This window comes from Rosa rugosa, chromosome 1 (assembly GCF_958449725.1).
Source record: "Rosa rugosa chromosome 1, drRosRugo1.1, whole genome shotgun sequence".
Lineage (NCBI taxonomy): Eukaryota > Viridiplantae > Streptophyta > Magnoliopsida > Rosales > Rosaceae > Rosa > Rosa rugosa.
Window position 1 is genome coordinate 64936839 of NC_084820.1, and position 120840 is coordinate 65057678.

General features: G+C 38.5%; 14 protein-coding genes, 1 non-coding gene and 2 pseudogenes across 49 annotated transcripts in view; 11 read left to right on the top strand and 6 right to left on the bottom strand.

The window, feature by feature from the left end:
* LOC133726143 (protein STRUBBELIG-RECEPTOR FAMILY 3-like) overlaps positions 1–2867 on the bottom strand; it is a 6138-nt gene extending 3271 nt beyond the window's left edge. Inside the window, exons 1-11 of one of the 3 annotated variants that reach the window (XM_062153619.1) lie at positions 2623–2867; positions 1988–2177; positions 1717–1846; positions 1546–1617; positions 1328–1393; positions 1121–1192; positions 943–1014; positions 780–851; positions 636–701; positions 447–512; positions 1–250 (exon numbers count right to left, since the gene is read on the bottom strand). The exon at positions 1–250 is cut by the window's left edge and continues 178 nt beyond it. In XM_062153619.1, the coding sequence (XP_062009603.1) occupies positions 1–250; positions 447–512; positions 636–701; positions 780–851; positions 943–1014; positions 1121–1192; positions 1328–1393; positions 1546–1617; positions 1717–1846; positions 1988–2117 (996 nt within the window). In that variant the 5' untranslated portion in view covers positions 2118–2177; positions 2623–2867. The other 2 variants (XM_062153620.1, XM_062153621.1) reach the window with 2 other exon arrangements.
* Positions 2868–7175: 4308 nt separating this feature from the next.
* Positions 7176–9953, top strand: LOC133726147 (lipoyl synthase, mitochondrial). The gene is made up of 4 exons (XM_062153625.1): positions 7176–7689; positions 7769–7980; positions 8235–8614; positions 9597–9953. The coding sequence occupies exons 1-4, from the start codon at positions 7223–7225 to the stop codon at positions 9714–9716; spliced, it is 1179 nt and encodes a 392-aa protein (XP_062009609.1). The 5' UTR covers positions 7176–7222; the 3' UTR covers positions 9717–9953.
* Positions 9954–10643: 690 nt separating this feature from the next.
* LOC133733071 (uncharacterized) lies at positions 10644–11651 on the top strand. The gene has a single exon (XM_062160682.1). It carries the CDS (start codon positions 10644–10646, stop codon positions 11649–11651), a length of 1008 nt encoding a protein of 335 aa, XP_062016666.1.
* Positions 11652–12600: 949 nt separating this feature from the next.
* LOC133726150 (uncharacterized) lies at positions 12601–14460 on the bottom strand. Its single transcript, XM_062153627.1, has 2 exons — positions 14040–14460; positions 12601–12822 (listed from the first exon to the last, which is right to left on the bottom strand). The coding sequence occupies exons 1-2, from the start codon at positions 14331–14333 to the stop codon at positions 12631–12633; spliced, it is 486 nt and encodes a 161-aa protein (XP_062009611.1). The 5' UTR covers positions 14334–14460; the 3' UTR covers positions 12601–12630.
* Positions 14461–23306: 8846 nt separating this feature from the next.
* On the bottom strand, positions 23307–27217 carry LOC133726145 (indole-3-acetic acid-amido synthetase GH3.10). 2 transcript variants are annotated; one of them, XM_062153624.1, is made up of 5 exons: positions 26590–27217; positions 26086–26421; positions 25763–25864; positions 24779–25599; positions 23307–23954 (listed from the first exon to the last, which is right to left on the bottom strand). In XM_062153624.1, the coding sequence occupies exons 2-5, from the start codon at positions 26406–26408 to the stop codon at positions 23419–23421; spliced, it is 1782 nt and encodes a 593-aa protein (XP_062009608.1). In that variant the 5' UTR covers positions 26409–26421; positions 26590–27217; the 3' UTR covers positions 23307–23418. The 2 variants fall into 2 exon arrangements, with proteins under 2 accessions (XP_062009608.1, XP_062009607.1); XM_062153623.1 differs by having other exon boundaries at positions 26607–27216.
* Positions 27218–28877: 1660 nt separating this feature from the next.
* LOC133726146 (pentatricopeptide repeat-containing protein At1g03560, mitochondrial-like) lies at positions 28878–30438 on the bottom strand (annotated as a pseudogene).
* Positions 30291–30362, top strand: TRNAQ-CUG (transfer RNA glutamine (anticodon CUG)). Its single transcript has one exon. It is a non-coding gene; the product is annotated as a tRNA-Gln (tRNA).
* Positions 30439–54093: 23655 nt separating the features above from the next.
* On the top strand, positions 54094–60462 carry LOC133733079 (S-linalool synthase; the record flags this gene model as incomplete). The annotated part of the gene is made up of 14 exons (XM_062160691.1): positions 54094–54310; positions 54508–54706; positions 54927–55129; positions 55931–56054; positions 56589–56710; positions 56789–56994; positions 57289–57404; positions 57492–57808; positions 57915–58042; positions 58986–59228; positions 59335–59694; positions 59737–59869; positions 60101–60296; positions 60378–60462. Coding segments are annotated over 14 exons (2649 nt in total), but the record flags the coding sequence as incomplete, so codon positions are not given.
* A 1006-nt stretch (positions 60463–61468) lies between these two features.
* Positions 61469–66631, top strand: LOC133726151 (uncharacterized). Of its 2 annotated transcripts, XM_062153628.1 has the most exons (8): positions 61469–62026; positions 62495–62635; positions 62729–62842; positions 62928–63101; positions 63609–63724; positions 64171–64255; positions 64403–65793; positions 66363–66631. In XM_062153628.1, the coding sequence occupies exons 1-7, from the start codon at positions 61625–61627 to the stop codon at positions 64406–64408; spliced, it is 1038 nt and encodes a 345-aa protein (XP_062009612.1). In that variant the 5' UTR covers positions 61469–61624; the 3' UTR covers positions 64409–65793; positions 66363–66631. The 2 variants fall into 2 exon arrangements, with proteins under 2 accessions (XP_062009612.1, XP_062009614.1); XM_062153630.1 differs by lacking the exons at positions 64403–65793; positions 66363–66631 and having other exon boundaries at positions 63613–63724.
* A 418-nt stretch (positions 66632–67049) lies between these two features.
* On the bottom strand, positions 67050–67824 carry LOC133726152 (putative cell wall protein). Its single transcript, XM_062153631.1, has one exon. The coding sequence runs from the start codon at positions 67607–67609 to the stop codon at positions 67214–67216; it is 396 nt and encodes a 131-aa protein (XP_062009615.1). The 5' UTR covers positions 67610–67824; the 3' UTR covers positions 67050–67213.
* Positions 67825–69041: 1217 nt separating this feature from the next.
* LOC133726153 (uncharacterized) lies at positions 69042–72091 on the top strand. 9 transcript variants are annotated; one of them, XR_009854664.1, is made up of 9 exons: positions 69042–69332; positions 69513–69626; positions 69727–69798; positions 69988–70146; positions 70228–70381; positions 70487–70616; positions 70867–71024; positions 71117–71491; positions 71674–72091. XR_009854664.1 is itself a non-coding variant. In XM_062153633.1 (7 exons), the coding sequence occupies exons 3-6, from the start codon at positions 70368–70370 to the stop codon at positions 71328–71330; spliced, it is 516 nt and encodes a 171-aa protein (XP_062009617.1). In that variant the 5' UTR covers positions 69727–69798; positions 69988–70146; positions 70228–70367; the 3' UTR covers positions 71331–71491; positions 71674–72091. The 9 variants fall into 9 exon arrangements, 3 of the variants coding, with proteins under 3 accessions (XP_062009617.1, XP_062009616.1, XP_062009618.1); XR_009854663.1 differs by having other exon boundaries at positions 69043–69332; positions 69727–69776; XR_009854666.1 differs by having other exon boundaries at positions 69043–69332; positions 69727–69776; positions 70011–70146.
* A 207-nt stretch (positions 72092–72298) lies between these two features.
* On the top strand, positions 72299–78867 carry LOC133726155 (putative F-box/FBD/LRR-repeat protein At4g03220). 16 transcript variants are annotated; one of them, XR_009854669.1, is made up of 11 exons: positions 72302–72798; positions 72911–73015; positions 73180–73283; positions 73562–74418; positions 74658–74877; positions 74937–74995; positions 75190–75327; positions 76171–76238; positions 76578–77735; positions 78163–78366; positions 78492–78867. XR_009854669.1 is itself a non-coding variant. In XM_062153642.1 (4 exons), exons 2-4 carry the CDS (start codon positions 77406–77408, stop codon positions 78801–78803), a joined length of 846 nt encoding a protein of 281 aa, XP_062009626.1. In that variant the 5' UTR covers positions 75438–76238; positions 76578–77405; the 3' UTR covers positions 78804–78867. The 16 variants fall into 16 exon arrangements, 1 of the variants encoding a protein (XP_062009626.1); XR_009854678.1 differs by lacking the exon at positions 74937–74995 and having other exon boundaries at positions 73180–73273; positions 73562–73639; positions 73962–74418; XR_009854673.1 differs by lacking the exon at positions 74937–74995 and having other exon boundaries at positions 72303–72798; positions 73562–73639; positions 73962–74418.
* A 108-nt stretch (positions 78868–78975) lies between these two features.
* LOC133726154 (probable protein phosphatase 2C 52) lies at positions 78976–83310 on the bottom strand. 7 transcript variants are annotated; one of them, XM_062153641.1, is made up of 7 exons: positions 82933–83310; positions 82206–82296; positions 81064–81346; positions 80630–80977; positions 80434–80551; positions 80121–80344; positions 78976–79817 (listed from the first exon to the last, which is right to left on the bottom strand). In XM_062153641.1, exons 3-7 carry the CDS (start codon positions 81319–81321, stop codon positions 79353–79355), a joined length of 1413 nt encoding a protein of 470 aa, XP_062009625.1. In that variant the 5' UTR covers positions 81322–81346; positions 82206–82296; positions 82933–83310; the 3' UTR covers positions 78976–79352. The 7 variants fall into 7 exon arrangements, with proteins under 7 accessions (XP_062009625.1, XP_062009621.1, XP_062009624.1 ...); XM_062153637.1 differs by having other exon boundaries at positions 81064–81562; positions 82933–83309; XM_062153640.1 differs by lacking the exon at positions 82206–82296.
* Positions 83311–90454: 7144 nt separating this feature from the next.
* LOC133744856 (photosystem II repair protein PSB27-H1, chloroplastic) lies at positions 90455–91143 on the top strand. Its single transcript, XM_062172887.1, is given in 3 exon segments — positions 90455–90529; positions 90531–90593; positions 90596–91143. Coding segments are annotated over 3 exon segments (525 nt in total). The 5' UTR covers positions 90455–90469; the 3' UTR covers positions 90998–91143.
* Positions 91144–102735: 11592 nt separating this feature from the next.
* LOC133733087 (uncharacterized) lies at positions 102736–104772 on the top strand (annotated as a pseudogene).
* A 4032-nt stretch (positions 104773–108804) lies between these two features.
* On the top strand, positions 108805–112381 carry LOC133733096 (uncharacterized). Its single transcript, XM_062160711.1, has 4 exons — positions 108805–109107; positions 109194–110190; positions 110303–111466; positions 111519–112381. Exons 1-4 carry the CDS (start codon positions 108805–108807, stop codon positions 112379–112381), a joined length of 3327 nt encoding a protein of 1108 aa, XP_062016695.1.
* A 6002-nt stretch (positions 112382–118383) lies between these two features.
* On the top strand, positions 118384–119265 carry LOC133744864 (uncharacterized). 2 transcript variants are annotated; one of them, XR_009863440.1, is made up of 2 exons: positions 118384–118836; positions 118923–119265. XR_009863440.1 is itself a non-coding variant. In XM_062172896.1 (2 exons), the coding sequence occupies exons 1-2, from the start codon at positions 118648–118650 to the stop codon at positions 119244–119246; spliced, it is 483 nt and encodes a 160-aa protein (XP_062028880.1). In that variant the 5' UTR covers positions 118384–118647; the 3' UTR covers positions 119247–119265. The 2 variants fall into 2 exon arrangements, 1 of the variants encoding a protein (XP_062028880.1); XM_062172896.1 differs by having other exon boundaries at positions 118953–119265.
* The last annotated feature ends 1575 nt before the right edge of the window (positions 119266–120840 follow it).

A 120840-nucleotide genomic window follows, 5' to 3' on the forward strand; every position in this document is an offset into this window, starting at 1 on the left:
CACCCCTCCAATTGATATCCCAACTACCCTTTTAGTAGTAAAAAAGCTATTTGCTTTTCCAGAATTTGATTTTTCTTGTGCAGATGCGGGCGGTGTTCCAGGTGGTGTTTTACCAGGTGGTGTTTTTCCAGAAGGTGGTCCCCAAAAGGCATAAGGAGATGGTGGTGTAGTCGAAGGAGGTGACGGAGCCAACGGAGATGTGGGTGGAGGGACTGGAGCAATAGACGAATTTAATGGATTTCCATCACTTCTGCATTTAAAAGGATTCGGATTATAAATTGCTTCTACTTCTCTCGACAACAATGTATAACCACAAGAAGAAACTTAGATTCTCTAAATTAACTGCAACAAAATCCTAATGCTTCAGTTTAGAATAAGATTATAGTGTGAATGAAACTGCAAGTAATCACTCCAAACCGTAAACTTTTATACTCAGTGAGTCCCACCTAAAATTTGGGATGCTCAGCAACTTTGGAGGAATGGGTCCAGCAAATAGGTTATTCTCTATATTCCTGTTCAACAAAGGAAGAACTCATTTATAATGGGAAAGATATAAGATGGAAAACAGTAAAAACCGAAAGTAATCCTACAAGATTCTACAAATGACAATTAAACATATTGTTTTAGAGGATTACAGATCGGTCAAGGGAAGATCCTGTAACACGTCAAGTGTTCCAGATAGCTGATTGTTCTGCAAATGTCTGCCAAAAGAGTTGTTAGCTCATTCACCGAGACAAAATATGCATAGTATTAATGGCTTACTCAGACAAGATACTCACAGACTGGTCAAAGCTTTAGCGTTTTCTAGAGAGGGTGGCAGGTGCCCACTCAAATTGTTACCAGACAAATCTCTGAAATAGGATAAGTGTGTATCAGCTACTAGTAGCTTATAAAAGTAAATATGGAAAGTACAACTCTGGAGAGTTTAGAATAAGAACCTACAAATTGATCAACGCTGTAAGGCTTTCAAACGCATCTGGTATTTCACCAGTTAAGAGATTATTATTAAGAGACCTGATTGGCAAAACAGCTAAAGTGAGAAATCACATATAAAAGAAATAAAAAAACATGGGAACCGCTCTACTAGGCATTAAAACTGGAAATAAAGCAAGCAACTTACATATCTGTGAGCTCAACCAATGAAGCCAAAGAAATGGGGACACTTCCGGTCAATTGATTAGCTGAAAGAAAACTGCCAAAGGTAAAGACCATCATATCTTTTGCATAAGCAGGTGTGCACAATAGTCATATATATATAATAAGCATTCTCAGGCTAGTATATTATGTTTGATGTATAAATACATAGTTTCATAAAGAGGAAACATACAAGGTTCGCATGGTAACAGGTAAAATGGAAGGTATACTTCCACCAATATGATTGTTGCTCAGATCTCTGCACGCAAAACATCAAAAACATTGCTCAGTAATCCAGAAATGTATCAACAAAAGAAACCATTTATATTCCAAGACATCAGCAAATGAAAATACACAATAAAACAACAAACTCACTCACCCCGTCAGGGAGAGAAGGAGAGTATAACTTACATTGTTCTGATTGAAGTGAACGATCCTAAGTTCTCACCCAATTCTCCTCCCAAATTGGCAGCATTAAGAGTTCTGCAAAACCATATAATCATGACTCATAAGACCACTGCCAACAAACAAGTTAAGAATCATCCATCCAATAAAACAAGTCGGTCACTTAGATTAACATACATTGATGTAATTGTGCTGTCATTGCACTGAACCCCTTGCCATGCTTCCCCACAAGGGTCTCCCCCAGCAGAAGTCCACCCAGGAAGAACGGGCGTGCCGAGTGCAGCATGTAAGCTGTTAATCGCCGCAACTGAAAAGTAAATGCAGATAACAAGTGTTCATTAAGTAAACTTCAATAGATTATCAACCAGTTAGAACTTGGGAAACAAAAACACATAAGAATCTCAATGCTGAAGAATAGCCAATATATGAAAATGGGTTGACTCCTTACCATCTTGCGTATTAGTAGCTCCAAGCGAAACTTGCACCAAGCAAATCAATACAAACCCAATCAAAACCTGTTCGCAGATCTTCAGCTCCTTGTACTCCAATTCAGATCTTCTCGTCCCCATTGATCTCATACCAATTTTATTTTCAATTCCTTTTTTCCCAAGCAATCATTCACAAAACCATACTCCAATCTGAAAATCAAACCAAAACAAAAACCCACTTACAAATAATAATAATAATAATAATAATAATAATATGAAAACAAAAACAGCCCCTGATCTTATCAATGCTCAACAGCTGAAGAAACTTGGAACCCAAAAACAAATCAAAACCTCACAAACACATAAAAAAAAACAGAGACATAAAATTACATGGACTTTGCTGGGGGGAGCTAACAGAACCAAGTGAAATGCTGGAGCAAAATGAAGTGATTGAAGTGATGAAAAATGCAGAGAGCTTTTTGTGGAAAGAGAAGTGGGATTGAATAGTCCAAGATTTGGCTAAAACAAATACTTAGAAGCTAAGATTAAAAGAATTTAGTAATGGAAGTGAGGGAGAAGTAAGCAAGAGTATGTAATAAATATATTATTATTACATCATAATTGGAATTAAGCAAATTGGTATTGTTTTGCTAACCTTGGTAAGCAAAAAGAAAGGTAGAGCGGAAATGTGGAAAAAGGTGAAGAAGTCAGGTGAAGAAGAGGAAGAAGGTGATGGAGATGAGGTGCTTCAAGCTCTCTGAAACTCTTTTTTTTATCTTTTCTCTCTCTCTCTCTCTCTCTCTCTCTGTTTTGCCTTTTTACTCTCTTTGTGTCTCTCTCTCTCTCTCTCTCTCTCTCTCTAACCACTATCTCTCTCTCTGTTTCTCGCTCTAGAACTTCAACTGAAGGAACAGTTGTGTGCGTAAGTCATACATATCTCCTCTGCTTAAAAGAAAGAAAGGTGAAAACGCCTATGCCCACCATCCCCATGTGGCGCGTGTCGCGGTTTTCATTTTTTTCTTTTTCTTTTTCTTTTCTAACTAATATGTTATGAATCCTCCACATTTATAACAAGATCAATACCTAATCCACAAATTAAAAGGGATTGGATCATTGCAAAAGATGAATAGGCGATTGGATTGTTATAAAAACAAACAAGATACAAGGGGATATTGAAATTGATTTGTTTGTCCATATGTTCTGTTTTTGTTGCAGAGAGAGAGAGAGTTGATTGATTTAGAAAGCAAATTGATATTTATTTGTAAGGAATCTTACCAATATTTGTAAATAAATGACTAAATATATTGGCAATGATATTCATTACAAAGGATGAATACGGGATTGGATTGTTATAAGACAATACTAATTTGGATAATTTCCTCTCCACCTTTTTTTTTTTTTTGCTTCCCAAGATTAGCAAACAATACTAATTTGCTTAATTAATTCCAATTATGATGAATGATGTAACAATAATAATTTATTACATACTCTTGCGTAGTTCCCCTCACTTCCATCACAAAATTCTTTCAATCTTAGCTTCTAAGTATTTGTTTTAGCTAAATCTTGCTAACCTTGCTAACAAGATCAATACCTAATCCACAATTTTTTTTTCTGTCGCATAGATACTTGATTGATTTAAAAGGTAAATCGATATTAATTTTCAGAGAAATTTACCGATATTTATTTATAAACAACTAAATATCTTGGTAAACTATTTAAACATGACCGACATTATCTCAGAATAATCTACCAAGTCCAAAGCATCTTTGACTTTATTGCTTAATAGATATTTTGGATAGTTATGATAACAAACTATGCAAAGTTCTTGATTTTTGAAATAATAATCATGTCTACTCTTTTTATTTTAGTAAGTTTTAATAATGTCAATACTTGTTCTTATTATGTATTTTCTTCATTAATTTTTTTTTTTTCAATACGTTATATGGTGATTATAGGTTAATAATTGACCAAAAAAATTATGCTTATCTATTATTAGATGTAAATTTCATAACAAAATGTTGAGTTGTTTTATTTTTCATTCTTGAATCAAAATAATTGAACATAAGTTTAGTAATTAGCCAACAATAGCAGGTGATCCTCATTTTCAACCAGCCCATTGATATCCCCACCGAAAACATTCGCTAGATATCAAAAACCTATCAAGAGTGAACCGAAATCGACACATTGTGCATGTGACATCTTTGAAGTTTGAACTCTTACGCGTCACATAACGAAACCCCCACTTCCAAGTTCAATAAGCTTGCAAGCATATGGCAATGGGGACAGTCCGGCCACGCTCCCCAAGCGCGCGTGAAACCGTTTTAATAGATATTTTTGAAATATTTCTGTTGCATTAAAGACCCTACAAGGTCCCAATAATAGCCGCCAGTTTATTTCTATGGGCTTCACGTGTTATGTCGAATGCCATGTCATGGGCTTTCGTGTCCAGCCAATCACAGGCCCACAAAATTCAGAGACACACAGCTTCCTCTGCTTTGTTTTTTCAATAAATTCCAAATATTACACAGAAAATAAGAAAAAAACGGTCATAATTTTTTTAACTCTTTTCCCCCGATAAAAGTGCTTTTTTTTTTTCTCTTTCTAATGGGGATCCGAAGAGCCCCGTTTGGACATAGGAAAGAGGTGGAGCTTAGTCGTAAAGTAAAACGTGTAGTGTGGGAATAAAATTTTAAGGGGGAAGAAAGCGGCTTTTGGAAAAAGCAATTTCTTTTTTATCTCTTTGCAAAATTCTAACATAAAAAACAAAAGTCTTAAAAAAATGAGAGAGAAAAATCATAGAATCTCATAAAAGTGAGGCAAGCGATGTTTAGCTGTCATTCAATCACGGAATCTATCCCATAATAATACCCAGTTACCCACCGACTCATTCACACTCCCAACTCTTCGTCGTTTTTTTTTCCCCTCTTTTGTATTCAAAATCTATCTAATTTCAAACTATCACTATAATTTATGAATGACAAAAATCTATGCATATACAATGATCAAATATATTTTTTAAAATTAAAAAAAAAAAAGACGTAACGTGACACGTCCGACCCACCAATCATATGATTTTACATGAATAATACACTTTAAAATAATTCATTTTACAGCACAAAATATCCAAAATACTCACAACTCATCCCATATTTCGTGATTAGTGAATCAGAATCAAAAGTGTTATTTTATCTCGACTTAGTCGCTCGTTATGTTTTCCAATGTCAATGATTTTTGTTTTAGATTGTGTCTGATTTCTTTGTTACGTTGTTGTCACGGTTTCAAATACAAAGTTCTAACCTTTGACCTCTAATTAAGAAAGGAAACATAATTATAGTGTGATTTCATTTCCTATATAATGATATTCCTCCTCGGATTCATTTTCCAGCATGGTCCTGCCGTCCTGATGTATCATGTATGCAGCATTGGAGGCTTTTCCTTATCATATCCATAATCCGATTTGTTCCATTATTTGTTTAATGAACTGTGACATCAGTCACATAACCTACGAAAGAGAAGTGGGTTGATAAATTAGTTTGAAGGAGGAAAGAAAGACACAGATTTTTAGCAATGAAGTGTCACAATAACTCCCACTTATATATATATCAATCAAATTCAAACATGGATCTTCTTGTTGGCTGCTACAGTGCTTCCAAACACCAATCGACACCTTTGGTTTTTAAAATTACAAAATTTTAATAAGACTCCTCCAATTCTACGGATGTACCTTTTAATATTTCTTATTATATCAGCTACTCCAACAACTCGAAATTTAATTTTATCCCAACTCATGTTCATACTCCAATCCTAACTTCATGTTCATACGCTCTTTCGCTAGGTCATTATTATTAGTCATCATTTGAGGTATTCCCAAGCATTCTTCTTATTTGTCCAACTAGTACCTATGTATCTAGCCAGAGCCGGCCCTCAGGGCTGCCCACTGAGGCAACCGTCTCAGGCCACCAGCTTCTGGGGGCCTCATAGCTCTGACTTTCAATAAATATTATATAATATATATAAACTATGCGCCTAAATCACCAATGTTATAAATTAGAGTAGTGGCAAGGCTGCCTTTTAGGGGTATTTTTCAGCATGAGTTTGAATCCCACTAATGACATTTTTGCATATATTTTCTTAAGTTTTTTGTATATTTTTGAATTAAATTTTTTTTTTTTCGTACAGACATGTTCTCGAGTCATATATCTTTGAAGTACTTATATAACATAAATACTATATGTTTCTTTTCGCTGTTATCATTATATAATTACTAAATTAAATAAAAAATAATTTGATAAGGAAAAAAAAATGTATATATTCGCCTCAGGCCTCTACAATCTCAGGACCGGCCCTGTATCTAGCTAACAAATGGTCATGCATCCCTATAAATTCTACTACTTGATTGGTCCTGAATTTTATATGTTTGGGACCATATTCGTGCTAATCCAACCTAGCTACCAGTTCTAATTGGTTGGTTCAGCTAGTGACTATATTGTTATGTATTTATTCATGGGTCTTCGTCCTCCCAACGGTCACCCAGTCACACCCACTTAACTTGTCACAACTCTTCTATCAAGGTGTAAAAGGTAGGGTGGAAATTGACATTATATGCAAACCTCAAATCAAAATTTGACATTTCAAAGCACTATTATGCGACCAACTAAATATATCGTTTTCTAGGGATCCTAGTTTGTTGTTAATGCATCAACACATGTAGACTAACCGACAATAGACCAACTCCATTTGATGATACATTAGTACACTATTGCATGATGTTATTGAAATTAGTTTACCACAACATAAAATCTATTTACATTTATGTATCGAGAGTGAGACTCTAATGAATACCTTAAAATGAGGACTTTTAAATTAACAGTTAGATGATATATGTGTTGTAGAATTAATATTTCAACTAAAATTAGGATCACTCATCCAACCATTGATTCGAAAATCCTCAATGAGTCCTCATTTTAAAATCCTGAATAAGTGAATAGAGTCTCTCCCTATGTATCGATACGTTACCTCATATAAGAAAATTGTCTCATTTCTCTTAGGTCCAAATTGGTTCATGGCCCAAAATTTGTTGCAAACTTGCGTTACTGCTTTTTGTGAATTGAAATGATCACAGGCCCATTATCCAGCTTCAATTGGGCCGTAAATCCGGAAAGAGCTGGATCCAAGATCCAAAATTGTCTACGCCAACCAACCAGAACGACCAACCTCCCTCATCTTCTTCCTCACCATCGACTCATCATCATCACATGAACAAAATCTCTCTCACCACCTTAACCCGAAGAGAGAGAGAGAGAAAGATGCAGACCCGGTTCTCAGCCCTAACCCGAACCCTAAAGTCCACGACCCGATCCTTCTCCTCCTCCACGCCGTCAACCACATCCTCCTCCCAATTCCCGCCAACTCTGGCGGGCCTCCGGGCCCGCCTCGCCGCCGAGTCTCCCACTCTCACGGAGTTCGTCGAAGGCGAAGGTCCGTACTCCGTGGAGGTCGGGACGAAGAAGAAGCCGCTGCCGAAGCCGAAATGGATGAAGGAGTCGATCCCCGGCGGCGAGAAGTACACGCAGATTAAGAAGAAGCTCAGGGAATTGAAGCTCCACACGGTCTGCGAGGAGGCCAAGTGTCCCAACCTCGGCGAGTGCTGGTCCGGCGGCGAAACGGGAACGGCCACCGCCACGATCATGATTCTCGGCGACACGTGTACCCGCGGGTGCAGGTGAGGTGTTCGACGAAATGTGTGTGAGAGATGAGGTTATGGTTTTCGTGGTTGGAATGTTGATTGGAAATGTGTGCAGGTTTTGTAATGTGAAGACTTCAAGGACTCCACCGCCGCCGGACCCCAATGAGCCGGCGAATGTGGCGGAGGCGATTGCATCGTGGGGGTTGGATTATGTGGTGATTACTAGCGTGGACCGGGATGATATGCCTGATCAAGGGAGTGGACATTTTGCTGAGACCGTGATCAAGTTGAAGAAGCTCAAACCCAATATGCTAATCGAGGCTTTAAGTATGTATTCACTTTTGAAATTTCTTTGCTTTAGCTAAGTGGTTTTGATTATGAATTACGGTATGGATGCATTGTTTGTATTAGGCTGGTAGAAGTCAAAGAAGTTAAGACAGAATGAACTTTAGGATATGAATTATTGGCCATTGTATCTACAAGTTGCTAGGGAGAAATGTAGCTGATTGAAGTTAGGTTCATGTCTATACTTTCAATATGTGGTTCGTTATTCATATGTGTTGTGTCATTGCGATTTGTAGTTCCTGATTTTCGAGGGGATTCGGGTTGTGTCAAGAAAGTTGCAACATCAGGATTAGATGTCCTTGCTCACAATATTGAGACTGTGGAAGAGCTTCAGAGGGCAGTACGGGATCATCGTGCGAATTTCAAACAATCTTTAGATGTTTTGATGATGGCCAAAGAGTATGCTCCTGCTGGGACACTAACAAAGACTTCAGTAATGTTAGGTTGTGGGGAGACACCTGATCAAGTTGTGAAGACAATGGAGAAGGTGAGAGCAGCTGGTGTTGATGTGATGACATTTGGTCAATATATGCGACCCTCAAAGCGCCATATGCCTGTGTCTGAATACGTCACTCCTGAGGCTTTTGATAAGTATCGAGAGATAGGCGAGGAAATGGTATGCTTCTATCTTTTGTTTTTATATATCCTGGTTAGAACTAGTTCTCCTATGCATTACAAGTTCTTTCTTAATTCCTTGTAGTTTGGGGAAACTTTTTTGGGGCTGGTACTATTTCTTGCATGTCATACTTTTCATGCTCAAGAATGTGTTGGCTAGGAAAAACAGCAATGGCACCATATTACTTGCCCTTTCAATTTCTTCTTTACTTTAATGTCAGCATTGATAGAAAATTTCTCCTCTTCTGACTTACTAGTATCTATTTAAAACCACTCCGATGCCATAACCTATTAGCTGTAGTAGTGGTTCTCTCCTCTCATTTTGGTTAAAGGGATGTGCAATGCAATGCAGTATGACTAACTCTTACAAAGAAAGATGCATTGAGTGGCCCAGAATCTTGTTATGGACCACTAATTTATAGAAAGAGTGGTTGAATAGATATTACAAGACTCTTAAATCACTCAGGGTTTAGCCCTAAATGTCAACTACGATGTGTTGCTGAAATAAAGATAAGCGGATTTGATTATAGTTTATATACTCACAGTTCAACACTATAGACCAATGACCGTAATGGTCCTTATTGTCCTGGTTGCTCCCAATTCCTAAACCTGGAAACCAGATCTTAGGCAGTGTGGTGATTCTATAACATTTACATTCTATATTTTATATTATCATATACCAACCTCTACCATTTGAATATACAAATTCTCACTTTCTTTAAGGTTGGGGCCTGATTTGTGTCTTGTGCTATGATTCAATTAATTAGCTTTGGCTTTAAATAAAGTGCAGGGAACAACTGATCGTTTATATCATTCTATAATTGTTACTTTACCAAATGTGTCTGTGATCATTTTCATTGTCGGGAAAGTAGATCATTGAATGTACACCAAATAGACAGACTGATTTGATATCATTTCAGCACCTCAAACATCAGATCAGAATATATAACAGATGAATTAACTATGTACTTTGAATGGAACAGGGGTTCCGGTATGTGGCATCTGGTCCCATGGTCAGGTCGTCATACAAAGCAGGTGAATACTATATCAAATCTATGATAGAGGCCGATCGGGCTGCATCCTCGCACCCTTCTGCCGCATGATGAGTGGGTTTATTTGCTACATACAAAATTTTCATGTCTGTATTGTCATAAAGTATCAGTCTGTATTCTTTTCCCCTTGCTCAGCTCAGCCTGTATTGTACAAGTAATGATTATACAGGCTGAAGCTTACATGGGCTTGACACTCGATCTGTTATGCTCTATTCGAGCTGTATCCTCAATTCATTGTAATTACCAGATATTGCTCTGCTGCTCCATTGAGGTCTTGTTTTCCTCTCATTGCTGCTGTCAATCTGCTTACTAAGAGAGTCTTTTAACAAGAATAATTGCTTGCTTCCTCTTGAATGAAAATCTACTCATGCAGCTCCTTTTTCTGTTCCGGATTCCACTCTGCCACGAAACACACACGAGAGACATTCGCTGAATTGACCAAACGGGGTTGGGGTCCTCCTTGGGGGCCTCAACCACCTACTCACTTACTATTACTACCGAGTACTGACTGTACTGGATACTAGAATTCCGATAGTCTTCATGTTCAAGCTTTGCGTTTTTGTATTGAACTTCAGGATCTCCTGTTGGTAGGTCACATGCATCCATCTGGGACCATATCTTGATGGTGGCGTATGCATATATATCAATTTTGTCCGTACTAAAACCTTTCTGTTCTTCTTTACTCTTTTTCTTTTTTCAAAACCTTTTATACCCTCCTGTCCTGTGGAAAGTGACCAAGCAAAAAAGTGAGAGGCCCTCTCACTGTAAATTAACCAAACCAGACCAAACCCTCTTATAGTCTTATCAATATCTCCGCCCCTGTAAAACAGCCCCCCGTCTCTTTCACACTACCCCCAAATCGTTTTTATGACCGTTAAAATTCAAATGTCTTTCCCACCCTCATCCTCACCCTCTAGTCTCTACCACTAACCACTCTGACACTCCCTGGTTTGAGTTTTTCGCAAACCAAATCCATAAATGGGTTGCTGTTTGGGCACCGCCAGGACCCCAAAACCAGTCCCACCACACCCCAACAATGGCCCCAACCCCCGCCACCACCACCCCCATCCCCACTACCACGCCAAGAAACCCAACTCTCTGACCCAAACCCATGTCGAAAAACCCGAAACCAGATCCCCACCACCACCGCTGGTTGTGGAAGAAGAGTCTGTGAAAGAGGTCCTCTCCGAAACCCCAATTTCCAAGCCAACACAAAACCCAGAAATTCCCCCGGAGAAAAACACCCTTTCGCCTCCGAAAGAAGAACCAGATTTCGTGGAAGAAGAACCCAAATTGCAAGCTGAGCCGCCGCCCCCGCCCAAAGAGGCGGCGGTTTCCGAGGCTTCTCAGCTTTCAGAGCCGTGTGGGATCAGCGAGAGCTACTCGTACTCAACGACGACCACCACCACTACTATAGCAGATGCCAGAGAAGACGAAGCTACCAGTAATCGGAAGCGGGAATTGGGCCCCAGAGCAAATGGGTCTTCTGGGCCGGTGGTGCGACGGAAGCGTCCTTACTCCGGCGAGGTTGCTAGCCAGAGAGAGAGAGGGCCCAAGCCGCCGAGGAGGACGCCGGAGCCGGCGGCTGGGAAGAGGAACCGGACGGAGACGACGTCGTTCCGGGGACGGGAATCGGGTCAGCTGAGGACCATGCAGCGGAGTGGTGCGGTTCCTACTGGAGTGAGGCGTGAAACGGTGTCGTCCAGGTCGAGGTCACCGGCTACCCGGAATGCGGGTGGAGTGAATCGAGCGGGTAGAGGAAAGAGCCCCGCGAAGGTGACCGGACGAGCCGGTGGCAGTTCTTCCTCGGTGGGTGTAGAGGAGAGTGAGAAGAAGGGTAACAACGAGCCTAAAGAGGAAGTACTGTTGGCCGGAAAAAAGGAGCCTGAAGAGGAGCAACGAAACGACGGCGTTTCACAGCCGCAGCAGGGGAAGGAGTCCCTTGACAACCCTCTGGTTTCGTTAGAGTGCTTCATCTTTGTCTAGTTGTTTTTATGGTTGCATTTTGTCCTAGTGTTTCTCTTTGTTAGGGGAATTGAGCAAAACATGCTTTGATAGTAGCTTGGAGTAGCAAAACCAGTACTTTGAAGAAATGGAAAAATTGTTCTTGCTTTCGAAAACAATGTAAATTCTCGCGAAATGGTATCAAGATTTTTCTTGTTGTTGCTTGATCTATCTATTTATCCAGGTGTTCTTGTTCATGTTGCTCAATCCAAAGTTCTTTCTGTTTTGATTAAATAAAGTTGAGATTTGCAAAATGTCTAGGGATATGAAGTAGTAATGGTCCTGGAATTGGTATCTTTACTTTGGGATAGGTTGGGAATGAGTAGGACAAAGCCTATGTAGTTCTTTCCCTTTCATCATTTCATTGGTGACTCTGGTAAGCTTCCTAGGGATACTGGCTTCCAGCTAGGATGCTGGGGTTGTCTTTGCCTCTGTCCTGTGTTTGAAAACGTTTGTATCGCTGGAAGTTTCCTGTGACTGCTTGCTTCCTCAGATAGTACTCTTTTATCTCAGGTTTGTAAGAACAGTAGTGCATGTTGTGCAGAAAGAAGCCAGCAGGTGATCGATGACTGACCGCGCGACTTTACATGCGAAGACATTTCCCTTGATTAGGCTTCAACAGTAGTGTGTGTCTGGATCCTTTTCTTGTAAACTAATTGATGACTCTTGTTAACCAATGCAGAGTGACGGACTAAACATTATCCTAACCGATTGTCATTACTCTTTTGAGGATCGGCGTTTGATTTCACGGGACAGGGATTCATTCATATAAAACTCAGTGGATGTGAATTTGGATCCACTTGAAACATCATCAGCTCACATCGACCTAACTATGCATAAGTAGAAAACTGTGGAATGTACATATCACTCGACTCTTGCCTACTACTGGCTTTCCTATGTTCAAAAGTTGTCAACTGACCCAAGTATGATGAAAAAAAAAACTTGGATTTTGCAGTCACATTCATGTCTGGATTTGGCTTTGGAATTTAGCTTGAGGAGTGGGGGTTGAAGTTGAAGCATGGCCTGCGTCGATGGAGTGGAGAGGCCAAGTGACGTGCTCGCGAGGACATGGTGCTGGAGCAGGGTGTGCAATGAAGGTAGGAGTTTCTTCTCCGGGCATCACTACAGATACTTCTCTAGCATAATTTGTAATCTGCAGAAACAAAGTAAGAGGCTACAAGTCAATTCAAATTACATCAACTTTAACATTTACCGACAATGTCACAGTGAAAAGAACCATATTCAACTGTAAAAAGGGAGGCATGGCATGCTTTGAATCCACTCTTACAGTACAAGAAAAGAAGATAAAAGCTGATATTATAGTCACATTCCTTCCTTCTCGACTAGGCTAACAAGAAATATATAAAGAATTCCTTCATTAACCTTTTAATACTAAACATGTCTGCAGAATACATAACACAGCCCTTCAAATTAACCTAGTGTTCTCGAAATACACTGTGAATTAAGAAATCTAGTCAATCGCGTCGCGACGCTTGGCATAAGGTAGTGAAAATCAAGCTAACTGAGTCAATTATATGATAGTGTTTTTCCTTAAACAATAGACGCATGCCCCTTTTCGAGATCATATACATATAGAAAACATCAACGTTTTTGGCACCATATGGTGACTTTGAACCTAGAATTCCATAAAGAAGAACTTCCTAACATAGGTCCTCGCACGCAAGCATGTGATAAGTTTGGATTTCCATGCTTGAATTTGGGTATCAATTAGTTATTGAAATCAATAATGTCTTCATTTCTGAAATTTCAGATGCAAATCTCCCAGGTTGATAACAAGAACACAAACCGAGCACACAGAAAACATCTATATAGGAACAAAGAAAAAACACTGATAATGCAAAATGATTTGTAAGTGATGCAAAATGATTTGAGAGTGGTGATCAAATGGTAATAAATTATAATTTTGGGTTAATAATGCAGGTACTATGCAGTATAACACAGACATGGTGCAACCCACTATAGAATTAGAAACTCCACATTATACCGGCCTCTAATAAACTTTTTAAGCAACCATGACCTGTAATCCTTAACCTAAACCACCAGCTACCAACCCAATTAGCTAAATTAAGCTTGAATAATCACTTAGGGAAAGCTATTGAATTTTTAATTAATGAGTTGGTAAACAATTTCAAAAGAAACATATATTCCTAATATTATTCCATGTGGCTTAGTTCTATATCTGTTTTGGTTTGAACTCTGATGTATGATGTTTCCAGCTTTCGGATTATTAGTTGAACGCTGAACTTCTCTCAAAAATGGATTTAGTGACTTCAGATAATCAAATAGGGAAAGAAAAAAACTTGGAAATATTACTTGAAGGCGTACTTTGAGCACCAAATTAAAGCTTACTTTAGAAGAGTTGTGATCAAGCTTGGGATTGTTATCGTAGACGAAGTGTGTCCGAGCAGTATGACTGAGCTGTGATGTTGTTCTGGGCCTCCTGAAGAATCTCTCTAAAATCGCCATAACAATAAACATTGATATGAGGATGGCAGTAGCTACAAAACCCATGTACACAGAATTGATAGAGTTGCTGAAATTACTACTCCATTGCTCATCTTCTTTCTCTGTATTTTGATTTAGTGGAGCTGCCATTGGAGGTACCAGAGCTGTGGTGGTTCCCCAACTTTCTCCACCTCCCATTACTATTCTCAGCAGAACAGAGAAAAATAAACAAGGATGAAGGAAGAGACACAAGTTGGAAACTTGAGATGAGGTTTTATATTGTTTAAGCTACTTGACTGTTCATAGGTTGGGCTTTACTGCCTTTACAGACTAAAAGAACCATATTAGGAGTTTTTATATATGAGAAGTGTACTTAATACACCTCTATCAAACTTTGTTGCCAACTCTTAATTTCCTAATATATCTCCTTTTTACCGTACCTCATGTCTCCTCACAAATTCACCTCCAATCTAACGAGGTGAATTTTTCTTCCAAATTTCTTTGATAATTAACATTAATGAAGGTGACAAAAATCAAACTTGAAACTTCACATAAAAACTAAAGTTCTTTTAATCATTAGAGGTACAAGAATAAAAGTTCCTTCCTCTAACTATTTTTTTTTGGTACATCCTTCCATTGACTATTTTTTTTTTTCTGAGGAAAAAGATGTATTAGTTTTCAGTTTGGTTTAATTTGTCCGCTGTAGTGTAGAAACATTAAGTGCTTGTTTGGTACACAGGATTTGAACTTTGAAGGGACTAGAAGGGACTGGAAGGCAGCTGGGCCATGTTTGGTATGGCCTGGGATTAAGTTTAATGAGCTTAACTAGGTAGCACCTGTTTCCTTCTTATTGCTTCCGTATTCCTACCGCACGAATGGAGAGGTCCGAGAGGACATGATAACACCGGTTAAGAATGAGATGCAGAGCTACAACATATTTAAAAAAAAAAAACTTCTTGCTTTCTCCTTTAGAATCATCGATTTCTTGGCCATAAACAAGAGATTCCTACAAAGCTTTTCAATTTCCTTGATCCATACGTGTTGATCCTGAAGTTCCTTGTTTTTCTAGAGTTCTATTACGATGAGTTTTTCTTAGCCTCTGGAGTTCCTACTGCGATGGATGGTTTGATGATTTCTGGGTTTCTTCTGGTTTTATCTCATGGTTCTCTATTGAAAAATTACTCTGCTGCTGCTGCTTCTCCTTTGTTGGTTTTACAGTTGATTTGGGTTTTCTTTTTCATTCTTATTTTATTTTGGTGGTTGATAGCTGTTTGAGTTTTTTTTTTTGTTTTGTAGTACTTCTGGGTTACTTGTTTTACTAATCCTACAGTACTATATTACGGGGTTGTCTAGGGTATCTTGATGCATGTTATATCTTTTTTTTTTAAATATTTTTTTATAATAAATTAATGTAGTGGAAATCTATTAAACTGGTTAACAGGTTACCCACTTAAATGTTGACATGTATTATTTTTAAAAATAAAATTTACCTTATTAACAAATATGTTTCTTAGAAATAGATAACTTCATTACTTATCCATGGCCAGAAGACACGTACATCACATGTTGTCTCATACCAACAGTTCTAGATGGCATAAGCCGCCAAACAAATGACAGGTGACCCTCATTGTAAACAAATGCGCACAATTAGACAAGCGACAAACAAGAGAAATCGCAACCTAGTGAAAAATACATGACTCAAAGCAACTGAACAACAAGTAAGTTCGCCTAGAGACCTCAATTGGTGTACGAAAATACTAGTAGATTGCAAAAAGCCTCCCATAAATGTAAGATCCAGCAGGTCACGAGATATGGTTTGTTGACACTACATTCGAACTAAGGCCCAAACGACCCAAGCTCGATCCTCTCCTCCTTGCCCTTGAATATGGTCGGAGACTACTCTTCCGGTGGTGGAACACCACCAAAATCCAGCAAAACCAGCAGGCAGATCGTTAATTCCTGGGTCCCAAACCCAGATCTTCCATAGATCTCGTGAGTACCCCATCCCACTGATCTGGACCCCCAAGAACACAGCATCCAGACTCAGTGCTTGACCAATCCCGTCGCCGCCGTGAATCTGCACCCACAACAACCACAACATCATGATCTTCCACCAAAGCAGGGCTCCGACTCCCTTCTGCCAAGACTCTGCTGCCATTCATGTACCTCCATCGAAAATCTTCCAATCCCTATAAGAAGGGAGGCGCCGCTCGAATCGGATCTCGGGTCTCCTCCTCCAACCAAGAAACCATCCCCGCCGGAAGCTGAGCCAAGCCAAACAGCATGCAATCCACCCTTCCTTGAAACAAGGAAAGGGCCGATCAACAGCCTGGAGCAAACGAGGATGTGAAGGCGGTACATGCCTCCATGGAAGCCGGACCATGGGTACAGCACTAGGGTTTGTCGATGAGGAAGAGGAAAGTACTAGCCGTCACCGGCCTGAGGTTTGCTAGAGCGAGAGAGAGAGAGCTCTCCTAGGGTTTCTTTGTTTTTGTAGTTTTTATGTGTAGTTTTTTTAACAATTCATTCTATCTTGATATGTAATATTATTTAGAAACATGTAACAAATATTGTTACAATAATAAATTACACCAAGTATAACTAAAATTACGACTTATGACCACACTTATTGTGGTTATTGTAATTAAGTAATGAAAGGCGTAAATATCATAGTTGGACAACATTTATCAAATGGAGAATGAGGCTTTGCAACTGGTGTATGAGCCCATTACTGTTCGGGTTCGCATTTGGGATCCAAGAGACTTTTTATGGACCCTAAATTGTTATGAATTTTGAATCTGCTTCTTTGGTTACTTAGGTAGGAGATTGCTCTCTATTCGGTGTATTTTTTTGCATGGAGTAGGCAAGGTCAATCACACTACCGCCGGTTACCTTGATAGAAGGTTACCCTCTATTCGACGTATATCTTTGAGTGGAAGTATGGTCGGCCATACTATTGGTACCGTTTTACATAGCCCGGATTATGTCCGGTGCTTCATCAAATGCTTAATTGCATCCCTTAATACCCTTGTTAGGTTTTATTTCCTATGCATTGTTGCATCTAGTATTGTTCTAGTTATTTTATATTTTGATGTAGTTTCTACATCTATAAGTTGTAATTTTTCTTATGATTATTATTAATAAAGTGGTTGACTAATTCTCTCAAAAAAAAAAAAAAATGGAGAACCTCCTTACATTCTTACAATACTGAGTACTTACAAATCTTTTGGTTTGTATTAATTTTACCATGTTAACAACACAAATGTTGTTGGAATTATAAAATGGTTGATAATCTTGTAAATGATATAGTTTTTTTTTTGAAGTAATTACTACAAATAAAACAAAAGTTACCACTTTTACATCAATTGTTAGGGGTTATGGTAAAATGTGTAGTCAATGTAGTAATAGTTTCATTAATGATAAAAACATAAAGATTTACCACTCTGTGTTCGCTCAAAAATCGTCTCGGCCGCGTGTCACTGGGCCGAGGGCTTCTTTGGCTTACACGTGTCCTTCTGGAGTGGTGACGTGTGAGCGGGCGTGCCAACTCGGGGCCGGTAGGCCAAGCAAGATTTTGTTATAGATTGTAGATCTTGCGCCGATCTGACTTCTGATCAGTTGATTGTGGGCCGAGGAAGGATCGATCTCGGCTGCGGGGTTCTCTCTGCCTTGAATGCACGGACTTTAGCACAGATCGGCCTTATCTGGCCGCAGTGCTGTGTAACTCGGTGATTGAGGTGAAAGTGAAGTGATGATGATTCTTTTTGTGATTTTGTATTTTGTATAAAGTAATTAAATAACGTAAAGTAAACAACATAAAATAAAAGTGTAAGTAAAGACAAAGTAAAGTGCAGGAATGTAAAGGTGCAGCAAATAAAGTGCAGGAAGATAAACTGCTTGAATGTAAAGAGCAACAAAGTAAAGTGCAGGAAAGATAAATACCAGTAAAGAAAGCAATAAGATAAACACGTGAAGATTGATAAGTGTTGCTGAAATGTTGAAATGTATTGAGATAAAATTTGTGTAATCGCGTAGAGCGTTTGGTCGAGGACCTTTAACAATGAATCCTATGGTCCTTTTTATAGTGAAGCTAAACTACTGAATGAAGGAAAAGAAACAATCTCAACCTTTACAGTTAAGACCGCATTGATTACAAATAGAACAATATTCATGTTTGTGATATCGTTATCAATGATTAATTCTATCATGAGCAATCAATCAGGTCTTGTAACTGATGATTGACAATAACACCTCCTGATGCTCATTCAAGTTAATTGCCCCAAACTTTGGTAACGTTTCTCCTGACAATCAACCTCTTTGATGTGCCGCGGCTAATTAGCCGCGATCATTCATTACGACTTGTGGATCCGCGGTCATTCATTACGCCTTGTGGATCCGCGGTCATTCATTTGATCTCTCCCGATTTAATAACGGTTCACTACACACGTTATCTTCAGTCATAAATTTGACAACAAACATTTAATGTGCCGCGGCTAATTGGCCGCGGTCATTCATTTGGCCTTGCGGGCCGGGCCCACCTATTTGCTATGTGGGCCTTGCCAAATATAGGTTCAAACACTCTGACAACAAATGTTGTCACACTTGTTAAATTGTCCATAAACTAGTACATTAGTTTAGGTGGAGTAATTACTACCTTACTATGAATAGAGCAAAAAATTGTCGCTTTTACATCAATTGACGTGGATTGTGGTAGAATGCATGGTCATTGAAGTAATCATTTCATTAATAATAAAAATATAAAGATTTACCACTGCGAAAACAAATTGGTTGTCACACATGTTAAATTGTCCATAACTAGTACATAGGTTGTAGGTGGCGTAATTACTACAATTAGAACAAAGATTATCGTTTTTATATCAATTGGTGTAGTTTGTGGTAAATTACGGCGACTGAAAGTAATTACGACTTCGACGATGGAAATTACATAATATATTACTTTAATTACTCAAGGGAGAACTTTATTACACCAATGAGGACATACGTTGTTTTGGTCAAAATATAATAGTTTACCTATATGATAACATATTGTGATAACATTTGTAAATTAGTTCAAAAAGCAGTAATGACAAGCTGTACATGAAGTAGTTACTACATCTAAAACAAAGATTTGGCAACAGCTGAAGTGCCAAATCTCATGGATATTGTTGGCCGGTCCATGGAGATGCTAAAGGGGATACCAAGTTGGAATGCTCCATGTCCCATTCAATCTGGAGCCCCACTGAATATGCCGGTGGCTCCCATAGCTATAGAAGCAGCACAAGTAAGTGGTGTGAAGCGCTCAGCTTTTTCTGTGCAAGCTCGTCCAGGTAAGAAGGCTAAACTGCGTTCTGATTCTTCTGCGTTAATGTGCTTGGATGTGGAGGAGGGTTTTGGCTTACCTAATGATAATGGGAAAGTGAAAATCTCACCTTTGAAAAATAAGAGGGGTAGGCCTAAAGGGTCCAAGAATCAGTTAGGACCAAAGGTGCGTAGTAAGAGAGTGGTTCGGAAGATTACTATTGCCGAGACTGCTGACGGACAGGTGGGCAATGCCTTGTCTGTGATGGGAGAAGATACTCCATCGGGGGAGAAAGTGGATTCTGAGGAGGTATGTGTGAGTCCTCTCCTGATGGGCATGACTTCGGGTACTGCTCAAGAATGAGTTTTGTTGCCAAAAATATTCGGGACATCTTGGCCTCTTGATTCTCTAGGATGTTCTACGATAGATTTTGGCAGGGCTTCATGATCTTTAAAAATGTTGAATTACTTAGGTAGTGACTCTTTTGACAGTCCCACAGGGATGGGTCATTATGTGTAATTTCGCTGATCAATGCAATGAGTTGACAATTCTCTTAAAAAAAAAAAAAAAAAAAAATCTAAAACACAAATTATCTATTTTTACATTAATTGTTGTGGTTGTCATAAAATGCATGTAAAACGAATTATATTTGGTTAAGGAAACTACTAACGATCAAGGTTCTAAAAAACGGCCTAGGCGGCCGACTAGGTGGCGCCTAGGCGCTAGGCGTCGGCATCCCGTTTCATTTTGGCCTGGGCGAAGTGGTTAGGCGTTGAGCCTCCAAGCGGCCGCCTAGGCGGGTTAGGCGGAGGGTAGGCGGCCTAGGCAGACTTGTTGGGCACTGAATTTTTTTTTTTCTTTTGATTCTGGCCAGGTATCAAAAGGATGAAGAACAGAAGAAGAAGATTCAAAACTCAAAATCATTTAGAGACTACCCTCTGAACTGAAACCCAGTCCACGACTAAACCCTTGATTCAAAATTGACAACCCAACGCCGGTGACTTGATTGACAGTGGTGGTTCCGGCGATGAACCCGATGAGAGAGAAAGCTAGAGACCAAAATTCAAATCTTGAGTCTGAACGCGATGACTGGAGCTTTCCTTGGTGAAGGCAGCGAAGATCTTAGGTGCTTGGTTGTCAATTTTGGCGAGAGAAAGAAGAAGGATGATGAGAGATCGAGGTAGAAGACGAGAAACTGCAGAGAGGAAAATGGGAGAGTTCACGAAGAAGAAAGCAGATTTTTCTAATCACACTTAATTGGAAAATGACAATTATGTCCTTACACTAATTAATATAATTACAATCAATAACACTCTAATAAGAGAGTGGAGATAATTAGAACTAAAAGAAAAAAACACACACTTGTTTATATATATATATATATATATATATATATATATATATATATATATATATATATATATATTATAAAAATAAAATAAAGTAATAATAAAAAACCGCCTGGTCCCCGCCTAGGCTCCCGTCTAGACCTCTGGGCGCTAGGCTCCGAGCTACCGCCCGACTAGCGCCTAGCGTTTTTTAGAACATTGCTAACGATATAATTAATTAGTAATAAAGATTATTCAACTAATACTAATTCCGTGAGCCTAGGTTAGAAGGTTTTTGTTTTTAATAAGGAAAAAATGTAAATGTCAATTGTGTAATTCTCAATTGATAATCATGCATTAATAAAACATTAATTGGCTAATGATAAAATTAATTAGTGATAAAGGCTATTTAACAAATAGTAATTCGGTGAACCTAGATTAGAAGGCTTTTTTAATTTTATTTTTAAAAAAAGAAAAAACGTTATTGTCAATTTTCAATTGATAATCAAACAATAATTGGCTAAGAGCATCTTTAGCAATGCTAGCCATTTTTGAGTCAAATTTTAGCTAAAGTAGGTAAAAAGTCATTTTAGCTAGTCACTTTAGAATTACGTATGCATCAATGCTCTCTATTTTAGCTAGTTTTGAATTTATATTATTTTTTAAATGAAGATTAAATAGTTTAAATGTATTTATAAATTACATAAAATAACTTAAAAGGAATGTTTTAAATTATAGAGAGCCTCATCCCGCTCTCTATATTTAGGAGTGACATAGCTAAAAGTTATAATAGAGATCCACTTACGAGTCTGGTGCAGTTGCTAAAATAGATAAAAAGTTAAACATGTTCTCCAAAATAGCTAAGGAGCCAAAATAGAGAGTCTGCTAAAGATGCTCTAAGGGCTAAACAAGTTACCAAATTTTAAATATTTTGGAACATTGGATATATTACTAATCCAATGGTCCAAAATCTTTAACAAAATGAGTGTATAGCAAACAACTGGGTACCTAAGAAAATTCCCTATATTGCACCAAACATAGCTCAGTCTTATTTACTTAAACTAACTCAAAGCTGATCCAGGACAATTATTGAAAATAACGTACGTAGTCTACACACACAGGGTACCAGACGAGCCCTAAGATCTTACCAAGGTAACATCCAAATATAGTAGTACCTTGAAAGCAAATTCATGAACTTCTAGTGCTTTTTGTTTTGTTTCTCAATAAGAGAGTCGAAAAATCAGTCAAGTTGGGAGGTTAAGCCAATTAAGATATCAGAATTTTATTATTTGATGGACATGGCACCAAACCTTTGAAGAGCTATCAGATTTTTTTTTTTTTTATGCTTGAAGAGCTATCAGATAAAGCAACAAGTTTGGCACCTTGTTCCTAAGTTAGCTAGGTTGTATCTGGAAATCAGGATATTTTATTGGACGGCTTTGAACTTTTGAAGGCTAATCTTCATAATTAGAATTTACATTGAGGGCCCAAGGGACGAGGTCCACAAAGAAGAGTAAAGTTTCCCTCTTTCCCCTTCCACAAGGGAATAGGATACTAATCTTTCCTATATTGACAGACTTTACTTAATAGTCAATTGTGTCCTATGAGGAAAAGGAAAGAGACACCTCCCAGCTCGCCCTATATGTGAACAGACGTGGGTAGTGTTCCAATTCCATGATCACAATTCACGCTCTTAATTACCCCAACCCTCTGCTAGCTGCAATCTCATTCACACACACAAAGCCATGTCCAGCACTTCTCTTCCTCACGACAAGGGGCCGGAGAAGAAGCTTCAATTGGTAGATGGTGATGGCTTCAACAATGACTTCCTCCCATCGCGGCTGCAGAAATTTAATCTGCGCGATGAAGTAGATGCTGGTAGCGATTCAGAAGATGAAGATGTTAGCAATAGTATCGAGTTCTGTGAGTTTCATGGTGTGCGGCAATTTAAGTATCCTAATGCTCCACCAAATGCTCCTACTAGAATCCGACTAAAGGAACATACAGTTTACAACATTCCCAAGAAGGATTGTGTGAAATGTAAGGAAGAGAAGCTCGCAAAGAAGAAACGGAAGAAATCCAAGGAGCCGAATATAGTCACTATGTATAAGAATGGCCATCCAAGAATTGCTCCACTGCATGAGGACAGCAAATACCAGTTCTTAGTATACTATTAGCTAGCTGGTAATCATTTGTTGATCACGAATATAACTTTTCTTTCCTTCTGTTACTATCAGTCCCCGAAGCTTGTTCTTTGAAACTTTTGTATTCCTCGATTTAATGAAAGTTTATGTTTCCCTAATAAAATAAGCAATTGGGAACTTGAGTTTATCTAGTTGTTGCACTACTTAAACAGAATAATTTCTTTTTTTGTTATGAGATAATTAAGTGTAGAAATATTTTGATGCATGATATATATATATATGTTATCCCATTAAGAAGAAGAAGATGAAGTACCGATGTTTTCTTTGTTCTATTTTTGGAAATGGTAACATTGCATATGCAGAAGAAAGTCGAACCTGACGAACACAATGCACAACTAGATAATGCAAAGTTTCCTTGATATTCTATAGGGTTAAATTTTATTTCTCAGCTGAAGTCTTGGTGTTACATTAATTGTTATTTGGAAGAAACTAAACCATCAAGATCAATACTGCTAAGCATATGCTGTACTGTAAACCCTCTTAATGGTGCACAGATTGAGAATACTCAAGAGTACGTTATTGCTAGTGCACCTAGGGGTCTTAAATTGGCTCAATGCTGATCCATTTCCTATGAAATACTCCAAAATCTTCTTGAAAGTTCCTTTCTCCACAATCCTCAGCTCTAGAGGCCCAATTGAATTGCTTCTCCTTGAGACTACATACCCATGATCAACAAATGAAGCATCCATTTCTCTGCAACATTCACCAAGAACCATATCTTCGACATCACCTTTAATCTCCCAGTAAATTATGTAGTGCCCGGGTTGGTTCACCACATCCGCATGGCTTGTAAAGTCAATTAGTTCAGCTCTGGATTTGCTCAGCAACTGAGACCCTCTCTCGACCACCATTTGAAGGTCTTTTTCAGTGTTTTTGTCTATGTTTACTGTCAGTATAAGCTTTCTCCTGCATATGAAGTTCAGTTTTGGAGTCCCCCTGTGAAATCCAGCCACTTCTACCACATCTCCTAGCCTGTACCTATAGAGTCCTGAAAAAGAAAATTTCAAGGGTAGAAAATTCAATCAATTTACATTTTGAAAAGTCACAACTAAATTTTATTCAAAAATTGGCTCTTTACTATTTCAAAAGTTCCATAAATAGTCCAAAGTTGGACCCTCTTAAAATATATTTAGCTCGACTCTTTAGGTTCTTAGAAATATAATCACTCGAATCCCATTGAATGACTGTATTTCTAAGAATTAAAAAAAGTTTGCTAAATAATATCAATAATTTTTACGTATCTTCCAATACGTACGTGTCTCATTTAGCCTCCAATGATACTTCAACCTAACTATTCTACAATGATGCATAGACAAAATGTGAGTGAAAAATATTGTCTTCCCTGAAATTCTAGAGCTATTATATCCTAATAGGTAGTAGACAAGTGACGACAGTGTCGTTTCTACTCCTACTCTCTCCATTTTGCTCAATGTTGCATCAACATCCAGAATAAAACTGAGGTAGATCAAGACAAGGCACAAATCTTACTAGATGAGGAGACCATGGTTTTAGATCTATCCACGTATCCAATGCCTACCTAACTTTTCCAATTAATAACTAGTGGGCCATGAGTCATTGAAAAGAGAATAAGAGATTAGATTTCTTTGAAGATGGATACTCTGCAAAATAATACCGACAGCCCATGTCTGTGTATAATGGAGGTTAGGCTTGGTGCGGAGACATGTCTTACTCAAGTTTAATTACTATTATGAGGATCATTTATGTTGGGATGTAATAGGGTGAAATTTTTAACATGCAAAATTAATTGGATTCCGAAAGTAACAAAGCATTATTAACGGTAACTTAACTTACCGGTGAAGGTGGTGAGGACGATCTCATACTGCTGTCCAACCTTGACTTGTGAGAGTGGAACTGGTTTATCCTCTATGAAGTCATCAACGGCTACATTGCAATCTTGCTTGTGTCTATACAGAGGTATGAATTCGAAGTACGAAAAAGTTGGCACGACTGCAAAAGTGACATCCTCTGGAGGCAAACAAGGATCCACATTCACCCCAATCCAGCTCTCAGTTGATCCATACTCAGCACTAACCAATGGCACATCAGCTGCATAGCGCCGTAGTTTTTTCAAGTATGGTTGCATTGACCCTGTCATTATGGAATACACATACTTGGCATTTGGCCAAAGCTTAGGGACCAGACCAAACCAATCCAAGTCTTCCAGTTCCTTGCACGCAGCTTCGATTTTTGATGCCAATTTCGGGTTTGGGGAGATGATGTCCAACACTGCTTTTCGCACTTTTGGTAGGTTGATTCTTTTACTCAGACTGCCATCTCTAATGTCAATGCATAAGTCTCTCCAGAGCTCTTCAAATGTGACAAAGGACTGGACTATGCTGTAGGCAAACGTCGAGGTTATGAACTCTACATGATCAGAGAAGAAGAGACCAAGAAGGAGATGACAATATGTAGCTTGTTTATTGTCTCTACTTGAAATTACTTCTTCTGGGCTGCAAGTGAATGACTTGGTCGTTTCCTGTTTGATTTTGAATTCTTGACTAGCATAGTAGTGAGTTGTAGCTGTTCCGGCGGTTAATCCTCCCCTTGTTTTGAACTGTTTGCTGCTGTATATGAATTCTAGGATCTTTCCTCCTTCCCTTGTTGGATAAACCCTATAAGTTCAAGAAAAAGAGCCCATTGAAAGAAATGTCTGGTTAGTAATAATTTTAGGCCACAGTTGTATTTCTATTTTACTTTTTGGTCTGATACACAGTGGTTATAAATTGGTTGAGACATATTAAAAGGCTAATGAAGAGAAAGGGATAAAGGTTGAACCTTGATCTGTAAGCTGCAGCCAGTCTGAAAATTTGAAGAGTAGTCTGTGCGCTATGGCGAGTAAACGGTACATACTTCTGTCTTCCTTCTGTTGTTCCGGAACTAAACACCGATGACATAGGAAGCATATTAGACTCATCAAGAGTGCAAAACATGAAACCAAAGTCCAAAGCTTTGTTTTGATTCTTTAAACCCAATGTAACAGCAGAAATGCTCGTAGTAGATATAAGATAACAAGGTCTATTTTATTTAGCTGCACATAAATCAGCATCTAGTCCTTCATTCATTGCCTAAAGGCAGAACAGGAATTCATAAGAACTAACCTCAAAGAGAGAGTAGTCATAGGTTGTTGGGTGAGTAGAGGAGCTGAGTCCCCATTTGCAATTCTCTGAATGTAAGGCTCTAAATCCGCATGTGAAACAAGCGGTACCAAAGACGTGTAAAGTGACTCCAATGCACATTCATCCACCTCATTGATTTCGACGTCCCCCAACCATTTCTTGAGATACTCCACCCCCCAATTCAGCTCAAGTATCCGCCTCAGCGTCTGCGTTTGAACCAACTCTGCATTCTCCGATACATCTTCAAACCACCGGATGATGTCATCGCCGTTGCTCTGGTTATTACACACTACAGCTGGCTCCATTAGAGAAGGCTATCTGAGAAGTAGTACAGAAATGAAGTTGTTACAAGTATCTCTATAGCATATAGTAGAGCATACAGCACAGCAGCATATATATATATATATATATATATATATATATATATATATATATATATATATATATATATATATATTTGATAAATTTATGTTTATTGTCACGTACTGAAAAGCTCAACCAACCTCCTAAAGTTGCAGAAGCTCCGTCCATCTTAGAAACAGTACGTCAGTTTGTAGACCACACAACATGTATAGTGTCATCCTTTTCTGAGAGAGAGAGAGAGAGAGAGAGAGAGAGATTCTTCTTTCAAATCATATGGGGACGACTGGACTGGACGAGTGTAATTGGCAGGGGACCTAGCTTTGAAAGCTTGGCTTTGAAGTCAGCATCATAGATACAATATGATTTGCACTTTTGCAGAGCAAAATTAGCAAAGCCTACCCTTTCAGAATGAGAAGCTTAAGTTGTGTTGTTAGGTCTCACTTTTACCTAAATGCACTCATTTTGAATGAACTAAACAGATTTAGGTGGACGGTGGCCTCATCCTAGTTTCTAGGAGTTGGACTTTGTTAACCCAAATGCCAAGAAATCTTCCTAGCTACCTAGAAAACTAGCTATATTATCATCGACTGCAATATCTTTGCTTCTATAGGCATCTCAAAGGCTCGAACCTAATCCAAAAATGGATCAAAGCTCGAGTTTAAGCCAAATCCAAGCATAAATCAAAGACGCATAGAATCAAAAACAAACACAGTGGAAATGTAAGCATTCCATGCCAAATTGTACTTGGCTGTTCTTCCTAGCTGTCACTTTGAACTAGAACCGTTGTTTCCTGCATTTTGATGTTTTTGAATCCAACACAAGTACAGAGAGATGGTTTGTCAATGAGAAATCCAACACAACTACTTATTATCAAAAAAATCCCCAGGAAAGTTCATTTTCGTAACATATAATTGGTGCAATAATTCCACATGCATTTCTCATTGATCTAATCCTCTCCTGGCTGGATGATTCATAAGTGGTTGTGATAAAACTTCAGGCCCCTGACTTCGAACTGCGTCTACTATTTGGGACCATTAACATTAATTTTCTTGGACATAAACAAAATTCTGCAGGTTCACTTTCTTCTGCGTCGCATCATTGGTGTTGGTATGCACAACTGTCTTAAGCTGATATGTGTTTATGTCCAAAGGTGTGCTAAAATTATTGCTACGTATTTTCCTACCCAATCATCATTCGTTAATCATTCTATTTACGTGTAACGGTTTGGAGCCGTTAAATCACAAGCCAAAGATCATTTCTCCGATTCTGTGGGGGTTTGAAATTCATACACCTCACAATATATATAGTCCCACAAACGGTTTCAGGACTAGATCGCACAGTTATTTTCATGACACAAAGAATTTATCAATCCGCATATACAACTGGCCAGAAGAGGTTCAATGCCATTCTGATCTTAAGACTTTGGGACTACTATGAATCATGGTGCAGGTGGACCATGGTTAAATTGGAAACCGCGCGTTTTGGGCTTGGTGCAGCAGAAGACTCTTCGCACTCAAAGCCAGATGACCAAGTATCCAAGGACATCAAGTCATTGATAGAGAGTGAAGAAATGTGCCTCTTTCAAATACTCTTTTACACAAGGTAGGAATGCAAAGGCATCTTTTGTAATGATGAAAACAACTGCTGATATGAGTAGGCTATACAAGATTTTGTCCTACCCCAGTTGTTTAGGCATCTCTAGGGTCTAGGCTCTACAATATCCTCAATCTTATCTTTGCTCTTAGGGACCCATTTTTTCATACTGGTTTCTACAAAGCATCAACCCTAGAATCTTCTTGTTATAATTTCTTTTGGTGGAAAAAAAAAAAAAAACAAACAAACAAAAATGACAACAAAATCCACACGTCCCACTTGATTTTGATAGCCATTCCTTGGGAGCATGGGGCCTTCATCTGAATGAGCATTAATTCTCACAACCTCTTTACATTTGCAACTTGCAAATACAAGCTAGTCTTGTTCACTAATTCAGGGGAGGAAAATATCTTGATTCTTAACCATGTTTGTTACTTTGTTAAGTTTTTGTCATCCATTATTTGGGTATTTGCATCACATAGAAAGGACCATCACTTGTTAAGATGATATTCTGGTGAATCTTAGCCTCCTAGGAAATGAATTTTAACCTTTGCTTTTCTCCAAGGATAATCTAATAGCGACCTAGGGGTCATCATGGGCTGGGCTAGGGCCGGCCCTACTCTAAATTTTAGGGCTTAGGGTCGGGCCGGGCCTAGTCAAAGTCAACAAAATTTAGGGTCGGGCCGGAGCTTAAATATGCTAACCCTTACCGGCCCAAAAGGCCCGAGCCACTACGACCGAAAGGGCTGGGTCGGGTCGGCCTTCCGAATAGGGCCAAATAGGACCGAAATGGGCCTAAAAGGGCCTTAATTTGTAACAAAAAGAAATATATTATTTTTATTTTTTCATCCCACTCTTACATAATCCATTGACAATCACCCCATAAGTAACCCCATCTGATTCAAGCCCATCGCTCTTCATCCTCTCGAAAAGCTTCATTGCCTCTTCAATGTACCCACATTTTGCATATGAATCGACCAAAGCTGTATAGTTTGCCACATTTGCTTTACAACCCTCTCAATCATATCTTCAAAAACAGCATACCCAACCATACATTTCCCACCTTTACATAGTCCATTGATGACTAAACTATACGTGTGTTTACATAGCCCATTGATGACTAAACTATACGTGTGAGACGGAATTTCAATCCCATTCTCTCTCATTTCCTGGTACAGACTCAACCATGAATCGAAATCTCCTTCCGAATAACACCGTACCCCTGCATCAAAGTCATATAAGTAATCTTATTAGCCTCCACATTCCTCCCCTCCATATCCCTAAACTTCTCCATTGCCTTCTGGGTTTTCCCTGACTTACAATACCCTTTAATCATTGTATTATAAGTCACAATGTCAGGCACAATCTTCCCACCTTCCATAACCTCAAAAACCCGCTCCGCGGATTCAATAAACATCGAGTTCACCAATCCATTCACCAAAAAGTTATAAGTATACAAACTAGGCTCAATCCCATTCTCCTTCATCCCACGCCAAACCCACAACAACTCCTCAACCATTCCAAGACAGCCAAAACTCTTAATCAAACAATTCGCCGCATTCGAATTCATCAAAAAGTTCATCTTTTTAAGCTCAATAACAACACATCTAATCCTATCCAAATCACCACACAAACACAAAAGCTCAATCAAAGACACATAGCATTCAAGCTTATGATGATACTTCTTTTGCTTACCGGCCCAGGAGAAAAACCGGAGAGTAGTCTCGGGCTTTCCTCGAAGATCATCAGATTTCAACACAAATGCAACGAAATTGGGAGACAGTTTGATCAGGAATTTGTGGCAGTAAGAGTCTAAGTTGGGTTCCATCTGTGGAGACCCGTCTAAAAGATAGAGAATTTGGGCGACCCATGGAGATGGGTCGAAGCGTTGTGGGCTGGAGACTATGTCAGAGACGTCATTGAAAGGCTCTACCCATTCTGGTGGAGGAAGAGAGTTGGTGACGACGACCCACCTGGAATTTGAGCTGAAAGTTGACGTGGACTGAAAGTTTGAGGCTTTTGATGAAGACCCACCATTGTAGTAGGAAGGAGGAGGCCATGGAGGAAGGACATGGGGTGCTGAAGAAGCTCTGAGTCTGAGTAGGCTTCTTCTCATCAGGGTTTTGTCACTTTTGTGTTTACAGTTCACTAGTCACTGCTTATGAATTACCGGGAAGGTTTACTTACTTGAATTGTTTATATTTTGTACCAAGTAAATACTGGGCGTCAAAGGTCCCATGGTCTAGTGGTTAGGACATTGGACTCTGAATCCAGTAACCCGAGTTCAAATCTCGGTGGGACCTTCTTCTTCTATTTTTCCCCATTCTGTAGTTTTTTTTTTTTTTTTTTAAATTATCACAATTTACTCGGTTTCCATCCGTAGCGCGGGCTTCGGTCGGGTCGGGCCGGTTTTTATTATAAATTTCAAGATCCAAGCCCGTCCATATAAATAGGGCTTTGCGCGCGGGCCTTTTCGGGCTGGGCCGGTTAGCCCTCGTTTATCCTGGCTGGGCTGGACTGGGCCTATATTTTCTAGTTCCAAATAATAAATATTTTAACTTTTTACCTAAATAAGTTAATTAGGGTTCTTGAAGATCCAAGGCCCCTGAACTGTTAATTAGGATTAAATTCAGCCTCCTCCATGAGGACTGCGCAGTGAAGAGAGAGAAAGGGGAGAGAGAGCCTCCTCCATGAGGACTGCGCAGTGGAGAGAGAGAGAGAGAGTATAGAGAAAAAAAATACAAATTAGAAATTATATTAAATAGGAAATGTCAATTCTGCCCTCCTTCAGGGTTTAAAAATCTGAAGTGTGGGCCCTCTTGTCGGCTCCAACTCAGCAGCTGACGTCATTTTTGGACCCGGATTCAAATTTTGGACTTGGGTGATGTTGTTTGAGAGTACAAGGACGAGTCTGATTAAAAATAAAGTTTAAGGACCAGTTTGATTTTAGGCCTAAAGTTTAGGGGGGTAAACTGAATTTAATCCTATTTAATTTCAGGGAAGAGCATGTGCATGCATATACATATGTGTGTGCGCGCTTTTAGTGAGGGATCCATTTTTTTGGCCATTTTAAGAGATCGCTCATTAGACCCACTTTTGGATCACATATTCACATCTTAACCGTTTAATTTTTAAGTATATATGAGTAGATTATCTCTGTAAATTTTCAGCAAAATTGATAATCATTAAGGCATTCATAACTGCAATTTACAATTATAAACACAAACAGTTCAGGTTGGACAGATTTTGTTCGTTCATTAATTCGGTGGGACCTTTTCTTTTTCCATTCTATAGTTTTTCTTTTTTTTCAAAATTATCACAATTTACTCGGTTTCCATCCGTAGAGGGCTTCGATTGGGCCGGACCTTACAATGTTTTTACATAATGACGGGCCGAGATTTATTATAAATTTCAAGATCCAAGCCTGTCCATATAAACTGGGCATTTTCTGGCCGGGCCGGTTAGCCCTCGTTTATCTAGGGAAGAACATGCGCATGCATATACATATGTGTGTGTGTGTACTTCTATTGAGGGATCCATTTTTTTTGCCATTTTAAGGGATCGCTCATTAGACCCACTTTTCGATCACATATTCACATCTTAACCGTTTAATTTTTAGGTATATATGAGTAGATCATCTCTGTAAATTTTCAGCCAAATTGATAATCATTAAGACATTTATAATTGCGATTTACAATTATAAACACGAACGGTTCAGGTTGGATAGATTTCTTTTGTCCATTGATTTAATCTAGTTCGATTCCTTAATGATCATCAATTTGGCTGAAAATTTACAGAAATGATCTACACATTAGGACATAAAAATTAGACGGTCGAGATGCCGAAATACAATAAAAAAGTGGGTCCCACAAGAGATCCCTTTAAATGGCCAAAAAAAGAAATCTCTTAATGGAAGGGCCATATATATATATATATATATATATGCATTTTTTGTATAATATATAATTTATATATGTGTACATATATAGTATATATAATTAACTACACATATATAGTATAGTATTTAATTTACGGGCATACGGACCGAGCTTGGCGGGCTTTTACAGGCCTTTGGCGGGCCGGGCTTCCAACCCCTAAACCAAGCCTGGCCCTCTACCCACCTGGCCGAGCCTTTTGCAGGCTTTTATGCGGGCCGGGCTTTTACACGTCGGGTTTGCGGGCCTCCATCGGGCCATTTGATCCGCGGGCCAAATGATGAGGCTTAGTTTCCATACAGGTTTTCATTTGTTTTTTTTTGGACAATAGTTTAATTTGTTTTCCATAATTCCCTTTTTTGCGATTCTATTTTCGGATTGGGCCAAAAATAAGATTATTTTGGAGTATTTAAAAAAGTAATGGATTGAGTTTGAATCTTTTCATAAGCCTTTGACTCTAGAGGCTATTGTTAGCCAAATACCCACCCTCAAGTATAAGGGGTACAAGTAATAGTATAGAGATTTAAGAAAGGTTGTCGAACTCACGAGGATTGGATTCCTTTAACTAGCTAGGGTGTGAGCCTAAGGAGAGCTAGAATATGCAAATGTACAATCACAAACATAAATTCACAAGGAAATCTAGGCTCATGGTGAGTATGTGCAAGATGGAGTAGTGATTTGATTTCGGTTTTTGAAGATAGTACTTTTGAATTGAAAACAACTAGATGCTCAAATGTAAACTAAATTACTCTAAACTAAACTAGTGATCAAATGGATGAAAGTTAGGATTTAGATTGTCTACCACTAACCTCCCTTGCAAATATTGATGCATTTCAATATGAATGATGCTAAACCAATTAACCAATTTCTCTCCTTGCATCTCTCTCGGGTATAACAAGGGACATACTGCTTCTTTTGTGATATCAAGCTAGCAACCCCTCTCGGGTGTAGTACTTAACTACTTAAGTCATGCATTTCAATCCGGTTAGGTATCTAATGCATTACCCTAAGTGCATAAAGTTTGGAGATGAAGAAATCATGCAAATCAACCAATCTTATCTCTAAGTGATTGTAATTCACGTACAACCCCTACATGCACGTCTAGTGTGCTTTCATGCTTTAACATTCAAAGGTTACCAAGCTTTAAGCATTATATCATAACATAGCAAACACCCATACTCAAAGTGGTAAAGTCTAAGCATATGCTTCAACTTTTGAACTAGCATGTAGGCATATTAAAGAAAATTGCATTACATAATATTATAACATCAATTCATACAAGATTGGTTAGAGCTTTCAACCCTAGCCCCAACGAAGTACTACTCTTTCATAATTACATATACTAACTTCATAATCAAATTAAACACCAAAATATAATCTAGAGTAAATAAAGGGATAGAGTTTGCTTAGTGGTGTGTTGGTTGGTCCCCAAGCTCATGTCTTGGTGGTGATGGTGGTGATTCCCTCTTCTTCTTGCTCTTGAATATTTGATGATAAAAGATAGTGAAGCTTGTATTATGTATTGTGCGAATAAGTGGAGTAGATGGAGAAAATGATGATAGAAAAGAGAGTGGAGAAATGATGTAGTAGTGGTGGTGTTAATGGAGATAGAGGATAAGAAATGGTGGTGGTGATGGAAGGGATAGAGTAGTATGCATGGTATGAGTTTGGATTTTGGGAGGTGAAGATGAAGGTTTTATGGTGGAGATAGAGAGAAAACAGATGTAATATGGTGGTATGGGTGATGGTTGAAGAGTGTAATGAAGGGATGCTTATATAGAGAAGAGAGAGAAGTGTAAAATGATGAAGAAAGAAAAAGGGAGCAGCTAGCTTCATGAATGGAGCTAAAAGGAGAGTGTTGGAGTGGTAATAGATCCCAAAAACAAGGGAAAATGGTATGAAAGAGATGGAGTAAAAAAAGGGAAGTGATGATGAACTATTAAAGAGAGTAGAGTAGAAAATATGGCTAAGGGAGAAGAGAGGAGCAGCTAGCTCTCTTTATTGTGCATGGGAAGCATGAAAATGAAGAGTGTTGAGTGGTTTTGGGTCACCAAAGTCAAGGTGACAAGCATGGGAGAGAAAGTGCATAGGGATGCCTATTATCCAAAAGATAATTTGATGGATTAATTTTGCCATAATCTTGTAGGATTCTTCTGAGACTCTCCTTGATAATTGCCGCATCATAGACCTTCCAAAAATGCACAAGAAATCCGCCCAAAGAAGATTTTTTGCCAAACTGCCCTGTTTTGACTAGGATACGTTTTCTTTCTCTAAAGCTTCCTTCTTGGACAAGGATTGATTTGATATTGTCGTGATTCTGGATGGTTCTTGACTTATTCATGATCTATGACATCATATCTTCAATAATGATCAATAACCTTCTAGAAAAACTCCAAGTAAGTCATCGGAAAAGATCTCCCAAAAAGCTTCGTGAAAAGTTGATAGTTTCTGCCTTACTAGCCCAGAAGCCTATTTTGCACTTGATTTCCTGCTGCCTCGTTCATGATTTTGACTAGTTCTTTGGCTCATGTTGAAGTAAAACATCATATATTTAAGAATATTGGCCCTTTATGTAAAGATGTAGGTTGAAGAATGTAAGAAATGCTCTCCGAAACTGTTCCTGAAAAGCTGATTCTGAAACTGCAGTTTTCTACTTTGCAGCAACTCTTTTGCATAACGATTTCCGTGGACTTCCCTTGTAATTTTCGGCCAAAAGAGTGATCAAACTTAGTCCTTTGCATCAGTACTTCATGGTCCATGGCTTCATTGCTCCATTTAAACTCCTATTTTTCTGGGATTGCTTCACGAAGTATTTGTGCCGCCAAAAGTGGTTGTACATGGAAAATTTGCCGGAATTTCACTTTTTCTCCTATTGTCAAGATTTTCTACAAAACATGGAATTAGATTAGTCAACACTAAATTGAACTTTTAGAACAAGTTATTTCCATGTTTTAGGGCACAAATATATATATGAATGATGATCCAACAGCTATCCAACCTAGATCTTTTTTTTCAAAATTACCACAATTTACTTGGATTCCACATAGGTTTTCATTTGTTTTTTTTTTGGACAATAGTTTCATTTGTTTTCCATAATTCCCTTTTTTGCGATTCTATTTTCGGATTGGGTCAAAAATAAGATTATTTTGGAGTATTTAAAAAAGTAGTGGATCGAGTTTGAATCTTTTCATAAGCCTTTGACTCTAGAGGCTATCCAACCTAGAGTCACGCCTGTTATTTACGCTCAATTGTCAAACAGTATAGTGAGGAGGAAATGCGTTGTGCACTCTTTCACATGTATCCAACCAAGTCCCCTAGACCGGATGGGATGCCTCCTCTCTTCTTTAAGCATTACTGGGAGATCATTGGGAAAGATGTGACAAAGGCGGTTCAAATTTTTTTACATACGGGCACACTTTTGAAACATGTATACTTTACACATATTTGTTTGATCCCTAAAGTTACAAACCCTGAACAGATGTCAAATTTGTGGCTGATTGCTCTATGTAACGTTATTTATAAGATATGCTCGAAGACGATTGCTAACATGTTGAAGCTTGTATTACCAGAAATTATATCTCACCTTTTCATAGTGCATTTAACCCGAGACATCTGATTACGGATAATATTCTGGTTGCCAATGAAATTGCTCATTTTTTGCACAATAAAAGGGATGGGCATGATGGGTGCATGGCATTGAAATTGGATTTCAGCAAGGCCTACGATAGAATGGAATGGTTGTTTCTGTGAAAGGTGATGGAGAGACTTGGTTTTGCTCGAGGTTGATTTGAGATGTTATGCAATATTAATGTGTCTGTTCTTTGAGATTCTCGTTTTTGATAAGGGGTAAGCCCAGGGGAATTGTGATTCCTAGCAGAGGATTACGACAGGGCACGTGATCCCTTGTCACCTTATCTTTTCTTGATTGGGCCAGAAGGATTTTCGGTATTATTGCAATCGAAGAAAGTTTTTGGTCTCTTGCCGGGTATTGCGGTATGTCATAAAGCTCCTTAAGTAAACCATCTACTTTTTGTGTATGATCGTATGATGTATGCTCAAGGTTCTCTTGAAGCATATTATGAAATTCAAGATGTTCTTGAGACTTTTGGGAGAGCATTTGGCCAACTGGTCAATTTTAATAAGTGTTTAGTGGTCTTTAGTAAAAATGTACAAGTTGAGTTACAAGAAGATAATGCCTCTTTGATGGGGGTGGAAATTGTGGAATCACATGAAAAATATAGGGCTTCCAACCTATGTGGGGAGAGAGCAGAAGACGACATTTTGGCATATAAAAGACAATTTGGCCAAAAAGTTAAAGAATTGGCAAGGGAAGTTGTTGAGTGGTGCAAGAAAGAATATTTTGATTAGGGTGTTGGCTCAGGCTCTTCCAACCTATGCAACGAGTGTCTTCCAATTAACAAAAAAAATTTGTGAAGATGTAGAGCATATGTGCGCAAGATTTTGGTGGAGAAGCAAGGAAGATAAGAGGAAAATACATTGGACAGCTTGGGAGGCTTTTTGTTTTTTCTAAAGAATAGGGTGGACTAGGGTTTCGAAGACTTTCTGATTTTAACTTGATTATGCTTTCCAAGCAAGCTTGGAGGATTGTGTGAAACCCTACATCACTTATTGCTAGAGTTTATAAAGCTTAGTATTTTCCTGATGAATCTTTTTGGCAAGTTGCTGGTCATAGCTCATCACCGTATTCCTGGCGTAGTACTTTTTCTACAAGAGTTTTCGTAAATGCAGGGTCGTATTGGCAGATTGGTATGGGGGCTTCTGTGAAGGTTTGAATTGATGCATGGGTTCCCAGCTTGCCTGGCTTGATGCCTAGTAGTGGGCTTTTGAGTGATGAAAATATGACAGTGCATGACTAGATGCATGCACAAGGGTTTTGGGATGAAGAAAAAGTCTAAAATTTGTTCAATGAAGTTGAAGCAGAGGCCGTGTTGGCTGTGCCTTTAACTAGTTGTGCGGTGATGGATAGGTTGGTCTGGAGGTTGGAGAAAAAGGGAGGATTTTCAGTTAAAACAACCTATAGGTATACTTTTAGTTCATCTTTGGAAAGTCCTCGAATTTTGGAGGCTACTAATTCCAACTTTTGGAAGAAAATTTGGCAAGCCAATATACCAAGTACGGAAAGGGTAAATGTTTGAAAAATTTGCCACAACATTTTACCTAGTATGGAGAGGCTGGTTTCTAAACATGTGGTACTTGAGTCGCAAGTTTGTGTGTTGTGCACAAGAGCCATGGAGACGACATTGCATCTCTGTCGTGATTGCATTTTCTCAAGGGAGGTGATCAATTCTAACTCAGTTCTAGCTTAAATATTTTTCACAATTGAGACAGATGACATGACGGTTTTGGAATGCCTGCTTTACTGCTTTGAAAGGTTAAATTTGAACCATTTTGGTAGTTTAATTTTCTTGCTATGGGGAGTGTGGAAAGAAAGAAATTATAGGGTGTGGGAGAGTAAGGTTACGAGGGCTAGTGATGTGACTTTTATGTCTACTTCTAGACTTCAAAATTTAATTTATTATAACTCTAGCAGTCAAGGTGGAGCATCCAGGGTGCAAGAGTTGTAATCTAGAAGTGTCCTCCAGTAGGGTGTGTTAAATTAAATATTGATGGTGCCTTTGTCAAGGAGACTGGAGCAAGAGGAGTGGGTTTGGTATTGCGTGATTCTTTTGGGCAGTTCTTGATTGGGAAAGGAAAACCTATGTTTGGTTTGCTTTCAGCTGAACATGCTGAATTGTTGGCTTGTAAGAAGCTTTTCAGCTCATTGTTGAATACTCTTTGCAGCATATTATAGTGGAAACTGATGCTCTCACTATTAAGCAATAGTTGACCGGGACGGGAAACAACTTGTCTTTGCTTGGTAGGATCTATGATGACTTGGGGTTCTTGCTTAAGGAGATGCCAAATGTCCGTTTGGTTCACACAAGGAGGGAGGAAAACAAGGCTGCTCATCTAATGGCAGCACAAGCTTCTTCTATAGGCCTTACTATTTTATGTTAAGAAGTTCCTTTTTAAAAAAAAAAATAAAAAAAAAAAACCCTTAACCCACCCCACCCTTACATATGTTAGTGAGAATCGAACCCATGACCTTTACAATGTTGGAATTATAATTTACCAACAGGTCACAGCTCCTTCTTTTCTTACTTCTGCTATAACCTCTGAATCCTGTAATCACTAGTTCTTTTTGCTTCAATAAAAATTGACATCATTCATCTCAAAAAAAAAATAATAAATAAATAAATAAAAAATAAAAAACAAAACAAAACACAATAACATCAAATACATATGAAAGATTTTCTCAAATGAGCTAAAATAGCGGAGTAGAAATTGATACCGGAGAGTGGATATAGAGTGATAGAGGCTTTCTCTATAGTGAGAGCTTGATTATTTAGGCTTGAAAATGAGCAAATATATGATTTGGGGGACTATTTGGCTTTGGTGTATAGTTGCAGTTTTCCTTTTAAAATGTTTGAAAGTCATCTCCTTTTGACATTGAGGCTCTATTTATTACCAAAAGTGATATGTAGCGTGACGGTATTATTAAGATAATATTAAATTGTTTGCTTTTGTCATCTTTTGTCCACTGGACGTGAATAACTTAATATCAATGTTCAAAAATCGTTAGAGTATCTTTAGCAATGCTAGTCATTTTTTAGTCAAATTTTAGCCAAAGTAGCTAAAAAGTTATTTTAGCTAGTCACTTTAGAAATACGCCTGCATCAGTACTCTCTATTTTAGCTAATTTTGAATTTATATTATTTTTTAATGAAGATTAAATAGTTTAAATGTATTTATAAATGACAAAAAATAACTTAAAATAAATTTTTTAAATTATAGAGAGTCTCATCTCGCTCTCTATATTTAGGAGCGAGATAGCTAAAAGGTATAATGAAGAGCCACTTAGGAGTCTGGTGCAGCTGCTAAAATAGATAAAAAAAACTAAACATGCTCTCCAAAATAGCTAATGAGTGAAAATAGAGAGTCTGCTAAAGATGTTCTTAGGCAGTAGGTGGGCTAATGTGGGTGGTTAGGTGAATTTTTATTTTGTTATAAAACATATGAATCATTGTCAAATAATATCTTTTCTTCGAGAAAGAGCGAGAGAAAACCCTAAGCTCGGCGACGCGGCTGATTTAGACCGAGAGATCGCTTCTCGTCCAGCGGCGATCCTGGCATCTAGTCTGGCCTTTGGCCTTGTCGACGCTGCGCGGTCTGCTGCCGGACAGGGATGAATGTCTAGCGTTCGGGGAGCTTCTATGAGAGGTATTGCTTGAGGTTTTTGCAGGTTGGTTTTGGCTTCAGGTTCGGCGTGGAATCTCTATGATGGCGGTGGCTATGAGGGATCGGGACTCGCTTTGCTGCTTCCTGGATCGACGACCTTCTGGGAATGTTACTTTTCTGCGGCAGCGTGGATCACAGGTGCTGGACTGGGGTGAGTTGTGGTGATGCTGGGTGTGGCAGCGCTGTTCCGGGTGATTGAGTTGTGGCGGTTGAATCGTGGCGGAGCAGGCGCGGCATGGTCGGTGGAGCAAAGTTGGAACCGGTTTCGCAGGTTATCGTGTTTGGAGAGATGGCTAGGCGACTAGATTCATTGTTTCAGAGTTAGGTTGGGGGGGCCGGATCCTTCTATTTTATTTAGTTCTTTTAGCGCCTCCAGCGTAGTACTAAAAGAGAATTCCGCTATGTTTACGATGTATACAATGTCAAATGAGTACCACTGTAGGTACTAACACATCTTATTGTCTGTCTAGATGGCAGCGGAATGGTATGTAAAAGCCATTATGGTTTTTTATCAATATATTGGCTACTGTCTTCTTCAAAAAAAAAAAAAAAAAAAAAGCTATACTTAGTAGTAATTGATTAAAAAGAGAAGGAAAAAGTTAAGCATATAAATAACTACTTAGAGCATCTCCAACAAGTTGGTCAAAAAACTTGTGTCAAATTCGAATTTGAATGATGATGTGTTATGGTCATTTTTGACAAATTTTTTGTCCAATGGATTATTTATATTTAAATATTATTTTATTATTTTTCGAAATTTTTTATAACAAAAAGATTCTCTTTCTTCTCTATCTCCTGTTCAGCACTTCAACCCAACCATTTTGGGTCTGGTTCAGAAGCTCTATGTCTTCTTCTTCTGCTTCTCTCTCTCTCCGATTCTCCCCCTCTCCCTCCCTTCCCCCTTCTTCCCCCACCCCACAAAAGCAACCAACCCAAAACCAAAATTTTCCCCTTTTTATGCTCAGACCAAGATCTGCAAAAAGCATCAAAACAGAGAAAGAAAGATTAAAGTTTGAGTCTTGATCAGGAAAGAGCTTAGCTTGACTTTGCAATAAGGATGGACACAAGCAAGCAAAGCCCAATTAATAGAAGAAGCAGAAAGATATCGAATTATTGGGATTCATTTTGATCTGCATTTGGGTGTAAGATGTTCTTCATTTTGCTTATCTCCATTAAATCACCAACACCAAATCTCAGATCAGAAATTATACTTTGCGAATATTTGCCAGAAATTCATGAATGTTTGCCATAATTGTTTCTGGTATGGTATGAAGAAATTGAGAGATGAAAATCAGAGAATGATTCATGAAAGGTTTGTCATAAGTGGCTTTGTTCTGGGTAAGACGAAAGAGAGAGACTGAGAGAGAGGTGAAGAGAAGCAAAGAGCGAGAACAGAAAAAATTTGACAGAGTTGGGGAGAACTGTCAAATTTGACAGATTGGTTTGATATGTCAAATCCACGTAGGATTTGACAGATCTGTTGGAGTTGGGTTGCTCTATCAATTCTTACCGTTACCTTGTCCATCTGGCAAAAGACCTTTCCGTTGGAGATGGTCTTACAAACAAAGTTATTTTTAAGTTTAGAACAAAAAAATATTTTGATCATTTTTTGGGCGCCGCCCAAACTAGTCAAGAAGGCTGGCTACTGATTAGAGAAATTTTTAGAACACTATGCATCGAACTCTTGGACTATTGTGCATGATGTGTGCCAACTAAGAACTTATCCATAATGTGTGACAACTGACAACTAAGAACTAATGCATGATGTGTGACAAGTTGACAACTAAGAGCAAGTCCACCGGAGGTCATAGTCATAGTCATAGTCAAGAAAAACCTGACTACATGACCTTGAGATGGATATTCATGCTTCCACCGGAGTTTTTTTGACTGGGCAAAAGGCACTCCTTCTTGACTACAGCCAAGAAATAAGTCATTTCCATGACTTATTTCATGACCGATCAAAGCCCATATAGAGACAAGAAAAGCAAGTGAACGTGGCTGACATCATGAGGTTATCAGAAGCCTTCGACGCGCCTACACGGGGAGTGGAGCACGGGTGATCGACGCGTGGCGCAGGCATGGACAGAAAGCTCAGCGCACCAGAGGTGGGGACGGCATGCCACTTGGCACTAACCCGTTGGTGGATTTTGAATTATGGGCCTAACGGTCAAGCAATCCCTGCCCTTCATTTCAATCAAACTTTCAATCCTACGGCTGCCAACAAGCAATGTATATATATATATATATTTGTAACAGTGTTGAACAGTATTGTGAACAGTGAAGGAGTGAACAGTGTTGGCCGGGCAAGAAAAACAACGGGTGCAAACCCATGTCCAGTGGCAGTGAATAGTAGCTTGACTGGTCGAATTCTTGACTTCTCGACTTTGACATTTCTTGACTACGGGTGCACTTGCTCTAAGAGCTGATGTGCGCCACCCAAACATAATCCTACACTTCTACATATATATTACCAGTTTTTTGGTGTTCATACAATAGTCTACAAAAGTTGTGAATAACTTAATAATTAAGTACTTTTTTTTTTTGGAAGGGAATGTGGAATTCATTGATGCATGTCAAGATGACTATTACATATCATTCTGCTGCCTTCAACCAGACAGATCAAGAAATTGTAGCAAAACTACTGTGATACATAGAAATAGACCACCAATATTCGAACTAACTGCTCACTTATTTAAAGTGAGCCTATAAACTATGGATAAAATGGAGACATAGAATATAGGCCCCGACCACATAGGGTTGTTAGGTTCCTAATACAAGGGAACATAGTGTAATTAGACAAAAGCTACTTGATCGAATTAAAACAAAAGAATTGATAATTACAACTATTATTAGTCTTGCGTGAATTGACCTTTGACTAACGAATAAGAAATTTAGGACACTAGACAAAATGAAACTGGGCGAGAGATTAATAGCTTCTCTTTTGTTTGTATTTTTGGAAAGATCAGAGTCAAACACGACAAGAACACACACAGAGTTTGAGATCAATAAGTCAGGCGTAGGGATGAGCCTCCCAATTTAGTTGAGTTCTAAACCCCTTTAAAAAAAAAGAAAAAAAAAAGTATGATGTAGTAAGCAGACTCTAGTTTTAAAGATCGAGAATAGTAGACTCATGACTCGATGATTGACTGACGAATGCAGTATTCCAGAGGTGCATGAATGTTTCTCCCGGCCCGGCCATGCATTATTAATTGGACGCGTGAATGCACCCATCTCTCTTTTGACGATCGATTCGCATTCAGACAAGATCGATCTTTTTCCCTCATCGTATATGGCTACTGGTTTGTTAAATTTGAGCCGCGCACCATTCAACATTCTCATACACTGATATAAATATGGCGGGCCGGATCTATCACTGTCGGATCGATCTGTGTATTTGAATGGCTGCCTATTTGAATTCCAACTTTGAACCATCCATATCAATCTGAGCATGAACCACATGTATGTGCCGCAATTTTTTTTTGAGTATGTAGGTGCCGCAATTATCAACATAACAATCGGACTAGGGGAAATCAAAGTCTTCATGGATTCCGGGTTACGCAAAACCATGTTTCGGCGATTTTGCTGCTTTTTTTTTTTTTTTGAAAGGAATTTTTAGTTAACAATTTGAATTCAAATTCAAATACATACATGCATTTAAACACGATTCTTTCTAAAATTCTTTTCCAATTAAATTTGGTATGGAAGCGTGTATATTATTTCTTGGACCATTTTGTATATACAGTAATATTATTTGTCAATTATTCACATACATAAATTCTTCTTAACAATCCACATCAATGCATATACGCCAAATACCACAGATTTTCAACTTCAACTTATTAATTAAGAGGGTGTTCCCCATAATAGTATTAGGCGAACGTGCATTGCATTTATTTTTGGAGCATAAATTCCCGAAAAAAAATGAATTTATGAACAAATAGCACACCTTAATCCCAACGAGGTGACAACTTATTAAGTTTGTAACATGATCGAATAATTGAATATGTTTCAAATTTGGGTGTGGCTATTGCCACCCTACCATTTTCTTAGTTCACCCTATAAACATTTGAATTATTAAAAGACTATATTATCCAAGTGCAAAATTACTGATAAGTACACTAATTTTCTAAAATCTAAATATGTAAGAAAAAATAAATATATATAAGTAATTAATTAAATACAAAGACTACTTCATTTCTTATTGGATAACATTAATTTTTATCTTCTCCACCCAAATTTGAATTTATTACTTCTTTTTGTCTTTTGTTGCCTCTTCATCGTTAATTCGTTATTCAATTCACAAAACCATTACTTTTAACTTCATCAAAATCTTTGCAATATTATTTGTGAACACCAAAAGTAAAAATTTAAAACACGAAGAAAAAAAAATCAATTTATTCTTCATTGATCATAATTGTAAATTTACTAATTTTTTTACATGGATTGAAATAGAGAACATTGAAATTGAAAGAATTTTTTTTTTAAAATGAGAATAAATCAGATTATGATTTTATTAGGAAAATTTAATAAACTTTTAATCTTTTTATGAGTATAAATTAAATGAGATATTTTCATTAACAACATTTATTTTTTAATTGGATATGTCATATAAGGATATTGTTGGAAAGAGAAATGGATTAAATAAGTAAATTTAATAATTGAAATTAAAATGTAGGGTGTAATGAGCAAGTAAGGTGAACAAAGAAAATTGTAGGGTGGTAATAGCCGCACCCTTCAAATTTTGAGCATATTACCCCATGTGATATCTAATAAACCTTTTTTTTTTTTTTTTTAAGAGGATCAAAGGATTTCACTCCTACCCCCATGGTGACTCGAACCCATGACCTGGATTTTAGATAGTGGGTGCTCTAACCACTGAGCTAACACCACTTCCAAGTCCCACGTGCTATCTAAACCTAACTCCCAAGTCCAATTAACAATTAGAATCAACCATCTCTTAGGATCTTCTTTAAGAATCCCACACCATTAAACCAATCAAAGAAAAAATCTTGGAGAAGAAGAGAACGCGCTACAACAAACAGAGAGTTTCCCGGGTCCGATGGTGAGCCCCCCTGTGCCGTCGTCGGACGGGCCATTTTTGATTCCTTGTGGGTTAGGTGTGTGGCTGATTTCCTCGATTGACTTTCGGATCGGGGAGATCAAGATGGCGGTGTGCAAGGTGAGGGAGGGGGAGATCGCGACAGTTTTCTGGCTTTGGCTCACTCCTCGATGGCTTAGTCAGCGGACTGGTTTGGTGTCACGACCGGAAACTGATCGGAGGTTGCCTATTCGTGGTGTGTTTGTGGCGGCGTGACCTAGAACTGATTAGACTAATCCGATCTAGGTCGGATCTGAGAGATTCGACCTGAGGATGGGTTTGTCTGCGTGGGGCGGCACTTATCCATGGCATGACGGGGATGATGGTAGGTCGATGGCAGCGGTCAGACGATAGCGGCAGGGCGAGTGGCCTAGCAGCGGTGGCTGTGGTGGGGGGATACCAAGCTTGGAAGGTGACCCGTGGTCTCCTCGCTTCCTGGGTAGAGGCTTAGACCTGGGCCCTCTTAGGCTCGACCTGGGCTTTCTGCTTTGTTTTTGTTGCTAGCTTTATTTTTATTTGTTATTTAGTTATGTCTCGCATTTGGCGTGAAATAAGTCTCTGCATGTATTTTGTACGGTTAGTTGGGCTAAATGACTGTGTATGCACTCTAAGTGCCTTGTCTGACCTAGCGAAGCAACGATTCATTGTTAAATGGTCGCTACCTCCTAGTGGCAGGATGAAACTAAGTGTCGTCGGATTTATTTTCCAGTGGTAGCATAGTAGGAAAGCTGTGATATTGGTAATTATGCTTATTGTAATCGAGTTATCTTTCTGTTATGTCAAAGCAAATGGAGTAGCCAATGATGCACTCTTTGCTAATTGGTGCTTGTTAGAATACATGTATTTTGTAGAGACTCCTGATATCATTTCGGGTTGTTCTCTAGATGCTTATTGTAATCAGGGGTTTAGGCTTTATGTCCCCCCCCCCCTTGTATTCGACAGTTTCATTAATCAAGACTTGAGGGCAGCCGCACCAGACAAAAAAAAAAAAAAAAAAAAAAACCAATCAAGTCACATAATGTACTAAGACAATCACTCAAGGGTAGTGGACCTAAAAGATGAACGACCTTTTTGTTTTTTTTTTTTAAAGAATAGATGAACGATTGCTATAATTTTATACATTGTGTGTTTTTAAGAGTGTGTGTAACTATAATTTTTAATGATAAGGTTAACTTCAATTGAGAATCCTTATATATAAGCACATACACAAAATAGATTAGCTTGAATTTTTATTTGTTCAAAATAAATATGTGTTATTCACTTATTTCTCACGGTCTTTATTGGTCTCGTAAGTGAGCACTATTAATAAATTTAAAATTCGATATCAAAAACTATTTTTTTTTTTTTTTAAATAATATGAAGTTTTATTAAGAGAGAGCTCAGCTTACATCAGTACAGTCTGAAAGTATCAGATCTGTAATACAATCTGGAGCTTGTGTAAACCAAGCCTCCTTAATACTAGATTCAAAGCCTATACTAGCCAACCTATGTGCAAGCCGGTTGCACATTCTAGGCCCAAAAGTGATCTGAACCTTCGGTATTAGTTTCTGAACCCCCAGAATGTCATCAACAATACTAGCCAAATCACTTAATGCTAATAGACAAGTAAGAACCGTGAGAAACAATATTCACTTTAATGCTAAAGGGATGATAATCTTGATAGATTATGATTTGAATCCCTAAATTGAATCCAATAGATTGACTATTGACTATAATTGTCACGCCCCGAATTTTGAATAATCAATTCAAATCCGAAACATGAATAATAACAATTACAATTAACGTCCTGAATTTTTTTCTCACAAACAACCACACTTCACACCTCTCAATATTACAATAAATCAAATCCTCAAGTTAATTATTACAACACACTCTCACCAAATCAAATTCTAAGGCTCAATGAGCTTAACTCACCTCACTATTACAAATGCTGTAAAACTATAACAAATACTCTAACCCGCTCGATCACCGCCCTGATTCTCCTGACCTGCAGGATTACCCGCTACACCGTTTGAATAGTGTACCGGGATTGCAACAATACAAACCCGGTAAGCTTTTTGCAAAGCTCGTATGAGTAAACGAAAGGATTGCACGATTTAAAGTAACACAATCAACTCAAGCACATTTTAATTTTGTTTTGCATAAGAATTGAAGTGTACAACGTCACTTCAAGCATCAATCAACTCACATCTCATCATGACTACTCAAAAATAAACAACTTCTTACTCAATATATACTCACAGGCTTATGATTTATTTATATAAATCATCCCATGCAGTATATTATACTTACAGGCTTATGATTAATTATATTAATCACCCCATTCAGTATATCATACTTACAGGCTTATGATTAATTATATTAATCATCCCATTCAGTATGTGATGTCATACCCAAGGGCATATGATAACTCGTTTATCCCCCAAGCAGTATGATGGCAGACAGACTAGAGCTCTAACTGTATCGTAAAGTGTCACCTGGGCCAAGGTTCACTTTACGAATGACTGCTTTTCTCAATTCACTCGACTCCTCATTTAATTCATCTCAACGACTCAACTATCGCACTTTACTCAATTACCCATTATCATAGACAACACAACATCTAAGATAAATCACATATTCCAAAGGGTAATGCTCAAAATATAACTCAGTAACTCACACCATCCAATATATATTCCACGTAAATATATATATATGTAGTCACCCACACAAGAGTGACCACTAATACCAACTATAGTTCACATGCAATAAAATCTAGAAATTCATTTTTTTATAGTTAAATACATTTTACTTACCTATGGACCGTAGTCGATCAAGTCCATATAATTTAAAACAAATATTTATTTTCATAAAACAATTTCCACAATTTCTCAATTAAATAAAATCACCGAATTTCGGTTCGTGAATGAACCATGTGCGATTTACTCACCTCGATATTCCCGCTGCGTCTTCAATTCAACACAATACACACCGAAACCGCTCACCCAAGGAAGACCGTCAATCATGTCACGCCCCTGATTTTTAACAACAATAAAAATCGATATATATAATCCCATAATTATACATGCGTGAATGTTCAGTCATCAATACAAATACCTGGAACATCTTTCCCTTAAAACAAGTACTTACTGATACACTGAACCATCCAAGTTAATATACACTCGCTCCACAGAGTTATATTTTACAAAAATTTACGAATTTAAATTGTCATCACAAAATAAAACGTAAATGCTCCTCAGAGCTTACTGCATAGCAGAAGTCATATATTGGCAAAGCCAACAAAAATTGCTTCCTACCCGTTCTGCTGCCAACAAGCTCCTTCAGCTTCAGCCACGATTTTCCTGACCTGCAGGATTAGCCCCTACACCATTGAATGGTGCACCGGGGTTGCCAAACAACAAACCCGGTAAGCTTCTTCAAGCTCGTATGAGTAACTCATGAACATCAATCAACAACTCACGTCAATCTACTTAAGGAACATGCCACCATGATTTCCTTCTAACATTCCATATCCTTTCCATAGAAAGGACAACATGAGTCACCACTATGACCATGCCCTATTTGCTAACTTAACCATCAAGTAGCAATTCAAGTCTCATCTAGACAATTAAAGAAGAATGCCATCAGAACTCTCCTTTAAGCTGCATACCTATGAGTCTCAAGCAACCTCGACCGTTACTCCCATAAGCTATCATGACAGACAGACTAGAGCTCTATTGAAATCGTAATCACTCGTCCTACCAAGGACGTGATTACCAACTTCCTGCCTTGGTCACCATCTGCGACCTGTCACCATCTGTGACATATGATTTCAGACCCCGTCTGATCATGAAATCAAACATCAAGGTCGCCATCTGCAACCTGTCACCATCTGTGACCTATGACTTTCAGACCCTGTCCGGTCTCAAAGTCGAACGTTAAGTAAGTCACACCTGACCTAAAACGTTACTAACATCTAATCTCGGCTTTCCTTATCCCTGCTCACCATCTGTAACTCTTGGTACAAAGACCAATACATTTAAATGAGTCACGCTTGACTCAAAAATGTAACATCAAACATCAATACATTTCAACAATAGAAAACATCTTTTTCCACAATATTGTTTCCATGAAAAATCATATTCAACAATAATATAAGCATCATCATGCATATTATTCATCAAATACCATCCACATGAATATATATATTTCACGTAAATATATATATACGTAGTCATTCGCTCAGGAATGCCTACTAATACCAACTATAGTTTGCAGTTAAATAATTAACGCCAAAACAATAATGGTACTTCTGTTCATAAAGATCCTTGTGAGATTTACTCACCTTGAATTCCCGCTGCGTCTTCAACCAAGAACAAAACAGTCAATCCGCCAATTAACCGTCCAAATACTTCGTCAAGTACCTAATCACAACGGTATCCACTTAGTAACGATTCACATTTGATTTAAATCCGAAACCCCTGTTTTGGACTAAAATCCCCAAAGTGGCGCCAATCGAGGCAAAACCACATCCGAGACCTCCCAAGGTCACCGGAACACTTCCATGATCGATGTGTCCAAACCACAAGTCGATCGGATACTCAAATCCTCACGGATCGAATAAATTCATCGATATGAAACGATAAAAATCATAACAAATTCATTCGAACTCCAAAACTTGCATATTATATATCGAAACGCTCGTATCAACGAGTAGAAGACATATAATACCAGAAACTGTCTCATACATGGACGGAACACCGCCGGAACGCCGCCACAGACGGAGGCGCACCGCCGCCGACCAAAACTCAATATTTCACAAAACTCCCAACATCAAAAAGCTTCATCTAAGCATGCTTGTGCCAACACATAACTAGCTCGAAGTCAGAAAACAACCATAAGGGATCGAAAACTACCTCACAAGCCGTGAACAGTAATCCCAACTGAGTTGATCGAGTTTTCACGTGTATCCTTCCAAACAACCACCACAGCTCGCACAAGGAGGCTGCTGCGAACTCCTCAGGCCAAGGTTGAAGCGCCGCCGACGTCGGAGTTGCGTTTTCCGGTTGGGTTGAAAAACCACGAACTGCACCGCCTTGCAGCGCCGCCGTGGAGGAGAATCGTCGATAGAGACCACCACAGAGACGACCGGAGCAAGGAGGCGAACCTGTCTGGAAAGTTTCGTCGCCGGAGACCGCCGCAGTCCGCCGGAAAAGTCGGGTCGGGTCGGCCGGGTCCGGGTCGGGTCAGTCGAAGATTTTCGTTTCTGAAGGAGTCGACCGAGAGAGAAGAGAGAGAGAGGAGAAGGGTTTCCGGAAAAGGAAAGGGAAAAAATGAAATAAAATTTCAGATTTTCCATATTTATACTAAAACGGAAACTTCTTCCGATAGCCATAACTTCCTCATACGAACTCCGATTCCCACATTCCGCATGTCCACGAACTCGTATCGACGCGCTCTACAACTTTCGTGAAGGAAGTTTTCCGAGAATCCCAACATATAAAAAGTCAAACTTCACACGACCTCCTAAACTGTGAAATTCAAATATTTATACGTACGAAAACCATTCCACTTCACATACAATCTACGAATAAAGCACAATAATAATTATTCGCACAACTGGCCCATTATTAATTACCAAAATTAAATAACAGAAATCCAGGTCATCACAAATCACCTAGTCAAACATGACCTTAACTTAGCCAACAACTCAAAAACATACTCAAACGACAATCCAACGGTCGGATCGAAATTAAATGATGATCCAACGGTCGGATCCTCACGGATCGCCTTTAGGATCACCCTCCAAAAATCATCACGAAGATCCAACGGTCGGATCTTCCTGAATCGTCCTTACTAACATCTTCACAAATTTATACGAAAATCCGACGGACGGATTCTCACGAATCGCCTCCCTAATCACTGTTTTGCATTTATACGAAGATCCAACGGTCGGATCTTCGCCCATGACCACACAAAGTCATCGGGACAGTCATACGATCAACATGTTATAATTTGAAGTAAAACCGATGGTCAGATCTTCGCAGATCGTAAACCGAAGATAAAATTTAAAAACGTTAAATAGTAACGTCAAAACGTAAATCCATTATTTATCCACATTTTCTAAAATAACCTTGTAATATATCAAAACGCTCGTATGGATGCGTAGATCATCGTCCAGATAATATAAACTCAAAATAAGGTCCGACCCGCCGCCACAAGCGGAGGACAGACGGTGGTCAACGCGGCGGTCAACGAAGGTCAACCACCTCTGATGCAAAAGTCGTCAACTACAAACTTCTTCAAAATGAAAGGGTGATCAACTTTCATACCTGGAGCTAAGCCTGGTTCGGCCTAGATCGTCCTAGATCAAGCGTTGAAGTTGGATTAATCTCGGCCGCACGATCGGATCCTAGATTGAATCAGAGGCGTCCAAAAAGTCAAACCTTGATCTAGCGGTCTACACTCAAAATCGTCATGCAAGGCTTACATGGGGATGATCGGGGGAAGGAGGACAACCCAAAAAGTCGAAGAAATCTGTCGGGTGGTCGCCGGAAGTAGGAGATCCGGTCGGGTCCGAATCCGCTTGGCTGAGCATCTTCGATCCAGGTCTGGGGGCAGCGGCTCGGCAAAGCGATGGGAGGGGACGGCTGGGCGTGGAGCGGCGATCACGGGGGAGTCCGGGTCCGGGGCCGGAGGAGGTCGGAGGGCCGCCGTTTGGCCGGGTCGGGTCGGTCGGAACCCGAGGGTTCTGAGGAGAGACGGAGAGAAAACGCGGGGACTGTTCCGCAAATTCAACATGTTTTCGTCCTTAATGAAAAAAGTCAACATTTTTTGATATTTATAGAAATTTCCAAATTTTCAAATATTCATAACTTATTCATACGAACTCCGAATATTGCGTTCCACATGTCCACGAACTCGTATCGACGAGCTCTACAACTTTCATGAAGGAAGTTTTCCCAAATTTTGAACGTATAAAAAGTCAACTTTGTTGACCCCCTAAAAACGTTCGTTTTCGAAAATAAAATCGTTCGAACTAATTCCACAACTTCTCCAAGCTTCGTACTCGCTCCTACTATCGTGAAATCATTTCTAAAAATCCATGGAATTTAATTTGGATTTTTCGGGGTATTACAATAATCAAATTGGATTTGAAGACAACAATTTGATAAATGACAATAGACTGTGATTTGATTGATGTCAATCCAATTTGTTAACAACTTTAGTTGGATGCCTAGATTTTCACACGCTATCAAGGAGGATTATGCATCAATCATATTCATTGTCCTAAAATCCAGTTAAATAGGTAAGTGAAAAATTCACATGTTAGGCCTCAAGTGTGGGAGATTCACTTGTATGACTTGATATATAAATGAACCCATGTGAAAATAGTGATGGTGATGCCACAAGTGTTATGTTATATCTTTGACAAGTATTATCTATACTATATTTAAGAGAAGAGAGCTTGCTCACCATAACTAATTTTTTTTTACTTTTATACCCCTAAAATATTAAATAACTTTATATATCTTTCTAATTGTTGAAGATAAAAAAGTCAAAAGTACTTAAATAAGTAATTAATAAGAAAATTTATTATTTTCAGAAATTAACTACCCACTTCTAGACGGGTGACCACCCACTTCTCCACACCCATAGGGTGTGAACAGTTTCTAGTGTTACTTATATTTAATTGTATTTAAATGAACCAAGTAATTAAACTACACCAATTCCCTAAAGACAACAAGAAGAAGAAGAGAAAAAAAAAAAACAGGCGTGCATAGTGATGTCATAATTAGTATAGTCAAAACTTCGAGAGTTCGAGTAATCAAAATTATTCTTTTGATCTTAATTTTCAGGAGTATACCCTACGTACCGTATATATGCATGGATGATTTAATTTCGATAGATGAGTAATTCAATTCCCACCTGCCTTACTGTCTTGTAGTTCCATCTATATATATAAGTAGTATATCGCATACGAGCCTCTTCAAACAACTAATAGAGTACGTAATCTAAGATCTTCAGTATGGAATTGCCAGACTACTCATTGGTTAAGAATCTTGTAATGAAGGTTAAAAAGGAGATGTTCTCATCTTCATCTTCATCATCAGAACATGATGATGATCATGTAGTGGATGATGTATATCGTCTTGTGTCTCCTTCTGCTTACGACACTGCACTACTAGCAAAACAGTCGATGCACACTGATTTTAATCATACTGATTTATATGAGCTACAGATATCAGTATGAATGATTATTTTAGACAGATATCTGTGTGAAGGATTAACTGACACAGATATCTGTATCTAATATGCTAAATTGGGACCACATGAATAGTTATTATAATTGTATGTACAGATATGTGTGTGAATAAAGAAGACCCACAGATATCTGTGAAAGATGTTAAATTAGTATTTGTTAACTCACACTAATATCTATGACTATAACTATATATACAGAAATCTGTATGTAATAAAATTAACAAATTGAGATTTCAATCGTAAAATAAATTGTATTTACAGATATCTGTGTAAATAAATAATATTCACTGATATCTGTGTGAAAACATGGACTGATATCCGTGTGATTAAGATAATATTCACTGATATCCGTTGAAAATCATTTTCACTGATATCCGTGTGATAGCACTCACTGACATCCGTGTGAATAAGATAATTTTTACTGATGTCCGTGTAAAAACATAGACTGATACCTGTATTTATTTGTACTTATCAGTTATCACTTCATTTTTGATTTTTCTAGATAAGAAAAAGGGTAAAATCCTCATAAACACCAGCCTCCTTTAGCCACCATAGATTTCAGATCTGGATCGAAAACGACATCGCATCCTCAACGGAAGCTCCATGGCTTGAGATATCTGCTCCTTCGCCATAGCTGCTGAGTTCTCGTTGTTTCTGTCTTTTCTGAGATCTCAGATCTGGGATCTCTCATACATATCTCAAATTTCAGATCCGTTCCCAAATCTCAAATCACTTCTGTGGCACTATTAGTTTCTCTAGCCTCGGCTTTGAGTGATGTTTTAGCTCCTGATATGATCTTGGTAATGGCTTTTGATCTCAAGCATGGGAGGAGCTCGGATTGAAGTTTTTCTTTTTGATTTTAACAAAAAATTATTTTTTTGTCAATCATGTTTAATCTTACTTTGAATTTAATTGTTTTGTTATATTGATCTTTTTTCAGGTTTGGTTATGGTTATATCATGTGGGATAATGAATAAGATGAACTGAGATATCTTGAGTGTTCTTGGGGTGGATACTGCTGCATATATGGCAGACGTGATTTTGTGAAGGAAGACTTGCAAGACAATTGCAGATTGGGAGAGTGATGACCAGTTCATTATAATTACCATTAAATTAGAACAAGAAACCAAATTATTAATTATTAGTATTTACCATAAAAATATGGAAATATGTTAAATTAATATTTCAAGCATAATTTTTTCTTTGATCTAAATTCACACTGATTTTGATCTGATGGTAAAAAATAAATGAGAATCTGAAATATGAGTGGGTCCCATAGAAAACACTCACACAGACTTTTTTATCTGTGTGCAAAGGCCAATGGCCACCCCCCTCAAATGGGACAGAAATTTAATCTGTGAGTGTAGGGTGGCCAATGACCATCCCACACAGATTTCAGTGAATAATGGGATTAATACATACGGATTAAAATCAGTGTCTAATAGCCTTTTTACTAGTAGTGCTGCTTGGCTCGCCATGGTTCCGAATCCTGAAAAACCAGATCGGCCCTTGTTCCGGGGATGCTTGCAATGGGTGCTCCGGAACCAAAAACCAGGAGGCTTCTGGGGATCATCAGAGTCGACCTCTATAAGTACCTTATACTCCCTCACTTCGACTCTCGCTTGCATTGTTGCACTCACCACCTGGAGTGTTGGCCACACTGCCATTCAAAAGGGTAGGCATGAATTTCTCGTTTGGTGTGGGAGAATAATTTCTAATATTTTAAACTGTTAGATCTTCTTTTAATGGGATTCAATGGTTAAACAGTAAGGAGCATCGCATCATATGTTTAGGAACATTGTAGAATTTTCTTTTTATATATGCATAACTTTTGAAATTGGTTGAATTAATTTGGTGAAGATTGGTGTCTAGGGTTGGGGTTCATTCATGCAAATGCAGAAGAGATACTGAAAGAGCAAAATGGCTGCTTTCCCGAGTGGTTTGTACTTCTTTTACCGGCAATAGTTGACCTTGCAAAGACCAAAGGCCTGCATGTTCATTTCTCAAATGGTTCAAAAGCGCTTATACAACAGATCTTCCATGAGAGACAACAACTATTCCAAATCAACAGGTATAACTTTTGATGGGAATAGACTTATGACTTGACTTAATTGGGGTGGTTTTGTTCCTCCCACGTACTTAGTCGCCGCAAACAAATATCCTTAAACACCAGGCCACCACGTTATTTCACCAGTCTTGTTTATCAAATTTGATTAACATAGTAGTATTATTAATTTCGTCAAATTAATTTGGTTCACATGTTCAAAATCAATTCCAAACTTGTGGGGCAGGTTGGGACAGGAGTACTATGAGACACTGATGCCATATCTTGAAGCTTTGCCGGAGAGTTATAATGAGATTTTGCTACAACAGAGTGAAGATTATGGGATCCTCATCCAGTTTCCATCAGCCACCGCCTATGCTTTTATGAAGACAGGAAATAAGAATCTTTTGGTGAATTTGAATTCTGTTGTCCAAAGATGTGGATATGGAGGTATGATATCTACGGATCGACAAATAGTATGTTTTTGGAAATCTATCTTTAAATCATGGACATCGACGAATTCAGAAAATGTGGACATACATATTCTTTTCGACCACTCAGTTGCATATACGTACTTAGGTCAATGATTAAAATAGTTCATTTTCATTTCAATATCTGATAGACTATCTTTGTTTATACTGTTCATCTTTTTTTATCAAAGGGAAAAAGAATATTCGTACTTGAATCTTCTACTAATATTTTGATTGATATAAATATATTGGAACAATATCAAACGCTACTTGACTTTGTTTACATAATTTATACCACCATACTTTTTTATGTGAATAATTTTTGCATGAATGATCCTTGTGTAAGAGAATGAGTGGTTGTGATAATTGGATTATATTGCAAAAAAAAAAAAAAAAAAAAACTTATTGGTCTAAATTAGGTTCAATTTATCTGTTATAATTTGCATAGATTCGTAAGTGTAGCATATAAAAGATGCAGAAATCTACCGTCTACATCATAAATCATTAGGTTTCTTCGCAAATAAGAGAGAGTTTAGAACCACAGATACTGCATTGGAGCCTCAAAATTGTGTTATGCCAAAAATATTTAATTTTGTACGTGGACATCCTCTAAAGATACAACATAACAACATGTACAGTCCTCCGCCAAACAAATAAAAGATGCAGAAATCTACCGTCTACATCATAAATCATTAGGTTTCTTGGCAAGAAATATATATATATATACAAACACTCATTCATTGACAAAAGGAATACAATTTAATTTGGTGTGTACGTACAGTTCCTGCGATTTACCCCATGGATGAAGACCTCGTAAAGATTTGTCTTATTAACCGGATTGAGACACTGGGCCTAGCAGAGTATTTCATGGAGGAGATAACGATTCTACTTGATCAAGTTTTCAGGTGAAGACTATAATTCATTTCCATTAGAATCATCACTACATACATACATACATACATACATACATACCTACATACCTATATATATATATATATATATATATATATATATATATATATCAGGCTGGATCAGAAGCGAACGTCCGCACTTTTGCCCTTGATCAGGCATCGATGGCAGCGTTGCTGTTCCTGGACGAAGACTCTGGACATCTCGGATGACGTCACCATCAAGGTGAAGGCTCAGGTGATCGGATTCGAAGCCATGCGCGGCGAGCTCGCCTGAAACCATGGAAGCACCACCAAGGTCGACTTCGAACTCTTCATTGACGAGTCCAGCAGCAAGAAGAGGCTCGAAATTGAGGCCTGGTTCCGTCCGGCAAGAGCTAGCGCCGCCCGTCGGTGCCTGATGCAACTGTGAGGATGGACGTCTACACTTTTTCTGTTTTGCGGACGTCCGCTTCTGAACGACTCCATATATATATATATATATATAAACATTAAATCTGGTTGAACTAACTAATTTTTTTTGAAGAGCAGAAGTTATGTGAACAATGAAGGGACAGGGATGACGGTGAAGCATGGTCTGCTTCCACTAGAACTTTATAGAGATTCACTAGCATTTCGGCTACTGAGACTACATGGCTATACTGTATCTCCTTGTAAGTACAGATCGGTGCGTATATATACTAGTAAATTTACTATCCTCATTCTTTATTTGATTATTGCATGATCTATAGGGAAGTTCTGCTGGTTCCTCCAAGATGAAGATATATTGGTGCACATAGAAGAGCACCATGAAACGTTTTTGAGTGCCATGTATAATGTATTCAGGGCATCAGATCTTACTTTTGCCGGAGAAAGTCAGCTTGAAGATGCTAGGTTATTCTCTACAAGAATACTGGAAAAGGAAACAACAAATTCCGAGAAATTGCTGGTAGACCAGGTATGTATAGAAATAATTCAGAAGCAAAACTAAGAAAAAAAAATTACCAACTAAAAACCCCAACAAAAATTACAAGCTTTTAGTCGCAACAAATTTTGTGACTAAAATCTAACTTCGGTGACTTCGTTGGTCATGAACACCACATTATTGTAGCTGAAAGTCTCTGCATAAAACTTTAGTTAAAAAAAAAAAAAATCCTGAAAATGAGGATTGGTAACTAATAGCTCGGAACGTACTTGTAATTTGTAAAGTTCCGAGTACTCATGAATTTGCTGGGCATTTCCCCTTGTGTAGATTAAGCATGAACTTAGTCATCCATGGCTTGCTCGGTTGGATCATTTGGAACACAGGAAATGCATTGAGAGGGAAGATGCTATTCATCCATGGACAGGAAAAGCCTTTTCGTATAGGTAAGATTTAGTAATTAGATGATCGAGGTTAGTCAAATTAATGTGACTATTATGTGTTAAATATTTATTACTATTAATTACGTGCAGACTATCATTTTCGAGTGATGCTATGCTGCAACAACTTGCCATAGAGAATTATTCACTCAGACAATCAATATTCAGAGATGAACTAACCGAGTTACAGATGTGGTCAAAGGACATGGGACTTTGTGACATGGGGTTTGCACGACAGAAAACCGCATACTGTTATTTTGCAGTTGCATCAACTGTATCATCTCCTTCCCTTTCGGATGTGAGACTGGCACTTGTCAAAAGTGCAATCCTTGTTACGGTGGCTGATGATTTTTTTGATGCGGAAGGTTCATTGAGTGATCTCAAAAGTCTTACCAATGCCGTCAAAAGGTATAAACAAGAACAATTTTCGCAGTGCTTCGATGGGAATAAGCACTTCGCGTGTACAGTGCTCTTGTTGGAGGTAACTAATGTGGTTATCATATGCAATTTTCAGACGGCAGCAGAAAGGCCTGAATGGATACAGCAAAACTATATTGAAAGCTCTCAAGGATCTCCTCGATGACATTTCAATGCAATTCTTCAATAAATATGGATGTGACGTAAACTTATACCTACAAGATCTAGTAAGATATTGATCGAATTCAAACTTTGTAAGTTCCACTCGGGAATCAAATTTGTTCACCACTTTTATTTTGTGGTGATATCACCACCCTTTTAAAACTTACCACGTTATATAGAAGGGAAAATCTCACAAACAGTACCTGACCTATCGGCCACTAATAACTTTCGTACCTCAAGTTCAAAAAATATCAGATTGGTACCTGAACTTCTGACCCCGACCCAATATCAGTACCTGGGAACAGTAAAATCGTTAACGGGGTTAATTTTTGAAGGGTAAATCTGTCATTTCACTGTTCATCATCTCCAAAACTCTCCCCTCTCTCTGCAATACCAGATTTCTTCTTCTTCTTCTTCTTCATACCTCATCACCACTATCAACCAACCTTTCACTTCTTCAATAGCCACCGTCCCATCCACCACCAACTCCTCTCACCTCTCACCTCTCCTTTGGTCGATTTGGGTTTGTGTGTGTGAGGTATGAAGAAGATAATGAAAAATCTGGGTTTGCAGAGAGAGAAGGGAGAGTTTTGGAGATGATGAACAGTGAAATGACAGATTTACCCTTTAAAAATTAACTCCATTAACGATTTTACTGTTCCCAGATACTGATATTGGGTCAGGGTCAGAAGTTCAGGTACCAATCTGATATTTTTTAAACTTGAGGTACGAAAGTTATTAGTGGCTTGAAGTTCAGGTACTGTTTGTGAGTTTTTCCCTATATAGAATTCATTTAATACTTAAATTTTTTTTTTAATAAAACATCAAGATTAAATATTATTATATTTTATAGCACATGACAGTTTTATATTGAGTGGTGGTATCACCACTAAAGTATTGGTGGTGAGCGAATTTGAATCCTTTGACTCGTATCTTAAGGTAGGATTTATGTTACTAATATTTATTTATTTATTAATTTTTTGGTTATGTTCTTTTTGTCAAATATAGTGGCATCAAACATTTGTGAAATGGTTAAAGGAGGCAGAGTGGAGCAGAACTGGGCATACCCCATCAATAGCTGAGTACCTTCAAGTCGCCACGAGCTCTATAGCTGCACAAACTATTACTCTTCCAGCAGCTCTTCTGCTTAGTCCACAAGGAATAGAATTCCTCAAGTGCCCTCAAAATGAGCCGCTTACAAATCTACTTATGGTTTCGACACGCCTTTTGAACGATATTGGAACCTACGAGGTAGTTTTCTAGTTTACACAATCATATGCTTAGTAATTTTTATCTTTCAATTTAATATGAAAAAAAAAAAAAAATCACTGATGCGCCGGATGCATTAATATTGCAGCGGGAACAAGAGGAGGGGAAGCCAAACCTTGTTCTGCTACACATGAAGGAAAATCCGAATCTGGGAGTTGAAGAATCAATAGAGGTTATACAGAAGATATTGGATGAAACGAAGAAACAGTTTCTGGAACAGGTTTTGGTGAATGGAGTGAGTGATATGCCAGAAGCATGTAAACTTCTCCAATTTCAGTGCCTCAAAGCATTTCAGATGTTCTACAACTCAACAAATGCATTTGACTCCCAAACAGAGTTGCTTGCTGACATCAACAAAGCGATTTATTTTCCATTAAAGGTGGATCATAGAAGTTTGGCTAGTAGCCATAGCCAAGTTGGTACTAAAAGCCTTCAAATCCAACAGAGAGTAATTGGAACAAGTTCAACATTCTCGAAGAGCATTACTGAGAGCAGAACTAGTACTACTGGTGCTATGAAGTTCCTCCAAGGAAAGAAGTTTTCTGCAAAGCCTTACACGGGGATCTTATCACTTAAGATGAGAAAATCAATAACTCCTACGACTTGTCCAAAGCCGAAAGCTTGTACTTATTTGTGGCATAAGTAATCATGGAAAAATGGAAGATGACATTAATTGGAAGTCATTAGTCTTGATGATCTTTACTAGAAAGGAATTAAAATTAAAATCTCTTTTTGAATCTACAGTATGTAAGCAGATTTGATGTGTCATGACTGTCATCAGGGAAAATTTCTTTCTCTCTTGTACAGTTTGTTAATTCTCTGGCTACACACTACTCTAACCATTGCAAAACCAGGCTTGACCATCAAGCTCATCCACTGTGATTCCCCAGAGTCACTGCTCTACCAACCCAACCTCACGCAAGAAGAAGAGCTCAAAATCTCATTCTCCAAACCAAAGCTCGCTTCAAAGTTCAAACACCTAAGAAATGCTGGTTTGCTGGCCAGCAATCCCAACAGTGACGTTGTGCGTTTGAAAGTTGATTATCAGAGGTCTGCAACGTTCATGGCACAAGTGAGGATATGCATGCACATTCCGATGGTCACGAACAAGAACTTACTTTCTTGACACAGGCTGTCTCACGGTATCGGGGAACTGGGGAAGAATGCTTACTATGTGAACATGATAGATATTAGCGTTGCAGGCTCACACGCCTAGGAATCCCAGCTTTCTTGTTTGGTTTTGGGCATGGTGGGACTATAATAGACTCTGGAAGAACCAGTTACACCGATCTTATGGGACGAGCCTACGCAATTTTGGAATAAAAACTAGTGAATTACTTCTCCAAGGTGTGTAACATAAGGATGATCGATGCCAAATTATGGAATATTCAATTTGTGCTACATACGAATATCATCAAGAAAAGTGGGATATAACAATCTCCCAAACATCACCTCTCATTTGAAAGGGGCTGATTTAGTGATGCAGCCTCAGGCTGGGTTTTATCTGGACTGGAAGTCTGGAACCCAAGGCAAAGGCCAGAGTTCTTTTGCTTGGCTATGAGACCACATGAGTATAATGCCATTGGTGCACACCAGCAAACAAATCACCGTTCCATATATGATCTTAGGGAAAAGACATTGCGTTTTGGTCGTGAATATTGTATGGGATGATGAAAACCCTGCAAGATATATAATTATATAAAATAAAACTCTGCCTCTTGTTCCTTTCAATTTCAGACATATATAGTACCGCGACTTTTGGTCAAATCGCATGTTGTTATCTTCTCGCAAAAAATTTTACACTTTCAAATAACAATCTTTAAACATTAATTTCTCAAACTAGCGGAACTCAAAAATTACGGTGCAATTTAGTTATTATGGGTGCAAAAGATATTGTTAACCATTTCATTTTACATCAACAGAATATATTGTTAATAAGATTTAATATGTTTCAGCATGACATTGCATTGCACGGGTGCCTTCAAGGTAGTCGTAGAATTGACTGCACGATGTAATCTACGAGTTTCTTGGACCACCTATGATCATCATCGTCGTACGAATCTGATTCCGCCATTACTTGTATATGGAGTTGTTGTCCTCAACTGATTAAGGATTACATGACTTGACCCAATCTGTTCATTGGGCTTGGGCTGTCTGACCTCATAGAATTGTAAACACGGCCCAAAAAGAAGATTGTCAAATACACGTACCTGATGCTGGTCGGCAGCAGGAACAAACCATGAATGGTAGAAAATGCAAGTACGATCGTAATCAAACCTTCGTCGGAGCCGAATTCCCATCTCCCACGTAACCATAATCGTTTATAATCCCATTCCAATTCTCTCAGCTCCATCCCAAACACTCCGTTAGCGTCTCTAATGGCTACACTTAACATAAACGCAGCTCGTAAGCTCACAACCTCCTCCTTAAATCCTCAACCCCACAAACCCAGTTCTCTTCCTTTCTTCTTGTGTGCCCAGAACTTCAGCAGACCCGGCCCATCGAAGAAATGGGTCATCTCGGCCCGGAAAAAACGAAGCTTTACTGTTGGGTCAGTGACGGAGGACAGAGAGGTGGTTGCTGACCAAGAGAGCCGGTTGTTGGTTGATGGGTCTGAAGAGTTTGTGGGTCTTCAATCTGAATCGTCTGGTTCTGGAGGAAATGGAGATGGGGAGGATTTGGATAAGTTGACCAGTAGAGCTGTCAATGCTTTGATTGTTCTCGGATTTGGGACCTTTGCGGTGTCTAAGTTGCTTACGATTGACCATGACTATTGGCATGTATGTTTTCTTGTATTGGATTCTCTTCTTCGTTTTGTTTACTATGGTTTCCTTGATTGTGGTTATGAAACTGAAAGTTTGGATTTTGATGCTCATATGCAAATAAGCTGCAAAGGTTTTAAGTCTGTTTGTCTTAAAGCTCTAAGCTTTGAAATGGGAACCTGTTTAGGTAGAATGATTTTTAGTATAATGACTGAGCTGAACCAAAGCTGGGTTCTTTCCTCCTCTAGTTTGAATTAGGAATGTCTTAATTTGTTCATGATTGGTTTGAAGTTCTAAGCTTTCTTGCCGGAATTAGATGATCCTGAATACGTTATTGATGTTACTAAACTATACCAAGTATCTACTGGGATTGGAACTTAATGATGACCTGAACCAAACTCGAGTTCTTTCCTCATTGAATGAGGGTTTGTCTCTGTATGTTTGTAGCATTTTGCGTGTTAGAACTAATTTTGAGCTATTTTTCAGGGATGGACCCTTTACGAGATACTGAAGTATGTACCTGAGCACAATTGGATTGCCTACGAACAAGCTCTCCAAGCAAACCCTGTTTTAGCCAAAATGGTGATAAGTGGGGTAGTCTATACTCTAGGAGATTGGATTGCCCAAGTAAGTCTTGATTCCCTTAAGATTCTCTCATAAAATTTATATCTATATGATTTGTTTCTGTAGTTTCTAAGTTATTTTTCATTAAACATGTAGTGTTATGAAGGGAAGCCGCTTTTGGAATTTGATAGAACACGCATGTTCAGATCAGGGCTTGTAGGGTTTTCCCTCCATGGATCCCTTTCTCATTATTATTACCAATTTTGTGAGGTGATGGTTCTGATTTATATTTGCTTATTTCTGACTTCTTTGGTGGGTTTCTTGAGTGGCTAAGACCATATAATCTGGTTTCCAGGCTCTCTTTCCTTTGGAAGATTGGTGGGTAGTCCCAGCCAAAATAGCCTTTGACCAAACAGTGTGGGCGGCTATATGGAACAGCATCTATTTTGTGGCTCTGGGGGTCTTGCGTTTTGAGTCCCCAACCAAAATTTTTGATGAACTGAAGGCTACATTTCGACCCATGCTGACTGTAAGAAACTCTTCTTTAATCTTCATTCTAAAAGTTGTGACTGCCTTTGTGCTGTTTTTGCGAGGTTCAATTGTTCTTTCTGAATAGATTACACAAGTATTTTTCAAATCAGATAGAGTAGCACTTAACAGATCTGTTCACCTGATCTCTGATTCAAGCTTACGGTTTGCTTTGTTCCATAGGCCGTGTCAATTATTATGTAATTACACACACACACACACACCCAAACAACAACAGGTAAATAACTTCAATATGACAGTAAAGTATATACATATAACTAAAAGAAGAGACGGGTGCCTTGATGTGTCCTGCAGAAAGTAGTAATTGATTCAATTACTAGTGTACTCATATTGGCAGAGCTTAACTTGATACTCTTAAAAAAGGCATAATTTCGTGTACATTTCTCATACTTGATCGAAATGCTTGTTGATGCTAAGTCTTTCTCATACAGGTTTAGTTATTACATAACAATTTGTAGCCTGCTTATGTTTCTGACTGGCATGACAGGCAGGATGGAAACTTTGGCCATTTGCTCATCTAATTACCTATGGCTTGATTCCTCTTGAACAAAGGCTTCTTTGGGTGGACTGTGTGGAGCTTATTTGGGTTACTATTCTCTCAACGTAAGCATCTGGTCTTAGTCATTTTTATTTTGCAAGAATTCCCTATGGAAGCCTTGGATCTTTTTTAGAATATATGACCATTTAGAGTTGCGATTTTAACTTGTTTAATCAATTCCATATCTTCTTTTTCATCATATTATATGCTCCTCTTTACTCTATTAACCAAAGAGATTCAACAAATCAAATACTTGCCTAGTCATGATAATATCTTAGTCAGTCTATACAAACTAGTTTTCTTTTCATATAATTCCTAGTAGTTCTAGGTCTTTCAGTCTATTATGCATCTCTTCTTTTACATAATATGGAAATAATCAGATTGTCAATCTGTTGGGGTCTTCAATCGTGATGCCTAGCTGTTTTTCCTCATCTTTGTTCCATATACATATAGTAAGCTGACACTGTTTTCTAATAGATTTCTCTATCTTGTCTCACTGGTGGAAATGTAGATATTCAAATGAGAAGTCAGAGGCCACTATATTGGAGGTATCGTCTGGAGCAGATTCCACTTCTTCGTCAAGCAGTTCTCCTAAGGTATGTCGCATTAGTGTTGTTAATGTAGGATCTCTTGCCTAGTACGACTGAATGAATTTTAGATCCAATAAAAAGGATTATTGAATTTCTCCCTATATTGTCTATGAATTTTCCCATCTGCTAATAGATTATTCTGTTCTTGAGCAGGACTAAATGTTATATGGTACTGAGAAGAAGTTTTCTACAGTAATCACCATATCCACTCATTTAGTGTTCTGAGGGATGCCAGGAAAGCGCAAATCCCAGATGTGCAGTGAGGGAGATCATCATCTATTGATTGACTAGACTAGCACCCCCTATAGCTTCATAGAGGAGCCAGCATTCATTGGTTCGGGTAACTAGCGTATATATACACGATGCAAATAATTTTTTTCTCCATCAAATATGTTGCATGTCTGTTTCAAATTGAATCAGCTCTTCCTGGTGATCACATGTTATATAGAATTTAATCGAGTCAAATTCTACGTAGAATTTGACAGGCCTGCGGCAACTCATGTTATAGCATGTATAGTCTGTATACTTATATCGATAGTGCTATTAAGAAGATTTTGTCTCGCTACGTTTTGCACCCTTAATAGGTTACCTATAATATTATTTCGACAAACTTCATTTGTCTTGGGAGGTGATGGTATTACGGCAACCATTAAAGAATTGGAGTGAACACTGTTGGCCTGTTGCCGACTACACGTTCGTCGGAAAAATTCGTTCTCATTTTGAAAGGGACACAATAACAAAAGAACTGGAGTAAACACCGAATTCACCATCGAAGACCTGTTCGTTGCAAATTTTCATTTTCATTTTCAGACACCTTTCCCAACTACACGTTCTCATTCTAAGCCACCTTTGATGACGAAAGTCTGTCGGTAAAAAATCCCTATCAATTTAAGACACATTTGTCGATAAAAGTCATTCTCATTTTAAAATACTTTTGCCGCCGACTGTTCGTTAATAAAAGTCGTTCCAATTTTGAGATACCTATACATACAATTTTTCGTCGATAAAAAACATTCTCATTTGTTAAATGAAATTTCATCTGTAAATGTGTCGATGAAAGTTTGTCGGTAAAAGATGTTGGTCATATTAAGCTTACCTTCGCCAACGGATTTCTAATTATTCGTCGGCAAAATACTTACTTTAATTGGTAAAAAAAAGCTTGAAAAGCACCGCATGCGATGCACGTGACTTCGGGCTCTCACAAAGAGCGGGGGTTCAACCGAATAAGACCCAAATTACACGCCAAAAACTCCCTGGATCTGGAAACTCCGTTACTCCCGGATCCTCCCGTAACCCGACTCCAGATCCGACTCAGCGGCGGCGGCAATGGCGAAAGTCGAAGAGCCCAAGGCGACGTCCGACGACATCGCCAAGAAGAAGACGAAGAAGAGGAACCACGGCTCAACCGAGTTCTTCGTCTTCGTCGATTACCTCTTCCTCGCTGTCTTCTTCGGCTTCCTCTGCTTCATCATCTTCAAGATCCTGGTCGGCACCGCATCTGATTCTTTCTCTATCTAGACGCATACCACATTCTTTTCATTCAGGTAAAGAATCGTTCTTTCTTTAATGGAAGTTGAAATTTTGGGTATTTGGTTGTAATTTGTGTATCGAAAGAAATTAGCAGCTCTTGTGGGTAGTTGGAATTGATGGTGTGAAAATGTGGGTTGGTGGTGACATTTATTCTAGGCTATTTTATGCCAATAAGCTTCTCAATGCCTTGTTTTGTAGGGTGTGTATTCCAATTTTTGGGCACATGTTTCTTTGAATCCAAGTAATTGAGAGATTTTCTGAGGACAGAGAACATGAGTGTGCGGATTCGTGTGAGCTATTGAAAAAGTGGTGGCCCAAATTATCTTAGATTGGTTAATTGAGTGTTGTCGAGAAATTCATAGGATGCGATCAAGTTAATGTGTTAGATTGAGTGATGAGGCTAACCCAAGGCGTATGAAGGTGTAAGTTTAGGAGTTGGTGTTTCTTTGGGGATCTAGGATGGATGGAGCGTAATGGCATAAAAAGTTGTCTCGTTCTGTTAATGAGTGATTATGGATTTGTGTATGGCAGTTGCTTAAGTTTTTGCAGCTGTTTTCTTTAATGACATGTCTATTATTATCAGGCTAGAGTCCAAGTTGAAGGCTTTTGTGGATGCTGGCTTGGTGTCGGGTTCAGATTCTGTGATTTCAAGTGCATGATGGTTTTTTGGTATTGAAAAATCATGTGCCCTTTTGATCAAATGTGAGTTAGAAAGAATTGCTTGTTATGGCCTCTAATTCTGGAATTATAGCATTATAATTTGTATAATCATAATTTCATGATGTTCTTTTTAACGAACATGATGTTGTATGTCCTTGCTTATCATACCAAAATGAAAGCTTCAAGTTTCCATGCTGATCTCTATATAATCTTCATTGATGGCACACCTCTATTTTTTTATTTTTTTTTTTCAGATTGGATTGATGACTTTCCAACCATTGATTAATTGAGTGATGTAGATGTACTAACCTTGACTTTGTTGAGAACATTGATGCTGATTATTACATGCTAATCTCCTACATATTAGAGAAGTCCGTTCGATTTAATGTTAGATCTTTATTGCATACATTAATAATTTTTGATTTCTGGTGATATCTTCGTGTAAAGACTGTTGTTAGTTGTATAGTTTTATCCACCTGATATTATGTCTACCGGAACAATGAAATAATTTGGAGCTCAGTTGATGGGCACACGCTATGTAAAATGAAGATGCAAAACACAACACACAAAATATTGCTAGAGAGGAAACAGTGCACAGAAAAACAGCCACTAGCATAGATCTTGTTGCTACTTTATTCAAAGTGAATGCACTGCAGACATACACCCTCTTCTAGCAGAACACAGTAGACTGAAAACACAAACACATACATAACTAGTACACTGGTGATACAGATATTCTAGCATACTTATTCCAAGCAAGCTCTTGAAACAGACTCAAGGGTGGCCAGGGTTTGGAACCTCAAAACCAGGGTTTGGGACAAAGGTATCATCCCCACCAGGAACATAGTTATGACCTGGTGGTGCTGAGGCACCTGTTCCAGTACTTCCACCAGGGCGTGGAGCCGCACCTGTTCCAGTACTTCCACCAGTGCGTGGACCAGTGTATGGAGAAGTGTAAGGAAAAAACTTGTGTGGTTTCAACACCCTCCCAATGCCTGGAATGAGAAAACTGCCATCATGGCCAAACAAAAACTCAGGCTCTTTCTTCTCATCTTTGTTGGTGTTTTTCGGGACATCGCGCCCTGCAACTGCTTGGCCAGTTATTGTAAGAAGGATAACAAAGATGGACAGGAGAGGCAGGAGTGAAGAATGGGATCTTGAAGCTGCCATTATCAAAGAACTGGAATGGATAGGATATAGCTCTTGCTGAAGAAGGCTTGGTGGTGGAAATGTAGGAACATAAGAGGTCTTCTTATAGTCGCGGATTTAGCATTGTTGGGTGAAGATTTGGCGGTGAGTTAAGAGTAGAAGCCATGGGAGATAGAGCAGATACAGATGCAAACTGCATGGAGAGTTACTATCAAAGCTGGGATGCAATTGAGTTTTTCATGATTTGAAAATTTCGGTTAAAAAGGACAGTGGAGCTGTTTCTTGGTTATCATGTCTGCATGGTTTTGGAATGGAGCTTATAGCTTTTTACATGTGCCAATATGTACTAGCAACTCTTACGGCCATTAATGGGCTATATTTACTGGTTTGGTTGATGGTTTATCAGCCTACATATTCGGATTTTCCTCTTTGAACGACAGAGTACTTACCATTTCTGGTTTTGCCTTTACTATCTTCTCTGCTATTTGCCTATTTGGTCAGTTGAGCTCTATAGGGATCATCTCAGAGCTGATGCAAATGACTTACTGCCTCAGCTTTAAAATGTCACCTATTTCAGTTATAAAGAAGCCTGCAATGTAGGTTGTCAAATATAAGGTATTTATTTTATGTTTTATTACAAGTTCTGTAAATTATTTTTAAGGGTCATAATATGTACTCGTTCAAGACTAGAATCTGACACCGGGAATATAACTGAAAACCGTATTCACGTGGTTTGAAACTGGCTTATTAAGAGAAACTTGTGGCCTCTGTTTTATAGCTTCATCAAGGCAGTGCATCATGTTAGAGATCAGTACCTCTGTTTGATCATCTCTGTTACTCCCAACAGTCTTACTTATGAAATTCAATGCTACAGAAGTGAAATAAGCCTAGAAGGCCACAGGAAACAAAGGCCAAAGCGTTATCTGAAGAGAACTGAAATGATCCTTCTTAAGTTCTTGAGTTGCAAAACATGACGGATGTTATTTATATTTAAGAATCTAGATGCAGATAGGCTTCTTAACCGTACAAGAAGTCAATATGTTTCCCCCCCCCCGGATATTTCGGGTTTCTTGAAATTGAGTGGAAAATACTGATTTGACTGTAGATTCGGATAAACGTAACTTTTTGACGATTGCTAGTTTCGTTCTCTGTTAGACAAATACATTTATCAAAAGAGAATCATGAATTTGTTTTGTCTTTTTTTTTTTTTTTTATAAGAAAAGACTAATACCAAAAAAAAAAAAAAAAACAGAATCAGATACAAGAGACCTGATGTAGGCCAAAGTTGATAACCACGTACTAGGTCAAGGAGTTCCCAATATTTACTATATATACTAATTGTCAAGTCACTGTTCATCAGCTTATGAACAGTAACGGCTCCAGCCGAGCCGGTGATGGATGAAAAGACGACATTGTCCTTACCTCATCTTTCTTGCCCGACACCTGTATATGGTTTCAGAGCTTTCGTGTCTTTGTTCTTCGCTTCACACAGTGTGTGTATCTTTTGCTTTGACACCTGGGGTCCTGCTCAGTGGTACCGTGTCTATGATACCTCACTCCACCGAGAGGTAAATAGACAGAGAGCTTCAGTTTGAGAGAGAAATAGCGTGAGAGAAGGAGAGAGAGCTGCAGGCTGCGTTATATCTATCTAGGGATAGAGAGAGAGTTTGAGACTGAAGAAGAGGGAGACGGGAAGAAGTTGATGGTCGATTGGAACAGAAATTGAGTGAACTGATCATCCCAGGTATTCTACGATGGGTTTGAATTTGTTTGATTTACTTTTTTTTGTTGGTCTCTCAGTTTTTCCATGATTATACGGTGATGGGTTTGAATTTGTTTGAGCTCCAGTTTGTTGTTCCTGTTCAGAACTAATCTAAGTAGTTTTCAATTAACCTGGGTTCGGATGTTGTGGTTTTCTTTTCAGCAAAAGTAAGAGAAGAGTTGGGTCTCTGTTCTTGGTAGGATTTGGATGTTCTTCGGTTATACGGTGGCTGCCTTGATTTCATGGATTTGTTTTGTGATTTTTGATTAGATTAGTGTATGTGATTTGCCTTTGTTTGGTAGTCTGGGTTTTATATTTTCAATGGTCCCAAAACAGAATACCGAGTTCACTGATGGTGGTATTTTGTTATCTGTAGAGGACTGAAATTGGAGAGGAGGAAGGGAGAATTTATCAAGGCCAAGAAAGGTATTGCTTCTTCTTGCTCTGGGTAATTGGTTTTCAATTCGTTTTTTTTGTTTTTGTTTTTGTTTTTGAGTTTGAGTTTCTTGCTTGCATGCCTACATTTCGGTTGGTCTTGCCTGAATCCTGTGGTCGGAGGTGTGGGTAGTGAGTGTGGGGCCTTCCTGATTTGGTTGTTCTCTGATGCCTTTTTTTCTTTTCTTTTTTTGATATGCAGGTGGTTGTTTGTGAATTTTGCAGAATGGAATAGCAGAGAAGAATTGGTGGGTCATCTAATTTGGTTAGTTTTGATTAACAGTATCTATGTTATTCTGCAGAGGATTCAGTCTCAGCATAGTTGAGATTGAGAGCTACAAGTCTAAGTGTCAATTTCAAGGTATTGAAAATTCAAACCATCTAGAATCAGCTTGAAGCTTTCAGATCACTTTGTCTTTACTGATTTGGGTCTTGATTACAGCTTTATCCATTTTTTCTGGGAATTTACAATGTTGCCATGTACCCTAAATATATAATCTAAAGAACCAACGCCTACTTTCGGGAAGCATCGGTGAAGACCGACCTCAGCTGCTGCGCTGTTGCAACCTCTCTGACGTCGACATGAATCCAAACAGGTACTCGGTCAAGTTTCACTTTCTACTTGATCAAATATCAACAGTTTTACAAAAAAGGGAAGAAAAAAATATCAACAGTTTCATCACATGCTTAAAAATTTGTAGGTTCTCAAAACTGGTTGATAGAGTGCAAATACTTCCAACACCATTCAAACAGCCAACATCAGAAGAAATCCAGGAAACCAATATGAAAACAGTGACTGGATTGAACATATTGGATCCATTGTCATACAAGGTATAAAATCCAATTTTTGTTTCCAACTACACATTATAAATTGTAAGTATTTGAAATTTAAATAATTTATTCCGTAAATTGTTGTACTTTGTAAATCATAGATTCATTATGCTACTTTGGCCCTAATTTATAAATTGCAAGTCTTTGACATTTTTACAATTTATTCCCCAAATTGTTGTACTTTGTAAATTATAGACTCATTATGCTACGTTGTAAATAATTTATACCCCTTTTTATTTTTCAATTACAGGAACAAATGGTGTATTGCAATGCTTCAATTTCCAGATTTGCAACACACGACGGTTGGTGGTATAAAGGATGTCCTCACTTTTATCGAGAATTAAAAGAACAAGAACATGACAATCAACTCGGCTGCTCACTTCATGGGAAGCAAGAAATTCTTCCTTGGTAAACACTGTAAAAAATTATATTTTCAGGACAAATTTTATATTATCTGACAAAACAAAATAACAACACTGAAGTCTCTTCTTTATATACAGTTTCAGAATCTACATGACTATCACAGATGGACAAAATGAGGCAACGGTTATCATAATGGGAAAACCAGCAGAGCAACTGTTTGGAAGTAGTTGCAAAGATTTGGTCAGCAAAAGATCATACCCAACAGAATCAACACTACCAGAGGAGATAGAAAAAACAAGAGGCCAAAAGTTCCTTTTTCAGCTCAAGATAAAGGAAGATAGTGAGCTATAATCAAAGCAGTCTTCCCACATATGGAGTCCTCTGTACCACCTTTTGAAAACGACCCAGCAACTATGACACCAGATCCTGTTCCTTTTCAAAGAAAGAGAGTTGCTGAGACAAGTAAAAGAGGATTATTCATATCTGAACCAGACAAGAAACCTAGAAGGCAAGTAGTACTGATCTGAATATTTTCTCTCTCTTTTTAATTTTTTTTTTTAAATTTTGGTTATTTGGAAAATACCATTCTAATTTTTATCACATTCATTAATACATATACTATATAATTCATTTTAATGAATCAATTCTTATCAATATTTAAAAAAGTACTATATTTTATTTACTCTACAGTGAGAGAGAAGCAGAGGAGGATGAAACCACATCATCGTCATCAGCTGAAAACAAAAAGACTGTTTAATCCAGGATAACGTCATCAGCTGAAAACAAAAAGACTGTTTAATCCAGGATAACTGTGGTGTACAGTTTTTTGATGAAAGTAATCGATTTTGTGTAGCTGCAATGACAAGTACAGTTGGAACCACAACTGTTTTTGAACGCTCCACAATGTTACAAAATTGCAGCAACGATCTTTTTGTAAAGCTGCAACTATAATAGCTAATCTGACTATGCAGCTAGCTTTTTTGTAAAGCTGCAGCTGAAATGCCTAACATTATTGTGCAGCAAGCAATTTTTGGATGACTTTTGGTGTAACAAATGTAGAGTGTACATGTACTCTTTTATCAAATGAATATAATGTAACAATTCTCCCTCTATATGTCACTGTTTTCTTCATTACTATGCTTCATAGTTTTCATTAAAATTTTTGTCACAATTAACTTCCAATTCATAAAGATCTCAAACTTCTTTTGTACGTAAACAATTCACTAACGATCCTAACTCCCTAACTCCCGCAGCAAAGCGCGGGCAACTATTCCTAGTTTAAATTTAAAATCTTCTAATTCTCAGTAACTGTTCATCGGCTTATGAACAGTGCAGGCTGGAGCCGAGCCGGTAATGGACGAAAAGACGATTTTGCCCCTGCATGCTGTTTCTTGCTTCGACACTTGGGGTGTTGCTCGGTGCATGCTGTTTCTTGCTACGACACCTGGGGTGATGCTCAATGCTGTCGTGTCTATGGTACTTCACTCCACCGAGAGGTAGATAGTGAAGGAAGTGGTGCTGTTTGTTAGTATGTACGAGTCTGATTCCATCTTCCCTGTTACGCTGTTTGCTGAGAATTCTGATTTAGAGTCTGATTCCATCTTCACTCCACAGAGAGGTAAAGAGAGAGAGAGCAGAGGGAATTGATATCCGTCTGTAATCGAAGAAATTGGTGCTTGGGGGTTTGATTTGATACGCGGCAAGGATTAATTTCTGTGGCAAAGGGATTGAATTCCGTCTCTAACCTGCATTTGATCACTCGGCACGAGGTTACAAAGCTCCAGCTTTCTGGAGATGGCGATCTTCTTCATTTTAAGAGGTATCTAATTGATTTCTTCAAAATCAGTGTAAATCGTCCTATGTGATTGATATAGGATTTGGGCTCGGAGGTATTGATTTTGCTAACAATTTCCATGTTTTTCTCTGACAAGAATTAAGGTTGGGTACCTGCACCTGAGGATTCTTGGCAACATCAGCTCCTCAAATTTGTTAGATCATGCCGAGGGATTTGTATAATCTCACGTCCAGGAGTCCAGGTACCCCATGATCTTCATAGCTCTCATTAATTTATTTGGGTTGATTTTTTTTTTCTTGACAGCTATCTTGAGAAAACATTTTTATAGAAATTTTATATGTTGCAGTTATGGTTTGCTAATTGCTATCTGTCTATTGATTTGGTTCATGGTTTTTGTTTAAGCAGAAGGTGCACAGGCTGCTTCGAGTCTTACCGGGACAGTGCTTGGATGAGGATGTTGCCTTCTAACACAGCTATTGCACATGTTAGCCCAACAAAGGTTCTCGAAGGTTTGACCTTTCGATTTTCGTTCTCAAGAGTTTGATCTTAGGAAAATCAAATTGTCAAATTGTGTGTGTTTTTCTGGGGTGTGAGAAAGTAAAAGTGAGTTTAGAACTGGAGGTGTATACTCTAATCATTTAACCTTACTTGGAATTATATTGAAAAACAAAGTGAGCTATAGGTGGCTTGGAAAATTTGGTAAAAGAGACTTAAAGGGTACCGTACTGTCATATGAATATTTCTTGAAATGTAGTCATATGCTTCTTCTTTTTTATCGTGCTTCCAGATATGCCTGCAATTTGCTTCGACAAGGAAACAAATAATAATGAACTCAGAAACCCCTGAAGCTCAAGCTTTGGAGAAGGTGGAGGATAAGTCCAAATGAGAACTCTGAAGCATTGGCTTTTATCATTGATTTTTTCATTGATAATAGCTATTGATTTGAGTTGAATTATTTACTGACCTTTAATATTGGCTTTTATAGGACATATATCAGTACTGGTTTTGTTATCTAATCTGTTTGTTGTTATATGCTGTGCTACTCCAAATGGTTTTCGCATTGATTATGGCTACTGTCTCTTTTTTTGTCAGCTATTATCTCTATTTAAACAGTTGTCTTTATGATTTATTCTTCAATTATACAGTTTTGCATTTCTTGGATTGATTAGTTTGTGGTGGATTTGCAGCTTGAGAAAAGAGTGAACGAGGTTGAGCAGTATTACTTGAGGAAAGGCAGTCTGCAACCAACCACTTCGAAGGAGAAAGACGGAGATAAACATTTTAATACAATTAAGAAGCAGCAACAAGATGCATCATGTAGGGACGCTGCTGCTGCAAAGAGGATGCGAGATCTGTTGAATGATAGTGACATTTTTGCCCCTACATTCTCGCTGGCTTTTACCTGACTACCCCGACGAGGACTGGATGTGGCTCTTTTTCATTGCTCCACGAAGAGAGAGAGCAATCTTGAGAGAGTTCATGAATGATCCAGAGACCCGGCGTTTGTTTCTTTGCTTCGCACGAAGAGAGAGAGTGGGAGATAGAGGTGATATTCAAGAAAGAGACTGATCGGAGAGGCACACAGAGAAAGAAAGAAGTGTGAGAGGGATCTGGGTTTTGACTACATCCCCAAATTTCTAATCGGTAGGTTTGAATGTTTTATATACCTCTTGAATTTGCTGCCTTTTGTGGATGCATGTGATGTTCTTCTTTCTGAAATCATATATATCAATCAATATATGTGTTCGATCTCTTTCACCAAAGAGTCTAAATAGCAATATGTAATGGTGATGTCTGTTCACTCTGTTGTTACAATAAGAAATAGAAGAATGACTTTTGCACAATTTTGAATTCAACTTGGATGTGGCTTGACTTTTGGACAGAGGTGCTCAAAGAACGAAACGGTGATATTCGCTCTTTATGGAGACAGTTGCTAGTTGCTACATATGTGGATTTACAATCTCGATACAGATGTGAGCAACTGATCTTACACTGAGGAGTTGTGTTTATTTGAGAAGAGAAAATTTCCAAAGATTATTATTCGTTTTGAAGCTGTTGGATTTTAAAGCAAAATGACTGCAGTATCTAAACAAATTGACTGAGGTATGTACAGCCAGATTGTTGTTTTTGTTATTTCATTTGTGTTAAATTCTGGGTTACAGAATCATTCGAATATTGCGAGTTGTCAACAATATCCAGCCTGCCGGGCATACTGATATTGGTCAGTCTAATTCCATTTTAAGAAGCGCAACTACCTTTCTCTTTCAAAAAAGGTCATAGTATTACTTTATTTATCTTCTGATGTTGATAATTAGGAAAACTGCCATCTGAGATACACAAAATTTAGAAAGCAGCTGTATTTCTTGATAACAACACATTCTGCATTTTCTCACCAACATATTTACTACCCTCCAGTGCATATCAATGGTCAGGAAAATGCAGAGGAGGAGGATATGGATAACAATGATGATCTTGCTGGAGATGCCATTGAAAGTGATGACAAGGAAGAACAGGTACCAGCAGAACGGCCTCCCAAAACATCAAAATTTATAGGTATTCTTTAAACTTTTATTAGTATGAAATTATATTGATTGGTTTTGGCCAACCCTTTACCAAATCGAATTTTTGGATGACCAGCATCAGTGCCCCTGTGATGGTTGAGGTATAAGATTCTCCTATGCCTATTCTGGATGCCCACGATTATTGTTTCTGTTGTTCCCTTATCTGCTTTATTCCTTTGTAAATGCATACAATGAGTTTTCACCCTTCCAGTACTGAAATTTACTGCTTTTGGTTAAATACCATAATGTCAATTTAAATCTTGCAGCTCCTTTTGGATATGTTATTTTGCTGCTTTACTATCGCTAGCACCAACAAGAGATTCTATTTTGGCTTCTCATTTATTGTTTAGTTTATACTCCTGAAATTCGAGTATCATGTGAAAGTGAAGAATCCCATCAAGACCAGAAATGGTGTGTTATGAGTATGTGCATTTTCTTGATGGCACATGAGAGCATCTACTAATACTATGGTGTAGACTTAAAACAAATAGTAAATTATCGCAGCAATATACAAACATTTCTGGTTGTTTATAGAGAACAAGTTAACATCTTATGTTTTGTTAACTATTGTCAGTCTCTTTCTATCAAAGGCAGTTTTTAAAATCGAAAAAGAGATCATATGATGTGCTTTGTAGTTTATATGTAACACTCTTTTTTCTTCTGGTGGCTTCTGTTTTCTAGCTGAAAGAAATTATCATGTGTGTATAGGATTATGTTTCTTTTGAGTTAAAGAAACATGTGAGAGGTCCAATTGTCATTTTTTACTGCATTATAATGTAAATGTTGTTTCCATATTCTACGCAAGTATAATCTTCTCGAGTTTTGAATTGCATAGATTGCTATGAAAGAGCTTCGTGAAAGGAAGATACCCTTTACCATCCGCCACTACCTGCCTGATAGAAGGTGAGATTCTGATTTTAGTTTTGTTGCAGTTCAAGTATTGACTCTGCTTCTCTCCCAGGTTTCATATCAATCATCTTTTCTAATGTGCATGCATATTTTAATTTCTGCCCAAATGCACTGACGTGTTTCTAACTGTGTCCCGTTATTATTTTGCCTGAACTTGGAGCAAAACCTACCCTGTTGTTCATATAAGCAGTGTTCTTCAAATATTATTTTGTCTTCAACACAAATATTATTTTGTTTACCTATTTCACATTATCCTCATTTTGATGATTTTGATACAAACTTAATACAACTTTATTATGTATTTACTTATGGAAGTAATTGATTGAATTGCAGCCCTGATGACAGATTGTAGCCATCCATCAAAAAGTTCTCACACACCAAAGTTTGATTTCGTGTGTAATGAAAATTATGCTATGTAATGTTATGAAATCAACGATATTCTTGTACAGTTAATTTTCTAAACAATGTCCACCAATATATAATAATTGCTTTTTCCAACTGTTTCACTCAAAAACAAAAAGCTTCGGATCGGCGGAGGGAGGAGGAAGAAGACAAGCATCGTGACAGAATCAGCGATCTCTCAGACGATATATTGCATCTCATACTCTCATTCTTGCCTTTGAAATCGGTTGGGCAAACCAGTGTCCTATCTCGAAGATGGAGTCATGTATGGTCTTCCTATCCTATCATCGACTTGTACGAGATCTTTACTGGTGTTGAAGCTTTTCATCACCAGACAAAAGAAAGGATCATCAACAGTGTTGGCTCCCCGCAACGAAAACTATAGCATGGAGATTTCTCCAATTCCGGGGGATCCGAACCGGTCTTGTTCTTTGTCTAGGGTTGAACACCGTGTACTTGACGTCTCGTTAAGCAGTGAAAACAGATCATTTGAATTGCTTCGATGTCAACTTAAGTGCCACTCATTACGGAGGCTCGAGTCTAATAACAGTAGATGTGGGAGTTCATGGCTAGGGTTTCCCTCTTCTTACGTTGTTGGGTCTTATCTCCGTTCACTTCACACATTGTCTCTAACATGTGTGGATAGTGCTTTGGTTATGGATTTTTTCTCCGGTTCTTCATTCCCTTCTCTTGAACAATTGAAGATAGAAAGTTGCAGAGGAACAAGTGATCTCAAAATTAGTTGTCCAAACCTAAGAGATGTACGAGTTTTTTTATATGGATTTAAATAGCTTAGACATCTCCGAAATGAGACTAAAAGTTTTGAGTGTCTGGTGGTGTTTCAAGGAGTGCATCAATGGAAGTTGGGTGAAAATCCTTGCCCCTAATTTACAATTTATTATTTGGGGCTATAATGCCATTACTGAAAACTGTTCAATGCAGAGCTTTCCTAGGCTCAAAAGATCTTTCATGTGGTCTCGGAATAGAGGTCCTATTACAAAGACGAAGATTAATACTAATGGTGTTGTCGATCTTCTTTCTGGTTCATCTCAAGTTGAAGTTCTTACCATATCCTATAACTACCTACAGGTTAATTTTCCTATCTGTACAATTTTGATCATGCTAGCTTCCTTTTGTAATTTTTTATTACTACTGAATTAAGTTGCCAAACTAAGCATTTCATTAAAATAAGTCATATTCATAGATAGTACTGTCTGCGATCCCAATCACATAGTGGCTAGCCTATTGCTTTCAGAATCTTAGCAGCTAGTGTTATTTGTGCCTTAAATTTCTTATTTAAAGACAATCCTAGAGAATTTGTGCAAATTAATCATGAAGAGCTACGTATAATCCCTCTCATGCTATTAATCAAATACACATTCATATACATCTTTCATCTAACAAGAAGGCTCTTATGACAGCTGAAAAGAACAATATTGTACTTGAAAACTGTAAATTTCGCATGTCATCTGTATATGGATTGATGTGGCTTAATTATTTTCATCTGTCTGTGCAGTTTCTGTCAGAAACTTATTTTGAACTAGGTGGTCTACCATTCTCATTTATGAAACTTGAGACTTTGAGGATTAAGAATCCCTCCTGCAGGTTGAACAAAAGATATATCCCAGGTATAGCATGCCTGTTCAAGAGCTCTCCCAAAGTCCACACCCTCGAGATTTGTTTTAGCGACTCTTTCAGAGGAAAAGGAAAAGTAAATGATGTACGTTTTGGCATATTTAAGACGATATATCTGCTTTGACATATATTTTCCACTCTTAATTAGGTCTTGTGATATATATCCCAACTTTACAGTCTGAATTTACTGACAATACCATGATTTTTCAGAAGTGGAACAACATTTTGTTGGATGATTCCAATTGCACGGAAGAGCAGTTCTGGGAAACTCAGGCTCAAAATTTTAGTCCCTTTCTTAGTCACTTAAAGGTGGCCAACATTGAAGTTGGTAAGAATTCGATCAATTTTGCAAAGTTTTTGCTTAAATATGGAAGAGGCCTACAAGAAGTGATTCTCAGTTTTAGGGAAGGCAGAAGTACCCTACTTCCCAATTCGTTGAATGATACCATTGATTTATTAAAGGGATTCCCCCGAGCATCTGCATATGTCAAATTCTCAATTTCTTGCTCTTCAATGTATTAGATACTTTGCTTAATTTCAGGTACTATCTTATTAAGGAATACATTCAAGTTAATTTGTCAGCCAATGTATTGCAACTTTCTTCAACCCCTTTGCCTACTTGTGTCATCTATCCAGAAATGAGAAGGGTGCCATCATAGACATATGTGCCATCTTGTTCATATCACTAATTCAGTTTGTAATATGCTCCATCTGAACTTGAAACTTCAACAGAAACAACCATTTATCCTTGTTATTCCAGGCACTACTATGAATAAATCCAATGCCTACTACAGATGTAAAACAAGCCTACAAAACCGCAGGTAACAAATGCTACATCTACATTGCCAAAGTGTCATTGGGACTATGAATGTACATAAAACTTAAGAAAACCAAAGACCAGTTAATGCCTCAGTTACCTGAAGAGAACTGTACCCAGACATTTTGTGCCTCCTACAACAAATTTGGAGGAAATGGCAATCCAGAAAGATTTATCTTTCTTTTGGATTTAATGAGGCAAAAAAAAGATCCCATAGTACAACAAAATGCCATTTCATACTTGAATCACAAAACTTAAGGCCTTTCCTCAGAAAATCTTGGAAGCTGAACCAGGGAGTTCACACGCGTGACACCTTCTAAACCTAACCAGTTCTGGTCTTCAGTTGACATTGGTTCAACATTCCCTTCATTCTCAACAGGTAGTCGTCCATAAGTATCATTTTCATCCGATGATCTTACAGTGCAATTCCTCTGCAAAGAGGGCTCAGACTTCTGGCCATCATCGGATTCAACTGCATTGCCGGAGTGATTGCTCTGGAGGGTTGCAGATGAAAAGCCTTGTTCCTCGTAATCAGATTCTGAATCCATTTTCCCATCTAAAAACAAGCAAACAACTGCACAATCGTCCATCTTTGACGTTGGGTATTTAAGTTTCCATTCACGAGCAGCTGCATCTACCACATATCTTGAAGCTGCTGAGCGGCTTGGAGCTGAGGAAATTATCTCAACAACCTCTTCATTGCTCAAGACATCCCAAACCTGTAACATATGTAAAGTAATTCTTTAAGGGATAAACTTCTAAATTGTATTTACATCTAATGATCCTGTACACTGAAGTTTTTTGAGTTGCAAGTTCTTAGATGATAAATCTAGATCTTTTACATCCAATTCCGATGAGATCTATCTCACTGTCTCATCATGTTTAGTGATCAAAATGTGACAAAAAAACTGTTGATCTATTTCTTAGTTACTGAAAGCCATTGAGAACGACAAGTGGAGTTTTATCATTGTGGCATGTATAATGATTATGAAGGAACTGGATTTTGAATAATGAAATTTTACCCCATCTGAGGCAAGGACAATGAACTGGTCTCGCTCTGTAAGTATCCGGTGTGCAAATTCAGGTATGGAGATCACTCCATACTCCTTCAAACAGAAATCCCCAAAGGCTCGAGCCATTGCTAAACCAGGAGCATCATCAAAAGGCAACCACACTCGAGGTACTTCAGGCTCATCTTGCAAAGCAAACACCCTACCCTTACATCGTTTAATCCTTTCAGCTTCCCCTATGAAAATTTTACAACAACATAAGGTTCGTATTTTTATACAAAAAGCAAGAAACTAACACACTGCTGAAGAATTATATCATCCATACTTGGCAGATCAGGCTTTAGATCAACAGTTAACTGGATTGCTATCATGGAATCGCTACTGTCTTTTGATCCAAGGATTGCTCGGGAATCCCCAATATAACCCATGAAAAGATTTGACCCCTGGACAGCAAAGGAGAAATCAAGAACAAGCAAAATAAATGGAGAACACAGAAGTACGGGAAATGCCTCCTGCCTTACCTGTTTGACTAGAGTGACAGCAGTGCTACCACTACAGAAGCAATCTACATTCGGATGAGACCTAAGTTCCTTGTCCATGGACTTGTATGACTTCATGAAAGCTTCTCTCCATTCTAGATTTAATTTCTCCTCAGGTGAAGCATCCTTCTCAGTTTCTCCACCATCTGGTTTCTTTACATTCCCTCTGAAACATGTTTTACTCGACACATTTGACCTTGATTGAGAAGAATTCAAGAAGGATAGCAGCTTTAATGGCAATGCATCCCTTACTTTGCGAGCAACAAGATGACCGTGTGGACCGTGGCCATCAAACACACCACAAAATATCGCATCTTCTGACATGAAGTCCTGGAAAAAATTTAAAAACAGAGTTTAGAAAAAAGTATCCTACCAACACATCCAGATATAATTCCAAATGTAAAGAACAAACTTACTTCCCACACAACCATGGCATCCTGGTTTATGCCTTTACGGCCCTGCTGCGTGAATATGCAAGACGCTCTGCTCTTTCCATTGGTAAAAATGCGGTTGGGTATGGAAGGTAAACTCTGCAGGGTATATACACGGTCCAAGAATGTCTTTGGCCTCTTTTTCGCACAAAATCCAATCCCCAAGCATGAAGGAGAAAGCGTCTCTCCATTGTTCCTGCTACTGCAAGTCCTTTTATTACTAGTCGAAACACAGCCCCCCATTTGTTCAGCTCCTCAAAGAAGACATCTGATGCAATAAGGGATAAGATTCATCCTTTGGCCAAACAGATCTCACATGAACTTCTGAAATGGTCAACTGAGCAAAAAACTATCCAAATGCCAACAATTCCCACACATCAAAGCCGAAGCCACTTTACAACTTGACATATAAAATTGGGGGCATGAGGCATTTTATCATAGTCAAATACGCTGTGGAGGTTACGTAAACCGATGACAAAACCAGCTGAGGAAAACAAGAAGACAGTAATTGAATAGTTTAATCCATAGTTTCTCTGAGAATGCAGAAATGGATGCTTGTAAAGAAACTGAAAAAAATCAAACAAGATGTATTAAAATAACAACGAGATGCCATGTGACAAGGAATATGATATGCTTAAAAAGGCTGGCATGATCCTCCTCCTTTCATCAGGGCCTCACATTGATACAAATAAGTGGTAATATTTTGTGCAAACTGAGTCATAAACAAACAGAAGATGGAAACCAGGACGCATAAAAACCAAGAAACGCACCGCAAAAGCGCGAAAATTTGTCTTTGTATTCAACCAACTTAGAGATTAACCATAGATCCGAAATGCCTTTTCTTTCCAATGAACCCACAAACCCATCTTAACTCTCGATAAAACAGAAGAAAAGAGATCTATGGCCAACGGAACCTCCAAAGACATAGCCCAGCAGGGAATTCCAAAGCTGAAAAACACTTTCAACTAAGGAAGGAAGGCTCTCCCATCCCTCTCTCAAACTAAATATCAAAGTATCAAACAAAACAACTGTAACCAAAATCAAAAAAAAAAAAAAAAAAAAACCAATAAAACAAAAACCCAACTACCATGGGATGAGAGTATCTTGAAGATGGTTAGAAATCTCACCTTCTTAACCAATTGGAGAAACCCAAGTTATGAATCTCCAATCCTCATTAGAGTTACTGGAAATTTGACCAATATCAACAAACAACCAGACCTGTACCTCAAAATTTGGTATCAATTACTTTTGAAAATTTCGAAATTCAAGTAAATTTCTTTTTCTCCTCCGGTTTCTCAGCAACCAAACAGAGCAAGAGTTGGGTCAACAGATTCATATGGAGGAGAAATAGTCATAAGGAGATTGGAATAAAAGCAATAATGAAATCGGGAGTACGAACTGTAGTTTTCCCACTAGAGAAACCCAACATAAAGCAAATCGCAAAAGCAGGAAAAAGACGAAAGCAACGATTTTTTGTCAAAAAAACACGATCATGTAAATATTACGCAAATATCATCACAAAGAAAAAAGGAGGCAAACAAACAAAAGCTTAATCCTTGTTTGGCTACTGGGTATATGTCAAGGAAAAGCCCAAAGCTTGTGAGCAGAACAGATCACTTCGAATATTGCATCATCATCAAAAAAGAGTAGCAAACAAACAATCACCAAATGTTCTGTTTGGTTGCTAAAAATAATGCAGGAGAATGAATTTGACAAAACTAGAGAAGTTTCTGCACATGCAGATCTTATAAAAATCAACTCAAACGCAAGAGCTGAAGAACATTCTTGATCATGAGACAAACAAAGCATTGGAAATTAGATTGAGAATTAAGAAAAGGGTATATGGGATTGTACCTTTTTCTTCAATGTTCTTCTGCAAGATTGGAACTTTGGGATCAGAGAGAAGCAAACAGAAGAGAGCAAAGAGTGAAAGAGATTGGTTTATTAATAATGTTGGTGGAGAGTTGAGAAATGGTAGGAGGGATGAGAGGTCTGGTCACTTGGTGCATTGATTGCAAAAGCAAGCAGGGCAGGGCAGAACAGAGAGAAAGTAGAGAGGCTTCTCTCTCTCTCTCTCTCACACACACACTTCCGAATCTTTTTACTTTTTAGAGAGAGAAGAGTCGAGTTACTACTGTGGAGTAGCCGTGCAGCCCCGGCTGATATGATGGAAGAAAATCAATTTGATCATGCCAGGGCCAACTTAAACAACACTCCTCCCTCTTTTTATGGCGCGTATGAATAACCTTATCTTGTTCCTATTCACTTTTCCTCTGTTGCTTACTTGCTTACTGTTTGGTGTTACAGTGGGAAGAAGGATTCAAATTGATGAGGCAGGCAGGCTGGCTCATGAGTCATGACCTACTCCATGTAGGCATGTTCAGAACATCATTTGTCTATTTATTTAGAAATTAGGGAGTGATGAGTTTGAATATGTAGTTATAAATTATGTGACTTGAGTGGGATAAAAGCAAGAAATTTATGATTACAAAGCATAATTTCAATCTAATTTAAGTACATTCTCAAAAAAAAAAAAACCTAATTTAAGTTGATATCCAATATCATTTGGTCTAGTGACATAAGAGCATCTTTAGCAATGCTAGCCATTTTTTAGTCAAATTTTAGCCAAAGTAGCTAAAAAGTTATTTTGGCTAGCCACTTTACAAATACGTCTGCATCAGTACTCTCCATTATAGCTAGTTTTGAATTTATATTATTTTTTAAAGGAAGGTTAAATAGTTTAAATGTATTTAAAAATTACATAAAATAACTCAAAAAGAATATTATAAATTATAGAGAACCGCATCTCACTCTCTATATTTAGGAGCGAGATAGCTAAAAGTTATAATAGAGAGCCACTTAGGAGTCTGGTGCAGGTGTTAAAATATATAAAAAGCTAAACATGCTCTCTAAAATAGCTAAGGAGCCAAGATAGAGAGTCTGCTAAAGATGCTCTAAGTCTTTATTTTATAGGTGGGAAGTCATGAGTTTAACTTACAATAGACTAGTTTGTTGTATATGAGTTGTTTATTTAATAAATAAAAAACTTAATATAATTTAAAAAAAAAAAAACAAATAAGGGATTAGGCGATATTAGTTCCTCGGAAACAGACGATGTAGGGAGCAAGTCTCACCCTCAATCCCGAAGGAGAAGGGTCTGCCACACTCAAGTCCCATATGTGAACATTGAAATCAATGAAATCTATCAGCACAAAATTTTTGGTGCAAGATGAATCCGGATAACTTAAAGTCTCAATAATCAGCTCTAGACAAAGAAAAACTAATGGATATAAAATGCGATGTACTGGAGACAATTCTTGAATTTACAACCTCTTTCGCACTATTGGTTTACTGTTATCAGTATGACCAATATTTTTCAAAAAAACTCATACTAAAAATGGGGAGCCAATAACTATTAATCACACTAGAAAACTTATCTCATATTGTTTTGTAATCTTAGAGTCACTCTGTATTTCCTTCATGATAACCCATCGATGCTTCTTTTGAACACTCGGATAAAATGGTTTTATAGATCGATTTTTTTAAGAGCGTCCATAATTTTAAAAACAAATAGAGAGAAAAGCATGTTGAACTGACACGTGACGTGGCTGAATGTCCCACTCCCACTCCACCTGGCCCAGCCACAGCCTATAGCCCACATACAGTCACTCACCTCCTGTCCGTGCTGCCTTTGCGCTTTTCTGTCCACCTTCCTTTTCCAATTTTTTATGTTCTTTTCCTTTCCTTTTATATATGTATTTATTTTTCCATTAGGGTTCCAACCTGAAAAGAAGAAACCAGTTTTAGGGTTTAAATGAATGAAAAGGAGGGAAAGCGTGTTGGGATGAGATGAGATAATGGCACTCAGGAAGCAACCCAAAACTCAAAACTTGGAAAGGTCAGATTCAATCCTCCCAAATTATGCCTCACGATTAGGCTTTTTACCAAACTTGTCTATTACTAAATTCCTTATCCAGTTGTCTCCATATAATCTGGTCTTGAAGACATGATCATGCTAATTGTTGAAAACTTGAAATGATGAATGGGGTGGTACATATAAGGTTGACTCTTAAAAGGACAATATGATACGATGAGGATGCATAACGAAGTTTTGTACGTGAATATATTTAGAATCGTCAATAAAATTGGGCAAGTATTTCTTGTTTAAAGGCAAGACATTTGTTCAAACTTCTTTAAAATGTATGCAAGAGTAGAGAGTGGTTGAGGTATGTTGCGCACAAAAAGGTTAAGATAAGATAAAGTATTTTACAAGTTATCTCAAAAGCGTTTAAAATGACTAAAACAAGTAAGTATGCATAATGCAATTGAATCTTGCACATGTCAACACGAACTAGGGTATCAATGGATCAGATGATGTTGTTTTAACAACTTTATTTTCTACGCAGGTCGAAATGAGTAGACAAATAGAGAAAGTTGACATGCGGATTTCAAATTAAATTCATATTGCCCTCAAAACCTAGGAAGAAAGGAGGGAGCTAGCTAGTTGATATAAGACCATTGAATCCTGATAATTTGAAGCAATTTGGCATGGACTTGGCTGTCACCCCCTAAAGAACGTACTTCATGATCTCCACGGCCTCATTTCTTGGTGTTTTGTTCACAGGTTATCCATTCACAACGTGCAACCACTTTTTAAAGATAATTGAATATAACCACAGGTTCACAACTAAACTCGACCAACTAGCTAGCAACACAACCCTCTCTGCGTTTCTGAGTCGTTTGTGACCAAACTAAATGTTCTCTCACATAATGGTGAAGAGCAAGACTAGCTAGCTGGATGATCGAATTGCTCTAAATATATATTAAATCAGTTCATGCATGTGGAGCGGTATATGATGATAAAGAAGAACCATGCAGCTCAAAAGTAGTTTTTGGCCTTTTTTCCAGTCCTTTTTGGTTCGTTACTTCTCTGAATATTCATGTGGGACTGATCGAATACCCTAAACCTCTCGTCAAAAAAAAAATAAATAAATAAATACCCTAAACCTGAAAATACCAGTGTTATCCGTGGTTAGGACGTTAGGTTACGCATATTTCTCAATCTGCTTTCATTACATATAACCACATTGTCTTCGAGCTTTCTCTTTTTTTGCTGGAGAGATATCTTTTTCTTCATCTTCTTCTTCGATATATGATCAGAACACGTTACAATCACATGAACATGAATATGACTGAATTCACATCCCACCTTTCTTCTGAAAAGCTAGGTCATGTCACCATAAATGTCAAAGACTTTTTTTCTTCCATAATCTAAATCCAATTGACAAGCCTTGACCTATTTATATGCGTTTACATTTGTATAAAAATATATCCTTTGAAGGATAATATATATTAAATATTGTCGTGATAGTAATATTTATTTGAAATGGATTGAGATATATGTCATTTCTGAACTTCAAACCTCTTGTCCTCCTAATTCCTATCTTGTCTGATCTTTCAAAAATGTGAAATGAAATAGTGACGGCCGGATATATATGCTTCAATTTTTCCTTTATGTCCTTTATCTTTTTATATCCAAGCGCCAACCATTATCTTTTATTTGCCTTTTTTCTCTTCTTTCCTACCTAGTTGATCGATCTGATGAATCAACATCTTTCCCACAAACTTTTTTAAGTCATGGCTTTACTATCTTTGCATCAAATTGTCTAAAAGTGTAGGCCCTTATATCAACTTGTGTTATGTTATATTGAAATTTGTTATCCGCATATAATTAACTTTATAACAGCAAATGATTATTTGGCTATGATCACAAATCATCATAAGCCTATGGAATGAGCATACAACGTGTACGTTATAATTACCAGCTAATACTCCAATCAGTGATTTCCACTATTAATATTGATTGATAAGATCATGTCGATCGGTAGATATTTAATTATGTTTTGTTATTGCAAGATAATGTTATCTTCTGTTTCTTTCTGTTTCAGGTTGAATCATTAACAATTTTGGGAGGCTTTGCAGTTTGTGACTTCGTGATAAGTTAATTGGAGAGCGAAATCGATGGTCCAAATAGTGAATGGGATTGGAGGAGGACCGATCATAGCCTGTTCAGGTGCAAGGACATAAACGTATTGCTTTAGTACTCTTAAGCTGTTTCTAAACTCTTTGGAGTTAGTCCCAGTGATGAGGGAGGGTGGGAAATAAGATTAAGATTAGACTAGATTAGGGATTCAATTATGTTAATGTAAGAAGAAGAAAAGAAAAAAAAAAAAAACTCCTATGCTGTTTCTTGGATCTCTATATGCAACTAATAAGGATGCTTCTTTAAAGATTGTAATACTTCTTAAGGGCAATGATAAGGGACTTCAAATGAGATTTAAGATTCAAGATCTCAATTTGAAGTGTCATGTCATGTAAGTAAATACATATTTTATTTTCAAATCCACTAATAAATCTTACCACAAAATAATCTAATTTCACATCTTATCTCCTATCAAATTAAAACAGAAATGGGATGATTCCTTTTATGCAACACACTCAAAAAAGAAGGATATAAATTGATTACTTTGTATTAGTCAAAAAGTGGGGAGCACTTTTATTTTTTTAAAATGTATTGGTACAAGATAAAATGATGAAAGGGGCGGACAAATTTTAACCTTTGGCTTCTTTATGAAGTAAGAAGTATGTACCCTAAAATCTTTTTGCATACAAATTGCACATATTTAATGAAAGAATGACACTGAGTGCGGTTTTGTAACTTTGTATGAGGGATAAAGTCAGAACTAAAACCGAGATTGAGTTGCTAATTCATCACGAACCCAGTAAATAAAGTTGGAAAGTAAAATTTGGCAACAAGCACTACTACGAGTGGAACGAATAAAGTAATTATTCGGAGAAGAAGACATATGGGAATGTAACTTCATTTCTATTATGATTTGGGAACCTGATCATATCATGCAGAATCCCACTTGTAAAGGCAATGAGAGTGTCACAGAGAATTCTAACGAAAGCGTGTGAAAGACTATAAAGCAGAAAAGCTAGTTATTTTAGCGGATGAGACATAAAATATGGATTTGGAGAACTTCCGTCTTCAAGCCTTTGGGCTTTTATGTATAGGCCTGCTTCTATTTTGATTCTATTTCGGCGGGCTCATAGTTCTTTACTTTTGGGCTAATTCAAGAAGACATGAAATGTCATATAAAAATTCAACTTTTTAGAAATTTTGGATTCGGAATGTGACATTTTGGAATGATTTTAGCATTGAGATCCATGAGATTTTGGATAAGTGAGGAAACCCACCACAACTACCATGAGAAACCCAAGCACCATGAGATCCGTCGCCGCAATGAGGCAAAAGATGAGCAAAGAGGAAAACATTTAACGCCCACATAAGGGAAGCCAACGGTCCTCTCAAAAAAAAAAAAAAAAAGGAAGCCAACTACAGGTTTGAGAGGCGTCACCACATATAGTTCAAGAAAAATAGGGTTAGTTTAATAGAGGATGAGAGATGGAGCATTTTTTTTTTTTTTTTTTTTTGACTTTGTCAAGGGGAACCCAAATGCTTCCTAGGCCCAAGATAAACCCCTTCGGCGCATGTGAAATGCTCCAACTGTGCATTGCAGCACAGTGCCTAGCCACTTTGACAGCTTCGGGGTTCGAACCTAGGTTGGGGAGCACACCCAACAAGGCAAGAACCACTAGGCCACTTGCAGTGGTTGGAGCATTTTCTTAATAGAGCCAATTTTGTTTTATTTTTAAATTTTTTATAATTAGTTGATTGGATTGTAGAAAATAATTAGAAAGTTATTAAGTCAGAATCAAAGTATTAATGAGCCTTCTCTCTAGGGTTAACTCAAATGATGAAAGAGAGTGTTGGAAATTAGATATAAGTCTTTTTTTTTTTTTTTTTGTGGCCAATGGTTTTTCTTTTTTGAAGCAAAGTTTCATATCATTAAATGACCAACCAAAAAGCCAGAGTTTAACATACACTTAAAGACAGAAAAATGGCGGGATAACAACCACGCTCCTGTCTAAGTAATGTAAACTCATTACAAGTCAATTTTGAGCCCATTTTGTAAGCGAATCCATAAACAAAGAACAATTTCGTGTCTTCTATGGCAACATTATTGACTAGCATCCCCGTTAGCCAGGAGCGCAATTGCGGTACCAACAGAGAGCCACTTCCTAGCAAACAAATAGGAGCAATTCATTATCCATAAGCCGCTTGAAAATGAACATCAATTTTATTTCAGATAATTACCAACTCTCGTAGCAGTCTTGATCCGAAACTATTGGTCCTGGACCATAAGTCGACCTGAAAGCCCAAGAATGTCCACATCTCAGGCCAGGCCCACCTTCATCACTAATTGACAAATGAGGGTGGCAAGGCACCCTCCCTACTGGCCTATAACATAGAGCCCAACAACTCAAATTTGAGCCCAGGCCCAAGCCCAAATTTGAGTAAGGTGAGCAACAGCCATTCTCTGATTCTGCCCCGTCACTGTCGTCGCCAAGTTTTCTGGCGGTTGGCCTCTCCAACACTGCATCCCCGTCCTGGGTTCGCTGCCTCTCTGCTCCAAGCCGACAATCAGACCCATTGGAAGCGAATCGGCCCTGCTCCCCTTATTCTTCGCAAGAAGGACCACTGCTCGTCGCCCCCTGTTCTTGCCGGACCCAACCAGTCCAAGCAACACACGCTCAGGACCGCCGCTGTGCTATGCCCAGAAACCACCGAGCCCTACACTAGAAACCACCACGATCGACTGCTCAAATCCCGATCTACACCAACCCAGAGAACCCAATTGGAACAAATCCGGAACCAATCCACCGCCACTGAACCAGATACAATCCAGACCAATCTCCGCACCGCCGCCACACCGTCGTCGCGCCCGAGAGCGCGTCGCAGCCTTGCCAGGTCTTGGGAGCGAAGCTTCACCGCCGCCGGCAACACAAAACCTAGGTTTCGTAAACCGAGGTCACTCCAAGAAATTCAGAGGCCTCCTTTTAGCTTATGAAAGAACCCTTAGCCAATGGTATTTGAATGGGAAGTAACCCAAAAATTCAGAATTATTATGAACTATCCGTATGAACCCAACTAACATCTAGATTGACTCGACTAAGTTAAGTAGGATAGATGTACATTTGATTCCAAAGTTTCAATTTTCAAGTAACTTGAACTGCATTGCCAAAAAAGAAAAGTAACTAGTAGCTACTTGGAGTAACTTCGGAACCTAAAACACCCACCCCTTTGGAAGATCTATCTGTACTATGTTCTGATTGGGTCTCCTCTTCTCTCATCCAATAGACCAACAAATAAGGATAAGGTGATAAGCTCACGTGGCAGAAACCCAGTTACTGCTCTACACCCTCTACTCCTTAGTCCTTACAAACAGACACTCTTTCTCCTCCCCAATCCTCTCCCAACCAAGCCATGGCCTCACCAACACTCCTAACTCCCACCTCTAAACTCAAATCACTCGTTCCCATCAAGGCCACCAAAACCACCACCTCCACCGCCACCGCCACTGCCTCCACAACCTCAGTCCCACAAGCTCGCCGCCGCGAATTCTTATCTATCGCGGCGGCGACTCTTTCGTCGCCAGCATGGCTCTTCCCACTAACACCAGCAGCCCTCGCTGCTTCGGACGAAGAGTACGTTAAAGAGACCGAGGAGGTGATCCAGAAGGTCAAGAGCACCATCAGCATGGACAAGAACGACCCCAATGTGGCCACCGCAGTTGCCGAGCTCAGAGAAACGTCTAACTCGTGGGTGGCGAAGTACAGGAGGGAGAAAAATCTGCTGGCTAGGGTTTCATTCAGAGACATGTACTCGGCGATCAATGCCGTTTCGGGACACTATGTTAGTTTCGGGCCAACGGCTCCGATTCCGGCCAAGAGAAAGGCGAGGATCTTGGAAGAGGTCGAAACTGCAGAGAAAAACCTATTAAGGGGTAGATAGATAATCGATCGATTGAGAAAAAAAAAAGGATTACTCTGTAAATTTAAGTACTCATGGAGAGCGCCAGAGGAATTTTTTTTTTCCTTCTGTTTTTTTTATCCTGTCTATTATTTACCTTGATGTTTTATTTGAATTTTTGTTTGTGAGCTTTGAGGTTACGGAGTGAGATTAATGGTTTAGGGCTTTTACATAAAAACCTTGTTTGAGAACATATGATGCAAAAAATATCCCCATTATGTGGTATATAATTAAGAGTAGTTCGAAAATATTGACTATTTTACCTTTTTTTTTATGAACTAAATAAAATTACAAAAAAAAAACTCTACACAACCTCCTCCTAACTGATCCTAATGGAACGATCAGTAGATATAAATAGGGAGACAATTGAATCAAATAGCTATATTGTTTTACATCATAACTTAAACCAACAATGACATCTGTTACAAATGTAACTTCCTGAAAAATATGATCAATCGGATTTCAGCAAAGGAATAAGCAAACACTCTATTAATCTTGGACACTATATTATCCATAATGCTTCACAGCAAGAACACCAAGAACGCCTTCTCAAAACGCTATTGCTTCATTTGTCAATATTACCTTGTCCTAGCTGAAAATTTATTGGATTTTGATCAGTACTTGAGACCTGCAAATTCAAGAGGTCCAATCTATTTTGACATTGTCATTGGCTCATAAAAGAAGTAACAAATTACATATAAGTTATTGACAAAAGATGACTTAACAGATACATCATTTAAAGATTGAATTAAACATTTAAGGACTAAATCTTATAAATAAGGATAATCTGCTCTTCACTTGACAATAGTTGACATCTCATGAGTTAATTTACTTTTTTTACCCTTAATTACTTTTTTTGACTTCTAGTCCCTTTATTTTTTTTTTTTCAGAGAATAATCCCTTATGTTACTTCTCAAAGAAAAAAAAAATCCCTTTCTTTTACACTTTGCTAAGACAGAGACTCTCATAGCTCTTCGTCAAACTTCTTTTTCTTCTTTATTGTTGAACGTGTCATTGGTTCAATAGCAGCTTCATTTGCAGTAGCAGTAGCAATTAGATCTGTCAATCCATGAATGAAATTAAAAACATAGAAAGTCGCATTATTTCCACAGCAAGATTACCAAACCAGTAGCAATTAGTAATAGTAATCAACATGCCAAAACAAAAGGGTTTTGTATAACAACAACCTCATTAAGGACTTTCATCAAACACCTGATGTGCATGAGTTGTCGATGTATACAACTCATGCAATATACAAAAGGGTTTTGTATAACAACAACCTCATTGAAGACTCTACATGTGTTTTTTAGTCAAGAGCTAATGTATTTAATATTTTTCTGGGTCATGTACTGCATATTGGAGTCTTCACCCAAATTCAGAACCAGCTTTACCATATGTACGTCTACCTAGTTGAAGTCTTTGCTTGCTATAGTACTAATTGATGTCCAAGCCAAGACTCCTAGGGGACCTCCCAAACAAGCAAAGTTTAGAATTGGGCTGGTCAATGCTCCTTTAATCAGTATAAGCTTAATTTAAATGTCAACTAACAATGAATATCCGAATTCAAATTTTAAGAAAATGTCTATCACAAAACATCTCAAGTAAACTCCCTTGCTAATAAATTTGCTACTTTATGATGGAGGGAAAAGAATTAGTGCTAGCTAATAGTATTCTTCCTAATAATGGAAGTTGTAACGAAGACTCAAAATGCATACAGTACAACAAAACATAGTAACACAGACTCAAAATGGGATCAAAATCAAGCAAATTTCCACTCTGAAACTACCAAATACATATGAAAATTAACCAAAACCCAACTCAAAAATTGCAACTCAAACCTTCACATCAGGAGACCATTATTGACCCTCTGCCATTATTGATAACTGCAAATGTTGTTGTACTTCCCATCGAACCCAACTACCCGAAACCCACCCAATAAGTAACTCTACTCCTTCTCCTACTACTCCAACCTCTTCTCACTCTTTCACTCTTGCTTCGCTTCCTCCATTTTCTCCGAAACCAACCCAATAAGTCATCTCCACTTTGGTCTTATTACCACCTCATTTTTTCATATCCTAATTCGAAGAAATATAAATGAAGGCAGCGAAATTGGAGTAAGGGCTTACCTTATCAACCTCTATTGAAGCCAGATTTGAGCTGAGCACGGATTTGAATCGTAACTGCTACTGCTTCGGATAATTTGCAGATTTGTGAAATCTGAAATTTGAGCTCGGATTAACATATTGCTACTGCTTTTACATAGAATCGAAGAAAAATTCATGAACCAAGTTCGAAATTGAAGAAAAACTTACTCTGCTACTGTGTTGGATCCGTCGCTGGAGGTTTTGGGGTTTGCGTTTTGGGATTTGGTTTTTGGTTGTTGTGTATTAGGTCAGTGGCATGCACGTAAATTTTGATGAAAACTGAGCATTTTGGTCATTTTTCATTAAAATTCGGAGCCAAGCCTGCTTCATTTGGTTTTGAGCCTGGGCTTGTGTCCTTATTTGTATAAATCTATTTGAATGTGGATTTTCTGTGTTTACATCTTTGGTCTGGTGCTACTATATAATTTTCTATATATATATAAAAAAAAAAAGGCTTAATGAGGCTTTTGTCTAACAAAAGAGGCTGATTATTGGGCCTGATTGAATTTATTCAACATCTAACAATAGGGCAACGTCAGAACAAAGGCTGGAAGTGCAATTAGGTATCAAAAGTTTATTGAACAAAGGCCTTGTATGAGAGACTAGATCAATAAGTTTACTCAAAGAGCTTACCCTGTAGTGTAGGCTTGGTCTATCAACTGCACTTAAAGAGAGATTGCGCTAAAGTAGAAGCAATTTGCTTGCTTGTATCTCCTCGTAAGCAATTTGCTGACATTCTCATTCAAGGGAAGCAACAGCTATCAGCTAAGATACATACACCTTACTCAAAGGGGTAGTATTCCTTCTAAACAGCTTATTGCTTACCTTCTATTCTAGTCTTGCTATATTTATCTTTGCAAACTTGATAGGACTTTTCGATCATAAAACTAAGAGCTACCCGATTCTTGACCAAAGCCATGGATGTCGTTGTCTAACACAGAAGTTTACACGATAAGTCGATAACGTTGATTGACTTGTAAATGCATGTTTTGGGATGACCTCGACGGTAGATAGAGTTTTATTATTTGAATTCTAGATTATGGATTTCTTATCGTTTCTTGAGGAGTACGTCTTTGTTGAACAGTACAGACGCCCTCGATCTGCATTCAGCTGCTTACACATTGCACCCCGCCCTTCGCGGTTATGTTAGGCCATGCTTGCACATTAAGACAAATATAAGCAAGATAACCCAGTACTTGGTCGCCATGTTAATCAGTTATATATACTTGTCAAATGAAAAATGCAGCAGATGCTTTCCCGTTTGTTGGATTCTTCCAACCTTCAGCCCTAGTCCATTTGATATTACTTTTCCTTTCGTCTAAGCCCATTTGACCTGAACGAATGTCACACTCATGAAATAATATTGAAGCCATCCTCTTACGCCAATTATTATCTTAAGAAATTACAGGTGTCTAATTTTCTCTAAATATATCTCTAGGTTAATTATGGCAGACTGATGATTTACGCTTCCAAAACCATCGAACATTGTGAGGAAAATACAACTATATTAATTAATAGCTTTTTGAGGAATAGATTCAAGAATTTTTCTTCTTGAAATGAGAATAAGACTGACATATTTTGCATAGACACTATATGCATTTCCTTATTTTGCTCTTTATACAATTTCTCTAAGTATTTTTACAAATATTTTGTAATTTTGGCCCCATTACCTTACAATTTAATGAAATACGAGCTCTCATAGCCTACAAAAGGTTGCCCTTCACCCCCAAAATTTTGGCCTCATAACCTTAAATCTGACTCTAGCTAGCAGCTAGCTAGTTGGTACTTTTATTTATGGGAGCTTCTATTCATACCTCCAATATTGGTATTTGGACCTCTCCCTTTTTTCAAATAATAGTTGACTTTGTCAACTCATGTCAAATTACCAATAAAGACATAAATAAGAAAAAAAAAATCTCTTCTTATCTCTACGAACAGTACGTAATACTTTTCAACTTGGAAAAAACTTTCTCCTCCAATGTAATCGCTAAAATATATATCACCAAACGTTATTTAACATTGTAGTCAAAATTTTCAGAATTTGACTTTGTCCTCGTAAAGTGACAGACTTCCTTGCTCACACAACTGACAATTTACAAGATCTATCACTGCGCTATAAAAAAATAAAAAATAAAAGGAAAGAAAATGGGAAATACAAAGACACCTCAGTTGATGAAGCCCTGCTCATTCTGAATGCAAACAAACATGTGAACTAGTGACGACAAAAAATAGTACTCCAGCACGTTTATATGATAAATGCAGCAATGGGTAGTTGTCCACAAAATCGATCTTCCTGCACATCATCGGTCAGAGCAATTTTATGTGGAACTATTCTATAGATATGATGAAAAATTCAACCTTATGATATAAATCTATAGAGAATGCACTAGACTCATGGTTGATTATTGTAATTTCCTCAACTATCCCATACATATCTAAAACAAAAGAACCATGTTCATTTCAAGTTGCTATTGAATCAGTTTAGGGATAATGACACCTAAATGCAATGAAAATAATACTTGGAAAACATATTTGTACGAGATGATGAGCAAACATGGTATTGTTGCCTACGCTAACCAAGAGTCGACAATTCATTGAAAAAGTGCTAGCACCTCTATAACTCATATATGGAGGATGAACTTCCAAAAAAGAAAAAAGAAAAAATTGCTACAATTCCAAATCTTCAAAAACTAAAGGAAGTCCAACTAATGATTTTTGAAAGTATGAATAGAATCTTAAAACAAAAGAGCTTTTATTGATTTTATTGGACGATGGGCATTTTAGGAAGATTAGAGAGGTGTAGATAGCAAAATGATTATTTGTAAAAGTAAGTTGGAGGTCTATTAAGTGGGGAGGTCCAAATGCTAAATTTGGAGGTATGAATAGAAACAACAAAGACCTGAGAAAGCGTATGAAGTGGAGTATAACTGACATTAATGATTAATTGTGTTTTGTTGACATTGAATATAGTAATTATTTAAGAAATGGGCATAACAAAAAGCATGTTCAATTTCAATTCTGCTTCTTCTTCCCCATTTGATTTTCTTCAACTTCGCCATCCCTTCAATTGCGCTGAGAAGATTATCCTCCTGTGAATTTTTTTTTTTTTTTTCTTTTGAAGACCAATATATCGCAAATGACCTTGAAGTTAGAATTCGAAGATCGATGTTGACAAAAGTTGATTTTGTTATACAGCGACTCATTGACGTCTTCATGCTTAAACTATACCTGAAGAATCCTAAAACTGGAAAGCATAAACTTCAAGCATATTCCGGAAGAGTGAGAGTAGGAGTTTTGGACCAAGAAAAGGACAAAGAAAGAGGGGTCAGTATGTTTTCACTATATTCTTAAGAGAAAAATTCAGGTACCCTCCCTAAACTATTCAGCCAAGGCCAATTTGATACCTGAACTCTCAAAAGTATCAATGTGATACCCAAAGACCTATATTGGCATCAATGTGATACTTCCGTTAAAAATTTCTAACGGTTCCGTCTGTTTGCTGACGTGGCAAACAAGTCAAAAAAAAAATATTCTAAAAAGACCAAAATGACCCTAATGTTAAATCTCATCACCAATTTCTTTTTTCTTTTTTTCTTTTCTTTTTCTGGGGTCTGCTTCTTCTTCGAGCTCGAAGGTTGGATGCTGAGAAACTGAAGAGGATGGGTTGGGTTGGCGGCGGCGGCGGCGGCGGAGGGTGACAGGAGAAGCGGAGTTAGGCAGGGATCGGGAGTTGGGGTTGGCGGCGGGGTCAAGGCGGGAGAGGAGGGACTTGAGGGAGTGGTCGCGGTCGATGAAGGCGGTTGACTCGATGAAAGAGCGAGCATCACCAATCCCAGTGAAAAGAGATTGATGCTCAGTAGGGTGCAATGGCGGAGAAGCAGATTAATGGGGTTGGGCTATTGTAGCAATGGTGCATTGTGTTTTGTAATTACTTGCAATTCAATTCGATTGCTGTGGCGATACTCGACCCGGTTGATTTCTTGGCTCTGCAATCCATTCGCAAAGGTCTGGATGATTTGTCGGGATCAAATTACTTCGCCTCCTGGGGTATATTGCAAGACGGCGGCGGCAGAACTGATCTTCATTCCCAGAAAGCAAGAAATCCAAGTACAATCTCAGAGCCATTCCCGGTGTTGCAAACTACCCACAATCACAATTGCAAACCGAGATTGAAGCTAATAGCAAACGATTGAAAATCTGAATTGGTTCGGCATCATCTTCTTCTTCGATTGAGCCTCGACCTGTCGTTGGGTTGATTCACATGATACATACAGGGGTGAGATTGGTACGCACACTCACGCCTCCTTCTCGTACTCCTAACCTCCCTCCGGTTTGGAAAGGCGATCAGGTCGCCGCCAAATCTTCCTCGCCTCACCACTCTCACTCTAATTCCTTTCCCCTATTTATAGCTAAATTACTCCACACTTACGTGCTCCGGCCCGAGAGCCTCCGCCTTGGCTTTCCGCCCCAAAGCCTCCTCCTTGTGGCCGACACCGGCGGCGATCTCCGTCCACTGCTCCGACTGTTCTTCATAAGCCACAAACACTTCTGATAAAAAAAAAATTCTCCATTTAGGCTGTTCTTCATAAAGCCACAAATTCATTCTCAGAAAATAAACAACAATTTCATTTGATTGGAAGAACGAGACATAGATTGATAGAAAGGAGAGAGGATCAGATTGGGAAAGGAAGGAGGAAAAGCAAGAGAGAGAATTTGATTTGTCCTTGTTGTGTTTTTTTTTTTTAATTAATTAGTAGAGAAAGACAATTTTGCCCTTGATAAAAATATCACGTGTTATGCACGTGCTTGCCACGTCAGCAAACAGACGGCACAATTAGAAATTTTGGACGGAAGTATCACGTTGATGTCAATATAGGTCTTTGGGTATCACATTGATACTTTTTAGAGTTCGGGTATCATATTGGCCTTGGCAGAATAGTTTGGGGACGGTAGCTGAATTTTTCTCTATTCTTAATCATCAACTATCCTTATGTATTTATATGTTCTTCTTCATCTATCAAGGCGTTTTTTTTTTTTGTAAGTGCATCTATCAAGGCGTTTATCATGGTTAACGAGTGTTTGTCAATTCATTTAAATTAGTTTATTAGACTTATTATTTAATTGTAGAGGAAAAAGACTTTGTTAATCTCCTAATTCTATGAGATCTTCGACGAACAAGTGTTTGTCAATTCATTTAAATTAGTTTATTAGACTTATTATTTAATTGTAGAGGAAAAAGACTTTGTTAATCTCCTAATTCTATGAGATCTTCGACGATCTCTTTAGGGACATCTGGCGAGGTTTCATAAACTTTTATTGTCCCCCAATAGAAGTCTATTGAGGGCAATAAAGTCTGTTAGAGGGGCGCCAATAAACATCTCTGGTGACTTATGAGATATCCGATGACCTCTTTGGGAATCTCTGGCTAGGTTTTTCATAGAATTTCAGTGGGCTGCGCCGGTGAACGGATTTCGGTGACTGCTGACCGGAATCTGACGATCATTGGTCGGAATTCCGCTACTGGTGACCGAAAGCCGGCGGCCGATGACCGGAGTCCGACAAAGTCTCCTATGGCTTCTCTCTCTCTCTCTCTCTCTCTCTATGTAACAAAAGAGTGAGGGTAAAACTTAATTGGGTATTAGGGAAGACCTTATTAGAGTCTTTATGGGTAAGAGGGAATATAAAAACTTAATGGGATAAGTGAGATAAATGACCCTAGAATTAGGGTAAATAGACAAAAACCCTTTTTATTTTCTACTTTTTTATTAATGAGTTTGGAACTAATTAGCCTAGTTGGGAGGCTCACTACAAGATAAAACGTCATCAGCAACAACTCAAAGTTGTTTTGAAAAGTCTAAATTTCTCGCTTAATTGAATATGCGACGACTTTAGGTTATCGCAACCAGTTGTGGCCTACTGTGTTTTACTGATTGCCAAAAGCGAGGAAATTACCAGTTGTCGCTTTTTTAATATGTGACGTAATTGGTTCCTCGCATATCACAAATTGTGAGACACACAAATGTGTTACCAAAAACTATATGTGAGACTTTATATTTGTTAATATTTGTAATATATGAGGCTTCACTTACGTCGCATATTCCATTTGTGGAGCTTGTATATTAGTCATATTTTCAATATGTGACGCAATTTGTTCCTCACATATGACATCTTGCAAGACACGCAAGTGTGTTACATAATTATATATGCGAGACTTTATGTATGTTACAATTTCTAATATATGAGGCTTCGTTTACGTGACATATTTCATCTGCGAGGCTTATATGTTTGATCAAAAATTTATACGCGAGACTTTTCTTTGTTGCCAAAAATAACTGCAGGGTTTTATTTTGTTGCATATATTAATATGTGACACATATGTATTTGTTGTAGAAAATTATATGCGAGACTTCTTGTTTGTCTCGTATAATTTCGTCGTTGAACCAATTCATATAAGTCGTCAGCTAATTGGTTTTCGGCGAGAAGGTTCAAGTTGTCACATAATCATTAAGCGACAACCTGTAGAAATCCTCGCCTAATTGGTCTTTAGTGAGAAAATTAAAATAGTCACATAAACTTTAACCGACAACTAGTACAAGTCGTCGTCTAATTGGTTTTCAGCAAGGAAGTTCAAATTGTCACATAAACATTACACGACAACCCATTGAGGTCGTCATCTAATTGGCTTTTTGCGAGAAAATTAAAATTGTTACATAAACATTAACCGACAACTGATAGAAGTAGTCATCTAATTGTTTTTTTGCGAGGAATTTCAAGTTGTCACATAAACATAAAGCGACAACCCGTTGAGGTCGTAGCCTAATTGGCTTTTTGCGAGAAAATTAAAGTTGTCACATAAACATTAACTGACAACTCGTAGAAGTCGTTGCCTAATTGGTTCTCAGTGAGGAAGTTCAAGTTTTCACATAATCATCAAGCGACAACCTGTCGAAGTCATTGCCTAATTGATTTTTTGCGAGGAAGTTCAAGTTGTCACATAAACATAAAGCGACAACCTGTTGAGGTCGTAGCCTAATTGGCTTTCTGCGAGAAAATTAAAGTTGTCACATAAACATTAACCGACAACTCGTAGAAGTCGTCGCCTAATTGGTTTTCAGTGAGGAAGTTCAAGTTTTCACATGATCATCAAGCAACAACCTGTAGAAGTCATCGCCTAATTGGTCTTTTGCAAGAAAATTAAAGTTGTCACCTAAAGATTAAGTGACAATCCGTTAAAGTTGTTGCCTAATTGATTTTCAGCGAGGAAGTTAAGGCTGTCACAAAACCATTATCCGACAACTCACAGAAGTTGTTTCTAAATCAGTCTTCAGCGACAAAAATCTAGTTGTCACATAAAAATTAAATGAGAATCCGCATAAGTCGTCGCCTAATTCTTATTTTGCGAGGAAGTTAAAGTTGTGACATAAACATTAACTGACAATTGGTAGAAATTGTCGCCTAATTGACATTTGCGAGGAATTGGGTGTCGCATAATGTCATATGGGCGACAACTGTTAATTTCTCGCAAATACCTACTTTATGCGACAAATTGGTTGTCGCCAATGGGTTCATGTGCGACAACTGAAATTTCCTCGTATTTGCCAAGCTTTTGCTATGAATTTTGGGTTGTCACAATGAAATTCCTCGCTTTTGCTATTTTCTCAATTTTCTAGTTTTATAATTTCTATCGAATTTTACCAAGGGTAAAATTGAAAACATCATGATTTAACATTATTTGTAGAGTGAACTAAGAAGACAGTATAGTGGCAATAGCCGCACCCTATATATATATATATATATATATACAGTACGGCTACACTAAGGACGTCCTTACCTAGCCTTAGGTACGGATTTCCGGTTTTCACCCACTTTCTGATCACATTTTCACATCTTAACCGTTCAGTTTTTAGGTCCTAATGTATAGATCACCTCTGCAAAATTTCAGCCAATTTGGCGATCGTTAAGGCATCAAAAACTGCAATTTACCATTATAAATACGAACGGTTTCAGTTCGACAGATTCGGTCCGTTCGTGTAAATTGCAGTTTTGGACGCCTTAACGATCACCAATTTGGCTGAAATTTTGCAGAGGTGATCTATACATTAGGACCTAAAAACTGAACGGTTAAAATGTGAAAATGTGATCGGAAAGTGGGTGAAAACACCAAATCCGTACCTAAACCTTAGGGAAGAACATCCTTACCTGAGAAAAATCTTATATATATATATATATACAGATCCTATCCAGAGTGAGGCCTCGCTCTGAAATTAAAGTGCGAGGTTGGAGTTTATGGTCACTTTTCTGTCGCATATCCACATTTCGACCGTTTAGTTTTTAGGTATTAATGTATAGATCACCTCTGCAAAATTTCAGCTAAATTGATAATCTTTAAGGTATCTAACTCGCTAAAACTAATGGACAAACTAAATCTGTCAAACCTGAACCGTACTAGCTTTAAGGCAGTTATCAATGCCTTAACGACTATCAATTTAGCTAAAATTTTGCAGAGATGATCTATACATTAGTACCTAAAAACTGAACGGTCGAGATGTGGATATGCGACCGAAAAGTGACCCTAAACTCCAACCTCGCACTTTAATTTCAAAGCGAGGCCTCGCTCTGGATAGGATCTGTATATATATATATATATGGGAGCTCCGCTTTGAAATTAACGTGTGAAGTTCGAGTTTTGGATCACTTTTCGGTCGCATATCCACATATCAGCCGTTCAGTTTTTAGGTACTAGTGTGTAGATCATCTCTGAAAATTTTCAGCCAAATTGATGATCGTTAAGGTATCTAACTTGCTTAGACCAATGGACGGACTGAATCTGTCAACCTGAACCGTACTAGCTTTAAGGGAGTAATCAATGCCTTAACGATCATCATTTTGGCTGAAAATTTACAGAGATGATCTATACACTAGTACTTAAAAACTGAACGGTCGAGATGTGGATGTGCGACCGAAAAGTGACCAAAAACTCGAACTTCACATGTTAATTTCAAAGCGGAGCTCCGCTCTGGATAGGATCTGTGCGTTTGTGTGTGTATATATATATATATATAACACTAAAGAAAAACGAATGGTGATTTGATCTATTATTGGCAATAAATTTCGATAGACAATGCCCAAATATTATTGAGATTATCTTAAAATCATGAACGATTGGGATGCTCATGACACATATTTATGTGACGAAACCTAAGGAGTTTCAATGGAGACTATGTCCAAACCGATTCAATAAGCGGTGGATTCAAGATCAGCTCTGACAAGAATTGTTTACTATTATAGATTTGTATATCTGAATTTCCTTAGAAAACAAAAAAATAAAAGGAGAAAAGAAGTCAACTACACCAAACACTTCCATTCAGAGAATGTCCAACCAGAAGGCAGAAACAGTTGCACATACACTTCACAATTTGAATGAATGAATGAAATTTCTAACTCCCAACTAGCACTAGCTTAGCACATAATCTTCAAATTTAATGCACGGCCCATGAAGAAATGATGAATCATACTAATATTCTATTGGTCATAATGTCCCAAATATGAAATTATTGGGTGCATGTAAATCGCAAAATGAGCTGGTTAGGTAGAGATCAAAATTTGTGGTGCTTACATTTTCTAATGAATTAATGTGATGTAGAAGTCTCTTCAGATTTTCTCCTAGATGGCATATGATAACGAACACATTACACGTCTCACAGAGATTGACTTCAATCCAAACCCCAAAGTCAGCTGCAAGTTAATTATCAGATAGATAGTGGCACTATGATTACTACACTTCGTTTTCGATATTCATTATGTGGGGAATCGTTTTGTTAGGAATCCTAACCAATATTGTATTGAGGGCTTGAGGCACATTCCAACGATCTTTTCTGTAATGTTTGCTACCTAGCCTTATTTAATAAGGTATCCTTCTAAACCAGCATAGGTCGTGCTTTGCAATCACTTTGCTGACTTAAACTGTGTTACCTAAACTTTCTTGAACAAAATGTCAAGCAACCAAATTTTGGAGAACAAAATAATCGAAACGATAATTAGACAAACTAAAATGGTTATTCCAGAGACTAGGAATAATAGATTATAGAGGACGTGCCATTATCCGCTAAAGCATCAATTTCTACGGAGCGGTTCCAAAGAGGACGTCTGCACTGTTGTTAAAGTGCGGACGTTGACGCTGCAACTCGGCTCGGGGCGCGACGGGGCTTGCCGGACGGACGCCAGGGGTAGGACAGACCGGTCTGCAGTCGGTGGAGTCGCCGGCGACGTAGTTGCAACGCTGCCCAGAAACTTGCAGTTGCAGGTGAGGTCGCTGCCCAGAAACCTGCAACTCCGACCTCGAACGCTGCCCAGAACCGTCCGAGATGCCTCCGGCTTCCTTCCGCCAAGCCCCGAGCCGTCGTCGTCGCCTGGAACGCCGCTGCTGTGTCGCCGTTAGCACTTTAGCAAAGTGCGGACGTCCGCTTTGGAACGAGCCTAATATATATATATATATATATATATTGAGCTTTTGACCAAAAAACACTTCAGTCTCTGGCCTTCTAATTTCACACGTTTAGTCCTTGTACTTCAAAATTTCGGACCAATAGGTCCTTTCCGTTACTCTCCGTCAAAAACCTCCGTTAAGTAGTTGACGTGACAATCATTTACCTGCTAAAATGTCTATTCTACCCTCACTTTTTTTATATATATATATATATATATATATATATATATATATATATATTTTTTTTTTTTTCTCCGTTTATCTCTTTCCTCTTCCTCATCTCTTTCCTCCTTCACCTACTCGCTGCTCCTAAGCCATTTAGCCCGTGCCCTCTTCTTCCTCCTCTCTCTTCTTGTTGTCCTCTACGCCCAGATCGAAACCCTCCCTCTGCCTCACACACGTCTATCCAATCCCAATCTTCTCTCTACCACACCTTCTAAGCCATCCCCAGAGAGTTCACCGAAAACCAAATCTCGGCCAAAGACAGAGCCCAGGTCGAATCTCCGCCGTCGTCTTCGCTCAGCCGCCACCGGAAAATAGCCCCAAGCCCACCAGTCGAATCTCCGCCGTCGTCTTCACTTCCATACTATTGTTCATCTCTTTGACTAGAGGCTTTGCTTGAGTCCAACAACCAAAATCGGAAATGGGTTTCTCCAACTTTGCTTTCAGAGCATTGTTTTCTCTTCCATAAATGTTATCAACCTCTCTTTTTCTTGTTTTTCAGATTCTGTTTTTGCATCTTTTGCTGAGAACCCTCGATTTTTAAAGCCTGGTTTTAATGATGGGTCTGAACCTATTTATCTGGAAGTCGCTCTGCTTATTTTTCTGTTCTGATCTGATTTGAAAATTGGGATTGTGAAATTGTGATTTTGTAGATTCATAGGGACGAGGAGAGTGGGGAGATACTGAATTTGGTGTTTGTTTGGGCCAGTGAGGGCTCCGAGTTGAAGGGGGATGTTCCGGTTATTTTCAAAGGTGAAGATGTTTACCCAGGTCAGATCATCTTGTCTCTCGGCCTCGATTTCGGGATTGAATCGGAGCTCCAAACAGATTCTCCACGGGTACCTCCCTACTACCCATGGTGGCTCGATTTTGGGGCGGCGAGGTCTGAGAGGAGAGAGATTTGAGGGGCTGAGACTTGAGAGAGAATTCCAACTTATCGAGTAAGTGAAAAAAAATAAATAAATAAATAAATGTAAAAAAAATAAAAAATTGAGGGTATAATAGACATTTTGACGGAGAGTAACTGAGGTTTTGGACGGCGAGGACCAGAAAGGACCTATTGGTTCGAAATTTTGGAGTACAAGGATTAAACGTGTGAAATTAAAATGTCAGGGACTAAAGTGTTTTTTGGTCGAAAGCTCAAGGACTAAACAGTATTTAGCCCTATATATATTATGACCTAAAAACTTAACAGTTAAGATGTGAATATGTGATCGAAAAGTAGTCAAAATATGGAAATCCGTACCGTAAGCCAAGTTAAGGACCTCCTTAGCATAGAAGGACTATATATATATATATATGAGAGACATAATACAACTAATTTACACATTTAATTAACTCAAAACTCATGATGCATCTAATGAGAAGAGCAAGCAATATATTTAATGACGACAAATGTATCGACATCGGACCACACATGCTTCTAATTTCAAATTCAAGCTAACTAAATTAGTAACTCTGAAAACACTAGTAGGTGCTCATGCATTACCTCTGTCGTAACCGAATTAATAATATTAAGAATTCGTAATATAATTAATCATTTTAATACTTTACTCAATTAGAAATTATAAGAATAATATCGGTCACACCAAAAATATCATCTTTGCAAAGAGAACTAGAATAATATATAAGGATTAAATACTGCTTACTCCCTATACTTATAGGGTTTCGTCGTTTCAGTCTCTGACCTTCGAATTTCACCTAAAAAGTCCATGAACTCTCAATTTCCTCCCATTTCGTCCCTGCCGTCAAGCTCCGTCCAAATTGTCCGTTAAATTGCTGATGTGGCATTCCTCACGTGCTGAAATGTCTAATTTACCCTCACTTATTATTATTATTTTTTAAATTTATTTATTTTCTTCTCTCTCTCTCTTTTTTGTTTTTCTTTTTACCTCTTCTTCTTCCATCTCTCTCCTCCTCTGTTTATCCGGGTCGCGTAGGTCTTTGAGGGGGAGGTGGAGAGGGCCGACTAAGGGTTTGGGAGTGTCAGAGGGTTTGGAGTGGAAGATTTCGAGGGGGAGGTGGAGAGGGCCGACTAAGGGTTTGGGAGTGTCAGAGGGAAGGAGTCGTGGAGGGAGAAGGAGAGAGGGAGAGTGAAGCGCTCATTCCAGACGGGTCGAGTGGAGCCGGAGTCGTCGGATTTGGTGGCGAGGCGGAGGTCGGGGTCGACCCAAAAGACGGCGTAGGGCTTGAGGTCGTCGTTCTTCCGGTTGACGTTCTTCAGGTGCTTGGCGGAGACGATCGTGAGGTCGAGATCGGGAGGCTTCGGCGGCAGAGGGTGAGAGGAGGCCATGGTAGTGGTGGTGGTTGTGGCGCTAACTTGCATGGGTGAAGGGCGTGAAGAGGATGGTGATGGTTTTAGAGAGCTGGAAGAAATGATATTTCAGATTCTCTCCTCCCCTTAATAGCTAAAATTTCAGTTGAAGAAGGAAGAGAGCGAGCGAGAGAGAGCGAGTCAGAGAGGGAGAGATGACTCACTGAGTCAACTCGGAAGGAGAAGAAGAAAGATGTTCCAACCCAACAACAACAACAACAATCAGGTGAGTCGTCGCTCTCAAATTTCTCTTCACTCTGAGAAAATGCGAGAACATATTGATTAGGTTTATGTAATTCTCACTGTTTCTGTTCTTGAAGAATTTGAAAGAATCGTAGCATTGGGAACTTGATAATTCAAATGCATGTTGTTAATCTCGTCGCCATTGGTTTTTGGCGCATTGAAATTCGTAGAAGATGAACTTGAATTGTTGTAATCAGGGGCGGAGCCAGAAAATATTTTTAGGTAAGGCAAGACAATGGCAGGAGGGCAAGAAGGGAAAATTATAGGGAAGCTATAGATTCTGGAGGCAATTATGAATATTTTGCCCTGGTTTTGCCATGTTTTTGCCCAATTTCTGCCATTTTCACAAACCTTGCCTACACCAAATCAGTGTAAACTCAAAAACCCAGTCTAGGCAAGTGCCTAATCTGGCCTCTATGTGAATCCGCCCTGGCTGTAATCTGTAATTTTGTGAATTCTGAGTGGTTTTTTGTGACTGGGTTTTCGTGAATTTCCTCTTTTTGAGCTCTGGAATTTGATTTTTGAGTCGGTTTTTGTTTCGAAGGAAATGGTAGAAAGTTTGATTATTGAAAGATTGACATGCTAATTTTTATGTATTGGTCAGAATGTGAGGTTTGGAAATTGGACTAGGGTTTTGGGATGATGAAGTTATGCATTTTCACTCTTGGAAGATGTATTACGAATTTGGGGCAGTGCAATTTTCTGTCGAAGTTGTAATTGCCATATTTAGGTTGTGCTTGGTTGACTCTGAATTTTTCGGTAGACACCGCCACTGTGATAGGAAAAAAACGGTTATAGATGACTTGATTGCTTTTGCGGTGAGTGGAGATTGTTTAGAACTTTGCTTGCTTTTCTGTTTGGTTTGAAACCACTTGTTACCCGCGACTCCGCGAGCAAAGATTTTTTAAAGTCCTTTTCTTTTGGAAACTTATCTGTACTTTTAGGGGCTTGTTAAATGATATATATAGTAGAATAGTCAAGAAGAAAAGCAAAGTTTATGTACATGCATCTGGGTTTTTATTTGTGTCATTTGGTCATCCTTTTGCAGCTTCCAATTGAGTCATTACCTATTCAAGATCCATCAGCACTGATGTGAGTGGATAAAAAAGAAAATAAATAAATTAAAAAAACCCAGAGGAGGATAGAGAGCTGGAAGAAGAAGAGGTAAAAAAAAAAAAAACAAGAGAGAGAGAGAAGAAAATAAAAAAATTTTAAAAAAAAACTAAGTGAGGGTAAATTAGACATTTCAGCGCATGAGGAGTGCCACGTCAGCAATTTAATGGACAATTTGAACGGAGCTTGACGGCAGGGACGAAATGGGAGGAAATTGAGAGTATTCAGGGACCTTTTAGATGAAATTCAAAGGTCAGGGACTGAAACGATGAAACCCTATAAGTATAGGGAGTAAACAGTAATTAACTCAATATATAAACTATAGAGTAAGACTTCAAGATCTCAAGTCTCAACCTATTAGAATTATGTGTAGTTTGAAAATCGTTTAATAGTCAGGTGGGAAAAGAATTTGTTTTGATTTAATTTCTGTTCTCCCCAAATCATTCTTCTGGTACCGTACCACTATAACTGCAATCTGCAACTGACCTATTTTAGGCAATTAGTTAATAATGCAGGCCACCTCTTCCAATATCTCTGGTAGTCTGGTTGAACCCTTGTGAAGTTGTTATATTACTGGCAAAAAAATTAGGTTTAATGAATTCTAAGTGAACTGACTTGGCTAGCTAGATTAACTCTGAAATCTTTTGTATTAACAATGAAGGACTAAATAAAGATCAAACTTGCATTTCTTTTAGCTAATACTTCGGAGCTAGGTTTTCTTGCCCTAGCATCCTTGGTTTTCTGTAGTGCCGTCGGACGGCTATAGTAGGTGCTCCGATCACCCTGTTTTCTCAACAAGAACGTGCTGATTTGGAATTGTCAAGGAATCGTCAATAGACGAACTCGTCATGCCCTCAAGTTATTAATCCAGAAGCATCGAGCGAATCTGGTTTTTCTCAGTGAGACGCACTGCACCAAGGAACAACATCAGTCACTTCTTCGCTCTGCTGGTCTTTCTCATATTGCTCACTTTGATCGAGTTGATCGTTCTGGGGGTTTGGCTTTACTTTGGGATGATACTATCTCCGTTACGGTTCACGATATGGATCGATATTATATTGATGCTTTCATCAATGCTCTGAACGAGGCAGAATAGAGGTTCACGGGCTTTTATGGCCATCCTGAAACTGGTCAGCGTCATACATCTTGGGATTTGCTACGGTCTCTTGTTCGAAACCCGGGAGAGCGATGGGTTGTTGCCGGTGATTTCAATGAGATTTTGGAACTGGGTGAGAAATTCGGGGGTAGACTACGCAGTGTTAGTCAGATGCAAGCCTTCCGGCAAGCGCTGTCAGATTGCAATTTGAATGATATGGGGGCAGCGGGTGGTCTCTATACATGGTGTGATTCTAACACAAAGGAGAGGCTTGACAGGGGTACTTGTACGCCGGCTTGGAGTTCAGAGTTTGGTTTCTCCAAAATCATCAATCTCCACCCGTGCCGGTCTGATCATACTCCTCTTCTGCTGGAAGTGCGTAAGGAACAAATGCGTCAGGACTTCTACCGGCGTCAATTCCGGTTTGAAGAAATGTGGTGTGCTCATGAAGGTTTCTCGGCCAAGATGGAGGAGGCCTGGGGCACCCCATATGGGGGGGGGCACCGATGTTGGAGCTTTGCCGAAAGCTTAAAGGGTTGGGAACTCAATTCTTGGATTAGGATCGTACTGTTTTTCGGAGCCGAAAGGAAGAAGTGGAAGCTGTAAGAGCGCAGTTAGATGCGCTTCTCCAGAAACCTTTTGATCAGAATGATCAGACCTCTAAGCTTCAACTCTCACAACGTTTGAATGAATTAATGTCTATTGATGAGACGTATTGGAGACAGCGTTCTAGAGCGATCTGGCTCAAGGATGGAGATCGGAATTCGCGATTTTTCCATAAGAAAGCATCGAACAGGAGACAGAAGAATAGAATTAAGGGTCTATTCGATGCTAATGGGGTATGGCAAGAGTCCAAGGCAGGTATCGAAAGTGTGGTTTTGGAGTATTTTCAGACTATTTTTAGTTCCCACACCCTTGATGTGGAGGCTCAAAATTTGGTTCTCCAGACCATTGAACCCCGAGTTTCTACTCAGATGAATGAGACGTTACTAGCACCATATTGTTTGGAGGAAGTCCGTATAGCTCTTTTTCAGATGCATCCTTCAAAGGCGCCAGGTCCGGATGGTCTTTCACCTTTCTTTTTTCAGAAATATTGGGATCTCGTTGGCCATGAGGTTAGTAATGCGGTCATTTCGATGTTAACTCATTTGGAAATGCCCCCAGACTTGACTTATACTTATGTTGCTCTTATCCCTAAGGTTAGGGAGGTGGTGAATATGTCGCATCTGCGACCTATTGCGTTATGCAATGTCATTTATAAGATTGCCTCTAAAGTTCTTGCTAATAGACTCAAGAGTTTCTTGCCAGGGATTATCTCTCCTCAACAAAGTGTTTTTGTTCCTGATCATCTGATCTCTGATAATACTTTGGTAGCTTCGGAGTTAGCTCATTATATGCACAAGTTGAGGCGGGGACAGGAGGGCTTTTTAGCCCTTAAGCTGGACATTAGAAAAGCCTATGATAGGCTTGAGTGGGGCTTTTTACAGAGAATCATGTTGAAGATGGGTTTTACTGAGCAATGGGTGGGTGCAACTGATAATGTCTTGCTTATCTACAGTGCGTTATTCTTTTCTTATTAATGGTACTCCCCGGGGGTTTGTCACTCCACAACGTGGGTTGCGGCAAGGTGACCCATTGTCACCTTATCTTTTCTTGTTATGTGCTAAAGGTTTATCTGCACTGATTACACACTCGGTCTCGTCTGGTCATTGGCAAGGGTTGCGCATTTGTGACGGGGCGCCTTCTATTAGCCATCTCCTTTTTGCTGACGATAGTATGCTCTACTCTAGTGCTACATCTCAGGATTGTACCTTGATTCGGAATTTATTAAATATTTATGAACGAGCTTCTGGGCAACAGGTGAATTTGCAGAAGAGTAATGTGGTTTTCAGTGGGAGTGTCCTTCCCCACATGCGGGTTTCTATGGCACAGATTCTGGGAGTGCAAGCGGTGGATAAGCATGAGAAATATCTGGGTATTCCAACTCTTGTTGGCAGATCCAAGTCTGATACTTTTGCTTACATTAAAGATAATTTGTCCAAAAAACTAACTGGTTGGAGGTCTAAATTACTTAGTGCAGCAGGAAGGGAGATTTTAATTAAAGTGGTGGCGCAGGCTATTCCGTTGTACACAATGAATTGTTACCTGCTCCCCCAGACCCTTATTCAGGAACTTTATCAGTTATGTGCCCAATTCTGGTGGGGGAGTACGGAGGAGAAAAAGGGGATGCATTGGCGGGCATGGGATGATTTGTGTAAACCTAAAAGTGTGGGAGGCATGGGATTTCGACATTTATTCGCTTTCAACTTGGCTATGCTAGCCAAGCAGGGCTGGAGATTAATCCAAAGCCCTGATTCTTTGATTGGTCAATTGTTCAAAGCTCTTTATTTTCCAACTAGCAACTTTTGGGAAGTTACATTAGGGACACAGCCTTCATATGCTTGGAGAAGTATTTTGCATGGGAGAGACATACTTCGAGCTGGTATTCAGCGTCATATTGGGAATGGTCTGTCTACTAACATTTGGACAGACCCGTGGTTATGTGGGGAGGAGTTGGGTGTTTATCTTTCAGATCGTGTTACATATGTAGCTGACCTCTTCCTGTCCCCAGGTGTGTGGAATTCTACTTTGCTTTCAGAACTTTTTCCTGCTCATATTGTTCAAAAGATCTTTGATATTCCGCTTAGTCCCCGGAATCATGAGGATAGATGGATTTGGGGTGGGGACAAAAAAGGCCGGTTTACAGTGAAGTCAGCCTACCATGTGGCTCGACACAGAGTTCTTGCTGATCATTCTTCCGCGACTCAATCTAAGTGCGGCTTTGTGGAATCAAGTGTGGAAAGCATATGTGCCCAATACTGTGAAAATCTGTGCATGGAAAGCAGCGGCTAATATTCTTCCTACTCGGAGTCGGCTAAGTGAACGTGGTATTGATCTTGATACCCAATGCCCACTCCGTAACGAAGACGTTGAGACGCCTATCCATGTGGTTCGTGACTGTCCTCACGCTGCTAGCTTGATTGAAGGCTCCAATTTACCCTTGGTTTCGGCCCCTACAAATGTTGTTGACTGGTTGGTTACTGTCCATAATTTGACTCCTCAAAACTTTGCCCCTTCCTTGATGATCTTGTGGGATACTTGGAGAAATAGGAATGCCAAAGTTTGGGATGGAGATTTCAAGCAAGCCTCTGAGGTGGTACCCATGACTTTGGGATGGTGGAAGGATTACAAAGCAGCCCATGTTGCTACTCAGTCCGTGTCGGGGATCCGAGTCATGCCAAAGTGGATTAAGCTTCTAGTTGGCTATGTGAAGTTGAATGTTGATGTAGCGTTTGATCAAACCTCTAGGCGTACAGGGTTGGGAGGAGTGTTTCGTGATCATACTGGGCTGTTTCTGTATGCGTTTAGGCATTCGGTCATGACAGCAAACTCAGCCAAACATGCTGAGCTGTTGGCCCTGCTTCTTGGGGTGCAGACAACCCTTGAGCATCATCTCACACCTCTAATTGTGGAAACCGATTGCCTGGAGTTGATGACAGCTCTGTCGTCTTCTTCTTTAGCCTACTCGGACTTGGGTTTTCTGTTAGCAGACCTACGAGAGCTATTGCATGAAGCTTTGGATGCTCGTGTTCTAAGGTGGGAAGACAAGCCAATGGAGAGGCTCATATCTTGGCGCGAGATGCTAAGAATGCTGATTCTCAGTTGGAATTTTTTTCAACTATTCCTCCGTTTGTGGAGGCAATTTTAATCTCTGATTGTAATGATGTTTCATCAATGAATTAGTCTTTCATTCCCCTCAAAAAAAAAAATGAAGGACTAAAATCTACACTAGCTTATTATTAGTTAGGCATCCCCTTTCTGTTCCTGGGAATGCTACTGGAAAAAGAAAAAGGGCCATTTGGTAGAGCATGCAAATTCCATTAATATGCACAAAGCTCTTCCTGGAAATTTTTACTCAACGTGGGTTGGTTTCAACTTTCAGAAAATTTTATAGTTTTTGGCAACGCAGTTACTTTGATCCATCCATTTCAACATCGAGATCAACATCGCACTCATGGAGCTGCATGTATAGATTGTTATAAAAAGAGAGACTAATGCCACTAAATTAAATAATACTCGGTATTAATTCAATTATTAAGTTAAAGAATTTCATTAACATATTATTTATTTTTTAACTTCAATTTTTTTTAGCATGTTTACAAGTGATATACGTATAATTATATTCAAACAAAAACTTATTTTAGTAAGTAAGGAGCTTATTCACTTTAAAAGTGATTTTTTTTAATTACCATAGAAATTATCTAACGAGTAAGATTTTTTTTTTTAATCAAGGCAAAAAGCCAATATATTGATCACAAACCAAAATGACCATTACATACCTTCCTGCTACCAATTAGGGGTAGGTAATAATTAAGTTGTGCTAGTACCCATAGTGATACGTGGAAACTAGGGCACTCATTTGACATTAAATACATTTGAAATAGCATGAATCTTCCTTGGTACTACTTCAGAAGATCCGTTAGAAGCACAAAAAAGTGCATTGGTCCCTAAAAAACTTAGTGAATTATTGAAAGTAAACTAAGCTATTAACATAATGCAAGCCTAAATCAACCAGGCCCATTTTACTCAGACCCAAATGGGAACAACCCAAGGACAGCTTCACCCAAGCCATAGTGAACCGGTCCAAACCCGGCCCAAGTCATCATCTTCTTCACGTGCCGCCGCCCATCACCGTCTCGTCCGGCGCTGCCACAGCCTTCGTTGCAGCTGCTTCCCAAAGCCCCGTCACAACAACGTACTCCGACCACCGTGAACTCCAAACGGTTGAAAACCAAACAAACTCGAAACACCACGCCCTGATTTTCCCAAAAACCAGACAGATGCAGTCTACCTAAAGCCATCATCACTGTCACCGACCCCAGAATCATAGCAGCCAACCACGCACTCGGAGATGCCACACCAAACCGCCGCCGAGACACAATCTGCCAAAACTTCGAGCAAACCATCCAAATCACAGCCCCCGAGCCCGACCTGTAGATCACCCGTCCGGCAACCGCACAAAGACACTGACAGGGCATGAAGGCCAGCAAGATGTCACGCGCGCCTCCGGATGAGCGCGGTTTTGCAAACGATCTTTAGCGTACTCAGGGTTTTTAGCCAGAGAGAAAAGTTCCCTAGCTTTGAGAAAAGACAAAAAAATGCTGAGGGAGCAACATCAAAATAAGGAGTAAGATTTGTTGTCCCCCTTAATGTAGAATAACATGAAGACACATAATATGTGTTGAGAATATATATATCCCACATGGGAAAAATGAGACATTGTCTATAGGTTTATAAGGGTTTGAGCCACTCCATCTATTGCCAATTGGTTTTAGATGTGAACCCCAGATTACTTTATCATGGTATCAGAGCCAAGTTACCCACGTGTGCATGCCTAACGGCCACACAGGCTCCACGTCACCCAAAGTTGTCCACGTGTATGACTTGAAAATTCGTCACACGTGCGGAGGCGTGTTGAGAATATATACATCCCACATGGGAAAAATGAGACATTGCCTATAGGTTTATAATGGTTTGGGCCACTTCATCCGTTGCCAATTGATTTTTAATGTGAATCTCAGATTATTTTATCAATATGTACTGGAAAAATTAAATAACACTGACCAAAATTACAATTACGGTTCGTCTTCAAAAAAGAAAAATTTTACAATTATCGATTGTAATTACATCTTAGCAAAGGAGATCTTTTGGAATCTCGATTCTTCTTTTGTTTCTTCCCTGAAAACTGTATGTGAGTGAGGCTCGACTTGTCACCGTTGCTAGGCAACACTTCACTTCACTTACTCATTTGTTCGGTTATTTCAAACAAATCGGCAACACTTTAAGTGCTATCAGACAGCAGGTTCGTGCTGGTGGGGCAGCTGGGGTTCATTTTTCAATCAGATCATCATCGCGATCAAACAAGTAGGTGGAGGATACTAAATATGCAGAAAAATGAGCTGCAGATGGGACCCTTCTGGAGAAGTTGCGACTTGACACCTTGCTCTTCTTACTGATCATAGATAAGAGGATGTACCTGAAAATAAACCCAAGGCAAAATACAATATATGCTGAGCTACTGAACAAAGTAATGCAGCACTAACTTGCCGATCGAACGCTCTAGGGTTACAGTCACTGAGCCCTAATGTCATTTTCTTCATCATTCACCACAAAAAAATTTAAATATTGCGGTCCATGCATGCAAGCTAGTATTTCAGAGTCACAGAAATCTGCAAAAGAAAACAGGATATACGTCAGTTGACACCTGCACTGACACATACGTTCATGCATGATCTTCATCAGCTTCTTCTCGATCGCGTCTGCCAGGACAAATTTTACAATAGAATTTGTTTCTTTCAAGTGTTGATAGAGCTTTGTCTCTTTTCCTGAATTGAAAAAAAAAAGAAAAAAAAAGGTTGTTTATGTTCAATATCCTTAGTAGAGCTAGAGATTATTTTTGTCAGTGAAACACATTATTTTTGTCAATTCATGGAGAATATGAAACATGTAGCCATGACATATCGTAATCAATCACCTTTAAAAACTTATCCAGAAATTGGAGAATGTGAAAGTACTTATTTTTCTCACCTTTAAAAACTTGGAACTTATCCTGTAATTGAAATGAAGTCATTATTATTATTGTAATTTTTTTTTTAGATGGGTTACTGTATTTATTTTGACTGAAGGATGATATTATAAAAAATGCAAATTAGCTAGGTTAGGTAATCTGCGACACCAAACTAGCTCATTTGGCAACCACGGCAAGTGGTTCAGTGGATGCAATGGGTCCCACCACGGGTAACTCAGGATATGGAACCCCCACCACGTCTCGGGTTCGAACGCTGGGGGTGGCACTTTGTAATTGCTGAATTATCAAACGTGGCCAGGCACCATGCTGCATTGTATGGTTGAAACCTTTCACAGGTGTCGGGGGGGGGGGGGGGGGGGGGGGGGGTTATTAGTCCTTGGGCTTAACAAAATAGTTAGAGAAAAAAGCGAGTCTAATTAGACTGGTTAGAGCAACTCCAACAGCTTCCCCATATTTTAGTTTTTCTCTATTTTAGGGAAAAACGAGACTCTTTTGCTCCAACAGATTCCCTATAACTTTCTCCATTTTAGAAGTGAGGAGAGAGAAAACAAAATTCCCTAAATTTACAGCAATCTCTAAAATTTTAAGGAAGAATTTGGAGATTTTAGAGATTGCTGTAAACTAGGGAATCTGTTGGAGTTGAAGAAGAAAAATTGCTTAAAGCTTTGACTTTTGCTTCCCTATAATACAAAAATTATAGAGAAACTGTTGGAGTTACTCTTAGCACCATTAATTGCTACTGGAGCAAGATGCAAAGAAGAATTCAGGAGATGCACAAGCATATTTTAAAGCTCGCCACGCACCGTCCAAGAATGAACATATGCATAATAACGAAATAGTCTGAACTCTGAAGCAAACAATTGGCTGAGATGACAAAGCAGATTCTTATAGTATAAATGAACTATCAAAAATGGTCCGAGAATTTCTTTATAATTGTTTAGGCTCTACAGTTTTCATGTCATATTACTCATCAATCAACATTTATAATCGACCATGAGGGCCATGATCTCCCAACCTAATTAGATTTAACTTTAAGACCTCAATTATTGAATATGTTTCAATAAACCCTTCAATAACCCAATAAATCATTTACACATGTCTCCACATTGAACATGAAAAATGTAATTTTCTAATAAATACAATAATAGGAGGTATGAGAGACATAATTTTTCACCTCAAAAAGAAAAAAAGGTGATTCTTATAGAATCTATGAACTAACAGAAATGTTCTGAGAATTGCTTTATAATTCTTTAGACTCTACAATTTTTATGTCATATTACTCATCAACCAACATTAATAATCCACCGTGAGGGCCATGATTTTTTTTTTTTTTGATTAAAAGAGGTCAGCCCATTATATATATTCAGTAAGCAGTACAAAAACGAAACACCTCTATCAGGTCGATAGAAAGAATCGTTCATTTAGGAACCCTAAACACCTATTCTACGACAAGAACAAGCCTCAGGCCACCGCGAGTACACCCACATTTTGAGGAAAATAACGCACTTTTATTTCAAACAAAGATCATCATTCTCCGAAGCAAATAGCTCAGAGGAAGTGATCTTTGCGACCTATAACTAAAATTAAATAGCAATAGCAGGAAGGGAAATAGACTCCCCTTCCATAACCACTTCCTTCCCTAAAGCCTCCACCACAGGAACCTCGGTATCAATGGACGTCCCTGCCGCTCCACTATCGTCAGCACAATCAATGTGGCTCTTCCACTTTCTAAGTTTCTTCACCTCCTCATGAGCCGTAGCCACCTTAGGTTTGTTTTTACTCCCCCGAGGGCGTCCAAGCTTCTTCTTCTTTGGAGACACTATGATCTTACCATTTTTATGCTGCAACAACAGGGTTGTGTGTTCATCCACCTGAAGCTCAGGGGCTGGGAGAGCCAAAAATCTCTTCCCAGGTTTAATCAGCTCAAAGGCCGCTTTACGTTTTGTACCCACAAGTATAGTCTCCACAACATTTTGTTCAGGCCCTGATTTCCTAGCTTTCAAAGTGGTCGAAGCAATCTGCACTAGAAGCACCTTTTCCATTGAATTAGCTGGCACCAAAGCTTCCCAGTTCTTGAAGATATTTGCTTGCTCCAAACCTGCAATAAAAGGAACAGTACAGATAGAGGCCCCAGTTGGCTTAGACTCCGACTGACCTGCATGTCCCAACGACGCTTGGACTACCACATCTCCATGCACGTCAGTCTGCAAATCTACACTCTCCTCCGGTACCAGACCCGAAGGTACAACCAGCATCAGATCCTTACCATTCCCCTCTTTCTGCAGCACCATACCACTCGCTGCAGCCGAACCCGACTCCAAGTCAGGCCTGCCATAGCAGTTGTCGGCGGCGACTTCAGCAGATCTGCCTTTTCCTGCACTAGAAATCGATCACACCCCATAGCATCATGTTAAAAAAATCCACACTCTCTGCAGAATCCCTTCACCTTGTCATAAATTAAGATTATCTCAGGCTCTATGGATGGAGAGAATTCAAACAACATCCAAGAGCGAATCCGACGACGAGTATCCAAAATCAAACGGATTCTCTGTTCCTCTTTCCTACGCCGGAGAGCCGGTAGATCAAACCTGATAACCTGACCCAGAATCGACCCAATTAAAGTTAGGGCAGATCTTTTTTGAAGCGCCAAAAGAAGACCACGAACGGCCACCCATGTTTCCAACCTCCATAGTGGAACCGCCTCCACCGCGCCAACTCCATCATACTCACCAAGAAGGAGCATAGTATTCCTATAGAACCAAGGGCCTCCATGAAGTGCCCTATTCCGATCAGCCTCCCGATCAAATTGGAACAAGAATCGATCTCCAGCATCATGAACTGTCAGACCTGACTTAATACGCCAGATCGAGGGGATAGTACCCTTAAAACCTGGAAACCAGCATCGTGAGGGCCATGATATTCCGACCCAACTATATTTAGGACCTCAATTATTGAAAATGTTTCAATAAGGGGAATGAAATTTGCACTCCCCAAATTATAAACCACACACCCTTTACATTTTTATAATGAACTGTTTTTAAATTCTCAAATTTACCCTCTAAATACACTTGAATTTTCCACCAGAGAATTTTGTCATAACAAACAATCGTAGTACAATTGGACACTTGTTCTTTCCAAAGAAGTCACCAATTTGCCATTGGCAAACCAGACGCTGCCATAGTTTTATGTATAAAGCCGCTTTAAAGGAGTGATGGGTGCTTCACATTCCATCCCTCTCACCACTGGTACTGGTACCATCACCTTTCTTCACTCAAATCCCAGAATATCCTTGTTTTCTCAGTCAACAGAGTCAAGATTACAAAACCCAGTATTCAAATTAAACCCTAAACCCCATCAACCAAATCTTCAAGACCCAGTTGAAGACCATGTCTCAATCCTCTCAAGTTGTGCCTGTCCATGGTGGTGAAGTTGTAGTTAGGGAGACCCAGGATGAAAGTAGCACAAGGCTAATTAATGTTGATGGGATTGATCTGGAAGTGGTTGACAAGACGGTGTATGATGCTCTTATTTGGAGCTCATTTCATGGCCTTGTTGTTGGTGACAGGTCTGTTCAGGTTAGTGATATTGCTAACTCAACTCTTTTTAACTGATTGAAACCAGAAAAGACTAGAAATTTAAGTTTCTGTTCTTGAGTGTTTAGTGATGGAAACCATAAAGTCCAATTGTACAGAAGTCGAACAACAGCAGAGAATTTGTCAAATCTCAGTCTCAATATGCAGGCAAAATTTCCAGCTCAAAGGCCAAGCTCGGCTTCCGAAGTTCGCTGTGCCGAAACGATAATCTAACGATGAAGCCGGACCTCATCGCTTGCAAATTCAGCGGTCATCAACCTCGAGATCGTCGCCGATACCTGGTTCATCGACCTCGCAAAATTTGGCAGCTTCGTTGCCATCGACCTTATACTATTCTGCAACTAAATTTTTCAGAAAAATTGATTCCTGGAATGATCGAACAAGCAAATTAAAGTCCTTACAAAATCTCAATTCCATCTGAGATTTTCCAAGAAAGGTTATTTTTGTTGCATGCTCCCAAATCTTGCTTCATGCTTTACCTTACTCTTTTTGTCTTCTCTCTTTCCAAACCCAGAAATACAAATTAAACACAAACAGAAAGAAATGCTTCTCAAGCTCAGATCAACTCCCATCTCCGTCCCTCATACCATTGTTGAATTTTCTTTGATTAAATTTGGTTAATGTTGGAGATGCTAGGTTCATGAGTAAATGTCTATAATAGATGGAAGGAGGATTTCCATAGATAATAATGATTGCAATTCCAAAGAAACTTTAGAAGACGTAGGAATTGATAAAGACAAAAATATGTTCAAGAGGGGTAAATTTGGAAATTTAATAAAGTTTGATTGAGATAATAATAAAATAATATAAAAGGTGTGTAGTTTGTAATTTGGGGAGTGCAAATTTCACTCCTCTTCAATAATCCCTTCAATAAACCAAACATGGAAAATGTAATTTTCTAGTAAATGCATTAAAAGGAGGTACGAGAGACATAATTTTCACCTCAAAAAGTCAAAAACGTGAAACGTGCATGTCAATAGCACATCACACCTAAAATATCAAATCTAGTAAATCTTTTAGAATCCATTGATATCAAAAGGGCGGGGGGAGCGGGGGGGGGTGAAATGTCTTAATCTCATTTCATGATTCTAGAATGACCTTTCTAGAATCTAGATAAAACACAACATTTACTGTTCAAAGCTTATCCCATGCACGTGGTGTCAATCTAATGGTCAAACCCCAAATGGGCCCCGCCATGAAATTCAGCATCACACTAATTTTGCACTTCATCCCATCAAACGCCACGCCGTACGGGTCGTCTCCGGTCCACGTGTTCCTCCTAACTAAGACGACCATCCACGTGGCGCCATCTGCGTCACCCATCTAACTTTGCGGTGTCGGAGTCGTCATCAACTACTCAAAGCTATTAAATTTTTGCTTCACAGTGGGGACTGGGGAAGCCGGAGTTACAGCCATTCTACGTCGTCGTTTTATAATATACGTATTTCCTACTGTTACGTTCACGCGGTTTGCCTAAGCGCCAAGCTAATGACCCCGAATATATAATAACAAACTTAATTAATTAATTAATTATTGGTGATTTTTTCTTTTCTTTTTAGAATTAGTTAATGTCCTATAGGTATGGAACAAGAACAAAAACAGTAATTAGTTAAATAATTGAAAATAGTTCCTGGGGTTGGATAAAATTTTTTTTAAGAAGAGTTAGGTGTGAAAAATGTTTATTTATTTGTTACTCAGATTTTTTTTTTTTTTGCTGTTGTGAATGTCGACTACTCCACCTTTTGAATGAGCAGTCAAGAATCAAGACTATTTGTAAATGGGAAAATGGATTAGTTTGTTTGTTTTGTTATGTCAAAGGACAAATGGATTAGGCATTAATCAATTCGTTGGGTTGACATTTAGGATAAAAGAAAATTTATTATCTGTGTAATTTTGGTAAGTAATTTTGTGAGAAAAGGAAAACTATTTGTTATTATTCTAATTATAGAAGGTGGAATCATAAATTACATGCACTCTTTTAGCCAT

Excerpts from the sequence above, each read along its gene's own strand:
- LOC133726152 (XM_062153631.1), bottom strand. The coding sequence starts at position 67,609 with ATGGCAGCTTCAAGATCCCATTCTTCACTCCTGCCTCTCCTGTCCATC.
- LOC133726155 (XM_062153642.1), top strand. The coding sequence starts at position 77,406 with ATGTACGAGTTTTTTTATATGGATTTAAATAGCTTAGACATCTCCGAA. Across the intron at positions 77,736-78,162 it reads TATCCTATAACTACCTACAG|TTTCTGTCAGAAACTTATTT; the intron begins GTTAATTTTCCT and ends CTGTCTGTGCAG. Across the intron at positions 78,367-78,491 it reads GAAAAGGAAAAGTAAATGAT|AAGTGGAACAACATTTTGTT; the intron begins GTACGTTTTGGC and ends ATGATTTTTCAG.
- LOC133733071 (XM_062160682.1), top strand. The coding sequence starts at position 10,644 with ATGGGTTGCTGTTTGGGCACCGCCAGGACCCCAAAACCAGTCCCACCA.
- LOC133733096 (XM_062160711.1), top strand. The coding sequence starts at position 108,805 with ATGCAAGCCTTCCGGCAAGCGCTGTCAGATTGCAATTTGAATGATATG. Across the intron at positions 110,191-110,302 it reads TAATGTCTTGCTTATCTACA|GTTTATCTGCACTGATTACA; the intron begins GTGCGTTATTCT and ends TATGTGCTAAAG. Across the intron at positions 111,467-111,518 it reads GTGCGGCTTTGTGGAATCAA|CGGCTAATATTCTTCCTACT; the intron begins GTGTGGAAAGCA and ends CATGGAAAGCAG.
- LOC133744864 (XM_062172896.1), top strand. The coding sequence starts at position 118,648 with ATGTCTCAATCCTCTCAAGTTGTGCCTGTCCATGGTGGTGAAGTTGTA. Across the intron at positions 118,837-118,952 it reads TTGGTGACAGGTCTGTTCAG|AAGTCGAACAACAGCAGAGA; the intron begins GTTAGTGATATT and ends CCAATTGTACAG.
- LOC133726151 (XM_062153628.1), top strand. The coding sequence starts at position 61,625 with ATGGCTACACTTAACATAAACGCAGCTCGTAAGCTCACAACCTCCTCC. Across the intron at positions 62,636-62,728 it reads TAGGAGATTGGATTGCCCAA|TGTTATGAAGGGAAGCCGCT; the intron begins GTAAGTCTTGAT and ends TTAAACATGTAG. Across the intron at positions 63,725-64,170 it reads TGGGTTACTATTCTCTCAAC|ATATTCAAATGAGAAGTCAG; the intron begins GTAAGCATCTGG and ends GTGGAAATGTAG.
- LOC133726147 (XM_062153625.1), top strand. The coding sequence starts at position 7,223 with ATGAACAAAATCTCTCTCACCACCTTAACCCGAAGAGAGAGAGAGAGA. Across the intron at positions 7,690-7,768 it reads ACGTGTACCCGCGGGTGCAG|GTTTTGTAATGTGAAGACTT; the intron begins GTGAGGTGTTCG and ends AAATGTGTGCAG. Across the intron at positions 8,615-9,596 it reads GAGAGATAGGCGAGGAAATG|GGGTTCCGGTATGTGGCATC; the intron begins GTATGCTTCTAT and ends TGAATGGAACAG.
- LOC133726150 (XM_062153627.1), bottom strand. The coding sequence starts at position 14,333 with ATGGGAGGTGGAGAAAGTTGGGGAACCACCACAGCTCTGGTACCTCCA. Across the intron at positions 12,823-14,039 it reads TTGATCACAACTCTTCTAAA|ATTACAAATTATGCTAGAGA; the intron begins GTAAGCTTTAAT and ends TTGTTTCTGCAG.
- LOC133726154 (XM_062153640.1), bottom strand. The coding sequence starts at position 81,321 with ATGGGGGGCTGTGTTTCGACTAGTAATAAAAGGACTTGCAGTAGCAGG. Across the intron at positions 80,978-81,063 it reads ATGCCATGGTTGTGTGGGAA|GACTTCATGTCAGAAGATGC; the intron begins GTAAGTTTGTTC and ends AATTTTTTCCAG. Across the intron at positions 79,818-80,120 it reads TTGTCCTTGCCTCAGATGGG|GTTTGGGATGTCTTGAGCAA; the intron begins GTAAAATTTCAT and ends CATATGTTACAG.
- LOC133726153 (XM_062153633.1), top strand. Across the intron at positions 70,617-70,866 it reads TGGATCCATTGTCATACAAG|GAACAAATGGTGTATTGCAA; the intron begins GTATAAAATCCA and ends TTTCAATTACAG. Across the intron at positions 71,025-71,116 it reads AAGCAAGAAATTCTTCCTTG|TTTCAGAATCTACATGACTA; the intron begins GTAAACACTGTA and ends CTTTATATACAG.
- LOC133726145 (XM_062153624.1), bottom strand. The coding sequence starts at position 26,408 with ATGGAGCCAGCTGTAGTGTGTAATAACCAGAGCAACGGCGATGACATC. Across the intron at positions 25,865-26,085 it reads ATGACTACTCTCTCTTTGAG|TTCCGGAACAACAGAAGGAA; the intron begins GTTAGTTCTTAT and ends ATCGGTGTTTAG. Across the intron at positions 25,600-25,762 it reads GCTGCAGCTTACAGATCAAG|GGTTTATCCAACAAGGGAAG; the intron begins GTTCAACCTTTA and ends TTGAACTTATAG.